Source organism: Acomys russatus, chromosome 5, assembly GCF_903995435.1.
Source record: "Acomys russatus chromosome 5, mAcoRus1.1, whole genome shotgun sequence".
Classification (NCBI taxonomy): Eukaryota; Metazoa; Chordata; class Mammalia; order Rodentia; family Muridae; genus Acomys; species Acomys russatus.
This window is the reverse complement of record NC_067141.1, coordinates 63,950,500-64,087,882: the sequence shown is the minus strand read 5'-3', so window position 1 is coordinate 64,087,882 and position 137,383 is coordinate 63,950,500. Positions and strand designations below refer to the sequence as shown.

At 50.6% G+C, this 137,383-nt stretch overlaps 7 protein-coding genes across 15 annotated transcripts; 2 read left to right on the top strand and 5 right to left on the bottom strand.

Annotated features, from left to right (window-relative positions):
- Nucleotides 1–39,915: 39,915 nt before the first annotated feature.
- On the bottom strand, nt 39,916–44,095 carry Kazald1 (Kazal type serine peptidase inhibitor domain 1). Of its 3 annotated transcripts, none has more exons than XM_051146658.1 (5): nt 43,937–44,095; nt 41,892–42,441; nt 40,511–40,671; nt 40,281–40,428; nt 39,916–40,031 (listed from the first exon to the last, which is right to left on the bottom strand). In XM_051146658.1, exons 2-5 carry the CDS (start codon nt 42,421–42,423, stop codon nt 39,937–39,939), a joined length of 936 nt encoding a protein of 311 aa, XP_051002615.1. In that variant the 5' UTR covers nt 42,424–42,441; nt 43,937–44,095; the 3' UTR covers nt 39,916–39,936. The 3 variants fall into 3 exon arrangements, with proteins under 3 accessions (XP_051002615.1, XP_051002617.1, XP_051002616.1); XM_051146660.1 differs by having other exon boundaries at nt 43,965–44,086; XM_051146659.1 differs by lacking the exon at nt 43,937–44,095 and adding an exon at nt 43,139–43,870.
- Nucleotides 44,096–69,770: 25,675 nt separating this feature from the next.
- On the bottom strand, nt 69,771–77,001 carry Sfxn3 (sideroflexin 3). Of its 2 annotated transcripts, XM_051146656.1 has the most exons (12): nt 76,838–76,997; nt 75,912–76,070; nt 75,514–75,677; nt 74,869–75,039; nt 74,451–74,549; nt 74,057–74,132; nt 73,768–73,853; nt 72,545–72,672; nt 72,339–72,388; nt 71,021–71,070; nt 70,257–70,304; nt 69,771–70,077 (listed from the first exon to the last, which is right to left on the bottom strand). In XM_051146656.1, the coding sequence occupies exons 3-12, from the start codon at nt 75,672–75,674 to the stop codon at nt 69,981–69,983; spliced, it is 966 nt and encodes a 321-aa protein (XP_051002613.1). In that variant the 5' UTR covers nt 75,675–75,677; nt 75,912–76,070; nt 76,838–76,997; the 3' UTR covers nt 69,771–69,980. The 2 variants fall into 2 exon arrangements, with proteins under 2 accessions (XP_051002613.1, XP_051002612.1); XM_051146655.1 differs by lacking the exon at nt 75,912–76,070 and having other exon boundaries at nt 76,838–77,001.
- Nucleotides 77,002–79,017: 2,016 nt separating this feature from the next.
- On the top strand, nt 79,018–96,442 carry Pdzd7 (PDZ domain containing 7). Its single transcript, XM_051146654.1, has 16 exons — nt 79,018–79,369; nt 83,836–83,976; nt 84,146–84,320; nt 84,757–84,933; nt 85,193–85,340; nt 86,239–86,299; nt 86,659–87,054; nt 87,545–87,742; nt 90,009–90,059; nt 90,493–90,668; nt 93,633–93,724; nt 93,851–93,942; nt 94,090–94,161; nt 94,732–95,328; nt 95,567–95,667; nt 96,075–96,442. The coding sequence occupies exons 1-16, from the start codon at nt 79,144–79,146 to the stop codon at nt 96,420–96,422; spliced, it is 3,051 nt and encodes a 1,016-aa protein (XP_051002611.1). The 5' UTR covers nt 79,018–79,143; the 3' UTR covers nt 96,423–96,442.
- An 852-nt stretch (nt 96,443–97,294) lies between these two features.
- On the bottom strand, nt 97,295–108,697 carry Lzts2 (leucine zipper tumor suppressor 2). Of its 3 annotated transcripts, none has more exons than XM_051146652.1 (5): nt 108,578–108,697; nt 102,186–102,635; nt 100,169–100,834; nt 99,311–99,568; nt 97,295–98,262 (listed from the first exon to the last, which is right to left on the bottom strand). In XM_051146652.1, the coding sequence occupies exons 2-5, from the start codon at nt 102,591–102,593 to the stop codon at nt 97,564–97,566; spliced, it is 2,031 nt and encodes a 676-aa protein (XP_051002609.1). In that variant the 5' UTR covers nt 102,594–102,635; nt 108,578–108,697; the 3' UTR covers nt 97,295–97,563. The 3 variants fall into 3 exon arrangements, with proteins under 3 accessions (XP_051002609.1, XP_051002610.1, XP_051002608.1); XM_051146653.1 differs by having other exon boundaries at nt 108,588–108,697; XM_051146651.1 differs by lacking the exon at nt 108,578–108,697 and adding an exon at nt 105,878–105,983.
- Nucleotides 108,698–111,974: 3,277 nt separating this feature from the next.
- On the bottom strand, nt 111,975–118,256 carry Twnk (twinkle mtDNA helicase). Of its 3 annotated transcripts, XM_051146647.1 has the most exons (6): nt 118,123–118,256; nt 115,963–116,992; nt 114,555–114,795; nt 113,908–114,015; nt 113,590–113,731; nt 111,975–112,382 (listed from the first exon to the last, which is right to left on the bottom strand). In XM_051146647.1, the coding sequence occupies exons 2-6, from the start codon at nt 116,864–116,866 to the stop codon at nt 112,062–112,064; spliced, it is 1,716 nt and encodes a 571-aa protein (XP_051002604.1). In that variant the 5' UTR covers nt 116,867–116,992; nt 118,123–118,256; the 3' UTR covers nt 111,975–112,061. The 3 variants fall into 3 exon arrangements, with proteins under 3 accessions (XP_051002604.1, XP_051002606.1, XP_051002603.1); XM_051146649.1 differs by lacking the exon at nt 115,963–116,992 and having other exon boundaries at nt 118,123–118,248; XM_051146646.1 differs by lacking the exon at nt 118,123–118,256 and having other exon boundaries at nt 115,963–117,243.
- Nucleotides 117,867–118,920, top strand: Mrpl43 (mitochondrial ribosomal protein L43). Its single transcript, XM_051146650.1, has 3 exons — nt 117,867–118,045; nt 118,141–118,247; nt 118,361–118,920. Exons 1-3 carry the CDS (start codon nt 117,915–117,917, stop codon nt 118,600–118,602), a joined length of 480 nt encoding a protein of 159 aa, XP_051002607.1. The 5' UTR covers nt 117,867–117,914; the 3' UTR covers nt 118,603–118,920.
- Nucleotides 118,921–122,469: 3,549 nt separating this feature from the next.
- Nucleotides 122,470–136,575, bottom strand: Sema4g (semaphorin 4G). Of its 2 annotated transcripts, XR_007830665.1 has the most exons (16): nt 136,453–136,575; nt 133,208–133,707; nt 132,970–133,118; nt 132,694–132,756; nt 129,822–129,920; nt 129,616–129,709; nt 129,366–129,479; nt 128,995–129,158; nt 128,752–128,921; nt 128,349–128,493; nt 128,027–128,249; nt 127,680–127,795; nt 127,418–127,578; nt 127,196–127,257; nt 122,759–123,813; nt 122,470–122,656 (listed from the first exon to the last, which is right to left on the bottom strand). XR_007830665.1 is itself a non-coding variant. In XM_051146645.1 (15 exons), exons 2-15 carry the CDS (start codon nt 133,329–133,331, stop codon nt 122,984–122,986), a joined length of 2,514 nt encoding a protein of 837 aa, XP_051002602.1. In that variant the 5' UTR covers nt 133,332–133,707; nt 136,453–136,575; the 3' UTR covers nt 122,470–122,983. The 2 variants fall into 2 exon arrangements, 1 of the variants encoding a protein (XP_051002602.1); XM_051146645.1 differs by having other exon boundaries at nt 122,470–123,813.
- Nucleotides 136,576–137,383: the final 808 nt, after the last annotated feature.

Below are 137,383 nucleotides of genomic sequence, written 5' to 3'. Positions count from 1 at the left end.
CTACCTCCACTCGCCTTTGAACACAGCAGAGCGGCCCCAGGGCTCTATTCTCTCTAGGATGACGCTCATGCACCTTCAACTAAACATGCTGCCTTTAAAGTGCCTCAGCTCCAATCACGCCTGGAGCGGGCACTTGTGGGGCAGTCCATCTCTCTCCTTTCACTGCCACAGCACTTCCCAGCCAGGCTTCTGATGAGCACTTGTTGGGTACATCACTTTCCTGCTTTGAGTTTGGCTTTGTGGGTGAGCTGGCTGATTCATAGGAAATGAAGCTGGACGTGTGGGTGTGTTCTTGATGAGTAGGGCAGGACCACTTGTATATGGGTAGGGATCCTTGGTCCCTAAGAGCAGATGATGGGATGGTGAGTGTAGCTTAGTGGCAGAGCACTTGCCTAGCATGTGCAAGGCTATAGATTTCATGCCCAGTAAAGTGAATTGATGAATGAATTAAATTAATAATAAGAGAGGCTGCGTATGTTTATTATATGTACCTATGTGCATGGTCATAAATACATATGCAATTGTGTGTGTGTGTGTGTGTGTGTGTGTGTGTGTGTGTGTGTGTGTGTGAGCATGTGCAGCAATGCAAAGCTAATTGATCCTTCCCTGCTGGGTGGAGGAGGGGCCATGAAGGCAGTCACTCATTAGAAGGCAGTTAATGGGCCCAAATGGTCACATCAGCAAAGACTGAGCTCAGATGAGCTTTCCTCCCGAAGGAGAAAAGAAGCCATAGGAGATACACAGAGTTGAGGAGAATGTGGGGTGGGGGGAGCCAGAATGAAGCTTTCCAAGGAGAAATTTTAAGGACTGCAATGTCTTCATCTCCATTAATAAATACTCTAAGCTGTGAAAATAATACTTGCCTGACCTAAGGAAGTCCAAGACGGAAAACTGGTAGAGAAGAGAGCTAGGGAGCACAAGTGTGGCCCCGGGCCCACAGATACTACAAGTATGGTACTCCGAAAGCTGAATGCCAAGTACCATATTGTCCAGACAAAGGCCCACAGGTTGCATGTGTATATGCTCAGCATGTGTCGTGCATGTGCTTGCCTGGAGCCACCCTACAACACCCACCCTACCACACAGAAGTGTGGAGACATATCTGCATACAGTCTCCCAAAGTTGCCGGCTTTGTTATTAGGTGTAAGAGAGACATAAATATAGGGGACCCTCTATCTCTCTGCCTCCAATAGGTTGACATTTTGTTGGGGGTGGGGGTATGCTAAGGAAACAAAACATTCATATAATGGGACATATGTTATTTAGAAGAGATGTCTCATGTGCCAGGTTCATACATGCATGGCTGGCCTCTCAGGATCCTCTGGGGAAATCATCTACCACTCACTTTGCCCAGGGTCATCCTCCTACTGAAGGGTGGAAGCCAAGTGCCAAGGCTCATGTGCTGCGCACAGCATCACTCAGCTAGTCCCCTCAAGTCACTCCTACGCAACAGTACTTTTCCTTCATCTCGCTGACACCTGCCAGGGCTTACAAATGCTCTCACTCTAAGTGATGAGGATGAATGCCTTGCTATTAACAAATCAACGTCACCTTGGATGACTGTGCGCAGGCATGTGCCCACACTTCTACACGCAAGGACTGGTGTTGCAGGTATGCCTCTGGGCAAGCACATGCATGACACATGCATGACCCACATACAGTCTGTGGGTCTGATTCTGGGTAGTGGAGTCATATGCATGCAGGATAGGCTGTGTGAATAGAGGGAGACCTTTGAGCATTACAAATGGATTGTTTTGATCTCACACTACTCCTTAAGTAGATTCTGGGAAAAATAAATAGATGGCTCTAAAAATAGTAGAAGAAAATATAAGTTAAAGTTGACTAATTTCAGATTAGAGAAGACTCTTTTAAAATAAGATGGTAACCAAAGATGCCTAAAAGGAAAACAATGACAAATATACTACATCTAAATTTAAAGCTGTCATGTCTTGAAAGATCATGAATGACATTGATAGATAAGCAACTAAAGTATAACAAACATCAATTTCCAGAATTAAGAATTCCAATACAGGCCGGGTGGTGGTGGTACATGCCTTTAATGCAGCACTTGGGAGGCAGGGAAGGCAGATCTCTGTGAGTTCGAGGCCAGCCTGGTCTACAGAGTGAGTTCCAGGACAGCCAGGGTTACACAGAGAAACCCTGTCTTGAAAAAACAAACAAAACAAAAAATAATTTCAGCACTCTAAAAAGAAAGAGATTTAAACTGGACATGATGTTCACAACCATAATCCTAGGGGGCTGAGGCCAGATTACACATCCAAGGCCAGTTTAAACTGCAGATCAAGGCCCTGTCTCAATAAACGTAGCTCAGTGGTAGAACACTTGCCTTGATTGTATGAGGCCTTGATTCAACTCCTAACACCCTCACCCACCAAACTATGAATACCCATAGAAAAATGGGCAAATATATGAACAGGTAATATACAGAAAGAGAAGTATAAAACACCCAATGGATTTAAGTGGAAAAAACTCTCTCCATAAGGGAAATATAATCATAATCACAGATATTAATTTAAAAGAGCCTCAGGTTTGTTCCAATAGCTTTGCAAAAATTCAAACTATAGACAGAATCTGGCATGAAAGATTGCCCATACAAGTGGGGTTGCCTTAGTGTCTCTTAGAAACAATGAACAGATCAGTCTTCTTGAAAGTACTTTGGCCTCTTTTTAAAAAAATAAAAATAAATTTTTTTTGGAGACAGGGTTTCTCTATATAGCCTTGGCTGTCATTTTCTTTCTTTTAATTAATTGATTGATTTTATGTATATTTTTGTCCACATTTAAGTCTGTGAACCACATGTTCAGTTACAGATGTTTGTGAGCTACCTTGTGGGTGCTGAGAGTCCAACTTGGAAGAGTCCCTCAGTGTTCTTCAGTGCTGAGCAATCTCTCCAGACCCAGGCCATGTCTATTAAACTTAACAATGTCCTTTTTCATCCTAGCAACCGACTTCTAGATGTCTATCATCCTAATGAAATAGCCATGTCTTCTCACAGAACCACATGCCAGAGAGTTGTTCACAACATTGAAGAAATAGTCTTAATGATCTACTGGCTAGAATGGCTAACATAAATCATGGCAGCCCATACTGTGGAATATTTAGTACATATCCACTTAATATGATGTAGAGCTACAGAAAATATCCAAACCACACTGTTATTTTAAGCCATGTTTTTAATTTAAAAAGCAAATTACAACAAAGAAAAAGTTTGTGTGCAACGAAAACTCACCCCAGTATAATACTACTACTCTTCTTCTTCTTCTTCTTCTTCTTCTTCTTCTTCTTCTTCTTCTTCTTCTTCTTCTTCTTCTTCTTCTTCTTCTTCTTCTTCTTCTCCTTCCTCCTCCTCCTCCTCCTCTTCCTCCTCCTCTCTTCCTCCTGCTCCTCCTTGTTTTCCTCATCATCATCATCATCCTCATCCTGCTTCTTCTGCTTCTTGCCTTCATCTTCATCCTCTTCCTTCTCCCCCACTTCATTTCTTTTCTGTTTTTTGAGATAGGGTCTCACCGTGTAGCCTTGGCTGTCCTGGAACTGGCTATGTAGACCAGCCTGGTCTCAAACTCAGAGACCAGCTTCCCTCTGCCTCTCTAGTGCTGGGATTGAAGGTGTGCACCACCACTGACTGGCTCATCTGTACTTCTTTTTGTTTTGTTTTTAAGACAGGGTCTCATGATGTAGTCCTGGTTGTCCTGGAACTCAAGCTGGCCTTGAATTCACAGAGCTCCAGCTGCCTCTGCTTCCTAAATGCTGGATTAAAGGTGCATACCATCACACCCAGCTCTCATCTATATTTCTTAGCAAGGACTCGTGTGTGCCTCATTTCAAAGTTTTAAATACATTTGATAATTCTAAGTGTTGAACAAATAAAGCAGTGAGACTTGACACAGACAAGACACCAATGTTTTACCTGTTGCAGTAGCAACTCTTTCCTACCATTCCACCACTGGAATGTTAAAATTGAGGAGCCAGGCTCCCTCAGATCTTACAGAGAGAGGCAAGAGAAGACAGCTGGGGCACAAGGCAAGGCTGAAGACAGATCATAAAGGGCTAATGAAGGGCAGAGTGGAAAATTAGTGGTAGTCGCCTTTGGCTTGTTTTATTGTTGTTTGTTGGTTGGTTTGTCATCCCAGGGACAAGTGTAAGACCCAGGGGTCCTAGCTATGACCACAGCTTCTGGCCTCACTCTCAGCAGTTCATGACAAATACTGAATGACAGTAGATCCAACTGATAAAATCCTTTTCATCTCTCTCTTTTTTTTTTTTCTTCAAATCTCATGAGACATAGAGTCTAATGCCATGCCCATTTCACAGATGAGAAAACTGAGGTGCAAAGAGATCAAGACTTGAGATAGAATTCACTCAGATGATAATAGGCAGAGTAAAACTCCAAATCCCAATCCTTCTGACGTTTGATGCCTAACTCTCCACTGTAAGCTAAACCCCTCAGGGGTCAGAAGCCCACTTCAGGTTTCCTGGGCACAAGCCTGACAAATCCAGTGATACTGTCTCAGGTATAGGACTTAATTAACTAAGATGTTGAGTCCAAAGCGAAAGTCTTGAGAGGCACGGTAATTCAGTGGCAGAATGGCATACCCTCTAGTGTGACACAAACAGGGCTCCAACCCCATTTCCTAACACAGTGATGTTTAGCATCTTTGCCTCGTTCCTTCCATTATAAGATAGGACTAGTAGGAGAATCTACCTCTCTGAGCAATGTGGTGAACATCCATTCAGACAATACAAGTAAGCTCTTTAGTGGGTGCCTAACACATGCCAAGCTCTCACTGGACACTGAAGATGGGGCTAGTGAAATCCCGATGATGGTGGCCCCCTAAACTTGGTGAAGTTCTACTTTGCTGCCCACTTGCCTCATGAAGGAAGAAGTATTTAAAAGAAGGAACGGATCTGTCTGGAGACCCTGGAGGACCAACAGTATTAGAGGGTACTGAACCAGCAACTGGGGCAAGCAGACAGACACAAAGTCCCCAAGGAAGAAAACAGGCAAGTGTCCTTGGAGTGGGTGCCCAGAGAGGAAGTCAGAGCTCATGTAGGAAGGGTATCTGGGGTCAAGGGTGGGATGGACCAGTGTGCAGAGCGGAAATCCAGGAGATGCCTGGAGGTCTGTGGAGGGTACTCAGGGTTCATTGCAAGCAAGCTAGATAGGGTCCAAGGGCAAGACTCTTCTCAAACCCAGCATTTCCTGCATCCAGACCTTTTGGTTTAGACAAGAGCCACAGAAGGTGGAGAGCGAAGATAGCCAGAGGTAATCTCTGTAGCTGCTGGTGGGGAATCATCCCAAAGGCAGGACGGGACCCTCTAAGACAGCGGGTCTCAACCTGTAGATTAAGACCTCCTTGGGGGAGGTTGCATATCAGATATCCTAAATATCAGATCCATATGTTATAATTCATAACCATAGAAAATTACAGTTACAAAGTAGCAACAAAATAACTTTATGGTTGGGGGCTCACCACCGCATGAGCTGTATTAAAGGGTCACAGCATTAGGAAGGTTGTGAAATGCTGCTCTGAGACACCAACTCCATAGCACATTCCAGGCCTCTTCCTGTTGCTTCCTGGCATCTAATCCCATAGGAGCCTATGACCAAACATGAGGGAGGGGTGCAGCACCCCCTTTCTACCAGTGAGGTGTCATCAGTTAACCAGGGGTCATCTGGAAAGCTCCCTCAACTCTCCACCCTCACCCCACACTCCATGATTACTAATTTCCCTGTCCTGCCTCCTTAGCCTGGCTACCACCATTTCCCTGGACCATAGCCACAGCCTCCTGGCTAATATCTGATTTTTCTACCCATCCCTCACATGGCCACTGAATAATCTTTCTAAAATGTTTGTCTTCCACCCTTGGGTGGCTTCTCACTGCCCAGAACTCATTATGTAGACAAGGCTGGCCTTGAACTCACAGAAATCTGTTTGCCTCTGCCTCTTGAGTGCTGGGATTAAAACTGTGTGCCACCATGAAGGGTCTACCCAGAGTTTCTGGGGATAGGGGCTCCAGGCATCGAAGAATGAGAAAGAAACTCTGACTCCGTTGGAAACCAGGGACTTGTGCTCAGCGCCCCCTAGCTGTGCTGTATCCCAGGTGGGAGACATCCTCCCTGCTTGCTTATTCCTGCCCTCCAAATTCTCACCCAACACTTGCATTTATCCAACCCTAGGCTTTCCTCTCTATGCTGAAAAGGCCTCCTGGACTTGACTGCCTATTGGCCTATCTGTTGGAAAGGACACGGGGAGGCGGCTGTGCAAATATGGGAAACTGAGTGTGGACCCACAGCACCCACATGGGAAGCCATCTGTGGCAGCAAATGTTTGTTTGTAAGGGAGACAAGACAGAAGGATCCCTGACCGCTGCTGTCCAGCTAGCCTGGTCACACTGATGAACTCAAACACACACGCACATGCTGTCAGTGGCGTGGGGAAGGGAAAATGGCCTCTGGGAAGTGGGGGAAACCACCAGGAGCTCATGAAAGAAAATGTAGATGCAGCGGGTGTACATTAGAGATGGGTGTGTCTGTCAGGGACTCTGTGCTTGCCCATGAGGTTGGTTAAGTTGAACATTTGCACCAGTGAGCATGTGAAAGAGTAGCTAAGCACAAGTCCCTGGTTTCCAATGGAGTCAGAGTCTTTCTGATTCTTGGATGCCTGGAGCTCCTATCCCCAGAAACTCTAAGTAGACGCTTTATGGTGGCACACAGTTTTAATCCCAGCACTCAAGAGGCAGAGGCAAGCAGATCTCTGTGAGTTCAAGGCCAGCCTTGTCTATATAATGAGTTCTGGGCTGGCCAGAGTTACATAGTGAGACCCTCTCTCAGAGAGAGAGAGAGAGAGAGAGAGAGAGAGAGAGAGAGAGAGAGAGAGAGAGAGAAGGAAAGTTAAAGAAAAGGAAAAGAAGGCAGGATCCACACATCAAGGACCCCCAATTCTCCTCTGTGTCTTGCCATCAGCAGCCCCAGTGGCTCTACTCCTGCTTCCCACTGCTGCCCAGGAGTTTTCTTGTACATTCCCAAAGAGCTTGGAATAAATCAGGATTTTTTTCTCCCTTGTATACAAGCAAAATGAAGTCATTTTCCATTCATTGACTTACCAGTGGGAAACAGGCACGGTGCCCGAGGACCGCAGTCCATGGCACAAGCAAATAGCCAGCAGAGGTAACTGGAACACTCTCATAGGAGGGCTTTCCTCCTCCCATCTCAGGCCTGTGGGTCCACCCAACTGTGGACGTTCATTAGCCAGAGGCTGGAGCATAGCAAGGAATAAGAGGTTGTCGGCAGAAGGGAGCCCACATTCAGGTGTATTCATAGGGCCCATGAGCATCCATAGCTCTAAGCTCCAAAAGATCTGGCTGTGTCCCCGGGACCACTTGAGCTATGAACAGAGATGGCAAGTGGAAAGGGGTGCTTCTTCATTCTTCCACAGATACAGAGTACAGTCTGGGAAGGGGTAAATGGTCTTTATGGGCTGGCCTGAGTTCAGGAGTCAAACTTTTTTTTTTTTTTTTTTTGGTTTTTGGAGACAGGGTTTCTCTGTGCAGCCTTGGCTATCCTGGACTCACTTTGTAGTCCAGGCTGGCCTTGAACTCACAGTGATCCGCCTGCCTCTGCCTCTCGAGTGCTGGAATTAAAGGCATGCGCCACCACCACCTGGCAAAAGTCTCAAGTTCTGTTTTTTAATAATCTAGGGTAGTTATAAAGGGGGTGGGGCCCATTAGTGACCCACAGTTATACTGTAGTTTGAACCGAGGACCTTCTGCTTTTAAAGCATAGGTGATAACCACCACACTATGGAGTCCCTAGGAGTCAAATTTTTTGTCCTACAGAAGTGAAGCCAGACTTAGCTAGTGGCCAGATAGGAAATATTTTTTCCAAGTCACCACACTCCCAAGCTTCTTCTGTCAGATGAGACCGCGGGGACACTGGAAAGAGTGAAGGAATCACTGAGACCAAGACGCTATCTCCACTGTGGCCAGCCGAGAAGGCCAATCACCCCACGAGCCGCTAATCCCTCGGGCCCCATCACTAGGAACAGCTCTCATCACCTCCAAGCCCAAGTGGATCCCCCTTTATCAGGCCCCCTGGCACCAGTCTGTCTGAGCCTCCCCCAACTCTGACGCCCAGGACGTTTGTTTTGGTATCTGTGGTGGCTATGGTCAGAGCATAATTGGGGCTGAAACACACACTCGGACCCCCTGAAGGATAAACAAGTTGGGCTGAGGCAGCCTTGAAACAAATGTGAAGAAAGACATGAAGACAGTCGGACTGGGCAGCCAGACAAGCTCGTATGGAAAGGCCAGAGACTGGCAGAGAAGGAGCCACCCCGGGTGGAAGGCCAGGGAGGTCAGCCAGGTGCCCAGGCCCAGGGCAACTGCTGTAGGAATTCAGCACTCTGAAGCCAGGTTCGAAAGCCTCCAGTCATAAGCTCTGGGCTGCCCTCTGCAAGCTACAGTGGGCCTAGGGAGGCTTTAGCCTGGTCCTTTGTGCTGTGGTTCTCAAACTGACTTGCTTCCCACAGAGCCCCAAACCCACAGTCTCAAATTTAATAATTTTGAAGAAGACATAGAAATCACTCCTGGGGCGCGGGAGAGATGGCTCAGTGGTTAAGAGCACTGTCTGTTCTTCCAAAGGACCTAGGTTCAATTCCCAGCCACCACATGGCAGCTCACAACTGTCTATAATTTCAGTTCCAATGGCTCTGACACTCTCACGCTGAAATACAATTAAATAAATTTTAAAAAGAAAGAAAGAAAGAAAGAAAGAAAGAAAGAAAGAAAGAAAGAAAGAAATCATTCCTTGAGGAATGTTGGTCTTTCCTGAGGGGATGACTTAATTTGATCTTGACTTCGAGGAGCCTGAGAGCAGGAGAAACCCTCCTGATTGGACTGAGTTAATCAAGACCCCAAAGCCCTGTTAGGAGTCAAGGGAATGCTCCAGAACTCAGTTATGTTTTCAGAGAGCTTGGGAAGAACATAGAAAATAGATGTGTAGGCCAGGCTGACCAACAGAATTTGGGAAGCTTGCCACTCTCCAATCAGGGCGGGAATGAAGGGATGGGCTTTTGGGGGACAAAGATCAAGGATCTGTCTGGATACTTATGGGCTCTGCCACTTCATATAAGACAACTGATGTTTTGCTGAGCAGTGGCGGTGCATGCCTTTAATCCCAGCACTCTGGAGGCAGAGACAGGTGGATCTCTGTTAAGTTTGAGGCCAGCCTGGTCCACAGAGTGAGTTCTAGGACACAAAGAATCCCTGTCTCAAAACAAACAAACAAACAAACAAACAAACAAAAACCGAAAAAAAGGCAACTGATGCTCCAGATGCTGAGCTGTTGTCTTCGTTTGCTGGGTCCCACTGACCACCGCCCTAGTAATGCACACATGATGACTGCTTCTGGAGGTCTCCAGACCAAATGAGGAGAGAACTAGGAAGCAATGGAGCTGACTGGATGATCTACCGGAGAGTTAGGCCCGGGTGAGTGACTCATTGGTCCCATTATCTATATAGACTTTCTGGGCCCAGATCTGAGATGATCACATTTGGTGATGACACCAGCGTGTTATGATGTGTGAGATGTGTTCTGTCCTCTGGTCCCACCGATGCTAAGAGCTGTCACTTCAGTAAGATCCCATCTCCACCGGGTTCCCATCTCTCTAATCCCCTAGCAGAGCTGGCTGGTCCAGACACCCTTTCCTCACCCAGCTTCTCCTCTAGGTCTTCTGCCATTAGGACTGCCATCTGGTGGACGTTGCCATAACTACTGCCCCCATCTTCTGGAGACAACAGCCAGTACCCTAAGGTAGGGCAGGGGCTACATACACATCTGCAGGTTTCCAAACTGCACTAGCATGTTCATATCCTGTTTCCAGGATACAGAACTCTCAGGAGCTAGGTTTGATTGGCAGGTGGAGGGCAAGAACCTGCATAAAAATGGCTCCCCTTGCTCTATATGCCAGAGTCTTAGAAAACCCAGAAGCCACCCTCCATTCTGCCCTCACTCCTCATCCACAGCTGGGGAGCTTCTAAAAGCATAGCCCCCCGCCCCCATTTCCTGTAGGTTTGGGGAGAGGATGAAAACTCTTGAATATGGACATATACGCACACACGCATGCTCGTGTGTGCATGCACACACCATCCCTAATCCCCTCGCCCTGTTTCTTTCCTTGGCCAATGAACTTCCACCAATGGGCGGACTGGGAGGCCTTGGGGTTAGAGCTGGGAGGACAGAAGCCATCATTACAAGGTTTCTCCAAGCAATGGTGAATAATGTATGTACAAGGCGGAGAAGACAATAAATCAGCAGCAATGATTAACATAAGCTATTTTATGTGCGAGGAAGATAGATGGTAGGAGGCTGCCAGGTTGCCGGTGATTGATGCTGCTGTTTGCGTTAGCTTCTGGGCCTTTATATTCAATTATAGACTTGGAATATGTGGGGGGTCCTTGGGGTGCCATAGGCAAAGCTGGAATCTTGAGGAGGGAATGCTGGACGCCTAAGATCAAAAGTGAGATGACAACAGGTGGCAGCCTGGTCTTCCTCAGGGAGGGTGTCTTTACCATGAGGCGTTAAATTGCTGGGTGGAGTAGTGGCTAGTTTTGTAATGGGGGGAGGGTGTCATTTGTTTCAATGGTCACTTGTAAATGCTAGTCAAGGCTGTGCCTAGGGGAGGAAATAGGGTCTACAAGTCGTTCTTAGGAATAGGGCTCTTCCACAGTTAAAGCTTGGGTCCTGAGACCCTGCCCCTCCTCTCCAGCCCCTCCCCCTCCCATCTCCATGCAGTCCCCACTTCAAGCAATCAACTTGGAGGCTGAGGGCTAACCCAGTGCTGGGAAACAGTTCCTGTGGGCAGCAGAGCCAGCCAGGGTGACTGTTCTGTCTCCACACCCCAGGGAGGGATGGCAGCTTGGGCAGGCTGGGGAAGGACGTTCCCAGTGTCCTCCCAAGCTGACCCAGGAAGCCCTGGGAGGCCCCCTCCCCAAATTCCCACACTTGGGCCTCTGGGTCCTCAGCCAGCTCCAGCTGGCCCCCATCAGTTCCCGGGTTCCAAAGATGAATGGTAGCTTTGGGGTTAAGTGATTTCCCCCTGCCCCTTCTTGTCCTGGCTCCCATCAGCTTCCCCCCACACCCCCTCCAAATCGGTGACCTCTGGGCAGTGTGGCCTTGTCTCCCCTCAACACCCAGCGTTATCATGAGGCCCAGTGTGGATGTGGAAATTCTTCTGCGAACGGGATGTCAGCTGGGCTCAAGGGCCCTCTGGTCCAGGTTAGACTCGTGGATATGGGGACAAACCACCCATTTCTGGAAGTCAGCCCTAGAGACTGATGGGAGTTACTGTTCTGGCAAAACACTGTTTCAGAATCCCGGGGCTGGAGTTGGAAAGATGCCGAAAAAGAGGGGAACACCATGGGCCTGGCTGGAGTCTGAGGGGACAAGAGAAAGGGGCTGGCAGGAGCAGAAGCCGGATGGGAATGAAAAGGCTGGCAAGTCCCTCTTGGGTCATCTCTCCCAAGACTATCTTTGTGTCCAAAAGAACCCTGAAGCCAGGGTTTCTAAGCCCTAAGAGTGTGCTTGCCTGCGCGAATGTGACTTGTATCTCTGACCAGTGTGCTGGTCTCAACTGCAGGGCCTAGTAAACACAGCGCTACCTCCTCCTCTAATCCAGTGCTTGGTTGGCTCATCCCCTGCACTCCTTGGGCTCCATTAATGAGCCCTGGCCACCCCAGGACAAGTCCCAAATTAACCCTGCTGCTGACCCTGACATGGACACCTGTAATTAGGCCATGAGCCGCTGCGCATGGAAGCCCTGGGGGCTCACTGGCTGTGGGTGAGGCTTGGCTGCAACAGAAGCCTAATGCCCAGGAATGTTCTAAAAGCTGTGCCTGGCTCCAGGCTCACCTCTTAATTCCTCACAAAGCATTCAGAGCAGCTACAGGAGGATTACCCCAGGGGCCCTGGAAGTGCCGAGAGCAGGTCTATGGGCAAGCCCACCCTGCCAGCCCTGGAGTGGGTAGGCCTTAGGCAGCCCCACTTTGTGTGGTTCCCAACATTGGGCCGCAGGGTCCTGTGACTCTCAGAGCCTGCATCTAGGAATGGCAGCGCCAAGCTCTGGCTGGAAGTTCATCCGCTCCTCCAGCAGACAACCGGCTCCTCCCCGCTCCCCTCCCCCAACTTGTTTTGTTTGCTTTGCTCAGCTTGTCCCAGTAGCTCCATCCGCATTAACCCTTGACCCCAACTGTAACTCTCCCTCCCCTCTGACAACTTTGTTTACCCGGTGGCTTTCTGTGATGCATTCCCCTCCTGCCCCACCATCCCCCCTCGACCCCCTCCCAGCCCCACCCCACCCCAGTTTTGCTCTTGCTAGTGTGCTTTTCTTGAGGCGCCAGGATCCCTGGAGCTGTGGAGGAACCCGCCCTCAGGCAGAAAGGCCTGTCTCTCATACTAGAGGTTGAAACCAGGGCTTCAAACATGCTAAGCATATGTCCCACCCCCATTGAGCCACACACCTAGATAGATAGATAGATAGATAGATAGATAGATAGATAGATAGATAGATAGATGGTGCAACCATCTTTCCTTTAATATTTATTTATTTATTATTTGTGTTTATTTGCTTTTTGAGACAGGGTTTCTCTGTGTCGCCCTGGCTGTCTTAGACCTCACTCCGTAGACCAGGCTGGCCTCAGACTCAGAGATCCACCTGCCTCTGCCTCCCAAGTGCGAGGATTAAACGCGTGCGCCACCATGCCTGCCTCACAATTATCATCTTAACACGTATCCTGGCAACATGTATCAAAAAACTTCAATGAATTTATTATTTGACCTGAAAACTGCATTTCTAGGAATCTGTGTATGTGTTTATTGCAGCATTGTCAGGGCTCAGGACTGGAAATAGCCTAGGAGTCCAGCTATAGGACAGATCTGGCCAAAAAAATAAAAACCTAAGATAGAACATTATATAGCCATTCAAGGGAACAGCACACAGCCAGGCGTGGCAGCGCACACCTTTAATCCTGGCACTCAAGAGGCAGAGGCAGGTAGATCCCTGCAAGTTTGAAGGCAGCCTGGTATACAGAGTGAGTCCCAGGACAGCCAAAGCTCCACAGAGAAATCTTGTATCAGAGAGAGAGAGAGAGAGAGAGAGAGAGAGAGAGAGAGAGAGGGAACAGCATGTGTGTTTCCACATGGAATTGTCTTATAGCTATGAGGACAGGAGCTAACAGTGGATTCTCACAACTTGTGGGTCTCAACCCCTCTTGGGCTCACATATCAAATATCCTGCATATTAGATATTTACATTATGGTTAATAACAGTAGCAAAATTACAGTTATGAAGTAGAAACAAAATAACTTTTTGGCTGGGGCGGGGGCACCACAACATGCTGTGTTAAAGGGTCACAGCATTACAAAGGTTGAGAACCACTGTGGTAAAATAATTACTTGGAAGGTAAGAGCACTTACTGCTCTGACAGAGGGCCCAAGTGCAGCACCCAGCGCCCAGCACCCACATTAGGCTGGCTGTCTCTTTAGCCCCAAAGAATCTGGTGCTCCCTTCTGGCTATCACAGGCTCCTGCATCAGCGTGGTATACATAAACTCATGCCGTCACACACATGTCGTCCATAAAAGTAACTAAGTCAATAAATCTTTTTGAAAAAGATATGAAAGCAGCAAAATGTAGATTTAAAAAAATAAGATAAAGAACAGAGGCCACCTTTTAGGGGTGGAAAGAAGCTATGCAAATAAGCACTCAAATGCCTTTGATTTCTGTTATTATTATTTTTTTTATATTATGTGTATGGGTGTTTTGTCTGCATGTATATCTGTGCACCACTTTCATTCAGTACCCACAGAGGCCAGAGGAGGGCGTCTGATACTCTAGAGTTACAAATGATTGAGAGAGCCACTGTGTGGGTGCAGGGAATTGAATTCTGGGTCATTTGGGGAAAACATCCAGTTCTATTAATCACTGTGCTATCCCTCCAGCCTCTCTGTCTCTCTGTCTCTGTCTCTCTGTCTCTGTCTCTGTCTCTGTGTCTCTGTCTCTATCTCTGTCTCTGTCTCTCTCTGTCTCTGTCTCTGTCTCTCTGTCTCTGTCTCTGTCTCTCTCTGGCTCTGGCTCTGTGTCTCTCTCTGTCTCTCTGTCTCTGTCTGTCTGTCTGTCTCCCCCCACTCTCTCTCCAAGCTAGACAAGCACTCTACCAACAGAGCCACATCTTAGACCCTGAAAATATCTTTGAAAAAATAAATCCTACTGGAACTAACAGTGGTGGCCTGTGGAAAGAGGAACTGGTGGTATGGAGTAGATGCAAATACAGTTCTACGCGTTTGTACTGTATGAGGTTTGCCTTCAAAAAATAAATAAACAAACAAACTGCACATGCCCTTCAACTCAACTGCTCGGTTTCCTAGCTTGCAGAAATACACAGATACCCAAAAGCAGTACAAGAGTGGCCTGGAATACAAAAGGGAAAACTCTAGAAGCAGCCTATGAGCTTATCACTAGGTAACTGTATAAACAAATGGCAGTGCATCTCTACTGCCGAGCACCAAGCATTCAGAAGCCTGGTGTGGAGCGAGTCTGTAGTGTAGCAGGAGGATCTTGAGTTCAAGGCCACCCTGGGATACACATGGAGATCTTGTTTCGAACAAAAACAGAGTACTGAGTGGTCAGTGACCAGAGAGGACTCACAGCGTCTCTTGAAAAGACTTACAAAGACAAAAATAAGTAAAAAGAACAAATTATAAGTCATACAAAAAAGTGCCATCCTATCTGAGGAAGGGAGGAATAAAAGAAGGAAGAAAAACACATTTTTTTCCCCAAAAGCAAATTACAAATGTATGTTTAAAATTCTAGGAAAGCATTCACTAATTCAATGGCAGGGACTGAGTGGCCAGAAGAGTCTCTGTGTGTGTGCTAAGGCACCCCAAGAAGAGAGTGTCCAGCATCCCCTGTGTGATCACACAGTGAGATGAGTAAAAGCTGTAGAACAGAGACGAGTTCTAGGTTACTCGCCGAGTTTTCTGACATCACAGAGCCTCTGTGGTCCTGGCAACCATAGCATCGCTCTCACATTACAGAATGGGAAACTGAGGCACCTCACACTACAAACACAAGCCAGAATCATGGTCTTCCCGCCTTCTCTCCTCAGAAATATTTCCTCCCAGCCCTAAACTTCTTCACAGAAGTGTGTTGGGCTAGAGTTCCTAACTTCTCTGGACTCATGCAGGCAGGCAGCACACCATGTGCCGCCTCCTGTCCACCTCACCTGCCGGCTCCAGATCCCAGATGTGCTGCGGACCCCAGCCAGGAGTGGCGCTGACATGGCTGCCGGCTCCCCTATCACTTGCTCCTCTTCTAGCACCTTCCTGCCAGTGAGAGCCCTGTACCCACTCTCCACCAACACCCCCCTCCTCACCACGGAGCACCCCCTTAATTTATACTTAATGGCAAAGAGCGTAATAGCTTTATTAACTTTATTATGGACCCAATTAGCAGCTAATGCCCCATGACTACTGTCCCCCCCAATAATCCCATTAAACATAATGAAACAGCCTTTCCCCCTTCCCTGCTGGGCACAAGCTGGGGGGACAGGGAAATCCATCTTCCTGGGCCTGATTCTGCCCCCTCAGGCCCATTGGACACCAGCTCGGGCCCAGAGCTTCCCAGGGACGGGAGCTGGGCATGCTGAAGACAAAGATTAATCTGCAAGTATGTTGGTGCCAGCCACTGCCTACGCACACACACACACACACACACACACACACACACACACACACACACACACTCCCCAGCCTGGCTGGTATCCAAATAGCTCCTCTCTCAACACAGAGACGAGGAACACACTCACTCCCCAAGCATACCCACGTCCAGTACACGGATGTTCCTCTTGTCCAAGAGCGCTTCAGAGCAGAGAATGTTCTAGTTGAAGGTCTCTCTGCCTGGACTTGCCCCGGAGTGTAGGATGGGAGAGCTGGGAAGAGAGAGGGAAACAGTGTGGAGAGATGTGAGTGTCTCCCCTGAGCCCACACCCTCCTGATAGCCCAGGCTTTGCCCAATCTTGCCCATCATTTCTAACATTTGTTCTGTACCCAGGCCCTTCACCAGGCCCTTTCCTCTCCTGCACACAATTGTTTCCACAGTCCAAGGAAATAGGGGTTGTTCTCCCAATTTAAAAAACAAAACAAAACAACAACGGAGTCACCAGAGATAACGAGTATGGTGCATGTGTGTGGTGTATGTATGTACATGTGCACATAAGTGCACATGCACTTGTGCATGTGAGCATGTGGAGACCAGAGGTCAACATTTTGTGTCTTCTGTAATTGCTTTCTCTCTCTCTCTCTCTCTCTCTCTCTCTCTCTCTCTCTCTCTCTCTCTCTCTCCCTCTTTGTGTGTGTGTGTGTGTGTGTGTGTGTGTGTGTGTGTGTGTTCACATAGGTATAGTTGTGTGTGGCTGACGTTGGATGTCTTCCTCAAGTGCTCGCTCCACTTTTTTTTTTTTTTCAAACCAAGGCAGAGTCTACTGATGAACCTTCCTCACTAATTCAACTAGTTACCAGCCAGCTTGCCCAGGGATTCCCAAGCCAGGACTTTTCACTGAACCTGGAGCACCCTCATTCAGCTAGACTGGCTGGTCAGTGAGCTCCAAGAACCTGCCTGTCTTCTGTTCCCAGTGAGGGGATTGAAGATGCAAACAGACACAACTGACTTTTCTTTGCCCTATTTTACCTGGAACTCGCTGAAGACCAGGCTAGCCTCAGACTCGCAGAGATCCACCTGCCTGTGTCTCCCTAGTCTTCTGGCTGATGGTGGGAGCATCACCACACTTAGACCTGCATCTGGCTGCTATTTTGTTTTGCTTTTTTTTTTAAGACAGGGTTTCTTTGTATAGCCTTGGCTATCCTGGAACTCATTCTGTAGACCAGGCTGGCCTCAAACTCACAAAGATCCGCCTGCCTCTGCCTCTGGAGTGCTGGGATTAAAGATGTGCACCATCGCCGCGGCCGCTGCTGCTGCTGCTGGGCACATCTGGTTTTTAAATGTCAGTTCTGGGTGTCCTAACTCGGCTCCTCATATTTGTCCCTCAGGCACTTTCCCAGCTGAACCATCTCCCTAGCCCTGATGACAAGTACGCTGACGTAGCTGTTCTCTGTGCTTTAGCTTAAACACTTCCCCTTGAGGCAGGTAGGTGGATCTCTGAATTTAAGGGCAGCCAGGGTTACGCAGGGAGGCTTTATCTAAAACAAAACAACACACACCCCTCCCCTCTCCGTTCTAAGAAAGAAGAGAAAGAAATAATGAAATATTACCCCTCACCTCGCCATCAAGGTAAAGACACCATATGAGGGCAATCACCAGAATGTGATTAAGATAACTCCCAGCTCTGATGCTGCTGCGTTGAGCTTCCTTTTGAATGCTTTGGATCAAACCTAGGGCCAAACACATTGAGAAAGTGCTCTACCCCTGTGCCATAGCTCTGTTATCCCTTTATTTGGGGAAAGGTCTTCCTAAGCTGCCCCAGCTGACTTTGAACTCACCATGTTTTTCACTTTTGTCTCTTCCTCCTGGGAAAGAAGGGTTGAAGGCCTGTGCCACCAAGCCTGTAATCCTTACCAATCTTGATGGGACAGAGAGCACTAGAAACCAAGTGACACTTGAATGCCTACCATAGAGTCCTGTGTGAATGAGACGGGTACAGGGGCAGCAAAGGGTAAACAGAGCAGCCACCCCAGTTAGCACCCCCAGCCATGTCAGCAGTCAAAACCTTTAAAGATTTTATTTATTTGTTATTATGTATACAGAGCTTTGCCTGCATGTACCTCTGCAGGCCAGAGGAGGATATCAGATCACATTATAGATGGTTGTGAGCCACCATGTGGTTGCTGGGAATTGAACTCATGACCTTTGGAAGAGCAGTCAGTGCTCTTAACCGCTGAGCCATCTCTCCAGCCCCACTAAGGCTATTTTAAAATATAACAAGTGTCTGTGTCTTGATTGATTGCTAGCCGGGCTTATAGATAATACAGTTAATTTTATAAAACAATAGGGATTGGAGGGCTGGCTCCCTGGTTAAGAGTACATACTGTTCTTCCAGAGAACCCAAGTTCAATTCTCAGCACCCATGGCAGGTGGCTCAGTGTAACTCTAGTTCCTTTGGCTCCGGCAGGTACCTGCACTCACGCGCACATACCTGCCTATCCACCCATGCTGCTTCACCATACATATAATAAAAAGTAAAAAGTAGATTAATTGAGTTTTTAAAGGAAACCTTAACACTAGGGCTAAAGTTGTAGTTCATTAGCGATTGTTTGTGTGACATGAGCTGGGCCCTGGGTTTGATCCCGCCAGCACTGCCCAAAATAACGCAAAACACCATAATGCTGGAGACTCTGAGCATCTTCATTCATCTCCGTTTTAGGCTCCAGAACCACCTCAGAGACGGCCCTGGTAACCCATACAAAGTCTCCAGGAACTTGGTCCTCTTGGTTGGCTGCGGCCCCAGATACGGAGTTAACCGCTAAGACTGACAAGGAAGAATCAGTGCCTGCCCTGAGCAAGGCAGACCCGCCCAGGAAAGGAGACCCTTGAACCCTTGCTTAGAAAAAGGCTCTCCATTCCCGCTTCCCTTCCCCAGGCAGGCCAGTCCTGGAAGAGGCCACTTGAAAAGAACCCCAGGGAGACAGGGAGAGGGGCTGGCCTGGCTCCAGCCTCCAACTGCTACCACCTCAACCAAGCCAACTTCTCCCCCAGCTCCCTCCTCCAGGATCTCCCCAGCAGGGGGTCAAGGGGTTTAAAGAAGAGCGAGCTGCCTCTCTAGGCTAGTGGGAGTCCAGAGGCAGCTGAGCAGACAGGGCTCCAATTGCTCCATCCTGGAGGAGGCGGCCATGTAGGAGCTTGCCTTTTTGTAGCACCCTTTCCTTTCCCAGAAGGCTGAGGGCTGAGTAGGGGGTCAAGTGCTAACCCCCTCTGGTTACTGTAGGGCCAGGCACTGGGGGAGTCTCCTGAGTTCTTTGCCCAGGATAAGTGCTCTTTGATGCTAGGTCCCCCAAGCCCCATCTCCAAGCGGTCAGAAGCACCCCCCTACCCACCCACTGTGCCTGAAAGAGTGAGCAGATGCCTGGGTAACATAAAGTGGAGGCAGAGTCAGCCAGCGGGGAACTCTGGGGGCAGGTGGGTGAAATGGAGCTGGTCCTCCCCAGAAAGTTACCTTGAGGCTCCAGTTCTGGAAGGAACACACCTTGGCTTTACTGTTTTTCTGACTGTGTGGACTTCCCTTCAGTAGATTTCCCAACCTTTCAGAACCTGAGATTTTCATCTGTGAGACAGGGATAAAAATAGAATCCGCTTCATAGGGCTTTTTGGGAATGCTCACCTTGTGATAGTAATATACAGCAAGCCCTTTAACAGGACTCTGGCCTTGGAACACAATCAGTTGGAGTTATTGTTAAAGAACTGCTGTCTGTGGGGTAGGGAGCGGTCCCTAGATTAGTAAAGATAATGATAGTAAATGAATAAACAGCAGTTAGGGCCTGACACAGTGGCACGCGCCTGTAATCCCAGCAACCATAGCAACGTTGGGCTATGAGTCCGAGGCTAGTTTGTCTCAATACAAATTAATTATTATATTTAATTTGTAACAGTGAATATATAGCATTGTTAGACTATTATGGGAACCACAGTACTCTCAACTAGCCCTGTGTCTGGTTCTTACCAAGGAGGGAAGGGTTCATACCAGCTCCTCTCTGCGCTAACCCCACTTTCCCTTTCCCATCCTCCCTCACCGCCACACATATACCTATAGCCAACCATTTCAGGCAGCTGACCAGGCCCTGGCTCACTCCCAAACATGAACACGTGTTCTCTCTTCCCTCCTTTCCTCTCTCCCTCCTTCCCTTTTTCTCTCTCCCTCTTCCTTTCCCTGGAGCTAGGAGAAAGAGACATCAGCTTTGAAGGGTGTGAAAATTAGCTGGAGCTGAGAGAGGTGTCAACTTCAAGGCGGCACCCCAACCCCACCCCAGCCCTTCTTTGCCCTAGGGATGGTGTTTCCACAAGTCTCTGCAGGGGGACGCCCCCACCCCACCCCCAGGTGTGGGCTGACACTGTCAGGCTGAAGCAGAGTGAGGTGGAGGGAGGAGGAGGCTTGCCAGGAAGAACAGGGCCACAGCCCAGGGGCTTGTGCCAGGGATGGGGCCCCCAGCTACACTGCTCAGAGCCTGGATTTACCATCAGAAGTGTTAGCACCCAGAAGATTTGCTGGGAACTTCTGGACCCCAGTTGCCTTGACTGGAGCAAAGAGGTTGGCAGGGAAGGCTCTGGGTGGGGGCAACTCTTCCCACCCAGCTCTATGACGTTGTTGTCCTCTAGCCCAAAGGACCTTCCTAGCCCCGTTTCTGACCTATCTGAAGGCTGAAGGTCGCCTAGGAGGCTCCTCCTTCAAAGGAGAGCCGAGAGCTAGGACTTGCTCTACTTGCTGGGAGGGTCAACCTGAGGCAGGGATGGGAGCTCCAAGTGGACAGACTTCACCCTGTCTCTGTCATCGTTAACAGCCACAATTATTATTATTTAGAGAGATGGGCCAGAGGTGGTCAGGGACGCCGGGTTGGGGCGAATGAAATGAAAGTCCTCGGTACATGCCGTCTCGCCAGGTTAATACTCCTGCCTGTCAGCGTGACAGCTGCAAGATTGATTACCCAGGCCTCCCGCTCTTTATAACTGGATCATTCGAATTAATCTCTGGCTGTCGGCCCATCTGATGCCTGAATCAGAAATTTAATTTGGAGGTGTGCAGCTCCTCCCCCATCCCTCTCCTCTCCTTTCTTCCCGCCTGCCTCCCGGTTCTTCTTCCCTCTTCCGGGCCTGCTTCCTGTTCCTAACCTTTCCTCCGGTTTCTGCCCACCCCTTCCCCCCAGGTTTTCTATTCCTCTAGCCCTTTCTCCTTTCTGAAGGCAACCAGGTCCCTCCAAAGCGCAGGAAAAGGGCGAGGAGGAGTGGGTGGGCCCTGAGTCAGCAGCCCCTCTGCCAAGGCCAAAGGATGGGCCATGCCCCCCACTCGCTGGGTGAGGTGCGCACCCCATCAGGCTCCACCCCAAACGGAGAAAGAGGCTTAGCTGACACTAAGTAAGACATATTAATGTACTAAAGACTTAATGAAGTTGGGGAGGGGGGTGGAAACTGCTTGCTTTATTAGTTTATGGCCGATTAATGGGGACGCCATTACTGTGATGGAGATGGATTGCCGCTGTCAGCGACCTGGGCTGAGGGCTGGGCAGCCGCAGCTCCTTCCTTGCGTGGTGGGTGCTCAGACAGAGTCAAGAGAGAACTTCATTAGAAGCAGCCACAGGCTCCTGCCCGAGGTAGGAGGCAGGAGCTCAGCTACAGGCTTGAAGGAGGGCGTGTTCCAAGGTGGCAGCACTGGGAGCTGATATTGGTTGAGGGTTCTTACACCCAAAAGTAACTGCAAGACTGTGGTGTGCTGAGGCTCTAGACCTGCACACAACAGGAGCTTGAGAGTCACCTCTAAAACTGGACAGAAGAAAATAGTTAGCAATCCGCCTGAGACCCTTCACCAGGATGAAGGAAATGAGCTCTCCTCTTCATCTCTCCTCAGAGAGGGACCATGGGCCATGACATCAGCTCTGCTAGATCAGAGGTAGAGCAGCAAATCACCTCCAACACTGGGGTCCCCAGCACACAGGCTGAGGACTCTAGCATGGAGGTGTCTCACTTTAGCGGCTTCCTGGCTCCTTGATCCTAACCCTCAGGAGGCCCATGATAATTGATGAGGTAGAAGAGGAGTCTGGGGGGACTGAGGGAAGAGCTGTGAGTGTGGGGCTTAGATGCTCTTAGCTTCTCAGTTTTCTTAGGCCAAGGGGACAGGAGGTCCTGCTCACTGGACAGCAAGCCAACCCAACGCGTCCTGAGGCTTCCCATCCCCTTGGCTCCTTCTCACCTCGACACCTCTGAGTTGACTTATTTACTTATTTTATCATGAAAGGACAAACAAGGACTAGAACCAATACAGGCCAGCTCTAGGGGGTCACAGTCAATCAGGAAGCCTCCGGGTACCCTCTGAGCTCAGGGACTTTTATTAGCTCATATCACTCTCGCAACAAGTGATATCTTAACATGGATGCTTTGATTCTGGGATATCAAACTTAGTTGAAGTTTTGGTTTTGTTTTTAACTATATTAGCCAATGCTGTCCAAACAGATTCTCCTCAGGCTGCTCAAGAACCCAACCTTGGCCTAAGCATGCCTCCATCCAAACCCCACCCCATCCCGGGGAGGCATCAGCAACGAGGAGCTTGCAGATGAGCTCAGAATCATAGATACCCAACGTACATAGTCCTAGAAAAAACACATCCTCACACATTTTATAAGACATTAAGTGTGGGGAAATGGCCCCGGGTATCTCTTTAGTCTCACTTCCTTTTTCCTTACCACGTGTGTGATTGCAGGAGGCACACAATGCCATATGGCGCCAGGCTTCTACAGGACATCTCACTGTGTATGCTTGGGTGTCCATCTGCTGGGCACCAAGGTTGCTCCTCAAGCCACGGCCCTACCCTTGGACCAAGGGTCATCACCCAGGCACACACCCTAAGGTAGGAGCTACCTGCTCAGCTAACTGGGAAATAAATACCCTGTTTCTGAGAGTAATTTAATTATTGGCTCCTGCGGACTAGTGGGTAATTAAATTCTGTAGCTCCCAAAGTAATTAATTGCTATGCAAATAGTGATGCCCTCTGCTTTGGAGAGGAGGATCCCGGCCTGAGTTTGCCCTGCAATTAGAAGCTAATAAGTGCCCTGTCAGTTCCCGGCTTCTGCCGGGTAATTGCCTACTAAAGCCACCCTCCTGGTCACTGAGGCCACTCTGATCACTTGCTGCTTTAGCCCTGATGCTGGTGGCCCCAACAGCCAGAGCAAGGGGTCCTCAGAGTGCTGGTTAGTTTCACGGTCCTCTCCATGTCCTCCAACTCTAAGAGCCCTTATCAAGACGCCCCAATTTCTGACCAAAGGAAACAGAGACCAAGCCTTCTTAGTCCTCTACTGTTTAAGAGGTATCTCGGCTTCTTGTGGGGTTGGAATTCCTGGCAGATAGGTTTGAATGACCCACAAGTGAGCGGTTCTTGTGTATCAAGAACTTTCTCAAAGGCAGTCTAGTCTGTCAATGGTCACACAAAATTTCCCCTGATGGTCTGTTGTTTTGTTCCAGTGTCAACCAGACTAGACAAAACTATGAGCTGAACACAGGAGGCCAGAGGCATTTTGTGGCTTGTAGACTGTTTCTAGTTATTCAACATACACTAATCTACGTCCCCTGTAAAGGGATTTGGAACATGTAATCTAAGTCCCTAGTGGGGAGATTGTTTGCCATGGGTCTGGCCTATTCAGATGAGCTCTTATAAGGGTCTAGGCTCTTCCTCATCAAGGAAACTCACCATGGCTCTCCCATGATAGAGTCCCAGCATGGCTGTTTGTGCACAATAGCTTTGTCAGTGCTCAGGAGGTTCTATCTTGTTCCTGATCTTTACTTTCTCACACTCCGCTCTATGCATTTCAGACTAACTTGGCCAACAATTAAGTCAATTCTTTGAGATGATGTTGTTAGAATTTTAATAGATTTTTTTTTTTTTTGGTCCATTCTGGAGATTGAGCCTGAGACCTTGCATATACCAAGCAAACACTCTACACCAAAACCAAATCCCTAGCCCTTAGGCTATGACGTGTGTTTTTTTCTGTCTCATTGGTGGGTATATATATATATATATATGGATAGATTCTGTACTGTGAGGCTCATGGGTAAGAAAGGAGCCAGAGCATCAATTACAGAATGCCCATGATCATGCTATCCTTTGTAAAAACATATCTGTCCTGAATCTCAGACTGACTGTTACATTCCTATTTAGAAATTAGAAAAACAAGCCGGGCAGTGGTGGGAACCACCTTTAACCTCAGCATTGAGGAGGCAGAGGCAGGTGGATTTCTGTGAGGCCAGCCTGGTCTACAGAGAAAGTTCCAGGACACACAGAGAAACCGTACACAAGGCTACACAGAGAAACCCTGTCTGAGGGAGGGAAGGTGGGGAGAAAGAAAGAAGAAAGAAGGAGAAAAGAAAGTAGGAAATCAGAATCAGATCTAAAACAGACTCCATGACTAGGCAGGTCCCAGGGCTAATGAGTGGAAAAATAAGGCTGAAAGCATTCGCCAGCCATATTCCTGCCATTTGGTGGCAACCAAGGCAGGCTATACCATGATGTCTAACATTGTCAGCCTAACAGGATCTAGATGAGCCTCTGGGTGTGTCTTGACAGACTGTGTAGATTAGGTTAGCCCCCGAAAACACCTATGTGAGATTATCCAGATTAAGTTCATTGAAGTGGGAAGACTTACCCCAGATGTGGGAGGTACCAATTCATGGACCTGGTCGCCGGATGAATAAAAAGAAGGACACCAGCCGCACGTGGGCATCCATCCCTCTGCATTTTGACTGCAAACACAACAACAGTGTGACTAGCCTCCTCAAACTCCTGTCAACATGACTGGTCCACCTAGCAGGCTGACCTTCAGAATGTAATCCCAAATCAAGCCTCTTTCCTTAAGTTAGCTTCCTTTTTTAAAGTTGTGTTTAAGTGTGAGCATATGGGACTGGAGAGATGGCTCAGTGATTAAGAGCACTGACTGCTCTTCCAGAGGTCATGAGTTCAATTCCCAGCAACCACATGGTGGCTTACAACCATCTATAATGTGATCTGATCATACTGTATACATAATAAATAAATCTTTTTTTTAAAAAGTATGGGCATATGTGTGTGGGCATGTGCACATAAAAGGCTCCCTCGGAGTCCAGAAGGGGGCATTGGATCTCAAGTTACAGGCAGTTGGGAGCTGCCCCACATGGCACTGAAGTCAGGTCCTCTGCAAGAGTAGTAGACATTCCTAACCACTAGGCCATCTTTCCAGGTCTAAGTCTGACCTTGTGGGTGTCTTATCACAACAACAAGGCAAGTAATTAATACAACCAGCATGCAAGTGCAGAGACAGTGCAGGTACCTACTAAGTGTCACTGTGTTGGATCAGCTCTCATGTCTATCCTGGACCTTGCCATTCGATGGTCCAGCAGCCTCCTGTTCTGTCTCTTACCGCTCTCTGATTCCTGTCTACAGACATGGAGTGGAAAGTGCCCAAAGTCTATGATGTGCCTCCAAGGCCAGGACCTTTCCTTTTAAAGCATGGCTAATGAGCTCTCAGGATCACATCTAGGATTAAAGTCCAAAGGCTGAAGTGAAGACCAAGTCTAGCTCTGCAAATGCCTGGCTTTTGGTCCAGAGATACCCTTGGATGAGGCTGAGCCACATAAGGCCAGACCTCCACACCATCACTGCCAGGAAAAATGAGAGAGAAATGGACAGTAGAAGGCAGCATCAGGAAGGCCAGAGATGACCAGCAAACTAAATTTCCAAACGTCAAGGGGGGGTGTGGACAGGGAAATAAATGCCTAACCAGGAAGCAATGTCACCTGGTATTAAAGAAGGGGCTCACCTATCTGGGAAAGCCTGACCTTGGAGAAGAACTTTACTGTCCCCCTCCCCCTCAGCTTCACCTGGTGCACAGACACATGCACATATACCTACACATATGCACACACACAGACACACACCGAGGTAATGATGTCCCATGATCTAACTTCTATTTGCAGCTTCTATTTTACATTTCCTGCCAAGGTGGGGGGTTGATTTTGCTTCTGTGATCCCTTCATGAGAGAGAGAATTGATTGCCTCTTGCTTGAAATCACTCACGAGCCATTGCAAGAGCTTAGCAAATAGTTCAGAGCATGTGAGCGATGTCTTCCCCCATCAGACTAGAGGGTTCTCAAAACAAGAGCTTTTCTCTAAATAGGGCCCTTCAACGGCCTTGATTTTACCTCTTTGCCCTCAGTGCCTGACCCTGAGGTATGCAAACAGAGGTTCTCAGAGGACCGAGTACATGCCAAGGCGAGGGTATAGCCATGTCAATAGGTGCCCTGCCTGGCCGCTACGGCTACTACTCCATTGACAGCTCTTTAGAATCCATTCAGAGTTTTGGCCGGGCTGTAATCTCTGGGTGATGACTATATCCCCTAATGAATGGATGGGAATTGAATTAGCTGGAATGCCTGTGCGCTTAGATCTTACTGATTAAAACCCCCATCTGCACAAGGCCTGCCTGGGAATAGCTCATTACATCTAATTTCTCCTTCTTTTTTGTCATGTTTATATGTTTGTGTAAATTTATTATATAGTGAATTTGTTTAATTGGCTTAATTTTTATCATTAGTAGATTACATTTTCTTCATACAGACCTGCTTTTTGGTTTTCGATTTAACATCCCCATGCCACCCTCGTGCTGAGGCTGTACCCAGTGTCTTGTGACTACTAGGCATTCACTCTACCACTGAACTAAGACTCAAACACTGTTGCTTTAGTTACATGGAAGAATGGGAAGACAAGTCAAAGAAAGCAACTTTATAATGCTTGGTTTTGTTTCATTGTTTGTTGAGACAGGGTCTCTCTAAGTGGCCTTGGTCAGCCTGAGGTTCACTTTATAGACCAGGCTGACCTGGAACTCATAGAGTGCCTGTTTTCCACCACCACCACCTTACTCCCCACCCTACCGCTGTATGCTGTGATTTAAGGCATGTGCACCATGTTGCTTTTAGTTGGACTGGGCCAGCATTTCCCACCACAGAGCTCCACCTCCAGTTTCCAGTCCATTTATCTCATGAGGTGAGTCTTAGACCAAAAGTCTTCTGGGACCCAGAAACCCCATATCTTTCTCCAGGAGCTCTGTCCAGGTTACCAGTCTGCCTTCTGCAAGGAGCGTTGATCGGACAGGGAGCTGCCCTGGGGAAAGGCAGAAAGGGGAGACGGTTTAAGAGGGAAGCCCAGTTTGGGATTGGGTACCCACCAGATGCAGTTTCAACCCTTTGTTCTTCATCCAGAACCATTCAGCTACCTCCAGGAGTGTTTGGGGGGTGAAGGTGGGGGGTCTGCATAGGCTGGCGTCATCGGTTAGTCACAGGCATTTGTCAGGACCAAGGACAGCGTCACTGGCAGCTCATCTCTGGGAAAAGAAACAAAACCGTATTTCCCCACTTGCTAAAAGTCTCTTTTCTCTTTCCCTTCCCACTAGTCCCCTTTCTTTTTCTTTTTTCCTGCTCTTTCTTTTCTCCCTTCTAATCCCTAATCCCAGGGACAGTACCTGGCATCTTAATTCTTCACCCAAGAAGTCCTTCAAACACAGTTAGCCAAGTTCCCGCCCCATCCCCCACCCCGGGAGCATTAGTTGAAAACTGAATTCCCATGACTGAATCTTCCCAACCACACAAGAACATAAAAATCGAGTGTTCAAATGTTGAGCAGGAAGGAAGGAAAAAACAGTCTGTTTTTCAAAAGACTAGGCAATCCTGCCTCCAGTGGGGCCTAGGACCAGGCTCCCTGACCGCTCCCAGCGTGTCTAAGCTCCAACTCCAGAGCTCTATTCCTCTCCTCCTTCTTACTATTTCCCTCCCTCTTCCCCTCTGCTCTACCCCTCTCTTCTGTGTCTCTAAAAAGTGGCAGCAGCTGCTGGAGAAGGCACACCCGTCGATGAGTCTCAGCGTTTGTCGTGACCGAGTGTCCCAGCCTTCTTTCCCAGTTAATCTAACTTGGGAAGAGTTGAGGTGTGTTCTGGCTCTGCTGCCCGTGAAAGGCAGAGAATAAATAACAAGCCAGAGGCATAAACAGATGTGCAGATATATGCAGCTGGTGCTTCGCTGCCAAATTACCATGGACAAAATGCTGGCGGGGGGCCAGGATGCCTCCCCCTCTGTTGGAGTTTGGCCACCAAGACCCATCCAAGCTCACTCTCCATTTGGCAACCTCCGAGTGAGGGAAGGAATGCCAGGAAAGGAGTGCAGAGGCTTCAGGTGCCCTTGGGCTGGATGAAGAGCTCCAGAGTCTTCTCCTAATGACTCAGGCAAGTGGGGGCAGCTTGAAGGAAGAATAGAAATCTTGGGCCAGGCCCTCCTTGAATAGTCCCTAGGGTGTGACTGAGAGTGACTTGAGGGCCAGTTTTTATGACGTTGCATGGTTCTACATCACCTCCCACTCTCTTGAGCACAGATAGGGCGTTCCTGGATTTTGACGGCTTCCGACACTGCTTAGAGTCAGTGTGAAGTGCAGGGGACAGTCAACAGTCAGATCGGAGCCAAGCAGGACTCCCTACCACAAAAGGATGCTGCGGAAGACTCAGGCCCCAGAACAGGGTCAAAGGGAGACTGGGGTTAGCTAAGATTGTGTTGGAATCAGGGGACAAAGCAGGTGAGCAGCAGAGAAAGCATGGTGTGTTTCCCCATCAAGCCTCTCTCTAAGGACGCTTCATAGCCGAATTCAGAGACACCACGCCATCGATCAGTGGTTAAAGGTTATTATCCATAAGGCTGATAATCTGGATTTGATTCCTGAAACCCACAGGGGAGAAGGAGAGAACCCACTTCTGCAAACTGTCCTCTGACCTCCACATGTACACCATGGCATGTGTATGTGTGTGTGTGTGTGTGTGTGTGTGTGTGTGTGTGTGTGTGTGTGTATGTGAAAAGAGAGAGACAGAAACAGGGGGAGAGAGAGAGAGAGAGAGAGAGAGAGAGAGAGAGAGAGAGAGAGAGAGATTTTGGTTTTTTTGAGACAAGGTTTCTCTGTGTAGCCCTGGCTGTCCTGGAACACTTTTTGTACTTTTTGTAGACCAGACTGGCCTTGACTCAGAGATCTCCCTGCTTCTGCCTCTGGAATGCTGGAATTAAAGATGTGGCACCACGACCACTGCCTAGCTTAAGTAAATGTCATTTAAAGATTTATTTATTTATTATTATGTATACAATGCTCTGCCTGCATGTACATGTGCAGCCCAAAAGAAAGCATCAGATCACTTTATAGATGGTTGTGAGGCACCATGTGGTTGCTGGGAATCAAACTCAGGACCTCTGGAAGAACAGACAGTGCTCTTAACCTCTGAGCCATCTCTCCAGCCCCTGAGTGAATGTTTTAAAGGAGAAGGATTTGATGAGATGGCTCAGAGGTTAAGAGCACTTACTGTTCTTGCAGAAGACTTGGGTTTCAGATCCCAGCACTCAATTAGGAGCCTCACAACCACCTGTAATTCCAGTTCCAAAGGACTCAATGCCCTCTTCTGGCCTTCAGGGGTATCTGTATGCATGTGATGCACATATATATACTCAGGCACAAACACATGCAAGTAAAATAAAATGAATAAATGCATCTTTTTTTCTTGTGGGAGGGGGGTGCGAGGCTCAAGACCGGGTCTCTCTGTGTAGCCTTGGCTGTCCCAGACTCACTCTGTAGACCATGCTGGCCTCAAACTCACAGCGATCTTCCTGCCTCTGCCTCCTGAGTGCTGGGATTAAAGGCATGCACCACCACACCCCGCCATGAATTTTTTTTTAAAGACTGCCATAAGCACGGTGCTTGGGTAACAGCATTTGTAGGGTCAATGCTGACCAGAGCAAGGAGGAAAAGAGGGAGGAATGGAGGGTAGTGAATTTTCTGGAATGAATGCTCAGCACCAATTCTCCAACAGCTGACTGATGAGCTGCCCTCTTCCAAGCATCCATGAGTTCTTGCTTTCAAATGCATGTTTCATACACATCATACAAATGTTTGAAATTGCCAAAGAATAAATAAAAGATATTCAGATGTGTTTAAAACTTGAAAGAGAACCAGGCATGGTGGTGCACACCTTTAATCCCAGCACTTGGGAGACAGAGGCAGGCGGATCGCTGTGAGTTCGAGGCCCGCCTGGTCTACAAAGTGAGTCCAGGACAGCCAAGGCTACACAGAGAAACCGTATCTTAAAAAACAAAACAAAACTTGAGAGAAGAGTTGAGGGCTTAGCTCCCTCTCTCAAGTTTTGTTTTGTTTTTCAAGACTTTGGGCCTGCTGGTGCCACTTCTAGAGTATAGAACCACAGAAATATTTATTCTTGTGCTAAATAACATGCTAAGAATACCATAGTGTCATTATTTGCACCACTTGGAAACAATCTAAAGCTCCATAAGTAAATAGGGATCATGACCTAATTAAGGTGGCCACATAAAGTATAGCCAAACAAAGTGAGGTGTGTGTGTGTGCGCTCCCTCACACATGCTTGTGCATGTATGGTAGATATATAAGAGGCCAGCCAGAAGAAAATACTCTGAATCATCAACAGCAGTGACATAAGTCACAAGGTACTGCTTCTACACACACTTCTGAACTGTAATAGGCATGTGCTCATAGATTATATTTTTAAAGTAAAGGACAGTAAGATCAAGGCAGAGACAGGCAGATCTCTGTGAGTTTGAGATCAGCTGTGTATACAGAGTGAGTTCCAGGACAGCCAGAGAAACATTGTCTCAAGCAAACAAATACAAACAAAAATTAAAAACAAAAACACCAACTGACCAAAAATAAAAGTCAAGGACAATTTTTAAAAAGTAATTTTTTTTTAAAGACAGACTAAGAAGCCATCTTGCTAAATAATGGGTGAAGGTTTGGTTGGAGCAGAGGCAAAGATGGGGCTCAACCCTGAGACTCATTTTCACAGAAGTGGGGGCAGGGCTAGGAGAGAGGTAGGCCAAAGGAAAGCCAGTATGGCCTATGAGAAAGAGCATTTCAGGCCCCTAAGGTAGGAGACATACAAAGTCTATTCTACAAACGAAAGTGGCCCCCACCGTTGCCTTGTCTTCCTGAATTCTGGTTCTCCACAAAAGCCCTGCTTGGTCCCTAGGCTCCCAATGGATCTATCCTGGGTTCCAGACTCCAGCTGCCAGACAGACTCCGTCTCTTATCTTCATACTGGCCTGAAAGGCAAGCTCAGTCCTAGGCATCAGGCTGCTCAGGTGGCCCAGCTGCAAGCAGAGAAAGCCTCATCCCAGGCAGCCTTAATTTCACTCTGCGCCTCTCTCCCCGATGCTGTCAAAACTCCCAGTGTTTCTCCAGGTGAAGCAGATAATAGGCCATAATGAGCTGCATCTTCAGAGATCAGCTGTGTGTGCGTGTGCTGGGTGGGGGATCCAGGGCAGCAAGCCACTGGACTCACAGGGGCTCCTTCCCTGGGGAGCTGGAACCTGGCAGACACCAGAGCACAGGGCTCTGCAACTGAGGTGACTTTCTGACAGGGTTGTCAGCTCCTTTCATTCAGGCTCGGCTCTAGTAGGCAGTCTCTTGCAGCCTCTCTGCGGTCTCTTGGGCCTTCTCTCTCAAGGCTGTCTCTCTAAGCCTGAGTCTTTTCACTTTTTCCACTGTCCTTTCCCCAAAATGGCAAGCCCTTTCCAGAGCTAACTTCCTGTCACACAAAGCCCTTCCCAGCTCCTAGGCTATTTTCTTCTTTCTCTTTTATAAAGAATGCATAGAGTCAGCTCTTTCTGTTGGGGTGCCTTGGCCTCTGGCTCCTTCCCAAACACAGCAAATTTTACAGATGATTTGAAGTCCAGAGAGATGGGGGGGTGGGGGAGCATAGATGAGAGGGAGAAAGTGCTGGCGAGCTCAAGTTTGGTCTGTGTCTTGGGGTGATTACAGTATATCTTTATGTCCAGCATCTAAAGAGTGTATCTCATCCGCACCCCCACCTCCATTGATAAATGAGACGTGAGGCTCAGGAAGGTTAAGTGACCTATTTCCTGCCACAGAGTTAGCTTATGGCTAAACCAGAATTAGAGCCCAAAGGGCCTACCTAACTCATGGCTGAGGCTGTGTCCACAGGTCTGTTGGATTCCTTTCTCAAACACCACACAGAGGACAGATTTGCCTAACAAGTTCTCCGAGAGTGGGAAAAGTCAGACTCTTGTGGCCTTCGGGCTGCACAGGGGCAGGACCGTGCCTCTCTACACCTCCCAGGCCCCAGTGGCAACAGTGGCACCTCCCCTTACAGCTCTCCTCTGCAGGGAAGGTTCTGGGACCTCCACAGACTGAGAAGATTCTGCACTTCTGGTTCCATCTGTCTCATCTGAGACCTGGCCCATGACAAAACTGTCCTGTTAGTCTGCAATTTTAGCCATCTCCCAGGGACTTGGTTTGCTTTTGTAGTGTCCTTTGTGTACTACCTAAATCTGGAATCTCCTTATCCACACCTGCCCCTTTACTGCTTGGAAGAAACACTGGTCCTTAACATAAGCTGTAGTCACTGGGTGTCAACATGCAACAACAGCATGGTGTCCCCAACCTCCTGTACACAAGGTCAACACAAGCCTCCTTCCAGTGGTACTGTGTGCCCTGATAACCCTCTCCCTTGGCACACAATGACCCTCATCTGCCCTGAGTCAGCAGGGGCCTCTGGGAGGGAGAGTGGGTAATCTGGGCGCTGTACTCCCCATCCCACCCCACCCCCCAACATCCTTTTCATCCTCTCCCATCTGCCCTTGATTCTCCGGGATCAGCAAGGGAGAGGAGGGTAGCAGTTGGCCAGGCAATAAAAGAGTCAGGGCCTTTCCAGTGTGCTGGCTGCTCTTGCTGCCTGCTCTTTCCCTCACCCCTCGATCTCCTCGCCTCCCTCCCTCCGCCGCAGCCCGCAGACCCAGCTATAACCCGCACACAAGCAGCAGCATTTGGGGGCTGAGGCGGGAGAGGTTAATTATTGCTCCCCCGCCCCTACGCCCCCCACAAGATGTATCTGACTGTCAGAAGGGGTGACAGATGAAGACAAAGTACAGGTATGGCTCCTGCGAACCGGCCTTCCGTGTACCAGCCTGGTTGAGGTGGGGGGGGGGGGGGAGCTACCGAAGTTTTAACCCGTCTGATGCTGGTGTGGTCCATAGCCAAGGAGCACGCGGGAAGCTGGGGTGGAAACATAGGTCCTGGCCAGAGCCAACTATGCGCAGGAAACCTGTAGGGGCTTCTCTTGCCCTGCCTCAGTCACCAGAATGGAGGACAATTCTCAGGAAGGACTCTGCCAGAGACTACAGAATCAAGGCCACAAAGCCCTCATTATGGGAGGCTTGCAGCAGAGTCTGAGTAGGGAGGGGCTGTCTGGAGGAGCCTGGGTAGTTTGGGGGTCCAGGATTACTCTTCTGCCTTCTCGCCTCACACAAGTCTGTCCCCCAAGGGTCCTGTTCAGGAAGTGTATTTCTGTAAGAGTGTACAGTTGTGTCTGAACCCAGGTGTACTTGTGGTGAGGTAATTAAGTAAACTTCATAGTACAAGAAGATAGAGACAGCGAGACAGAGACAGAGAAAGAGGACAGAAAACTAGTGTGGCTGTGAAGGTGTGTGTGCCCTCAGAAGACTGTGGCGGAAGATTTGCAAATACTCAGGTACCTTTATTGGGGGTGGGGAGCACACCAGGTGTGTCAGCATAGGAGAGTGTGTGGCTGTTGGTGTGTGTGCTTGTGTGCTGTGGGCATGTGCACATGTGTGCAGTACCAGTCTGTGGCTGCAGCCTTTTCCTCCCTCTTGCTGGCTGCCCTCTCTTTCCTTGGTCTCCTCTCTCCATGAGCAAACGAGGTGAAATAATTACTTTTCCATTTAAAGGTCCCATGTTCAAGCCAGAATGAAAACAAAGTGATTTAATAAAAATGTCTTTTAAAGGGAGAAGAGGAAAGTGAAAGTCCTCTCTGCCCCCCTCCCTGGTGTTCAGGGAGGCCCCGAGCCCTTCAAAGTTAATTAAAACAGGAACTAAAAAATCACAGATTCACTTACAACCCGTTTCCCATCTCTGCCTTCGAGGTACGATGACCCCAGGAAGGCTGCTCCTAAAAGGCTGCCCAGGCTAAAGTCTTAACTTCTCTAGGAGCTATTCCTCATTCCTGGTGGACATCCTGGCTTTCCTGCATCCTTTCTTAGGGAGGGAGGAGACTTTATCCCTCCCTTCCTCCCAAAGAGTCATCAAAGGCCTTGTCTGGCCATCTGAAGCCCTTGATGACCACTGGCCCTCATCAGAGGCTTCCGGCCCTGCCTCCTCCCAAGACACAACCAGCCCTCAGTCCCTACTAGGCCTCCTCAAGGGTCCCCTGAGCCCCCGGCTGCTCTGAGCTTTATCTGTCTTCACTGACCCCTGGCCCTGTCCTCAGCCCCAGCTCAGTGCAGTTCTGGCAGTTTCCGCCCCAGCTGTATCTGTTCCCCATCAGAGGCCCCATTGGAGCTCCAACCCTTCAGCAGCCCAGATAAAAGAGATGGATGGAGGTGAGTTTGGGGGATGGCCCTCCCCACAAGCCAGAGCTGGATCCCTGAGTTCTGACAGGGGCTCCCTGTAGAGTGTTGGAGTAGGGGTGACACTGCTAAGCTCCTTAGAAGTTGGGTCTCTCCATCCTGCCTCAGCCCTTCCCTTTCTTTTTTTTTTAAAATATTGATGATGATGATGATGATGATGATGATGATGATGATGATGGTGATGATGTATACAGCGCTCTGCCTGCATGTACACCTGCAGGCCAGAAGAGGGCATCAGATCACAGTACAGATGGTGTGAGCCACCATGTGGTTGCTGGGAATTGAACTCAGGACCTCTGGAAGAGCAGACAGTGCTCTTAACCTCTGAGCAATCTCACCAGCCCTGGCCTTCCTCTTCTTCTGAAGGCTCACTTCCTAAGGCCTCCTCCAGGCTGGCACAAAGTTGCATTGTCCTTCAAAGGAGATCTGTCTGGTGCTGGTCACCCTGCTCTTTTATAGCCAATCACAGGCCCAGAAATGGTCTTGGTAAGGTTGTGACCATTTGTGGAAGATGTATTTTGCTCTAGATATGTCACGTGTGGGAACTCTAGTGACTGTGAACTGTTATCATTATCTTGCAGAAGATGGCACAGAAGAAGGAAATGAAGAAACTGGCCCTGGAGGCTGGCAAGATGGCCCAGCCATTTGGAATATTTGCTGCTGTTCCAGAGGACCCAACTCCTGGTCCCAGCATCCATGTAGAGGCTCATAATTGCCTGTAACACCAACTCCATGGAATCTGATACCCTCAATGTTTTGAAGAAGGAGGAGGAGGATAAGGAAGAAGAGAAGAAGGAGGAGGAGGAGGAGGAGGAGGAGAAGAAGAAGAAAAAGAAGAAGAAGAAGAAGAAGAAGAAGAAGAAGAAGAAGAAGAAGAAGAAGAAGAAGAAGAAGCTGGCTCAAGGCAAGAACTTAAAAAGGAGTAGAACTGACTCTCAGACCCATTATACAACCATGTCCACTTGCCAGCTCTTCCTTAGCCCCGGCTCTGCCCCTAGGACCTATCTCTTCTACCCTTCAGAGCCAATGATACCCCAGAATTTAGCCCCTCTAATGCTAGTGCACACAACTTAGAGATGCTCAAGTTAGAGCCTGGCCTGCTGAGAGGCAGGCCAGTTCAGCCAAGGAGAACTATGGGGCCTTCTCTGTGGTTCAGTTACCTAGGACCAGGACCAGATGAGAGACAGAAAGCCATTGTCCCTAGAGACCTCAGTCATCATCCCTGCAAGGTCCATCCCTTCCTTCAACCCCTTCCTGTTTCTATTAGGTGTTCTTTCTTTCCTCCTGGGGGACTCTTAAAGTTCCTTGAAGTCTACCCCACCTCCCAGTGTGCTCTACACTCAACGGATGGAGTGCAACTTGACTGCGTGGGACACTTAACCTAAAGCTTGTGTTTCATAAGTATCCATTTGGTCCAGGGAGACTTCAGTTGCCTGCATGGCTGAGAAAATGTCAAAAATAAATCCAGCCTGCATCTGTAGCCCCTTCTGACCTCTGAAGGGGGGGGGGGGGAGGCCCAGCTAAGATCTCAATGCTCAAGTCTAGGTGTGGTGGCACCCACCTGTATCCCTGGGAACAGAAATGGGCAGACCTTGATGAGTCAAGGCCAGTCTGGTCTACACAATGAGTTCCAGGACAACCAAGGCTACCCAATGGGACCCTGTCCCCCTCCCCTCTCCTCTCCCCCACCCTAAAGACCTCAACTCTAGGAAAAGGGAGACTTCAGAGAAGGTAACAGTGAGGAGACAGAAACTCAGCAAAGGCTGGTGAGAAGGAAGGGGACATGTCTGTCTCCACTGACAGACTCAGGGAGCGCCTGAAGACTCTGGGCCTCACTAACAGCATCCTTGTAGCAAAAGAAGGCAAGAGGTAGGAAGGAACCTGGAAGCGCCTTCCCCAGCTCAGCCCTGGGAGTGTACCAGCATGGGGATTCTGCTCTCTTCCACAGCCATGCCCCACCCTCACTTGAGTCCCCTGGATTGAGTTTAAACCAGAACTGTAAGGACAGCGTGGTAGAAAATGACCCAGGAGCTGGGACAATGTTTCATGGAACACTGGCATTGAGAACCTGCCCCACCTTTGCCACCAGTGAGTCACCTCAGTGAGGAGGCCAAGTCCTGAAGCCTTAGCTCTCCTCTTCTGCCCGCCCCACCCCCTCCCAATCTGGAATACACAAAAGGCCAGAGAGGGTTGGGGTAGAGGGTTCCTCAAAGGGACAGAAAGCAGTGGGAAGAGGAGAGAGGGACTTGTCTGACCTGTTCAGGGCTCTGCTCAACACGTAGGTTCCCCTGCCTCCGGAGCATCTGTCTGATCCCCTAATTTAACTCCATCCCTGAACCTGGCCTCATTTCTTCCCTCTGGCCCTTCTTGACTCAACCACCACATCTGAACTCAAGTGTCCCCCTCCTGATCTGCAGCTAGCTCCCAGAAATTAATGTCACTCAGAGCTGATTCCTGCTTGTCTCTAAGTGACCCTTACACAGCCTGCAAGCCCGTTCTCCTGCCCGTGACCCTTTCTTAAAGAATCTTTGCCTTAAGAAGAAGTAAATTTGATTTGCATAAGCACTTGTTGCCCCAAATGGCATTCCGTGTAGCTTCTCCTTTTTGAGAAGGGATGGGTTGACTGCTCTTCCAGAGGAACTGGGTTTGATCCAGCACCCACATGGCAGCTCATAAAACATCTGAAACTCCAGTTTCAGGGATCTAATGCCCACTTCTTGGCTCTGGGCAGCAGTCCTGGGATTAAAAGCATGCTCCACCACACCTTGAATAAATCGTCTCTCTTTTTTAAAGTCTCTCATGTGGAATGTATTTATTTTTATTTTAGAGATAAATTTTTGTTTGTCCTTTGGTGTTTTGCCTGCATGTATGTTGTGAGTTGCTATGTGGGTACTGGGAATTGAACCCTGGTCCTCTGGAAGAGCAACTAAGCCGACTTTACAGCTCCCAATGGGGATCTTTCTCCAATCAAAGGAAAACTCACGAGGCCCCTAGCCTAGGCCCGGCTGCCAGTACCAGAAATATCCACTAGATGGCAGCCTTTCCCCAGTTCCTGTACTCTTTCTGCGTTGCCAGAGAGGTCGCTTTTCCCCTACTAAACACACGGTTCTTGCTGGTAGGTGTACCGACTTAGTCCCCAACACCGCAGTATGCTGAGTCTGCAGTATGTTAGGGTGAGCCGTCCCTGGACCCCAAAGTCTGTAATTTTGGCCTCTTCAAAATCAAGTTCTCCCTCTCCTCTCAAGGCTCCAAGCTCTTATTGCATAGACGGACTCTCCTCAGGGTCTCCCGTTCCGTCCAGTCCTCAAATCGACCTCTGCCAGAGCGGGTGTGACCTGTCTAAGCCCACACCCTCGATTCCGACCAGCGCGTAGGAAAGAGCTCTGGAGCCTTAAGCAGAAGTCGCCAGAAGCAACGTGCTCCAAAGAGGGTGATAGAGCGGGTGGCCTTTAGCACACACATGTCATACACCTGTACACACAGTCCCCTTTGGTTTTCTACACACACCCAGCCCTGAATGGAGAATAAATACAGGCAGCTCAGTCAAAAACAAGAGAACAGCCCGTTTCGAAGGTCGGAGGCCAAGACTACAAGTTTGGGATGGGGTATTAATCCTCCTGGTCCTCTCTCCCTGACCCCCAGCCTCCAGGTGGGAGCAAAAGGGAACCCACTTGCTCCACCTTACTTAAGCTGGGGGTGAGGTGGTGGTATACAGGGCATCTCCCACCCCCAGGCCTGGGTCTCTCTGGTTCCGCTTTCCGGGAACCGCACACCTCGGCTGCTAGCCTCCTAGTAAAAAAAGCTTTGAAACTCGTGAGTATGAGAAACCGTGAGCGCCCGCAGCCGCTCAGCTCCCCCGTCCTCCTCCCCCTCTCCTCCCTCGGGAGCGGCGGGAAATTATTTATTAAAACACCGCCCGCGCTCTCATTTATTTGCGGTGAATAATCCTAGGCATCTCAGCGCGTTTATTAAACCTTTCCCGTCCCCGCGCCCGCATTACTTTAATAATAAATCGCGTGTCACTTTCCGGCGACATTATTAAACCCGTCCGCTGCAGCAGAGGCGGGGTGCGGGGAGCGTGATGGCGGTGGGCGGCAGCGCATCCTTTCAGTCGAGGCTGCGGGACCCAAACCCTCTAGGAGGCAGAGGTGGAAAACTGGGGGGTGGGGATCAAGGAGGTTACTCCCCATAGAGTCTGCAGACACGACAGATTATTCGGGTTTGGCCAAAGAGCTGTGCTCAGCAGGTGGCTGCGAAAGGACAAGACAGGCCACTGGGCGGGCGCCTTGGGCCCCGCAGAGCAAAGAACAAGCTGAGTGGACGCAGGGACCCAGACCCAGGTCCTTTCTCACAGGGTGGAGCGGGCCTTCTTTAGGTGGCAGATAGCAGGATGCCCCAACTCAGGCTTGGACCAGACCCTCCCATTCTCCTGCTTCCGCCGGCGCTTTAAATTTCTCTGCTAGCATTCCGTCCAAGCAGCGGAGCGCAGCTACCAGAGACCACGGTCAGAACGGTTTTGGAAAAGTGGCTGCCGCCAGCCAGAAGCGATTAAAGAAGCGCAGTGCATTCAACGCGGGAGGAGTGGCCAGGCCCCGAGGATGGGGGTTCCCGGCCACGCCCCTCCCAGGGGGCCCAGCACCCTGAATTGGGTCCCACAACGCCAAGGCAGGAGCTGAGCCTAGAGCCTTCCCTCCCCGCGGTGGCGCCAGCTCCGGGCGGAGCCCGGCGCGTAGGAGGTTGTCGCTTTCCACACACGGCATCTTGGCCTGATGACTAACTCTACCCTACCCTACCCTTAAACAATTTCATAAACTCCTCAGTGTCCTCGGGCTAGGTACTGAGAATATGGGGAGAGATCTAGGCCAAAGAATGCTTTTGTGAAGTCAGAAAAAACAAAACAAAACAAAAAAAAACAGCTCACAATTGGGTCACTATGACTTTGGGTTCAACTGAAAAATGGGAAGGAGGGAGCCAAGCCAAAGGAGCCTGTGGCTAACACAGGTGCCCCACCACTCAGTTTAAGCGTTTGTATTGGGGTCCCACCCACATAGACCTGATTCCCCGATCTTCCTAGAGAAGAGACAAGAATAAGGACTGGGAGATAATCTATCTGAATATAAGACTTTGGGGGAGGGCAACCCTCCCTCCAACCAGATTGCTCTAGGCTGCCTCACTGGAAGACAGGAGAGGGCAGCATAGGCCTGTGTCGAGCCTTCACTCACAGAGCAGGCCTTCGTTTGGGGCCTGCTATCACTAGAAGCCAGTCTGTTGGGGCGGAGGACCACTCAGGGGTGTCTGACCCCCATGTGCACGACTGTAAGATTTGTCCGAAGCAGTGTGGCTCAGTTCGTTTATAATTTTAATTGGTGCCCACTGTGTTCAGTCGTCTGCTAGGCGGGCTTTGTCAGCTAGAGTGGTGTCTCAGACTCAGGGGCGGGGGTGGGGTGGGGAGGGCTCTCACTGCTCTAAACTCACTCAGTTCGGCTGTGCTCACCCCTACCGCAGAAAAGACTGTGGTTAGTAAGTGCCCTGGGAACACTTGGTGAGGTGGAAAGCTTCTGGAAGATGAGTTTTGAGGAAAGGGAAACTGAGGCTACAATGAGCACTGAACAACCCATGGAAGGATCCTGCTTGTCCTTTCCAGTCTTTTCCAGGCCTTCTCAACAGCGAGTGCCAGAGATATGAGCCTAATAGTAATCCTCGCTCTCTTCACTCTCTGCCTGCTCCTCAGGAACCAAGCTCAGGGACTGCAGCTGGGAGAGTCTTGTGGAGTTGAGCTGGTCTGCAAACACAAATGAGAAAGGAAAAGGATCAGGGAAGAGACACTAATGATGCAAACAGCATTCAGTGGTGTATGGGAGGCTGAGTGTGTGTGTGTGTGTGTGTGTGTGTGTGTGTGTGTGTGTGTGCGCTCGCGCGCGCACGCTCACAATATTCACATGCAAACTGTTCCTTACATGCACTCAAGGGTTCAAATGCCCCCCCCACACACACACACAATCCTAGCACCCAGAGCTCAGGGCTTCCTTACCTAATGTGAGCACTGTCAGGGTAGCTGAGGCTTCAACTTGGCCCAGCACATTCCGGGCAAGGCAGCGGTAGGTGCCCTCATCACTAGGTCGTAGAGCCTGAATCTGTAGCCAGCCAGTCACCTCAAACTTCTGAGGTCCACCCCTAAACTGAAGCCAGATTTGCTGTCAGCTAGGTCATTTAGGGAAGCCCTAGGTTTTAGAGGACTATGCCTCTGCCCCCTGTTCTTACCTGCACAGAGATATGAGGGTCATCCCCTGGCAGCTGGATGTCCAAGCCATCTTTCCTCCACTCAATGGAAGCCATGGGGTAGGCAAACACCTCACAGCCAAAGATCACATCCTGTCCAGTCACGTTCCAAATATTGTGAGGCTGTGACACAATCTGGGGCTCTGGGGCAGCGACATGGAAGCATAAATGCTTGAGAACAGAAAGCTGTACCTAGCTCAGGAAGAGCACGATTTATAAATTAATGCAGATGTGTTTGGAGCAGTGCACAAAGCATGCAGAGGTCAACATGCACATGCAAACAAAATACGCCACAAGTGTGGACCCATACAAATGTTGGTACAGATGCACACAGGAGCACAGAAGCAAGTGTGGAGATGCGCAGGCACACAGAGCAGCGCATAAACTGCACAAACATGCCTACAGACCCATGACATATCTGGGCAATCAAGCTCTGTCCTAGACTGCTCCCCTGTCCTCACTCCACCCTAGGGCCCCTTTCCTGCGGGCCATGCAACCGACACCTTCCTCCCTCCTCCTCCCTTTTCTAACTAGGCCCAATTCCCAAAGGCCTGAAGAGCAGCCACATTCCAAATGTCGTGAGAATGTGACATGATCTGGGCTCTGAGTGGGTGGAGGTGGGACTAGCTGCCCGAGGCAGGGGAACCTGAAACCATCTTGTTGCACCTCAGGGAAAACTGTTGGGATCCCCCCCTGCGGGCATGTTTGTTTTCACTGCAGCTCCAGCCTGGCCAGTAGGTAAAAGCCAGGAAGCAAGAGCTGCCAAGGAAAACCTTAAGGCTTGAACACCCCCTAACCCCACCCCGCAGGATGAGGGGGTGAGAGAAGCAAGCAGCCATCTTCCCTTCACTAATTCCTAAAGCCAAGAGAAAAGGGATAGGCTGGGGTGGGGATGGGGGAAGGCAGGATTAACAAGCTGCATTTCACAGACCCCCCACCATCTCCTGGGCTCCAGCAGTCTGGACAAAATTTGGGGGTCTTTTCAGCTTTGCCCCAGCTATTAGCTATGTGCCTGTTCCTTCCGAGGGCCAGTCCCTAACAGTCTGGGTTGGGGCCTCAGGAAACTCAAATGTGCCAACAAATCTCGACGTGTGTGTGTGTGTGTGTGTGTGTGTGTGTGTGTGTGTGTGTGTGTGTTTGGGGGGGGGGGTTCGAGACGGTTTCTCTGTGTAGCCTTGGCCGTCCTGGACTAACTTTGTAGACCAGGCTGGCCTCGAACTCACAGAGATCCTCCTGACTCTGCCTCTCGAGTGATGGGATTAAAAGCATGCGTTTTAGCTGACAACCTTTGAGGCTCTCGCTCTCAGGGAGCAGTGCCTTTAGGGAGCTGAGTCCTGGTACTAAGAGCTCTGGGCTAGCGTACCCGATTCGCAGGGCCCTGGGTGCACCACAGTAAGGTTAGCGTCGGGCTGAGCGCGGCTGGCCTCCTGCAGGCGGCAGATCTGCGCGTAGGTACGGCCGTCGGAACCACACAGTGGGCGCTGCGAACGGCAGGCACACAGCGGCTCTGGCACCTCTCTTCGGCTCAGGTCACCGCCCGCGTCCAGCCTGCACTCGAGCTGCTCGCCGCAGCGCCCGTAGAAGTTAGCGCTGGGGTCGAGATCGCAGAGCTGACCTTCCAGGTTGGCGCATTCCCAGCAGCAGCCGCAGGCATCCCGCACCCGACCTGCTAGGCAGCCCCGCGGCGCAGCGCACTCTTCTGGCCGACAGGGAGCACAGCCCTCGCCCTCCGCCAGCAGCCGCAGCCAGCCTTGCCGCAGGTAATCGGGGCCCGCGGACGGCCTGGCGCTAATGGGGAGCGGGGTCCACACCACCACCAGTAATAGTAGTAGCAAGGGCAGCGCCAAAGTAGGTGCAGCATGGTTAGCTGGAAGCCCTGTGAGCTCTCGGGGCATCAGCGCGTAGGTGGCACCCTGCCAGGAGAGGGAAGCCAGGTCTGGAGGTCAGAAATAAAGCCAATGCCGAAAGAGCAGCCTCATCGCTCCTTGTGCAAAAGCTTGATTCGAGCACCGCCCCTTCCCCTGCTACCTTGGCACCAACCAGAAGCCCCAGCAAAGAGGCCTGGTGACTCCCTGGGGGTTATGCGAGCTGGTAACTGATTGAGCTGGTCTTGGGGGCTCGGGGGCATGGTCCCTAACACCCATGCATGTATACACACACACACACACACACACACACACACACACACACACACACACTCACGCATACACTAGCACCACCTCCATAAACTACCCAACTTTGATGCACCTTTATTCCCCCCAGAGATGGATAAGTCTATACCTAAAGTAAAAGGTTCAGGGTAGAGAGATGGTCACGATGGGAGCGTCCCAGCCACTCACCTAGTGCCTTGGACTAGACCCTTCTTAACAGCTGTGATTTCCGATCCTAAAGAACCGGTAGGGGAACGAAAAGAGTTGCATGCACGCCAGCCAGATCCTCTGGCTACCTCTGCTTTTGTCGAGGGCTCGTGGGCAGCCCGCAGCCTAAGATTCAAAGAGCAGCTCCTCCGCCCCTTCTCCCCGCCCCTAGACGTCGAATACCCGCCTTCTTCCCAGGTCCTGGGGCTGAACATTTTATCCAGTCGCACAGGGACCCTCCTGGGCCTTTTACCTTTATCCCTAGCCCAAGTCACAATGCGGGCACTGAACAGCCCGTAACCAGACACTGAAGCAGGGAAAGCAACGGTGTGAGAACCAGAGACGGAGAGTAGGGGTGGGAACGGCCCGAGGAGCTCACATTGTTGGCTGGAGCCCCAAGACCCGTCTCATCTGATTTAGTTCCTGAGAGCGGCAAACAGCTGCATGAAAACGAAGGGGCACTGGTGCTAAGAAATTGTACGGTGAAGGATGGGCGCTTCTGGGGAGCAGGCCCAGGGCCGGCTTCCTCCGGGGACGGTTTGCAGCTGTGTTCGCCCAGTTTCTCCACTGGGGCGCAGACTAGTCTATAAGCGTTTCCATCTGCCATCCACATCTGGCCACCCTCCTCCCCCTATAGGGCAGGTGCTTGAATCAGCCGAGGAGCCTGGTGATTAGAGGTCGGAACTGGCTAGCGGCCGCAGCGAGGCCGGCGGGTGACTCCCTGTAGGGCGTCTCTCTGGGTCCGGATTACAGGTTGCAAATTCGAGGATGTCAGGGACAAAAGTGTTCCCGTCTGGAGACCGCCACCAACGCCACGGTGGCACTTTGGGCTTGGGGCAGGAAGCAAAACATCCCCAGAGGCCCACCCACCACCCTGAGAAAGGCAGGCCCCGCCCCTGCCAGTGCCTTAACAGCTTCCAGAAGCCGCAACCCAAGAACCTAGGAGGAGGAAACCCAGTTTTCGGGCAAGGGAGGGGGCGGGGTTTATTTAGGCCCCGCCCAGCATGCGTCATGGGTCCTGACTGCGCGTGCGCACGGGGCCGGTCGTGGCCTTGCTCTGCACTTGGCGCTCTTCTGACCTCGACCGAGCCCTCCTCCAAGGAGCGTTCAGTCAGCACAGACGCCGCTCCTGGCCGGAGGGATTCTGACGAGGTGGACGAAAGCTGTACGCTGAAGATCCTAAACTCCGAGAGGACCGGAAGCAAATTTCACGCGAGGTTTCGAAACCGTCGCGAGAAACAGAACGGAAAGCCAGACAGTCAAAAGGAAAAGCCCGCGGCTTTTAAGCCGGGAAAGAACGAGGGTTGGCAGATACTGAGGGTAGTACTAAGCAATCCCTCGGCTGCAGAACAAATTAAGTGTTGGCCTGGGAGCATTGCAGAATGCTCTAGAAAAGGCGTGAGGGCAGCTGCTTGCCCAGCGCAGAAATGGAGGCACTCTAAGGGAGGTCCCTAGCTGTGACTGACAGCGCGCCTTGGGGTAGAGTGGGAGCTGTCCAGGAAATCTAAACGAAGAGCTCTGAGCCACTATCAAAATCACCAGCTTTGAGATATGATAGATATTTATTTACATTCAGAATTTTGGACGCACCAAGATAGGAAAGATGTTTTCTTCAAGGCTGCCAAATACAAATAGCCAAAACACTGTGAATGTAACATTTATATAATTCCTGATTGTTTTGTGGTTCTTCTTGCTGTATGTAGTTTATTGTATATATGTGCAATAATATAAATGTATATGTAAAAAACTTTTTTTAAATCACCAGCTTTGGGGTCCTAGTGTTTGTTGCTGGTGTTTACTTTTAGTTTTTGCTATACTTTGAGTCTCTGGTAGGAATCACACCTAATTCACCACTGTATTTTATGACTCTGTGACTCTGTATCCCCGAGACTGGCTGTTAAGTAAGTTCTGGGGAAGCCTTTGTGTATTAAAACTGAAAGACTCCCTGACTGAAAGATGACTTTTACCTGAATTTTCTGTCACTAATGTGAGGCTAGGGATTAAATCGACGGAGAACGAGCGCCCTCTGGTGGGTTTGCAGCAGCTGAGACTAGTGACAATGCATACTGTCTATACTGGGAATCCGCTGTAACCGAAAAAGTTCTTACTGTAAGTTTGCATTGTTGGTGATTACACAGGGAAGTTTTATAGTTAAGCCAGAACTATGTCGTCGAGCTGCATCTCCGGCCCTGTAATAATATTTTAGAAGACAGTTTGTTCGCATAAAACAATTTGAAAGCCTAGCTTGTATTTCTACGTGCTCATCATTTGACACTATTTTTAGGCTCTAAACACGTTAAGCAACTACTGTGTGCATCTGAAATAGCAAAAGAGTTTGCGTTACTTACACTTCAAAATGTTGACTTGATTTGACGAGCTTCCAATTGAGCCAAAAGAACTTATTTCTAGTCCAGACGATGCGGTTACTACCAGGCAGCACCCTTTGCATATCCACCAGTGAAGGGAGATTCAGATGAACTAGCAATGGTTAATTGTCTTCTAAAATACCTATTATCATGTTGTGTCTATGGCATGTGTGTGTGAGTGCAGGCACGTGCATGTTTGGAGCTCGGGATAGTTTTCTGCACTCAGATCATCTTCCATCTGGAAGTCATCATCAAGCTTGCACAGCTGAACCTTCTAGCTGCTCCCTAATCTTTCTTTCTACATTTGTTTGTTTATTTATTTATTTGTGTTTGTGCATGTTCGGGTGCATGTGTACACGCTATGTGCACATGCATGGAGGTCAGAACAAGCTGTGGGAGTCTGTTCTCTTATTCCACCCTGTGAGCTCTAGGAATTGAACTCAGGTCACCAGGCTTGGTGCAAGTGCCCCCTACCTCTGAGCCACCTCTTCAAACCTCCTATTTTTTTTTTTTTTAATTAAATGTGGTGGAAGCCAGGAATGGTAACACATTCCTGTCATCCCAGAACTCGGAAGGTGTAGGCAGGAGGATGAGTAATTCAAGGTCATCTTTGGTTACATAGGGGACTTGAGGCCAGCTGAACTACATGATACCCCGACTCCAAAAATCAAACAGACAACAGGAAGAACCCTTAGGATGACTTGGGGGGACTTGTTTTATAGCCTCTACTTCATGAACATTTTTTTGGCACAGTTATTGAAAATAGCGGGGTGTCATTTTGAGGAGGGAATGAAACACACGGTTCATGCCGACAGAATGGATACGGATGAACTGTGCTTCCTATGAATATTAGAATCAATTAAGTCAGAAAGGCTCCAGATAGATAATTAAGATGTAATGCTTTGTGTTGACCTACTATGAAAAATAGGTATTCTCATTAAAGTAGTAAATAAGATTAAGATAACTATGTAGATCTGACCACAACTGTATAAATATATATCATAAATATCAGTAAACACCCTGAGAGAATTTGGAATGAGGTTGGGTTTAATGCCCACTATCCATTACTTTGTAAAATTATTTTCATAATGAAAGAGTAGGGGCCAATCTCTTGTACCACCCCAAAATGAATAGAGACTTTTCTTTAAAGGTAAATTAGAAAGTTGAAATAAATTTAGAAAACTGGCTCGGCCACATAGGAAGATAAATATTGTAATTTATCTACAAGCAACAGTATGAAATGGAACTAGAAGAGCCAGGACCTGGCTTCTGGGATATCTAGGCCTCCAGACAAGCTGAATGAGTTTTAAGACATTGAGACAAAGCCGAGCGTGGTGGCCCACGCCTTTAATCCCAGCACTCGGGAGGCAGAGGCAGGCAGATTGCTGTGAGTTCGAGGCCAGCCTGGTCTACAAAGTGAGTCCAGGATGGCCAAGGCTACACAGAGAAACCCTGTCTCGAAAAACCAAAAAAAAAAAAAAAAAAAAAAGACATTGAGACAAACTGGGCGATGGTGGTGGTGGTGCACACCTTTAATCCCAGCACTCGGGAGGGAGAGGCAGGCAGATCTCTGTGAGTTCAAGGCCAGCCTGGTCTACAAAGTGAGTCCAGGACAGCCAAGGCTACACAGAGAGACCCTGTCTCAAAAACAAAACAAAACAAAATAAACAAACAAAAGACATCGAGACAAACACTGGGCCAATGGTTTCTTTAGGTCCTTCTTCCTCCATCTCAGGGCAGTTCCTTTCTGCGCCCCATACCCTACCTTTAATATGTCTTCTCTTTTTGACCACCTGATGTCCAATTTTCGTAAGAATACAGTTAGAAGTGATATTTAAGGTATCCTACATTTCTTTAAAGTTTTAACTATTCTGTGTAAGCGGTGGATGTGCATAAGTGCCGATGCACACATGCTGCTGCTATAAATGGAGGCCAGAGAACAACCTTGGGGAGTTGGTTTTCTTTCTCCTACCATTGGATGTAGGGATTGAACTCAGCACATCAAGCTTGTACAACAAGCGCTTTGCCCCCCTAGGCCCTCTCATCAGCCTGTCCTCCTACATTTGCTGCTCCAGGCCCCTTTTTTTCTCTTTAGACAGGTCTCACTATAAAGTCCTGGATGATCTGGAATTTGCTATGTAGAACATACTTGCCTTCTTCCTTAGAGCCCTACCAAGACCACATGGGCCAGCAAAGGATATTGTATTCCACATGTGTTTGTAACATCTATTTGTGACAATATTCAGGCTCTTATCTCACCTCCAACCTTTGCTCTCTTTTTAATTTAAAGATTTATTTATTTATATGAATGCTTGTCTTCATGTACACCTGAAAGTCACTCAGACCCAATTACAGATGGTTGTGAGCCACCATGTGGAACTGGGAATAGAACTCAGGACCTCTGGAAGAGCAGCCAGTGCTTTCAGCCACTGAGCCATCTCTCTAGCTCCCCCCAACCTTTGCTGTTAAGATATAATGAAGTCTGGCCCTTTTCCTTGCTGTCAGCACACAGCCTACTCAAGCCTGGAGTTATGCTAAAAGACCATAAACCATCAGGCAGCCTTCCTCAAAGAGTCCAGGAAGCCAAGAAGTCCCCAAATGGGCAGACATTGTCATGCTGGCTAAATATAAAGAGCTTGCTCCCTGCAATGAGAGCAGGTTCTACACATGCACTGCTTTTACAGTGTGATGTAGGCTTTGAACTTTTCAAACCCACTTTATTTGGGGTACTTTAATGCTTACTCTTCCCTTCCAACCCACATACCCTAGATAGCAGAGAAAAGAAGTTAATGGGAACAGGAGAACTAGACCTATTTTTTTTTACCTGTTTTTTTTTTTTTTAGATTTATTTATTATTTATATAGTATTCTGTCTGAATGTGTGCCTGCCCCCCACAAGAAGGCACCAGATCTCATTACAGATGGTCATGAGCCACCATGTGGTTCCTGGGAATTGAACTAGGGACTTTTGGAAGAGCAGACAGTGCTCTCAATGCCTGAGCCATCTCTCCAGCCCCCAGAAGTAGACCTTTTTAGACTCAGTTCCTTGGAGTGATTCCACTCTTTGTTGTCAGGATTCCAGCAGATCCGTTAAGCAGCAAAGTAGCAATTCAGCAAGGGTGACTGCAACTGCAGCAGCTGGACTCTGGAACCTCAGAGCATTCTCTGGCCTGTTTCTCTCTTGAAAAGGTCTTGAAGTGGAGTGATGAATAGCCAAATGATGGTAAGCAATACCAAAACCAAAAAGCCAAGCCTCTGGATATATATATATATCCTCAGAGTCCATAGTAGGATTTTTTTAACATTATTTATTAGAGGCCACCAGATCTCATTATAGATGGTCGTATTTATTTGTTGGCAAAGGCCACACCCCTGTAAGAGGCAGTTCCTCTTCTAGTAAACAAATACATGTTCTCTCATAAGTCTGTTCCCAGCAAACACCACACACCCTCACACAGTCTGTTTTACCTCCCACTCTTGGGATCAAAACAAAAGCATGTTTACGTCCACTACAGTGTGGTACCTGTCCATCAAGATGTCCATCTCCCCACCTGTACCACAAGGGGTAGGCTCCCTGACCAGGCTCTATGGAGGATACAGAGAAATGCTCTCAAGCCAGGCCATCTCAGCAGAGGCTCTAAGACTGGTCCAGGGGCTCCTCCAAGCCCTGGAGGGGCTGAAAATGGTGGGAAAGGCCATGATGGGGTAACAAACTAACACCCTGGTCAGGAGGAACTGCTCAATTGCCAGACAGGTGACACTTGCCAACAAGAAGAAGCACTAGAACAAAGGATGTTGGGTTCATACATTCCCTCATTCAGAAAACATATATAATGGAGTCTAATGTTGGCTTCCGGGAAAACTGGGGAATAAGTTAGCAATCAAGATTCCTCTGCATGGCCTGGCTTGCTGGAACAAAAAAGCACCTGCTAACTGTGCTCAGAACTCCAAGCAGGGAGGGGTGTGTGCTTCCTCAAGAGCCGAGGAAGAGGAAGATGGATTATGTCATCTATGGATTGTAGGCAGCCAAACCCAGGGAGAGCCCTGATCCCCACACAACACCTGACTGTAACTGTTACCACACTGAGCACATTCAGAAGTTTGTAAACCTCACATAGGAATGTTCTCAGCCTCACAGAACCCTGTGATACTTCGTGCCTTTTCTGTCACCCTTTTCCCAAAGGCAAGGCATAGGAAGAGAGGTAACGAACAGTGGCAATCCAGACTGCTCAACTGTTTGCTGTGCCCACTGCTCAGAATAGTTCAAGTGGGGATCTGCAGAGTCACATCAAAGCTCTCCTCACAAAGAGTGCAGAACTGTGGGGCTTTGAATAAGGGACAGACTGAGGCCTCCTGGGAACTGGGGCTTGATTCACAGTCACACTTCTCTCTGCAGAGTTTAAAAGCAAAGTGGAAAGACAAGAGACAAGGCTGCTGTGACCCAGATCTTCTGCTTAGGGAGCTAAGCCCCTGCACGCCCAGCCACCAGATGACGGGGCCTGCCTCTGCACTGGATGGAATCAGAAGCCCCAAAGTCTAGGAAGGGCCTCTTTTTTTTTTTTTTTTAAGATTTATTTACTTTGGGGGCTGGAGAGATGGCTCAGAAGTTAAGAGCACTGACTGCTCTTCCAGAGGTCCTGAGTTCAATTCCCAGCAACCACATGGTAGCTCCCAACCATCTATAATGTGATCTGATGCCCTCTTCCGGCATGCAAGCAGAGCACAGTATACATAATAAATAAAAAATCTTTTAAAAAAGAAACAGAAAAAGAAAAAAGATTTATTTATTTATTTATTTATTATGTATATGTTCTGCCTGTATGTATGCCTGCACACCAGAAGAGGGCACCAGATCTCATTATAGATGGTTGTGAGCCCTGAGCCTTTTTTTTTTTTTTTTTTTTTTTTTTTTTTTTTTTTTTTTGAGACAGGGTTTCTCTGTGTAGCCTTGGCTGTCCTGGGCTCGCTTTGTAGACCAGACTGGCCTCGAACTCACAATGATCCACCTGCCTCTGCCTCCCAAGTGCTGGGATTAAAGGCGTGCGCCACCACTTCCAGCTTTTTTTGGTTTTTCGAGTCAGGGTCTCTCTGTGTTGCCTTAGCTGTCCTGGATTCGCTCTGTAGACCAGGCTAGCCTCGAACTCACAGCAATCCACCTGCCTCTGCCTCCGGAGTGCTGGGATTAAAGGCGTGTGCCACCACTGCCCGGCTTTTTTTTTTTTTTTAAATTTATTTATTTTATGTGTATGGGTGTTTGGGCTGCAACTGTGTCTGTACAGTATGTGCATGCAGTGCCTGCAGAATCCAGGAGGCATCAGATCTCCTGGAATTGGAGTTGCTGGGAATTGAACCAGGCTCCTCTGGAAGAGCAACCAGAGCTCTAACCACTGAGCCATCTCTAGAAAGGACCTATTAGGAGATGTTATTTTGACTTAGCAGGTGAGCTTCTTTGGTGCTACAGAGGTGGCTCAGCGGTTAAGAGCCCTTGCTGCCCTCAAGAGGACCTGAGCTTGGTTCCCAGCCCCCTTATCAGGCCACTCACTCACAACCACCTGTGACTCCATCTCCAGGGGAATCCAATGCCCTTTCCTGGCCTCCACGGACAACTCTCTGTAGAAACAAGTCTAGACTACCAGAACCAGCTTTGCTAGTAACTGTCACTTATCTAAACTGCTTCTTTTGAAAAAAAAAAAAAAAAAAAAAAAAACTGGGGTGATTTCAACCTTCAGATACTGAATTTGACACAGTGTTTTTAAAATATCTTTTTATGACTTATTTATTTTTATTTCATGTGCATCGATGTTTTGCCTGCATGTATGTCAGATCCCCTAAAACTGGACTTACAGACAGTTGTGAGCCATCACGTGGATGCTGGGAATTGAACCTGGGTCCTGTAAAAGAACAGATAGTGCTCTTAACCACTGAGCTATCTCTCCAGCCCATTTGGAGATTTTGTTTTGTTTTGTTTTGTTTTGTTTTGTTTTGAGGAGAGGTTTCTCTGTGTAGTCTTGGCTGTCCTGGACTCACTTTGTGCACCAGGCTGACCTAAAACTCAGCAATCCACCTGCTTCTGCCTCCCAAGTGCTGGGATTACAGGCCTGTGCCACCACACCCGGCCCCATTTAGAGATTTCTTAAAGGGAACTCTAAGCTATTGCTGAGGTAGGGTGAGAGGGAAAAGTCAAAGCTAACATCTAAATTACTGGTGCTGCCTGACTGTTTTAAGGATAAACAACAAACAAAAATAGGGAATTGATCCTATCCAGCAACAACCAAAAGTGAGTCCAAGGGGGATAGGAAGACAGCTCTGTTGGTAAATTGCTTTTTGCAGAAACAGGAAGATCTGAATTAAATCCCCAGCACTCAAGAAAAAGGTCAGGCATGATGGATCTCCTGGGGCTTTCTGGCCATCTAGTTTACTCTAATTGGCAAGCACGGGGTACCATGGAGAAATTCCATCTAGAGTGGGGTGGATGGGGGTCAAAGAAGAGAAAAGAAAGGTGGGTCGATCTTGAGAAATAATACCTGATTGAAGTCTGGTCCACGCGTGTACTTCTTTGGCATACAAACACATGTGAATACTGCATGCTATTTTGGATAAAGCTGGCCTTCTATAGACTGCAGCAGTCTCTTCCTGCCCTGCTTCCCTCATTTAAGATTCCTGTTTGCCCCTGCAGCTTACTGTTACATTCCTTGAGCTAGAAGTTCCCTCTGCTCTTACACTGTACATGGTAATAGTAGCTATCACTTAGCAAATAGTTACAGCGGCCAAGTACAGTGGTTAACAACTTACATATATTAGCTTGTCGCAGACTTGTGAAAAACCTGCAAGGTTTTTTAGATGAAAACCCAAGTCCGGATGCCTGGATAGGTTTGCCCAGTGTCAACACTGGCTAGAGAGCAGCAGAGCTAAGACTTGACCATGGAGCTACCCCAGGCCTAAGACATGACTCACCATCTCACTATCCTGCTATTACTTGTCAACCTGCACTTGGAATCAAAACTGCAGTCCACTTAAATTTTCTGTTTATTTTAGTTTGCTGTTGTCGTCTTTGAGACAGGACTTCTCTGTGTAGTCCCGGCTATCCTGGGGTCGCTCTGTAGACCAGGCTAGCCTCAAACTCAGATATCTGCCTACCTCTGCCTTCCAAGGGTTGGGGCTGAAGGCATGGACCACCACTCTGGGTTATACTGCAGTACATTTTAAACAAATAAATGTTGTGTATAGTGTGTGCCCGGGTGTGGATGTGTGCAATTGCAGTTACCCACAAAAGCCAGAGATGCTGGATCCCCTAGAACTGGAGTTTCAGTTGTGGGTCTGCAGATGTGGAGGCCTGGGAACCAAACCCTGGTCCTCTGAAAGAGCAGCCATACTCTTAACCTCTAAGCTGTCTTGGCAGCCCAGAGTAGATGTTTATAAAGACCCCAAACCGCTGTGCTGTGGAGATGCAGAGATGCAGGTGCCCACATCAGCCGTCGTCAAGGACCCTTTCACTGGGACCATCTGAAGACACAGATATTTACATTATGGTTCACAACTAGCAAAATTACAGTTATGAAGTAGCAATGAGAATAGTTGTATGGTTGGGGATCACTACAACATGAGAAGCTGTATCGAAGGGTGGCGGTGTTAGGAAGGTTGAGAACCCCTGGGCCCGGATGGTAGAAGATGAAGTGGTTAGGAAAGTTATGGGGATCTTTGTGGGTCACAGCTTTTTAACACTGAGGCTAATGAAGGATTTTGATTCTCAGCACTACCCCAAAAAAAAAAAAAAAAAAGGCAGGTAGGGAATGGTATTCTTATCTGGGCCTGGTGGTGTGAACCTCTAATCTACCTAGATTCTTTTGCAGGCAGGCTCAGCCTTCTCATGGAAAAATAGATGGTTGGACTCTTCCCTCAGGACAGAAATACCACCTAACACCAGGAGAGTCAACAATTTCCTCAGGGTAGAAAAGAAACGGGAGAAAGGACTTGTCCAGAGGCACCCTCTTCCGTGGCCCATCAGGTGAGTGGCTCCTAGACCAAAACCCAGCATCAAAGGCCTGGCGGAGTGCTCAGGGTTAGCACGAGGGAAGTCCAGACAGGTGCTCCAGTTGCAGGCCAAGCAGCATGCCCCCTTTACACCTGCTTTAGGGCACCCCACAGTGGGGGTGGGGTGAAAAGGAGGGAGTCCAAGATGGGTCGGATTCCCAGCCAGCTCCCACCTCACAGGAGGCGGCCCATTATCCGGCGTCGTTAAAGAGCAATTAGATGGAAATTAAGCCGAGAACAAGTATTGATTATCTCATTAAGGCCGGGGGAGCCCGCTCTGTCGGAGTGAGTTTATGGCTGCTCACCCCATTATCTGCAAGGTGAAATCCTGCGGTCATCACCGTCCAGAGAAGTATCGATCTTGCCCTGAATCCGTTCCTTCATAGAATAAGAGGGTTCTAGAGAGATGACACCAGGGGTGTGATGACACAGAGAGGAGCACAGGGCATGCACGCTCACACCCGTACACCCCTTAGAACCTTCTCCGTTTTTCCTTGATACTACCTCTGAGGGAGTGGGCAACACAGCTCAATTACGCCCAGGTGGTTGGTCCTAGGTTTTACAGCCAAGGAAGAGAAACCAGAATTGAGATTTACTTTAATTTAAGAGACTAGATCTTCCTTTGTTTCCCTGACTAACTTCCAACTTCTTGCCTCAAGCCATTCTCTCACCTCATTCCACTAGATCTTAGACTTAATGGAAAAAATGTTTTCCCTTAATATGAAATATAAGGCATTTCTGGGCCCCAAATCCTAACCTGGGAGGGAGGAGAGGGGAAAAAAAAAAAAGGCTTAGTGTTTGGTGACCATCATGGCCAAAGGATACCTGGGAGCTGCCTGCAGACTCCCCCAAGGTTTTCTAAAATCAGAAAGAAAAGTAAGCATTGGGGTCAAAGTAGTTTTCAAGCTGGCTGTGGGCCTCAGGCAAGGCACTTTACTTCTAGGCACTGAGGGATGCAGCAATGTGCTTCCAAGAGCTTCTGACCTTACAGCAGAAAAGACACAGAACTGATGATCACAAAAAGTAATGAATAAAAGGCTGGAGAGATGGCTTAGTGATTAAGAGTGCTTGCTCTCCCAGAGGACTCAAGTTCAGTCCTCAGCACCCATATGAGGTGCCTCCCATCCAGGGGGGGACCCACTCCCTCTTCTGGCCTCTGTAGACACCCCTACACTGAGAGACATCCATATTCATAAATTAAATCTTTTAAACAAAAGTGTCTTTAAGAAATACTAAATGAGCATCACAATATGAGTGAGAATGTGCCGAGGCGCTGTGAGTCTTGGGAGGGTGAGCATTGGAAGCAAATGTTCTGATAAAGAGAAAGCAAGCAAGCCTGTTGCCCATTCAACACCCAGTTTCTGGGGCCCACGGTACACAAAATTGTTTTCCTTTCCAACCACAACCTCCTAGTCCAGTTGGGGTGAAAGACACCAAAGCTGTAACGGCACAAATGCAGCCCCTGTAATGAAAAACTGTCAGAATGCAATAAGTGAATGTAAGGGAAATTGATTTGAGGATAGTTAAAAATCCCATAGTCAGTTCATGATTTAAGGTTTGAGTCTGTGGGCAAGCTGAGGAAGTCCCTGTGGAGAGAGCCACTTTCCTCCTCCACACTCCGAGACCACTTTTTTCTTTGGAGCTGGCCCATACCTGGGACGCAGTAGGAAACACTGATACTCTGATAGCTGTTTTTGGACTCACCTGAGAGTCTAGGGTGCGGCAGAGGCTAGAGAGGAGGGGAGTGCGGGCAAGTGGTGCTCGTGGTCCGCACCCAGCTTGGCCTGCACAGAGCGAGCAGCGGCGCCCCGGATTCTGGGCTCATCTCCCTGCCCCGGGGCCGGGCAACTATTAATCTTGGTTGACGGTTTCTCACGTCCTAATTGGGAGGTGGGGGGAGCGGCCCAGTCCGCCCTAAAGGTAGAAGCGGCTAATGGGCCTCTTCATCACCGCCAGGAACCGGTCCCAGGCGGAGCGCGAGGGCGCCGCTGCAGGTGAGACCGGGCTAGCGGCCCTTTAATGAAGCTGTCTGGGCTGGAGTGCTCAAAAGGAAGATCCTGGGAGGAGGGAGGTTCCAGGTGAGAAGGGTGGCCCTTCGGGCTCCAGAATTCTGCTGAGAGCCTTTTATCTCTGGAGATCTTGGGGCACAGTGCCAGATTGAGAAGGACGGGTGGGATTTGGGGGGAAGGAGAGCTAGGTCGCCCTGCAATAAACTAGGACTCAGCATAAACTGGGCGCTCCCAAAGTCAATAGAACCTTCAGATCCCTAGCTCCCTGGATCATACATTAAAGACACTAAGGTGCCCGAACTGTGCTATGATAAACTTGAAGATAAAAATTTAAGCACGAGCAAAAAGATGACAAGAGGCAGGGGCATAAAAGAAAAATGACTCACAAGGCCTGAGTTCAAAGCTTGAGTCTCAAAGGAGCGAGGAGTAAATTCCTGGCCTTCGGACCCCAGTGTCCCAGAGGACCCAGTCTTTTCATAGCTGGCCCGTATCTCCATCTGTGACTCACTTTCCCTTCTGAGGCCCCCCCCCCCGACACACACACACACACACACACACACACACACACACCTTCAAAGCCTGTTCTTTAGCAAGCTGTAATTCTACCTTCTCAATGCAGCACCCGCGCCCCCGCCCCCCGCATCCAGATTCAAACTCTGGGGGTGGGGGGTCGGCGCGAGGGATAGCCCATCCTGCCGTTAGTGCCTCTTCTTGACCACCCCGCCCCCTTCTAGGACTGCAGCATCTGGGATTAGCCTTCTCAGGTCTGCTGGCAGCCTCTCTCCCGCCCCCTCCTGCCTCTTGCTGCATCAGAGATATATTGTATTCTCACCTAATCCTGTTCAATTGCAGCATAATAAAACACATAATAAAAACCTAATTCATTTTTCTCCCCCCATCCCATCTCCAGGCATCTTCTTGCTCAGGATTAAAAATTTGTCTTCATGTTTGTGGCACTGCAGTCCTGGCGCCTCCGCATCTTTAATGTATGAGGCAGGGAAGCTAGGGACCCGCGGGTCCTGCAGTGTTCGCGCCTTGACGGCGCCTGCTAGCCACCTGAGGATGCTGGTGGGGGAAAGAGGGAGGATCGTGAATCTGGCGAAGCCCAGGGGCTCCCGCTGCCTCCTTTCCTCTCTCAGATGCAGTAGTTGGAAGTTTGCTGATCTGTTCGGTCCATCAGACTGGTTGTAGCCTCCAGGGGGCGCATCGAAAAGCAGATCTCTGGGGATCCCTTTGCAGAAGATACCAATCCTATAGGACAGAGCAGACGCAGAGCAGACCCCTCCGTCCTTGATCTCTCTTTTCAGTTCTGATTCTGACGGCTGGAGCTGGCCTGGACAGTGAAGCTCTGACTCCCAATCTCTATCACCACCTGCAACCGCCATGCCCAGTCCCTAGAGACACCTCCTCCCGCCCCCATCCCACTCGCCCCCACTCCCACTCAGCCTCCACCAAACCTTCAGATCATAATGTGGATAGTAAAGCAAGGTTATAATGTTCCAGATGGAGGCAAGAATCCAGTGAATTGCCCAGGCAGTGGTGGCCCACGCCTTTAATCCCAGCACTTGGGAGCAGAGGCAGGCGGATCTCTATAAATTCAAGGCCAGCCTGGTCTACAGGGCAAGTTCCAGGACACAGAGAAACTCTTGTCAATAAAACAAACAAACAGGACGTGGTGGCTGGCACATGCCTTTAATCCCAGCACTCAGGAGGCAGAGGCAGGTGGATCTTTGTGAGTTCCAAGCCAGCCTGGTCTACAGAGTGAGTCCTGGACAGCCAGGGCTGTTACAGAGAAACCCTATCTCAAAAAACAAAACAGAACAAGGACAAAACAAAACAAAAAGCCAAAAAGAATGCAGTGAATTGGCCGAGGGTGCAGCCCAGTGGAAGGCACTTGCCTATCACCACACAAAGGAAAAAAGAATGCAGTGAGAAAGCATTTTGTACAAAGACAATACCAGATGATTCCACAGACCTGAGAGTGGAAAGCTATTGCAGTGATGTTTCTTCCTACATTTGTTTAGGAAAGGTCCCCAAACTTACAGTGTGGAACACTCAGTTTCTCAGCTTTTTTTCCCCCAGCATCCTTGAGCAAAAGAAGTGTTCAGTGGAAGCTGGCTGTATAACTCACACCTGTAGACTCTGCTCCTGGGATGGGGGTGGGGGGGCTGAGGCAGAAGAACTGCTTGAGACCAGGAATTGGAGACCACGCAGGGGAACATAGCAAGATTCCATCTTTGTGGTAGCGTACGCCTTTGATCCCAGCACTCGGGAGGCAGAGGCAGGTGGATTGCTGTGAGTTCGAGTCCAGCCTGGTCTACAAAGCAAGTCCAGGACTAGCAAGGCTGCACAGAGAAACCCTGTCTGGAAAAACCAAAACAAACAAACAAAAAAACCAAAACCAAAACAAAACAAAACAAAATTCCCTTAAATATATATAGGGCCAAAAAACTTAAAATCTTTTTGTTTGTTTTGTTTTGTTTTTTCCTTTTTTTTTGAGACAGGGTATGGAACTCACTCTGCAGAACAGTTTGGCCTTGAACTCACAGAGATCTGCGTGCTGAGATTAAAGGCATATGCCACCACCACCTGGCTAAATTAAATTCTTATACACAAATAACTCTGTAGTTGTTTGAAAAATGAAAGTACACAGACTGGGGACAAAAAAATGTTTTGATTTTTTATTACCATGTGTACATGTTCACGGATGTGTATATGGAGGACTATGGACAACCTCAAGTGTTTTCCTCAAGAACACTATGCACCTCCATTGAGATAGGGAGTATGATTGGTCTGAAACTCATCAATTAAATTAGGCTAGCTGACCAGTGGGTGTTTCTCCAGTGCTGGAATTGCAAGCACCCAACACCTGACATTTTCACACCTGGCATGGGAGTCAAACTTGGGCACAACTAAGCCTCCCAAATGAATATTTTACAATTCATTCATGCAGGGTGTGGCGGTGCACGCCTTTAATCCCAGGACTCAGGAGGCAGAAGCAGGCAGATCTCTGAGTGAGGACAGTCTGGTCTACAAAGTGAGTTCCAGGGAAGCCAGTGCTACACTGAAAAACTCTGTCTAAAAATCAAAGAAGAAAGTATGGAAGGAAGAAAGAAAGAAAATGTAACCCCTGGGTAATAGCTTCCTCAAACGATTGAAATATTCCATCCTGAAGGAAGCGCTTGAGCAGAAAGGTAAACAACTCAAAATAGCTTCAGGAAGTTTCTGAAACTTACCAGAGTCACTAGGCCCCTCCCTGCCAGAGTAAGCCACAAAAGCTGAGAGCCTCTCTCAGAAGAAAAGAAGCTGAGCTGCAAAGAAGATTCTCAAAGAAGCAAAGCTGCAAAGATTCTGAAGCCAGAACAGCTTCCTGAAAGCAGCAGAAACTATCAGAGCTGCTTAAAAGAGGTTTTTGGGCACCTGGAAGGACACTCTCCACCCTGCTGAGCTGCCTGCAGTCTGTGCAATGGGCTCCAGGCTCCCATCTTGGTGAGCTGTCACCATGCTGGGGTGATGCATCTGTCTTTGAGTCATTTCTGCTCCTATAAGCAACTCCTCACCCCTATTCCCATAAGTAACCCCAATAAAAAACTCTTAGTTTACCAGATTGGACTGTACTTTGGTCTGTCTGGCCTGTTGTGAGCTCTCTATCTGGGCTGCGTGAAGGGACTCTGGCCATCTCAAGCATGGCAAGCATGGCTCTGGCAGGCCCTGTCCTTCTCCACGATTCCCTCTGCCTTCTAGAAACCATTGGATCACACTCCTAAAGCTAGCTACCAAGGTCTAGTCCTCTGTTTAGCCACCTCTTCCCCACAGCTATCAAAGTATTGAAGTACAACAATCAAAATGTCCCCCTTTAGTTCACCTAATTAAAATTAAATTAATTAAAATTAGGTGAATTAAAATTAAACGCCTCATTCTAACACGGGTTTCCCCCTTCACTTTTATAAAGCACCATTTTTCTATATGCCTGTTTCCTCTTTATCCAGAGATAGTCTTTTGTGCCCTTCCTAAGACAAATACCTCTTACCCCCTCTTCCTTGGTCCCTTCTCTTTCGCCCTCTTCCTCTGTCACCTGCCTTTGTCTCTTGTTCCTGCCCTCTGTCCCTCTGGGGCAAAATAAATCTCCTTTATGTTGAGAACTTGGTCTTTCAGGTTCTGGGCTAATACTTTTTCCTTACAGTGAGTAGATGTGATTGTTGTAAGGTGCTTAAACTCTATGGCTTCTCTGTTGAGACCTACTTTAGTTCCTAGCATACCTGTGACTCCTCTGTTAACACTTCCTGTCACTTTTAGTATATCAGAAGCCATTTTGCATCCAAGTCTCCATTTTGATCATAAAGTGAAATTAAGTTCAGGTTCTCAGACTCCACCTGCCTGGGAGCTTGAATAGCTTTTTGCTTACAAGTCAACACTTGTTGCACATTCTGCCTGAATTGATGATTTACATTCTACTTAAACAAAACCACAATACCCTGCTATGTTCCTTTCTCTAGGAATGGTGTGGGACTGAAAAGTCCTCAAGTTTTATCCTAGCCAATAAGCTTAAAATGCTTTGTCTAGCTACCTGGACGTTGTGCTCAGAACAAAATGGATTCTTCTTGTGTTTAGCTAATCAACGTGATGTAATGCTGCCCTCCCCCTTGATTCCCACCTGGTTGTTGCCTGGTTACTGTTTTCCTTATAAAAAGCCTGCCTTAGAAGCAGACCAACAGCACACTTTGGCTCCTGAGTCCACTGTGTCCCTGGCCATGGTTGGTTTTAGGGAGTAGCATTCTAACAACCCATCAATATCTCACTGCGATTAATGCTCCAGTGGTTTGGTGTGGCAATTCCTGTATTATGACAGTAATGCGATGACTGACATTGTGTTGATGGCTAACTTTACGTTTAAATTTTTAACGTTTCTGTGCTTGCGAGAAACTATAAAGCAAATTTGGACTTCCAAATGTTCAAGGCTGCTAAGGATTAATTTTGCAATCATCTGGTCCTGTGCGGCTTTAACAAAGGCGCTATTGCTGCTTCTGTAATAGAAGCTTGATTTGCTTGAGGTGGCCTTCTGTTTGCAGACAAAGTATAGCTTTGTGTTCTTTGCCTTTAAATGTCCCTGATTGGTGTGACTGCCAGCTACACTCGGGGGATCCTGAGTCCAGGGTGTAGACCTGGTGCCAGTATATGAATAAAAGCCTCTTCTTTGTTAAAATGTATTAATGGTCAGACTGGTGAATCTCTGAATGACTCCAAACTGATAACAGCATGTGTTGCATCTCCCTAGGAAAGACTTTATTAGCTCTTTTTTGGCGGGGGGGGGGGGTACACTTATTTCATACGCATGTGTGAGCACATGAGAGCTTCAGCACAGGTGTAGAGATCAGAATTCTAACAATTTATGAGCGTTAGTTCTTTCCACCTTGTGGGGTCTGATGATTGGTCTTAGGAGGGGAAGGAGATGGCAGAAGACCAAGATATAAACATAAAGTGACAGGATACGGGGTGGGGTGGTTTTAGAGGGATGTGGGAAGGGAGATGAGGACAGAGGGAAAAGTAACCAGAACTAAAGATGTATGACCAGCCTTATGAAAAACCACTACTGGAGCTGGAGAGATGGCTCAGAGGTTAAGAGCACTGCCTGCTCTTCCAAAGGTCCTGAGTTCAATTCCCAGCAACCACATGGTGTCTCCTAACCATCTGTAATAGGATCTGATGCCCTTTTCTGGTGTGCATGAAGGCAATGTGTGCATGCACATAAAATAAATAGATCTTTTTAAAAAATCACTACTTTGTAAAGCTAATTTTAAAATATAATTAAATGTCTGGCAAGATAGCTCAGCCAGTTGGGGCACTTGCTGTGGTGATTCCAGTATCACATTCTCTCAATGGGGCTAACTCTCTCCCTGATCTGTGGAACCCCAGAACCTCTAAGAGGTTTCACAAAGCCCTCAGGGAGATTATGAGCCTGCAAGCACCTGGGGACTCCTGGAGATACCCACCCTATGCTAATAAGATGTCCTGGCTCTCAGCCAATGACCTTTGACAATACCTGGAGTTCTTCCCCCACCCATAGGATAATTAAGTGCTGCTTACCCCCTTTTATGACAGGGCTGCTTTGTTACATGTAATTCAGGTATCCCTGTCATCCCTAGCCCCAGCGAATAAAACACATTCACCCTCAAAACTCCTCCCACTACCCAAGGGTTATAAATCCCTGATTCACAAAATAGATCTCTCTCATTCCACTCCTCTGCCATGACTGCCTGAGAGTCATCATTTATTCTGGGGAAGGATGTAGAATCACCTCTGAATGCCCTGAGTTTGGCTGCCAGCGAGGCAGCTACGGGGCCCCACAGACTTGGCTTCCAGTCAGCCACATGATGCTGGCCACTTCAAGCTTCTGTTATCCACCCCTCACCTACCAATGTGCCGGGCTGTGAGAGCAAACGGCTGGCTGTTCTTGAAACAGCCATTTTTGTCTGGGTGGCTCCTGTCACTGGCCTCTCTGTTTCAGAGCTCCTAGCCAGCCTTAGTTACCAGCTGCTCCCACCTGCCCGAGTTAGGCCAGGCCCTAATTGCTGCCTGGCTCGGGGTTCTGGAGCCCTGAGCTCCTTTGACCCAGCCTTCACCCTTTTCCACCTGAGAGCACGCAATTCTCTGGGGGCTGAGTTTCCTGGGAAAGCACCCGACAAAACCCAGGCTCCGGCAGGTCGCAGATCGGTATGGTAGGATATGATTATAAGAAATAGTATATGGAAGCCGGGCGTGGTGGCGCACGCCTTTAATCCCAGCACTCGGGAGGCAGAGGCAGGCGGATCGCTGTGAGTTCGAGGCCAGCCTGGTCTACAAAGTGAGTCTAGGACAGCCAAGGCCACACAGAGAAACCCTGTCTCGGAAAAAAAAAAAAAAAAAAAACAACCAAAAAAGTATATGTTATATGTCTTTCTGAGTCTAGGTTACTTTACTTAATATAGTAATTTTCAAATCCACCCATTTTGCTGCAAATTTCATGACTTAATTTTTCCTTATGGCTGAATAAAATTCCATTGTGTATATGAACCATATTTTCTTCGTTGGTTCATACTTTGATGGATATTTAGGCTGGTGCGTGGTATGATTTAAGAGCTGAGTATACTAGCAGTGGTCTAACTTGGCTCTATGGTTGCTTACCCTGTAACAACTATGCCACTTTTGCACCAATGGGCACATCTTGCTAGTTGCATGGAGGCTCCACCTCTGGGTAAAATTGTTCATGATTTTATTGCAGCTGAGCACCTTTGGGTGCTACAAAAGGTAGCCAGCAGAGCGGAAGTTTCTAGGTAAATTCCAGCTGAAATTCTTTATACTTTGCAACCAAAGAGTGTGATCTTTTCAGCTTTGGGGTCTTACCATCTAGTTATGGTGGGCAACTAAGAGCAACGACAACCACCTTTTTGTTGTTGGGTTTTGTTGTTGTTGTTTGTTTTGGCTTTTGAGACAGGGTTTCTCTGTGTATCCTTGGCTGTCCTAGAAATCGCTCTGTGGGCCAGGCTGACCTCAAACTCAGAGATCGGCTTGCCTCTGCCTCCCCAGTGCTGGGATTAAAGGTGAGAGCTGCCATACTCAGCAGCCTGGCACAGTAGTGATGCACACCTCTAATCCCAGAACTCACTTGGGAGGCAGGTGGATCTCTGAGTTTGAGGCCAGCCCGGTCTACAGAGTGAGTTCCAGGATAGCTAGGGATACACAGAGAAACCCTGTCTCTAAAAAACAAAACAACAACAAAACCAAATCTATGACAATTGTGACAGCAAGTCCTGTGCAAAACTCAAGTAATAGCAAATCCTAGGGATTTGCTGGGCAGGAAAAGGGGGCAAAAAGTCCTGCCCTAGTCAAGAAGCTGTTGGCAACTGATGGCCGCTGAGGGATAGTCAGTTAATAGTTTTAACTTCAGTAAGTCAAACATGCTCCATCAAAAGGCCACACATCCAAGACTATATTGGTAGTACATATTGGACATGATGGATGTTAAAAAAAAAAAAAAAAAAAAGGACACAGTACTGGGTGTGTAGGGAAGGGGGTGGTTCTGGGAGGGAAGGGCAGGGGGGGGGGGGGGGGGGGAGTGAATATGATAACAACACACTCTATGAAATCCTCAACTAATAAAAATACAACGAAACTTTAAGAAAAACTGCCTTATCAAAGGCAGGGAGAGAGTCCCTGGGAGAAAGTCAGCAGCAGTGCTGTGCATGCCCAGCAGGACAGATTGGCCGACTTGAATAATCCAGGATTATTCAATGTTTCCAGAAATATTGGCTTGGATTTCTCTCATACCACAATTATATGACACCGTGTTCCCGTTTCAGTGAACCTTGGTGCACTGGAGAGAAAGCCATGAAAACAAGTCTTTAGCCGGGTGTGGTGGCGCACGTCTTTAATCCCAGCACTCGGGAGGCAGAGGCAGGCGGATCGCTGTGAGTTCGAGGCCAGCCTGGGTGAGTTCGAGGCCAGCCTGGTCTACAAAGTGAGTCCAGGATGGCCAAGGCTACACAGAGAAACCCTGTCTCGAAAAACCAAAAAGAAGAAGAAGAAGAAGAAGAAGAAGAAGAAGAAGAAGAAGAAGAAGAAGAAGAAGAAGAAGAAGAAGAAGAAGAAGAAGAAGAAGAAAACAAGTCTTTACCACACTAAGGCCCAACCTACCCTCCTGGGGCCACTCTACAGGAATTGAACAATAACGCCAAGTGTCTCCTTCCAAGCTAGCTGTAAGCGAAAGCAGCTTGGAGCCTAACCAAGAAAATGGAGAGGGGATGGAGTAGTTAGGCCCAGGGAGCTGCAGACGAGATAAAGCTTTGCCGGTTGCATATGTGACTCTCACCCCCACACTGTCCTGCGCCAGGATTCTAGTCATCCGTAAGGAGAGCTGAGTTCATCCTTTAACTGGCTGTCTTATATAGGCATGTGCTTCTTGTTGTCCAGAGGACTTTTCAAACAACACTGTCCCTCAAGATTCTTAGGGGCTGGAGAGATGGCTCAGAGGTTAAGAGCACTGGCTGCTCTTCTAGAGGTCTTGAGTTCAATTCCCCAACAACCACATGGTGGCTCACAACCATCTATAATGAGATCTGGCGCCCTCTTCTGGCCTGCAGGCTTATATGCACACAGAATACGATATAAATAATAAATAAATGTTAAAAAAAAAAAAAAAAAAAAAAAGACTCTGACCTGCTTGCTGACGGGAGATGCTGCTCTATCTGGAAATCATCAGGGTTGTGAACCACGGCTTCTCCAGAGTGTATCCTTCATTTAGATTTGCTGAGATGCGAACTAGTCTGAGACAGGACCATACTAGTCTGAGTCAACAGGTAGGTAAGGGTGCTTTTGGCCGGGTGGCGGTGGTGCACGGGAAGCAGAGGCAGGTAGCTCTCTAAATTCGAGGCCAGCCTGGTCTACCGAGCAAGTTCCAGGGCAGCCAAACTACACGCAGAAAAACCCTGTCTCGAAAAACCAAGGGGGACGGGAAAAGAAGAGAGCGTTTGGATTCCGCATTCATTTATCCATTAAAAAAAAAAAAAGCCAGTTGGTGGCGGCGCACGCCTTTTATCCCAGCACCTGGGAGGCAGTGGCAGGTTAATCTACGTGAGTTCGAGGCCAGCCTGGACTACAGAGAGCATTTCAGGACGGCCAGAGCTGCTGTTACACAGAGAAACCTTGTCTCGAAAAACCAAAACCAAAAAAAAGAATAAATACATTTTTAAAAATTGGGTTTCACTTGCGGGTGGTGTCATGTGCCTATAACCCCAGCATTTGGGAAGTAGAGGCAGTAAGATAAGGTCATCCTTAACTACATATTTATTTGGAAAAAACTGTCCGACATCCGGCCAAAAGGTCGCAGCATGTTGTTGCGAGGTTAGTTTAGAGGGGATGCAGCTAGCCTGGATGCCTAACTGGTATGGGAAGTATCCTTGTAGATGGGAAGGCAGCTATTTTGTTCTCTGCGAGGTCAATTTCCAGTCCTCATGGGGCACAGGGCCACGAGGTTCAGGAAACCGTCCCTGTACCCCCTCGCTGGTTTCCAGAGCAGCGCGGGGCGGCCGCCGAGATCAGGAGCATCCTGAGCAGTGGAAGATTAGGATTTGGGACCGGGAGAGACCTCGCGTGATTCCTCGAAAACCTCGGGATTTCTGGCCAGGAAGTCAGAGGGCGGGCGCAATGTGGCTCTAAGGTTTAGAAACTGGAGAGGAAGAAGGGCGTTTAGCGGATTGAGCACTCCATGATCAAGAGCAAAGGGAGAAAGCATGCTCAGGGTTCTAACAGGGATGGGGTCTGGGGCGCTAAAGCCTGCTGGTGCTGGGGAAAACGGAAGGGGCGGAGCCGAGCCTAATTTTTGAGGGACAAGAGCGACGCCGTGGGCGGTAGTGTTTCCGGGCAGGCTCCGTACAGGAGGTGTGATTTCCCTTTGACTGATAGGCTTCGTGGGCGGAGCTTGAGACTGACCGGCTTTTCTAGGAAACAAAGGGATTTCGCTTCGGCCCTTTGACCAGGGGTCCTGGCGGAAGTGGAATACTGCCCCGACTCCAACCTCCACACCGCTGAATGCTCTTTTCTCAGGAAAATTGCTATCGTGTGGAGACAGCTTGGAAAGCGTACCTAGCTAGAATTTGTCCCGAGAGAACCAGTGATATGTCCTACTGCTAAATCTCACAGAATTTGAGAAACTGGTGTGAGATTAGAAGGGAAAACCAAGAAAACACACCCTCCTTAGATGATCTGCCCTCCTTTGACGAAGTGAAGCGTTGTCTGCAGGGTGCAGATAATTGCTATAAAACATTCTTACTAATTTTCTCTTGCACAGATTGCTTTCCTCCTCCCGCAAATGAGTTTATTTTGCATGGATACACCGGCAAAGTTTAAGGCCTCTTTTCAAGGCAGTACCGAAAGGCCAAAGCTTAACTGCTAATAGAAGCTAGAATTGGCCCGGGGCTCTGAGGCTTGGAAGGAGGCCCTGGTATGATTAGCAGGGTGGAATGAAATTGAAACCGGCCTCATAAATGTCCCATATTTAATTAAGAATGTGGAGCCAGGCGCGGTGGCACATGCCTTTAATCACACCACTTGGGAAGCAGAGGCAGGTGGATCGCTGTGAGTTTGAGGCCAGGCTGGCCTACAAGGCAAGTCTAGGACAACCACTGCTAACACAGAGAAACCCTGCCCAGGGGGAAAAAAAAGAAAGAAAGAAAAAAAGAAAGTGGTTATTTACTTATGTGCACCAGCTATAAAAGTCAAGTTTGGAAACTCCATAGTTGTCCAGGCTTTTTGTTGTATTCTGATAGGGTACTGAAGACTGAACCTAGTGTACACCCCAGCACGGAGCTACATTCCTCTTTTTACTTCAAGACAATGTCTCACAGAGTTGCCCAGACTGACCATGAGCTTTTGTGTAGCCAAGGCTCTCCTGCCCATGTGAATAGCTGGGCTTTAGGGAAAGTTTGTGTATAGTTGTTTGTGGGCCTGTCCGTTTTGCTGGTCTGTAAACAAGCTGGGACCAGGGAGAAAGGGTTCCTGACTGTCAGAGGGACTAGGGGCAGCTGGCAGGTGAAAGGAGGCACGGTGTGGTTGAAAGTCACAGCTCAGCTGCAATGAAGCTCGGTCACTTTTCTCTGGTGTTGTTTTTCTTGTTGCCTTTTCTCCTTGATCTTTGTTAACAGGTTTCTGTAGCCCCAGCTGCACTGGAACTTGCTCTGTAGACCAGGACGGCCTTGAACTTAGAGATCTGCCTGCCACTGCCTCCCAAGTGCTGAGATTAATGCGCAGCATCTTGTTGCTATTTTTGTTTGTGTGATATTTGAAACAGGGTCTTATGTAACCCAGGATGGCCTCAAACTTGTCTTCCAGTTGAGGATGACCTTTAATTCTCAGCCCTAGCCGGGTAAGGAGATGGATACCTTTAAAACCCAGCACTAGGGGAAGCAGAGGCAAATAGATCTCTGTGAGTTCAAGATCAGCCTGGTTTCACGGCAGCTAGGGCTACACAGTGTCTTGAGAAGTAGTGGGGAATCCTCATCCTCCTGCCTCAGCCTCCCAAATGCTAGGATCACAGGCATGCCACACCATGACCACTGATGTGCACTTTTCTTAATGTCTCTAAAAGTATGACTTTTCTATGAAAGGCAATACATGCCTTTCCCACAGGTTTTGAAGAACAAAAGATGAACGACTTCGAGCAGTTGGCTTCACTGAGCCTTGCACCACACAGAAGGACTCAGGGAACAAAAGCTGGTGTCAGCATTCTTCCCACACAAATAAACTGTTGCTAACCTCAAGACGAGGCAGCCAGCTTCACTTACTGTGCAACCATCTAGCCATGAAGATTTCACCCAATAAAAGCTGAAGAGAGGACACGGGGGGGGGGGGGCTGTTTTCTTGCAGGGAATGGGTTATGGGGTTTTTGTAGGTTAATTCATGTTTATTTCCTTTGTATCTAACAAAACTAAGACTCCAGGAAAAAATAAAAGCAATAGTAAATTGTTGGCTGATGGCTCTCACCAGCTACATACAGGCACACATTTCCTACCTCGTCTTCTCCAGAGCATGAAAATGTTATAAATGTGGTATTCTCTCCCTCTCTCTCTCTCTCTCTCTCTCTCTCTCTCTCTCTCTCTCTCTCTCTCACACACACACACACACACACACACACACACACACAGAGGAAATGAAGAACCCTGGGTGATGGGAAGGAATCTTAACCAGGCCAGTTTCCATGGTGAACTGGCAAAGACAGGGGATGTGCTGGTTCCCTAGCGCCACCCTGGTGGAGCATGGAAGTTGTTGGCTTCCTCTCCCCTCTCTAAAGGTCTCCTAGAGACAGCAGTCACCTCCCCACGCCAGATTCTTCAAAAAGACCAAAGAGCCAAGATCTTGGATAATATATATGTGATCAGTGCTCTTAGTGAAGAAAGAAATGAAGGGAAGCTTCCTCCACCATCCAAGGGAACAGGTGCTAACCAGAGGCCCCATTGTGTGAGCTCAGAGAGCCCTCTGCTGGGAGAGGAGATTCCCAACAGACAGCAGGGAAGGGTTGGGGGACGCTGAAGGGAGGAGAATCTACCAGGCACTTACCTAGACACTTGGGACATGAACAGGTGAAGACCAAGAGCTAGACAGGATTGCAGTTTATTGACACCATGACATGACAGCTGTTGTCACTGGAGGGGGAGGAGGTTAATGAGAGCAGAAAAGTGGCCTCAGTGGACATCACTGAGGACTCTCCATCCACCCCATTCACCTGTTAGCAAGAGGTTATAGGACTCAGAGTAGAAATCTCATTCTATGTCCTGGAGTCACTACCGCCCACACCATTCCTAAACCCATCTTCCATTTGGTCCAGCTATTGAGGCCTGGGTCCTTCCTCTTCTTGAAATTAAGGGCAGAAGGACAGCAGGCCTATGTCTCAATAAAGAAGAGCTGCTGGTGGTGGTGGCAGACGCCTTTAATCCCAGTACTTAGCAGGTAGAGTCAATCAGATCTCTGAGTTCCAAGACAGCCAGGGCTACACAGAGAAACCCTATCTGGAAAACAAAAACAAACAAACAAACAAAAAAGAAAAAAGAAAAGGAAAGAAGGGGGCTGCAGATGTAGCTCAGTGGCAGAGCACTTGCCTATCATATGTGAAGCCCTGGGTTCGTCCAGAGACAGTGTGGAAGATGGAAAGGAAGGAGCTGAGGTGGAGGTGTGCCTAAAAAGGATTAATAATCACAGAATTACCTGTCTCGGATTGTATGCTGGAGGCCTGTGTTTGAGCACCATTCCCACACTGGTCCCCCTATGAGTGGGTACGGGTGGTGGCAGTTCCAGAAAGGGGGAATGCTTGCTCTGTCTGTGTGGCTTCATGATTGGGAAAGAAATTGGAATTGTGGGATTTCTGTCTGAGTCATGACCATGAGTCATCAGAACAGACCAAGAATGCCTAAGACAATCCCTAAAAGCACCCACATTGCAGGGTGGAGGGCAGCACAGGCTACTGTCATCCCTTTTTCCACTAAAAGAGAGGAACAAAGCCATTCGAGGATGTGGGGCGGAGCAAGCATGAGCCTCCTGCCTCCCTGATCCCAGCATCACTTCCTCTGCCAGCCCAGGTCTTGAACCAGCTTTTAGAGCCAGCTGTTCAAAACCAGAAAAGTTATACTCTGTTTGGCCTGCTGATGCCCTTCAGTTTGTGTTCTGGGCTCCTAGGCCTTATCTTGTGTCCAGAAGGATATGGTGCTACGAGAAATAACTTGGCCAGAGGAACAGTTTAGGGAAGGAAGTCTCACCTCAATCTGGTTTGCAGTTAGGTGGGCAGGAGACTGAGGAAGGAAGCCAGATATCAGGACATCCTAGAACAGCATTTCTGCTCTTAGCTTCCAGGACCAAACGTATAAACAGTTGCCTGTGTTGCAAATACATGTCTGCACACACACACACACACACACACACACACACACACACACACACACACACAAGCACGTGAGGGATGGGTTTTGTGACTTGCTCTTTGAAACCAGAGGGGAGAGAAGAGGCTTACAGGGTGCCTCTCCCAGTCTAAGGGGTTGCTGGTCTCACTGGCTGCTCTCCACATGAACCCCTCTGCCCAGTACCCGGAAGATAAACAAGTGTTGGCATTGCAAGGCGGCACCAAAGAAGCAGCCTTAGGAGGTAAGGAAAGGGACAGAGGCCGACTCCCCTCAAAGCCCCTTGTTGTAGTAAACCACATCGACGCTGGGGTTTTGTGCTTGGATCTGGGCTCTCAGCTCCTGCTCCAACCTGGTCACATGTATGGAGCTACAAGAGAACAGCACAGGCTGGATGAATGTACCCTGGGCTCAGCATCTCAGACCCAGGGGCCCAGCTTCCCTGCACTGTCCTTCCCCCAGCTCCCGGCCTCCCTGGAAAACACACTAAGGGCCTGAGATGCGGAGTCCTGTGCAGAAATTCTGGTTCAGTCCAGGGACGTCACTCACCTTCTCTGAGGGAACAGAGCGCAGCACAGGGGTGTGGCAAACACCAGGCTAGGGAAAAAGAGCACAGGAAAGGTCTATGAAACTGGTCTGAGTCTTCCCTCCTCCCTATACCCCACCTCATGGAAATAGCTCCAGGAGTGAAAGTTTTTGTGAGCTCTATCCCAGACATAAAGGTTGGAAAACGGAGCCAAAGGACCATTCAGGGCCTTAAAACTCAGTCCTGATACTAGATTCTGGCTGAGGAAATAGCCTCCCAAGCCTTGTCAGAAAGTGGCAGAACCAGGAATAAAATGGGATGGAACTCCTGGATGTACCAAAGAGTTTATTTGTATGGTTTCCTCTGCTGAATGAAGGCTAAACTCCTCAACTAAACTGTTAACTTTCTTTTTTTTTCTTTTTTTTTTTTGGTTTTTCGAGACAGGGTTTCTCTGTGTAGCCTTGGCCATCTTGGACTCACTTTGTAGACCAGGCTGGCCTCGAACTCACAGCGATCCGCCTGCCTCTGCCTCCCGAGTGCTGGGATTAAAGGCGTGCGCCACCACGCCTGGCTCTAAACTGTTAACTTTCAAAGGCAAGAATCCCTAGAACTCCCCAACACACACACACACACACACACACACACACACACACACACACACATCCATAGCAACTGGATATAGTACTGAGCACTGTATGTAAGCATTCCAAAGGTATTAAGTGTCCACCCACACCCAAAATGATAAAGTCTCTCCCACATGTCTCCATCAAACCCAATGCACACTTACCAGAAGCCTACCAGTCCCACCTGCAGGGGCGCCCCCAGCCAGGGGCGGCGCTGTGGGGAGACAGAGAGACAACAGAATGGCATGTGTTATGGTTGTCCTAACTGCCATCCATCATCTCCCACCATGGTCCTAGCCCATCAGCCCACCTCTGATCCCTTGGACACCTGGGTGCTTCTCCCCAGCCAGTGACAGACAGACAGACCTGCTTATGGCAACCTCCCACCCCAGCCAGACCTGCTGCCTCTCGGAATTGGTTCCCATGATGCTCTCTGGCCATCTTTCACTTATCTCATTTTTTTTCCCCCAGGGGCTACTTTCTTCAGGAAACCTTCCTGGAGTCTCCACTCACTTCTTGTCATAACAGTGGCATACACTCGTTCCTTGCCACACCCCTCTCCGTCCACTTCAGCCACAGCAACCACTGTGCTGCTCTTCAAATGTGTCAGCCTATCCCTGCCTCAGGGCCTTTGCACTAGCTGCTCTCTCTACCTTAGACACTCTTTGCCTGACTCATCTTATTCTTCAGGTCTTCCAAGGCCTCTCCTTGCCTAAACTGCTCCCCAGATAGTCACAACTACACTGCCCCATTGGTTTCCTACAAAGCACATTTGATAACTTACAATGATATATGTTTGTTTGTTTTGTTTGTTTCATCTTGTCTCGGTTTTTGTTTGTTTGCTTGTTTTGTTTTGGAGAAAAGGTCTCACTGTGTAGCTCTGGTACAGCTTGCCTAGATCTCCCTCTGTAGACCAAGCTGGCCTGGAACTCACAGCGATCCACCTGCCTCTGCCTCCCGAGTGCTGGGATTAAAGGTGTGTGCCACCACTACCAGGCTTCATCAAGCCCCACGGTTTGCTCCTTTGTTTGTTGATTTCTGTACTAGACTGTAAGCCTCCTGGGGACAGGGTCCACAGCCATCTTCCTTCTGTTTAGCATGTCTGGTGCACAGTCCGTGCTTAATACTGATTTGTGAATACATGATTTGATGAATGAACTAGAGCCTGCCTTCCCTGAGCTTTGCTTCCCTGGCTGGTTTGTATGCATATATATGAGTACCTGCTGGTGGGGGACACTGAGTGACATTATGGGCACGCCATCAAGCATGCCAATGGCAGTCATCCGTGTGTATGTCAGAGACCTCTGAACTTTATCTAATAGTTTCCTCAGGACGGACTCCATTCCCTTCCTTCTGTCTTCTCCCTCCCTGGAGCCCAGTCTTTTTTCATGAATGAATGAAGGTGTGGAGGCAGGAAAGGGTGACAAGTCTTCAGATGCAGGCCAGGCTGGAGAGAGGATTGGGGACAGGTGAGCTGTTTACCTTCAGGAAGTCTTTCTTCTCCAGAGTGTTCATGATCACTGGAGGGATGGCTGAGGGGAGAGCAGGGCAGGGGGAGAGTTAGTGGTGTGAACTCTCAGAGCCTGAGAAGAGATCTCCCTCCCAACTCCTCCCATTCTCCCCCAAAGCCCCTGAGAACCTCAACCCCTCATCTGCCCAAGCCTCCTGAGCTCCGCCCCCCGCCTCACCCATGGCAGGAATGGCCATGCCGATTCTTGATATCACCACCTGGAAGATTCCCTGCTTGGCAGCAGTCACAGAGTGGCCAAGCCTGTGACCTGCCTCATCCGTCACTGGGATGCCCACCTGCAGCTCCCTAAGGAGAGAAAGGGGCCGGGCTCAGATTATAGGCAGCAGATTTCACAAGAGCCTTTACCTTCCCCACTCAAAGACTGGTTCAGAGCGGCTCCCAGGGTGTAGGGTGGATCCCAGAGAGAGGTGCCCTGCCCAACCAGGGGGAAGGGGTACAGGGGTACATTTTGGGTCATTCAGTATGGGTTAAAGAAGATAAGTTTGGAGAGGAATAGCTGCCTTGAATTATAATGACCATAAATGCCCCTGAGTAGTCCAAGTGGGTTTTCTCCACACAGCATCCCACATTAGTATAAACAAACAAAACTATTGGGGAAGCTGTGTGAGCCAAGTATTTAATCCCAGCACTCAGAAGGCAAAAGCAGGCAGATATCTGTGAATTCAAGGCCAGCCTGGTCTACATATTAAGTTCCAGGACTATACAAAGAAACCCTATCTCAAGCTGGGTGTTGTGGTGCACACGTTTAATCCCAGCACTTGGGAGGCAGAGGCAGACGGATCCCTGTGAGTTCGAGGCCAGCCTGGTTTACAAAGTGAGTCCAGGACAGCCAAGACTACACGGAGAGCGAAGCAAAACAAAACAAAACAAAACACAACAACAATAAAACCCAAAACAAAACAAAAACAAACAAACAAAAAAACCCTATCTTAAAACTAACAAAAAGGCATATGGAACTTTATGACCAACACGCTGGTGCCACTACTGCCAGAAATATGATTTTCTTGATGGTGGCATAAGACATATAAGGGTACATTTTTGTTAATTGAAAGTCACTTCCATCCTGACTTTCATCTACACCACCTCTTCTCACTTAAGGCCCCGGGGATACGATGTTGCTGCTGCCCAACACCACAGCCCAATCAGCAAGTTCCCAGTAAAATGCCCCCTACAAAACCTTGTGTCTGCCTGCACCCTTTAGTCTGGCCACACCTCAGGGGGCAAGTTCTCATACTTGATTGTTCTCAAACACAGGGTCAGCATAAGCCAGGGCCCAGCAGCTCACATCAGTGATATCCCTATGCCTGGCTGGTCTGCAGGAGCAGAGGGCATACCATGTATGCTCTGGACATCCCTGTGCCAGGAGCCAGGGCCACTCACCTCTGCCTCATCAAGGGAATGTTGATGCAGTTGGCAGCAGCCACAGCTGCAAAGGGCACAAACCGGCCGACTAGAGGGGGTAGGTGCTGGGGGAGGAAAGGCGGTGGTCAGTGGCTCTGAGGACCATGGGTGGGTAGGTAGGGGAACTCAGGGTGGATAAGGGGAGCCTCTTGAGAGGGTAACAGGGAAGAAGAAGGGGAAGAAGAAGAAGAAGAAGAAGAAGAAGAAGAAGAAGAAGAAGAAGAAGAAGAAGAAGAAGAAGAGTAAAGGAGTGGTAAAGAGACTTTACCTTGGTGAGAGACTTGAGTCCAAGAGCAGTGGCCACAGCCCCGGTGGTGGCACTTACATAGGCTGTTCCCAACTGCCTGCAGAGGAAAAGGCCAGGTCACAGGGAGAGATGAAGAGTTTGGCGTGCATTTCCTTTAGGGACATTCCATGTTTCCCATGCAGGTGGCGGCAGACGGTAGCCTCATTGACAACCCTCCCCTGCCCCAGTGTAAGTTTCTGGGAACCGCCCCCCCCCCCCCCGCCGCCACCTTTCTTTAAAAGGGAAGTGGATCCCCAAAGCTACAAAGGACTGAGTGTCCTTGGGTGGTAGGTGAACTTGCAGTTGAAAGGAGAGCTGAGCCCCTAGTATAGGGGTCCACAAGGACCAGGAGCATCTGGAGAATGGGGGCTCTCACCGCACAGTGATGGGAGCATCTCCACTGCGATTGGAGTAATTCACAATAGCATTGAAGGACTGGTTCACCCACTGCCAGAACACCACAGTCGGGGTCTTCCTGAGGGTACAAAGACAGACTGCTTATATTTGTCCCTCCACAGTATTTCCCCACCCTTGAATTCCCCAATATTAAAACCCTCAAAATCCCTTAACTCCTCAAGTGGGACTTAAGCGATTCCCTCCACCCGCAAACATGGCCTCCTTGCCCTTGCGGACATTTGTGTAAACAAATGGAAGCTGGCTTTTGAGAAATGGAAAGAATTTTCACATATTTTTCCATTGTCCTTTACTCAAAAGAGTGCAGAAGGGAGACTTCTTACCATCCAGCCACACTATGGGACATAACACTCAGGAAGGGGACAGGAGGTGAGATTTACCTGTAGAAGGTAAGCATGCAGCCAGTAATGGTCATATTCATGGGCACCTGGGCTGACATGCGGCCAATCAAGACCACCTTCTCCCCTGTGTCCGGATGGAATGCTGAGTCATACACATACTTGGCTCTCCACAGCTGGTCCTCCGTGAGGCCTGGAGTTGCCACACCAGCCCTGTAGAAATTGGCAAGGAAACAGCAGGCTGTTGTAGGGGTCAGACCTGCCCTTCCTGTCTCTGCTTCTTGCCTCAGGGAACTCTGGGCAAAGGACCAGGAACTTGAGTAAAGGTGCTCTCTGTCCCTTGGGGAGGTCAAAGCTTCTCATACTCTCCTACGTATGCTCTCCTATTTCTACATCCTTGGTGGCCCCTCTTTTTCTCCTGGGTCATCACAGTGATGGTGGCTTTTCAATGGGTTTGAAATGACTGGATTGCCTTTCTATCTGTGCGAGACTTTCCTTTGCCCCCCTCCCCTCCCCCGTTGTCCTTGCAGAGTAGACAGCCCCCGCCCCCCCCCCCCGGGAATGGTCGGTACAGAAGATCTGTGAACAGCAGGGCTGTCTTCCTCAACCCAAACATCCTCAAATCCTTTCCGCTAAAGTGCTGTGGCGCAGTCGTGGGATTTGAGGCGGCGGGGGGAGGGGGTTCACCTGTAATTCTGCACAATGTTGCGGGAAGCTTCCAGCTGTTCCCCGGACAGCAGCAGATTTCGAGGATCGGTAACCGTGAAGAAGTGCCGGGCTCTGCCTAAGAATGTGCTTTGGTCCCATCGAGGCTCACGGATGTTAATATTTAAGGGCAAGTCACCCATCTTCTGCAAGGCAGCAAGAATAGGAATCAGGTCCAAGGACCTCACTTGGGGCAGGGGGGACTTTGGTGGCTCTGCCCTGGTCTTAGGAACTATCACCAGTCTTTGCAAGAGCCTCAAGGTGACTCCGGATCCTGTAAGCAAGGGTGGGGGAGGAGTTGTTTCCTAGGCACCTAAGGCCACTGAGGAGGGGGAGGAGAGACCAGAACTGTGAATACATAGCTTTCCTCATGCTGTGACCTGGTGCAGACTTTGCACGCTGAGGGGTGCATGTATGTGGTTGATTCACCAGCAGTAGCTAAACCCAGGGCAGCTATCTTGAGCTCCCGCTGTAGGAGCATAGAATATGGGTAACACACACAAGCCCATTTCAGCTTCAGGGCTCAGCTGCTCCAAGACCTAGATTTAAAAAAAAAAAAAAAAAAAAGACTTCCAACCTTGTTTGGGAAAATGACAAAAGGCATCCCACACTCAAGCCCCTGATTGGAGGAGACCAGGGCCATTAGCCACCTGAGGGCTGACAGGTACCAGATCTTTAACAGAGCACTCAGATGGCAGCCATTTGTGAGTACATGAAGATGCACAATTCCCCGGGGCTGTCCCTGGTTCCCTTGGTTGAATAGGGCTACACAGACACGCATCCAAGTCTCTCTGACCCTGTCTACCTCAGGAAAGGGCAAGATTGGGTGGATGCGCCTCCACCCAGCACAAAAAGGAATGCCGGGAGCAATCATCTGGTTGTGCTAGACAAAAATCTTGCAGAGTGACTAAACCCTTCCAACCCCACTTCCTCCCTCACAGAAGACACCGCCCCCACCCAATTCTCGCATGCTCATACACAAAGACAGGCACTCCCTCCCCGGCACACAAACAGGTTAAATCCACACTGTATACACTAGCCAGCTAGCCAGAATACCGTTTTACACACACACACACACACACACACACACACACACACACACACACCTACCAGCTGCAGACATTTAAAAGTTTGCCCACACACAGCCTCACCCAACCAACCCCTCCTTGTGTCCTACAGATCCTAACAAACCTCGCAATATAGAATCTCCACGAGAGAGAGAGCGCGCCTTTCAAGGCGAGCCTCCTCCTCAGACCCTAAGCCCTCACCCTGCACGGTGCTGATTCCTGAGGTAGCAAGCACTCACGCTTTCCGGGGTTTTTCAGGCTCTAGCAGCTCTCAGACCCGCCTTCCTCACTGCACTCAGCTTTCCTCCTAGCCATCACCCGGACGTCACGCGTGACGCTAAACAGCAGGGAAAGGCGGGGGCTCCCTAAGCTCTTTAGCCCAACCCACCCCACCCCCCTCTTGGCAGAGTTTCGGGGCAATGGCTATCATATGGAGTGACTCCCCCAGACCAGGCCGTCGAGACCAAACCCGACCCAGTCGTGGGAAGCAGTTCTGGCAGCCTTCCCAACCAGAAAGAGAGAGAAAGGGAGGAGCCGCCTCCACTTTGCTCCTTCACTTGCAGTTCCTCGGCTTGCCTCAGGAGGCACCCGACCCGGCAGCACCCAGTCTAGGTGCACCGGGCGCGGATGAGCTGCGTGGAGGGCGGGCCTCTGATGGTGCGCCGCCCAGAGGGACTCGGGTTACTGCTTGTTTACTTGATGGCTGCCTTGGCAATGGCCTCTGCCTACTTGGTCCCCTGGTCTGCTACTCCCGAACCTATGGGCTCCTCTTCCAGACCCTCATCATTCGCATCCCTTCCCATCCACATTCCTGTGGTGCCTATGCCCCTTATGTGTCCCCAGCCCTCTTCCCCATTCAACCCCCAGCTCCACTGTGCCAGCAGTTTCCTCGAGCCTCCAACACCATCTCCGTGCACAGACCGAAGCTCCAGTCGCTGGCATGTGCACGACCAGAGTCTCCGGTAATCTCTGCCTGCATCCACGCAGGCGCATCAGAAAGATTCCTCTTTTCCTAGTGTCCAGGAATCAGCTGCTCTGTCTTGCTGACTTTGCAGGACAGGCCGCCCAAAGAAGGATTTTTTTTTTCTACTCAGAAGGTGAAGATGGTAGTACACACACACCCCTCCTCCATTAGCACCCAGAGCACGGCCACTGCACACCTAGACTCCAACTTTCGTTCCTGCTTATCTCAGGCTCTCGTTCAGTTCTTTCGCTTGCGACATTCTCTCACAGAGACCTCACGAGTGTCTACGAAAGGGGTGGCAATTTCATGAGCCCCGGATGCTAGCGTGACCTGGAGAAGACGTGATTCTGGTCGCCAACGGAGGCTCCAGAGCCAAGCCCTAAGCTCTAACGACCAGTGAGGTTCAGAATTGGGGAAGGCAGAGCCCAGAGGTATCAGGCAGGTAAGGAGCTGCAACCCGGACGGGCTACTAAAGGTGCCAGAAGAGAATGACTGGCCGTCTCAGCAGCCAATGGCATCCCAGGATCGCTCAGGCCCGCCCTATTCCGGCTGCTGCACCAAGCGTGGGCGGGGTCCTTAGCTACTTCAGTGTCCTGCGCCGGCCGGCGGGCGACCAAGATCCAGGCAAAAGCGACCAGGTGAGGGGACCGAGTCCTACAGGTAACAGAGCAGTAGGGCTTACATGAGGAGTCTGTTGGGGGGGTGGGGGGAGGGTCACAGAGATGCTTTGGAGGGCGTGGCCCCTGACTTGCATTAGCGATTTGTGGGGTTCTCTCCAGAAGATCACCCAGTCATGGAATAGGGTCTTGCAGCGATTTTAGACCCATGCTGCAGCCGGGAGCTTGGAGGTCACCTGGGGAGTGGTAGTGGGGGCCAGCTGGGCTGCAGCTGTCCCGGGTCCTGAAGTCTGCCCCGGAAGCTAGCCCCTACCCATATGCATATACATAGGAAAGATACTGCAATAAACTGTCGCGACACCCATTTTTCTCATTCTGTTTAAAGTTCAAGAGTCTGCTGCAACCCCATCTCCTCTCACTGAACCTCAGCTGAGGACTGGGGACTGGGTAGATGACTCAGTTGAGAGCAGCAGTTGAGGGGTGAAGGAGAGATCCTCAATGGCCTTGTAAGAAATAGCTCCCCAAATCTAAGATGCTACGGAACTGGGAGGATCTCCTCTGGCCCAGGGTGGGAGAGGTGAGTGGCCCAAGGATATAAAAGGGCAGGATGCTCAAGTCAGGGGGCAGTGTGGAAGTACTGGAGATATAGGACAGCACTCATACCTCTCCCCCAAACCCTGTTCTCCCTACACAGATTCGGCACCCGTACTCCTAAGAAGCATTCAGAGTGAGGGCACATCAGAAAGACTCTTTTCCTGGTGCCCTGGGATCAGCTGTTCTGTCTTGCAGACTTTCAAGAAAAAGGTGCCCAGAGAAACATTTTTCCCCCCGACTCCGAGAGATCTGCCTCACCAATTCCAACCCTACAGAGAAAGCTCATGGAGCCTGGAACACCAAGAGCCAACCCTTGGAGGACGAGAAGACTCCATCTGTGTCTGTAGAGCTCTGCCCCAGCCTCCTCACCATGGCACGTGGTTTCACAGTGGGCTTTGACCCTTTGGGTCTAGGAGAACTCAGCTCTGGCTCCCTGAGCTCCCTCTCCTCCCGAGGACACCTGGGCAGCGACTCAGGCTCCACAGCAACACGATACCTGCTGAGGAAGCAGCAGCGCCTGCTGAATGGGCCCCCCCGCGGAATCCGAGCCTCATCACCCATGGGCCGAGTCATACTCATCAACTCCCCCATCGAAGGTGGGTGTGGGGCCAAGGGATGGCTTGGGTGGGGAGTACTGAGGACAACAGGAACCATTTAAGGTGTGAGACAGAGCCAGTATGCTTAGGGGAATTCAATAGCTGGGGAGTCTTAGGAGAGAGGGGGATCATCTTTCATCTACCCTTGCCAATATTTTAGGGCTTCAGGGCTATAAAAGGATCAGAAGTGGGAAATGGAACCATAGTCTAAGGAAAAGACAAGCAATGGGCCCCGGAATTTACAAGGCAGAGTGCTAAATCAGCCCCTCATCCCTTGAACTCTGCTTTTTTTTCCCCCCCTGACCCATTTGTATGTACCTTAGAGACTCGAGCAGGACGGAGGAGGTCTTCCAACAACCAATCAGTTGTGTGACCAGCACTGTACTAAACTTAGAGAATCAATGCCCAGGCTTCAGGGTATGGGGGAGGGGCCTCAAGACACAGCAGCAAAAGTTCAGGAAAAGGGAGGGGGACCAATAGGAGGAATGAGAGGCAGGGAGTGAGTCCAGAGCTGGGTCCCTAGGAGAGAATGACTATGTATGTCTGCCTGACACTATGTCACTGCATATTGATTCTTCATCTGCCCTGGGTAGGTCTTGCAGGGGACCTAGAGAGATGAAGATCAGTTTTCACCTTTCAGGAATGTGCAGCATTGTCAAATTTATAGACACAGAAATAAGAACAGCTGATGGGGGCGGGGGGTTGCAGCTTTCCTCCACAACAGTCAGAAGTGAAAAGCATGAAGCATGATGGGACAGGTGCTTGGACTACAGTGACAGATGTGAGGCGACAAAGAATTTGCGAGTGAGCAAGGCAGAGCCTTGACTGCCAGGGCGGAGCAGGGCCCTGTGGCACTGGGCTCCTGTGGACAGGACCAGATAGATATCTCTAACTCCTCCCTTCTTTCTTAGCCAACATGATTTTTCTGGCTGGATCCCAGACTGGACTTTTCAGGTCTGGTGTTTCCTCCGATGTCCCCCTCTAAAGTCATCTGGGAGGGGTGGGACATGCTTCCCAGGATATGGCTGGCACACTCATTTTCATCACCGTCACTGACCACGTGGGTGAGCTGCCAGGCACCGCTGAGGTCACCACTGCCATTCTGACAAAAAAACAAAAAAACAAACAACAACAACAACAACAACAAACCCCAGAAACCCCCAGAGAAGCTACCTAGAAGGCAGGAAAGATCTCTCTCTCTCTCTCTCTCTCTCTCTCTCTCTCTCTCTCTCTCTCTCTCTCTCTCTCTCTTTCTCTCTCTCCCTCTTCTAAAATTTATTATTTTTATTTTATGTATGTCAGTGCTTTGCCTGCATGTATATCTGAATGATGGTGTCAGATTCCCCCTGGATCAGGAATTACAGACAGTTGTGAGCTGCCATGTGGGTGCTGGAAATTGAACCTGAGTCCTTCAGAAGAACAGCCAGTGTTCTTAACTGCTGAGCCGTCTCTCCAGCCCCTCTTTCTCCTCCTGCTCCTCCTGCTCCTCCTCCTCTTCCTGTTCCCCCTCCTCTTCCTGTTCCTCCTCCTCCCACTCCTCCTCCTGCTCCTCCTCCTCCTTCTGCTCCTCCTCCTTTTGTTTTGTTTTGGTTGGTTGGGTTTTTTCAAGAGCAGGGTTTCTCTGTGTAGCCCTGACTGCCCTGGAACTCCCTGTAGACTGCCTTCAATTCAGAGATCACCCGCCTCTGCCTCCCACGAGTGCTGGGGTTAAAAGCGTATGCCATTTTGCCAGGATTTTTGTATTCTAGTTTGTTGACATCCAGGATATAAACTGTGGAATGAGTGGTTTGGCTATTTTATTTTACTTTTTAAAACACCTTTTTATTGATTTTGATTTTTTTTTTCTTTTTGTTTTGGTTTTTTGAGACAGGGTTTCTCTGTGTAGCGTTGGCTGTCCTAGACTCACTTTGTAGACCAGGCTGGCCTCGAACTCACAGCAATCCACCTGCCTCAGCCTCCTGAGTGCTGGGATTAAAGGCGTGAGCCACCATGCCTGGCCTTGGTGTTGTATTTTTCTAAAAATAAACTCTCACTGTAGTGTATTGGCTGGCCCAGAATTTGCTATGTAGACCAGACCTGCCTCAAAACTGTGGCAGTCCTGCCTCTTGGAGTTTTGTGATTACAGGCCCAGGCACTACACCTGGCTTGTTTGCTTTTGAGACAAAGTTTCACTACAGCTGAACTTGAATTCTCCCTTGGCTTCAGTCTTCTAGGTGATAAGATTTTATGTCTGGGCTACTGTACTTAGCCCTTAAATGTGAAACAAAAGCTCAGGCAAACAAAAAATATCACAGACAAAGTGGTACCACTCACAACCCCCACATTTGCAATTGTCTGTTCAAGGTCAATGTGCGCTACACAATAAAACTCTGCCTCAAAAATAACAAGAACTGGGAAAGTAGCTCACCGCAGCAGAGTGTTGGCCTAACATACACGGCCCCCACGTTCCTTACCCTCAGGGCTGTGAGTCTGTCAGGAACCCGCACCCCATTCTCTTTTTAACAAGTCTTCTGATGATGCTCTGTCACCTACTCTGACATCACACCCTGGTCCAAGCTTTTGCAAGAAAGAGATATCCATGATGAGGGATGAAGAAAGGAGCCGCCCTCGCCCCACAAACCAAAGTGAGAATATTACAGGAGGGGACACTTTCTACCTCATATGAGGCACACGAAAGGTCAGAATGGCCGAAGCCTCCTGACGGAGGAGAGAACAGCCAGGAACGGCAGAGGAAGACATGGAGGGAAGACATGGAGGGCTGTACAGGGCCAGGGGCAGCCTAGAGCTCCCCTAAAACAGAGAGGGACAAATGATACAGTACACTCAATTCCTGTGCAAGAATGGAAAGCAAGCAGATGATTGGGGAGCTGCAGGGAGGATCGGTGGCCTAGTCAGGTCAGGTGAGGGAGAGAAGGTTCCATCCTGGTCCCCACAATCCTGTTCTCAAAGCTCAGATGTGGCAGTGTGGTGGTGCACACCTTTAGTCCCCACATTGCGGAGGCAGAGCCAGGAAGACTGAAGTCAACCTGGTCTACACAGTGAGCTCCAGGACAGCCAGGGTACATAGTGAGACTCTGTCTCAAAGAGACAACAAAAACCAGAGAGAGAGAGAGAGAGAGAGAGAGAGAGAGAGAGAGAGAGAGAGAGAGAAACTGAAACAAACGAAAGCTATGGAGCTATGGCTCAGGGCATAGGGTCCCCAAAGAGAAATTGGGGAAAAAGTGGGCTGGAGCCAGGGAGCTAAATAAAGGCTTTTAAGCTAAGGCTCATGGGGCCTGAGAGCTGAGTAGTGACAATTGCTTAGGAACTCGTAGGGGCCCCGTCTTTGTCCTGTACTGCCCCTATTCAGGCTGTCCTTGGAGATTTCAGCCCCATCTGTCCTGGCCACACATTATTACCTGGTAGACCAAATGGAATTGTAAATGTGTGTGTGTGTGTGTGTGTGTGTGTGTGTGTGTGTGTGTGTGTGTGTGTTTTCTCCCTCTCAAACACTTCTGGAGTAAACCTTGCCTGAAGGAAAAATACATTTCTTTTTCTTCTGTGGGTGGGACGTGTTTGCCTAACACTCTTGTCAATATCCAGCCAGCAGGTGCCTCTGAGCCTCACATAGGACCTTCTCTCTTTTCACTGCCCAAATCATCACGTTTCTCCAAGGAACCACTTGCTCTGCCTCTTCCCTGGTGCCTTCTCTGAGCTCTCAGGATTTACTGCAGCACAGTGAATTAGCGGTTCTGTCCGCAGGAAGCCATGTAGTTTCTAACTCTCAGCCCCTAGAATTGGAGGAGTCTATGGGATGGAAGAGGCCGCAGCAGTTCTGCCATAGGTCCTGCTCAAGGATTTACCAAGTTTCAGTTTTTGTGCCTCCACATAGAAAGCTTACTATGTGTTCCAGCAAAAAAAAGAAAGAAAGAAAATCTGTCTAACTCTCCTGTGCACACTTGGTTCTGCCTTTAAGTTACTCTGAGCACCTAGCCCCTTCCATGGCCAGCTTGGCAGCTCTTTGAAACTCCTTTGGTTGCAAGCTGAGAGCACAGCCTCCCCACAGTGGAATCTTGAACTTTCCTTTCTGTTTACCTGGTTCTCAGAATGGCAGAGTTTCAAAGATTGGACATAAGAATTCAGACATATCACACACACACACACACACACACACACACACACACACACACACACACACACACGGCGGGGGGCAGGGGGAGGGGGAGAGAGGGAGAGGGAGAAGACAAAGGAAGAGCCATGGAATCTAATCTGACTGTTCTCACCTGTTTCCACATTGTCAGTGAGAGGCTTGTGGTCTCAGAATCACCCAGAGGGGAAGTTGTATACCATCTCCATTTAGGGCCCTGAGTATCATCTGGACGGCTCTGCACCGAAGCCTAGATTTTGCAGATAACCAAGTTGGGGAGCCTAGATGCTCAGTGGCCAGAGCCAACATGGAGGTCATACCGGTGTGTTTATCCTCACAGCTAACAGTGATGAAAGTGATGTCATCCACGCTGTTCGGGTGGAGAAGAGCCCCTCTGGGAGGCTGGGTTTCAGTGTGAGAGGTGGCTCCGAGCACGGCCTGGGCATCTTTGTCAGCAAGGTGGAGGAGGGGAGCAGTGCAGGTGAGCGTGGCCTGGGGTGTGCCTCCCTCTTTAGTGGGTAGCAGAAGCTAGGTGGGCAAGGACCTGAACAGCCTCTGCTCAGAGGGCGGGAGGTGATGGGAGGTAGAGCCCACACTTACTGAGTGGATTGGGCTGCAGAGCCCACTCTGAGGACTCATCCTTTGCGCAGAGCGGGCTGGCCTGTGTGTGGGGGACAAGATCACAGAGGTGAACGGGCTGAGTCTAGAGAGCACCACAATGGGCAGTGCTGTGAGGCTGTTGACCAGTAGCAGCTGCCTGCACATGATGGTGCGGCGTATGGGCCGCGTGCCTGGCATCAAGTTCTCCAAGGAGAAGACCACATGGTGAGTGATGCCTCACCTTGCCCAGACACCATGGCCCACGTCTCCCTTGCCCCTACCCAGCAGCTCATGCTCTCCTCTGGGCACCTTCCCCATGGGGCCTTGTAAGAAACAGAAATGAGACTCTGGGCCTAAGGGTCAAAGATAGAGTTAAAGCAGAAGCTTAGCGTAGTCTAGGAAGGCCTTGGTTTCCACCCACAGCATGGAAAACAAGACAGAAAAGAGAAAAGCGCCTCGGCAGGTTGTGGCTACCTACTAGGGTTCAGATTGATCCATAGATTTGATGAAACCTATATTCCACTGAAGATTTTGGGCCAGGAGAACTCCCATTCTCCCAGCCCCACCCCAAGGAAATCATCCTTTTCCCGAATCAGTTGCCAAGGTCTTTAGATTGGGTGTTCCTGGAGGAGCTGGGATCAGGGCGGACGTGTTGTGGCAGGGTGGATGTAGTGAACCGGCGCCTGGTGGTGGAGAAGTGCAGCTCAACACCATCGGACGTCAGCTCAGAGGATGGTGTGCGGCGCATCGTCCACCTGTATACAACCTCCGATGACTTCTGCCTGGGCTTCAACATCCGCGGGGGCAAGGAGTTTGGCCTGGGCATCTATGTGTCCAAGTGAGTGTGCTGGAGTAAATGAGACAGCTGGGGCAGAGCTGCAAGTGGAGCTTGGGGATGGGTCAACACATGAGGCTTGGCCAACTAAAGTCAAAATGAGGGGCCCTTTCAGGGTATGGCCTGGGGAGAGGGCGTCGTCAACAGAAGGGGGCCAAGGAATGTAGGTGGGCAATCCCATAGCCAAGTAAAGGAGGTTGGAGGCGGGGAGGGAGGGGCGGAGGTCAGGGTCTTATCAACCAACACACCCATCTATCCCCAGAGTGGACCATGGTGGACTGGCTGAGGAGAATGGCATCAAAGTGGGGGACCAGGTCCTGGCGGCCAACGGTGTCAGGTTCGATGACATCAGCCACAGCCAGGCCGTGGAGGTGCTGAAGGGCCAGACGCACATAATGTTGACCATCAAGGTGGGCCAGACTACATAGGAGCAGGGAGAGGCCAGACTGGGTTAGGGACTTCTCAGATTAGACCTGTTGCTTGGCCACTGGTGTTCCACATGCTCATTTGGCAAAAGACAGAACTGAGGCTCAAATTGCCACCAGTCAGTTGCTCAGCTAGCTGGTCAGTAGTCTGGCCTGGCTCTGGTCTGGCTTCCCGTGTTCCTAGCATAGTAGCTCCTCTTTGGCATGGGTAAGGCCTCAAAGTGAATGACTAATGCACGGGGTAGGAGTGTAAGGCCTGGGCTATGAGGATCTCTCTCTCTCTCTCTCTCTCTCTCTCTGTGTGTGTGTGTGTGTGTGTGTGTGTGTGTGTGTGTGTGCGTGCGCGCGCGCACGTGCGCAAGTGTGGTGGTGTTGGAGAATTTCACCATGTAGCCCAGGCTAGGTTTTCCTATGAAGCCATGGCTGGCTTCAAACTCTAGATGCCCTCTGCCTCAGGTTCACAAGCATTAGAATTCCAGATATGAGCCACCCTGCCTGGCTGTTCAACAGTATTTTTGAGCACTTATGAGGCCAACCAAGTGCTGGGGTGCACAGAGCTCAGGACAAACCAAGAAGGCCTCTCTGCTCCTGCGGGACAGCAGCCATCCCATCAGGGTTTGACAAATGCCACCAGGAAGTTAGCAGAAGGAGAGTGAGGTAACTGAGGAAGGGCCTTGTAATCAAGGCAAGGGGACAGTCACCGAGGCAGTGACAAAGAGTCAAGCCACGTGGTGAGCTGCGGGCGAAGGAAATAAGGTTGGTTAGAAAGCGGGCCTGCTGGACCCAGTGGAGAGGAACAGAGCCACCGAGTTCACTCCTGTCCCATGTCCCACGTCTCCCGACTTCTCGCCTGCTCCTCCAATGGCCGCCGTATCTTCTCCAGGAGACTGGCCGGTACCCTGCCTACAAAGAGATGGTTTCTGAGTACTGCTGGCTGGATAGACGTAAGTCTGGAGAGATGAAAGGCAAGAGCTAAGGTCCAAGGGTGGGGCTGGGCTCACTTGACGGATGGAGAGGGAGCAGGATGCCCTCAGGACCTTCTTACATCCCAGAGCTGCTTCTAACCTTCACTGGGGATTTCCAGAATCAATGGCAGGGTCTTCTAGGCCTCAAGTCCCAGTGGGTGAGGAGAGAAATAACTTCCCAGGGCATCTCTGACCTCTGCTGATAACCTCGGGCTTCTCTTCCACCCCCAAAGCCCAAATGTAGTCTATGAGAATGGCAGGGGTGGGGGGGTGGGGGGGATGTGGGGGGGGGGAAAGGAAGCAGACCACTGAGCTACCCTGCCTCCTCTTCCTTGCAGTGAGCAATGGCGTGCTGCAGCAGCTGTCACCAGCTTCCGAGAGTGGTTCCAGTGTCTCCTCCTGTGCCTCCAGTGCCCCTTGCAGCTCGGGCTCACTGCCCTCTGACCGCATGGATGTCTGTCTGGGGCCTGAGGAACCCATTGGCCATGGTCCAGGCTGGGGGCGGGCAGACACAGCCATGCAGACTGAGCCTGATACGGGCAGCTGTGTGGAAACTTGGTGCAGCGTCCGGCCAACCGTTATCCTCAGGGACACAGCCATCCGCTCTGATGGCCCATTGGCTACCCGACGCCTTGATTCTGCACTTTCGGAGTCCCCCAAGACTGCTCTCCTGCTGGCCCTCAGCCGACCCAGGCCTCCCATCACGCGATCCCAGAGCCACCTAACACTGTGGGGTATGTTGTGGGGGTGCCACTTTCCCCACGGGCCCTAGTCCAAACAGAGCATGCCTCACACTCCAAGGAGCAATCCCAAACCTGCCTTTGTCCCAGGGCCTAGGCCAGGTCCCAGGTCCAGTGCCAGAATAGTCTCAGATCCTACTTTAGACTTTACTGCACTAAACAGGCCTGGGCCCCAAACCCACCCCAGTCCCAGGCCTCAAACTGGTAAGCTTTGGGCCCCCAAACAAGGCCTAACTCTGATTTCTCCAGCCTGGGTTGCCCAGGCCTGTTTAGTTACCGATACACACCCGACTCCCTACAACCCTAGATCTGGTAGGGGAGAGGCCGGAGGCCGGAAGAAGACCACGCCCACCCACTCCCACTCTGGAATGGCTGCAGATCCCTTCTGCCTCCTCCCCCCCTCTCTCTGCCCTTTCCTATCCCCACCCCCCCCTTCTCCTCTACCCACCCTCCAGCCCCTCCGGGGGCTCCCTCATATCTACAGAGGAGAAGAAACAGCGGAAGAAGGAGAAGTCAGGATTCCTTGGGGACAAGGGGGCCTTGCAGCGCTCCAAGACGCTGATGAACCTCTTCTTCAAGGGAGGGCGGCAGGGGCGGCCAGCAGGGGATGGGCACAGAGAAGCCTGGACACTGGACAGCAGAAGCCCAACCAAAGTCCGCCCTCGCCTGGACCTGGAGAAAGGTAGGTGCGGGAATCCATCTGGTGGTTCCGTGTTGAAATCTCACTGTACCCTGCTACATCCTCACAAGTAAAACAGAAAGATTAAAACCCGTTTCCTCCTCCTCCTCCTCCTCCTTTTCCTCTTCCTCCTCCTCCTTCCTCTTCCTCTTCTTCTTTGTTTTGTTTAGGTTTGGTTTGGTTTGGTTTTTGAAAGAAGGTTTCTCTATGGAGCGCTGGCTGTCCTGGAACTTGCTCTGTAGACCAGGGTGTTCTGGAACTCAGAGATCCACCTGCCTCTGCCTCCAGAACAGTAGTATTAAAAGTGTGAGTCACCACCACCCATCTTAAGATCCATTTTTTTTTTTAGACATATAGAGAATAAGTGAGAGCCACCATGTGGTTGCTGGAAATTTAACTCAGAACTTCTAGAAAAGCAGACAGTGCTCTTAACTGCTGAACCATAAATAGTGGGTATAACTCCTAGAGGGTGCTCTGAAAATGAGGTGGCCGCTGTCACCCTGTCATCTTCCTTTTTTTTTTTTTCTTTCAGAAAGATAGACTCGAGGCAAGAGGTGACTAAGCTGTTTGGAATCATGTGCTCTTGGTAGTGGTGGCAGCAGAAGGCAGCGTTGCTAGGAGCCCTGGCTTCACATGCTCTTTCCAGAGCACCATAGGCCCTATGCAGCTCTAGAACTGTCCCCGAGGAAAGCCACTTCTCAATCAGGACTCAGATGGATGGGCTCAGGCATGTACACACACAGACATACACACTCACACACAGACACACAGACACACACACACTCACCATTAGTCATGATGATTGAGCCTTAAGACCTCAGGCATGTTAGGCAAGCATTCTGTCACTGGAGTCCAGCCTCAGCCCCAAGTAGAGGTTTCCAAAGGATGTTTACAAAATGCCTGTCAACCCTGTTGAGGCTCAGAGGCCAGACCCAACATGGATGAGTTAAGACCCACAGTTGCATGGGAAAGAAACTCAGGTCCATCTGCCTCTAAAGCGGGTCTCTAGGCTCAGCCACTGACTTTAACCTGTCTGAGGACTGGACAGTACCAGCAGACTTACCACCCTGAAACCTGTGCCTCTACCTTAGAAGGCCTCACCAGCTTCCAGTTGGACTGGCCACTGTTTCTTAGCAACCCTGAGGGCTGGGAGTTTTTTGTTGTTGTTTGAGCTTTTTCTTTGTTTGTTTCTTTCTTTCTTTCTTTCTTTTTGTTGTTGTTGTTTTTTGTTTGTTTTTGAGACATAGTCTCAGGCTGGGTAGTAGTAATGCACCCTTTTAATCCCAGCACTTGGGAGGCAGAGGCAGGTGGATCGCTGTGAGTTTGAGGCCAGCCTGGTCTACAAAGTGAGTCCAGGACAGTCAAGGCCACACAGAGAAACCCTGTCTCAAACAAACAAACAAACAAACAAACCAAACAAAAAAAGAGACATTTTTTTGTTTGGTTTGTTTGTTTTTTGTCATGGTTGGTTTTGTTTTTGTTTTTCAAGACAGGGTTTCTCTATATAGCTCTAGCTATCCTGGAACTTGCTGTGTAGACCAGCCTGACCTTGAACTCAGAGAGCCACCTGCCTCTGCCTCCCAAGTGCTGGGATTAAAGGCGTGCGCCACCACACCTGGCCCACAGGGCTATTTTTTAAACAGCTCCAGCTGAAGGAGTCTGCAGGAGCCCTCACAGCCTCCTGGGGTCATCTGTCAAGCTGAGCAAACCATTGTGGTGTGAGAGAAAGACAAGGCAGGATAGACAGGTGATTTCACTGCTCCCCCCTGGGTCAGAATGCATGGGCTGAGATAAGAGGCGGCCACCCAGGAGACAAGCAGGGTGCTGCATCCGGAAATGGCAGTGAAGTAAGCAGAGGAAGAGAGGTTGGATGTGTCTGGAAGCCTCAGGACTGTTCCAGCCCTTTTTCTCACCCCTATTCTCCTCTCACGGTTCCCAGGTTGCTGGTTTCTCAGGGTTCTCAGTCTGCCTTTCTGCACAATCCTCTCTCCTTCCCGCCTCCTCTTACCCTCTCTGTCTCTTGAAGATAGGCGCCAGTAAGCTCTGTCCTTGGGTTCTTCTCTTCGGTCGCATCCAGACCAGCCTCCACCAGCAGTGTTCTTACTGCCTCCTGTTCTGACCTGCAGCCCTCACTGACTCCCCTCTGCCTGTGAGTGACGTCGCTAGTGGGGCATGACCTTGAAAGCTCACAAAGGCCCTGACCCCGACCCTGACCACTTCGAACTGGAACCCTTGATCTTGCCAAACTGAACCTCTTTCTTCTTTACAGTAGGGAGTGTGGGGCCTGTGCAGAAGTTTGTCACCTGGAGACTGAGACGAGGTAAGTCCACTGTCCCAAGGTCCTCACGGGAAGATGTGGGGGACAGCCTATGACCAGCTTAGCAGCTTTGAAGTAAGCTTTGAAGTAAACTCAGAGCTGAGCCTGTGGAATCAGGCAGAGAACTAGGCTAGCTTACTAGAAAAGATAGAGGTTATAGGAGAGGGTCTGTGATGGGATCCCTTAAGGAATTTGGGGGTGAGGGAGAGAGCCTGTCAGTACTCCTATGGGGGGGGGGATTAGTATGACAGCACATGAGGAGCTGGAGTTGGCACTCCATTGATGCCACTTTGTTAGGAGAAACCATGTTGGGGAACAGGGGCAAGTGGGATTATCCAACGTGCTTCTGTCCCTCAGTTGGCTTCTTTGGAGCCTCACCCCTGCCAAGAGAAACTCTACCTTACCTTTCTCACACCCTCTTGCCCCTGCCCTGCAGACCGGGAGCGGGGCCGGGCCCTGCTGTCTGCCAGGTCTGGAAGCCCCTCTGGCCAGGTGGCCAGCGTGGATGAGCAGGTGCAAGCCTGGGAAAGTCGACGCCCCCTCATTCAGGACCTGGCCCGCCGGCTGCTGACTGATGATGAGGTGCTAGCAGTCACCCGCCACTGCTCCAGGGTAAGTCTTCTGCCCGAGGCATGGTCTCTCGTTTCAGGCTACTGTCCGTTGGCCAGTGCCTGGGCTTGTTGCTGGGAGGCCAATTGGTCAGTAAGCTCCTAGGCAGGAAGGAGAGATAGACAATAACTACACTCTAAATCCCTCCAGAGCTGGGCTCTGGGGTGCATGTCTGTAATCCCTGCACCGGGAGAGGCAGAGGCAGGTGGATCTCTGTGAGTTTGAGGCCAACTTGCTCTCCAACGGAGTCCAGGCCAGCCAAATCTACACAGAGAAACCCTGTGTTCAAAAAACCAACCAAACCACCAACCAAACAACCAAACAAATTCCCCCCAGGGACTGGTCATACAGAACACTGTGGTATACAGATATAGATAACCCAGGGGATCCGGGAAGGCCTCTCAGAGGAGGTGCCATTTAAGCTGAGGAGACGAGGAAGACAGGTGACTAACAGGAGAGGAAATTGTCCCCAGGCTTGTCTCCCATCTCTCCTTCTGCTCCTCGGACAGCCAGCAGGCATGGCCTTATGCCAAGGGCCTCTTCCAGTTCCCCAAGTAGGCTGGTCTTTGTTTCTACCTCAGCCCTCCCCCAACACCCACACTATTCCCTTTCCTTTCTCTTCAACCAGTACCAGAGGGAGTCGGTTTTGGAGGAGGACTTCCTGGACTAAGTGTTGGGGAGGCTGCAGGCACTGCTCACCCCTCCGGGAGGACTGTAAAGTCCTTCAGTGTCATTCTGTCTCTGGAACCCCTATGGGGAGTGTGCCCACTGTGGGGCAAGCTGAGCAGTTTCAGAAAGTCACTTGTCCCTCCACTTTCACCTGGTTCATGATGGAGCTGTCTGTGTATTGTTGTGATGTATATGTGGGCATGTCTATGGGGTAACTGCTTTGTGTGGACATGCCTACATGCATTTATGTGTGCATAGCATGCACGTATGTGCTCATGTAGTATGTAATATCACTCAAAGCCTAAGAGGGAGGTTATTCACACATTCCCTTTTCCAAGGTCTGGTTTACAACAGAAATGCAAATGGAGGTTCCTGTCGAGGGCTCTGGGTTAAACTGTCACTCTTAGTTCTCAGTTCTGACAGACTTTAAGAGAGCCTTGTATTCTAGCTCCAGTGAGCCTGAAACTCTGTGCTCTGGCCACTAGGAGGAGCTCTGTGTCTGTATCTTTGACCAGCACCGTTCCCACATCCCTCCATTCTCCGGGCCTCTTCAAGCCAGGACTTCATTTTACCATGGCTCTGTTTATCCTGTAGGCTCTGCCTGCCGACCGTCCCCAGCGAGCCCAACGCTCTCACCTCAAACCTCCTGAAATGGAGCCCGATAGACAGGCAGAGTTCCCTAGTGATTATGATTATGATGTAGTGTTCTGAACCCCAGCTTTCCCCTCCCTCCTATTGATTTGTGCTTCCCTTATGAGGCACAATAGAGTATAAATTTTTCTTGTTTCTCCCAAACTCCAGGACTTCCCTGATGTGACACCCCAATCTGCCAACCCCAGATTTCCTGGGATCTTCTACGGCTACTACATAGCTGATATGAATTATTATAAGCTGCATAGGTTTAGGGGCCACTAGTCACATAGTACTCAACCTGTGGAGCCATATAGGAGGGTCTTCATGGGTCCCGACACTGCATTTTTGTTTACTTGCTATCATGCTTGCCCTCAGAACACTTTGCTTCTCGATTTCTATACTGCTCCTGGCATCCACTCTGGAAGAGTCAGTTGGTGAGATGGTCTCTGCTTCCTAGACACCCGCTCTGATCCTTCGTCCATCTCTGAAACTCACAGCCCCACTACAGTGGTTTTCAGTGGAATGCCGTATGAGGCACATCTGTTCCTATTCCCGCCAGAGTCCCTGAGGCTCTGGGAGAAGGCCTTACTATCATTGTTCCCCCTTTGCCACCTGCAGTCTAACAGTAGAGGCTGGATTTGGGTGTGTGGACTTGAGGGACATGCGCATATATGGCAGTGTATTGTTGATGTGAGTCTCTGTAATCATATGTGTGGTTTAGGGATACAGAGAGAGACAGAAAGAGACAGAGAGTGAGAGAGAGAAGAGAGAAGAGGGGAGGGGAGACTTTTTTTTTATTTATTCCTAAATATTTGTTGATGATTCACTCTGCCAGGGATTTCTGTGTCTACACCCATACGAGGTAACTGTCCGTGGGTCTCTCTGAAGCTGTCTCCCTTTCTCCACCAGAGGGCAGTGTGCAGTTCAAGTAACTTGGCTCCCAGTATTCAGTTCTCTAGAATCCATGGGGTGTGGCATCCGGGCTGGTGGCATCCAGGCAGTGCCAGGCAGAAGGGTACTGACTAGAGAGGCTGTGGAGCCATGTGTTCCCCAAGGTCATCATTCTAGCCCTGGACAAAGGGTGGGAACAGCCACAGCCTAGTGTTGAGCTCCCAGCTTCAGCCTGGGGTGTGTGTGTGTGTGTGTGTGTGTGTGTGTGTGTGTGTGTGTGTGTGAGTGGTGTGTGTGGTGTGTGTGTGTGTGTGTGTGTGTGTGTGTGTGTGTGTGTGTGTGTGTGTGTCCCCATCCCCTATGCATTATTTTCCTGCACCAGAGCAAGCAAGAGCTAGATGTCATGGATTCTAACCTTCCTCATATTTCCTTAGCTTTGTAGCTTTGAGCAAATGTTCCCTGAACCTCAGTTTCTTGTCTGTAAAACAGGAATCATCTCTAAGTGGCTGTTAAGTAAGAGGCTGCATGTAAAACGCTTAGAAAGTTGCCTGTCCAGATGCCATTATTGCTGTTGCTATTTGTTGCAGATCTACTGATCGTCACAGGCAACCACAAGGTCACTGACATACCAAGTTGTGGACCCTGGATAGGGTGACCCTATCTTAAAGTGAGGATGGCTAGATGGGCCCCAGGGTCCCTGTGTGCCCTGGCGTTTCCCCACACCCAGCTCTAAAGTCGCTGCTGCTGTCTGATGGCTGGTGTCTCTATTCACAGTATGTCCATGAGGGTAGCGTGGAGGACCTAGTGCGCCCCCTGCTGGCCATCTTGGACAGGCCGGAGAAGCTGCTCCTGCTGAGGGACATCAGGTTGGGAGGGGTTTGAGGGAGAGGGAGGGGCAAGAAGCCCCAGTGACCCTAGGGCTGGAATTCCTCAGGGTGTGCACCCCTAAAACCAAGGCTGCTTATCTTGCATCCCTGCCCTCCCTCCCCCAGGAGTGTGGTGGCCCCCACAGACCTCGGCCGCTTTGACAGTATGGTGATGCCCGTGGAGTTGGAGGCTTATGAGGTTCTCAAGAGCAGGGCAGGTCAGCAGCTGGGGCAGGGCTTCTGGCTCCTGAGCTCCAGTCAGGGGTGGGAGTGGAGACTGGCTTAGGCTGCTGACCCCATTGGCAGACCTGTCTGGGAGCCTAGCAGCGGTGTCTGGCCTCTGACCTGCTCTCTTTTCCAACCAGTGCGGCCTTCTGCTTTGAGACCTACAAGGCAAGACACGCCTCCCAAGCGTCACCTCATCACCCCTGTGCCTGGTCAGTCAGAGTCTCATAACCTGGGGAAAGGGGACAGCCCTGGGGATATTGGAACAGGGAGAACAGGCCTTCCATCCTTGCCTCTGAGCAGGGTCACTATAGTCAGGAGGGAAAGCCCTGCCCCCCAGGCCGTTGCTATCCTATTCCCTCATACCTGTACAGGACATTTTAAAACTATACATTCTAAAAATCTGGTCTCTTCACTGGGGCAGTGGTGGCACGTGCCTTTAATCCCAGCACTTGGGAGGCAGAGGCGGGAGGATCGCTGTGAGTCTGGGACAGCCAGGGTTACACAGAGAAACCTTGTCTCAAACACCAAAAAACCCAAACAAAAATCTCTTGGCTATGCCAGAGAAGAATTGTATTACAATGCAAAGTACTCCGATGCTATTAATATTAGGTCATGTTTGCCCCTGCCTGCACCAGAGTCCTTTTACTGTGGGGCCACTTTATGATGGACCTAAACACATCCAGGTCTTGTTAGCACACATTCAGGCAGTTAAGAGCCAGGGCTGGGAAGGTGTCCTTGATGTTCAGGAAGAGCAAGCTAGTCTTGACTCTGTCCTCCAGACAGTCGTGGAGGCTTCTATTTGCTGCCAGCAAACGGCTCAGAGGATGACGATGGAGAGATAAGGGAGAGACTTGGGGGCCTTAAGGTTTCCCATAGTGCCTCTGCCCCCCGCCACCACCATAAAGGAATCCCCCCTCTACAAGATGTGCCAGTGGACGCCTTCTCAACTCGCCGTGCGTGTACGCCTCCTCCCCAACCACCTCCTGTGGCTCCCCGGCCTCCCAGGCCTAACTGGCTACTGACAGAAGCCCCGAGTCGAGAGGACACACAGCAGAACCAGAGCCAGACGCCAGCCCTAAGCCACAGCCACAGCCGCAGCCGCAGCCGCAGCCGATGCCGAGGCAAGTCTCCTGGGCGCAGACGCTCCCCTTCCCCAGCACCCGTCACTACTGCCACCACAGCCAACGGGCGTTACCACAGGCCTCGGAAGGCAAGGCCCTTGCTTCCACGACCTCTGGATGGGCAGGTGGCCAAGGCGAGAGCCAGGCAAGGGGCCTTGGAGAATGGAATTGGTGAACCAGCTGAGGAAGCGAGCAGGAGTGCCTCTGCTGGAGAGCTGAGGACAGTCACACTTTCTAAGATGAAGCAGTCTTTGGGTGAGTCCAGGTAGCACTGGTTAAGCGGGGGTGGACTCCTGGGTTTGAGGGAGGTTAATGGACCAGGAAGGGAATCTGAGTACTAAGCTGCACAGTTGGAGAATCTGTTTGGAGCTTGAGATTGGAGACAGAGGTGGGGAGAAGCCAAGGCCTGGGTTTGGGCATGGGAACCTATGCTCCTCCTGGGAATTCAAGGTTTGGGGTACGGGTTGGGTTCCTCCCCCCGCCCTGCCTCCAGGCATCAGCATCTCTGGGGGCATCGAGTCCAAGGTGCAGCCCATGGTGAAGATAGAGAAAATCTTTCCAGGAGGCGCCGCTTTCCTCTGTGGGGCCCTGCAGGTGGGTGAAGCACCAAGCCTCCTTAGGCCCAGGGCTGGAGTACAGCAGGGTTTCAGGGCTGTTCCCCACTTCCAGCCAGGCATGTTCAGACCAGGTCGTAGGAGGTGGCTTTGGGGATACAGGGGTCAGGCCAGTAGGATGGGCAGGCCTAGAAAGGAATCCGTCCCCTCATGCTAGCCTGGGCCTGAGAATGGCCCATCCTGTTCCATCTCAAGTCCCAAGGGACAAAGGGCCATTGTCCATGCCCCACCCTGCCCCCAACGGCTCCAGGCACAAAAGTCCTATTGTCCGTTTGCAGCACTCAGATAGTAGGAGTGTTCTAGCTGGTGGAGGTGAAAGGCCGATGCCTTCAGGTTGGGTGGTGGGTGGGGATGACGTGAGGGCTGACTATCCTGTCTCTGTGCCAGGCTGGCTTGGAGCTGGTGGCAGTCGATGGAGAAAGCCTGGAACAGGTAACCCACCAGCGAGCCGTGGACACCATCCGCAGGGCCTATCGAAACAAGGCTCGGGAGCCCATGGAACTTGTGGTCAGGGTCCCTGGACCTGGCCTGCTGCCCTTATCTTCTGACCAGGGCCTTCCTGCTGACAGATCTTTTGCCCATGGACCCACTGATGACACCCCAGTTCCCACCCAGCTACCACCTCCCACTGAGGCCAGGCAACCCCAGCAGGCTCTCAACTCAGCCCTCCAAGCTCCTCTAAGTACCCCTAAATGCTCCCCTATTCTTAAAGCTCCCCACCACCCTTCCCACTGACCTCAAGTCGCACTGCCGCCTCCAGGTTTTATGTATACACAGGCACCTCTGTGATAGCTGCCTGCACGCTGAAGCACCATACGGGTGCCTCTGATCCACCCTGGGCTGTCAAGAAGGTTCTGGCATCTCAAGATAAGCTTGGTGTCAAAGGACAAGGTGCTAGTGGGCAACCTGTGTCGCTTGCATTCCCTAACCCTGCAGGGATTTCCAGGGAGGGGTCAAGGGAAGCTCAAGCCTGGAGCCTGTAACTGGTATGAGGGATTTAAACTGGCAAAGTCCTCCAGGAGGCCACTGCATTCATCCCCCAGCCTTAAGCAGCGTTCAGTGCAAAGGACAGAATGGAAGGCTTTTCTAGTTCCCCAAGCCTTATGAAGACTCAGGTTGTATGGTCTACTAGGACCTGACTCTACTGGGTTAGTCCTCCCAACACCCTAAGAAGTCCATGAGGTAGGTGAGTAGCCAGCAAACACAGGGGGCAGATGTCAAACAAATTCCCCTGGAGTTCTCTATCCATCATACTTTTTTTTAAAAAAAAAAAAAAAAAATTTTTTTTTTTTTAAATTTTTTTTTCTTTGGGTTTGTACAAGAAATTTACAATGTGAAAAATATACAAGTGAAAACGAGGTCGTAAACCTGGAATTAGGAACGGGCGACTTGGTCACAAACACAAATAAACAAGACATTGCTGAGTTCTTCCTTTGGTCTGACTTCAGCCCCCTCAGCCCGGGAGAGGCTTGCAGAGCTGGGACTTGGGGAGCAGACCCCATTCCCAGCCCCATCCCTCTATGTAGGCTTGTTGAGGGCAGGCACATCTGGAGCAGCGGTTGCCATCTGGCTCTCTCTGGTTTCAGGCCGGTAGGATGTGGAGACGGGTAGGCCCTTTCTCTTCCCAGCTGGAGCGGGCTGGCAAACATCTGGGGCAAGGAGGGCTGGCAGTGGCACTGACAGCTGGGGAGCGAAATGGCAGGGCAGGTGGGAGCCTCTGGGCGACAGTGAAATGGGACTTCAAGGGGGTCTGATCTTCTTCCTCCAAGTCACAGGGCCACCTGAATGCTTGGCTGAGGGCCCCTTGGCTCTGAGATCCGGAGTGGTCAGAGGATCCTGGGACCCAGGTGGGTCCCTGTGGCTTGCACACAAGGCCCTAGATTTCTGTGGCAGTGATTTCCTCCAGACAGATGCAAGGGGCCGGCTCAGCCAGGCCCAAGTCAGCAAGCTCTCGGGCTTCCAGCTCCAAGCTCAGCTGCTGCAGCTCCTGCTCCAGCTGCCTGTTTCGCCGGTACATCTGGATGTAGTTGTGCTGCAGCTGCTTCTGGTAGCGGATCACCTGCTCCTTCTCCGCCTGCCAGGCCAGCCGCTCCCCCTCAAAGCTGTCCCTCTGCTCATCTCCTCGTCGCTGCTCCCGCTGCAGCTCTTGGCGCAGCCGTTCCACCTGAGCCCGTAGGCTCCCCCCTGCCCCAGCAGCTGCCCGCTGCGCCTTAGCCTCGTCGCTCTCTGCCAGGAGGAACGGGTCGGTGGTGGTGGTGGTGGCAGCGGCGAGGGGCCCAGGGGGCTCCCGGAGTCCTGCTGCTTCAGCATCCAAGTGCCCAGCCTTCTCCCGGAGCCGGTCGGCCTCCTGGCGGTACCGATGTAGCTCCTGGGAGCAGGTCTCCAGCTCCAGCTCCCGGGCTCGGGCTGCCTCCTGCAGGCCCCTGGCACGGCCCTCACTGACCCGTAAGGCAGCCCGAGCCTCTCGCAGGGCCACCCGCAGCGCCACCAGCTCACTGCCCTTCTGTACCAGCTCTGCCTGAGATTCCTTCAGTTGCTGCTTCAGCAGGGAGATCTCGCCTGATTTCTGGCACACCTGGGGGTGAAAAGTAGCGAAGAAGGTTGGTGAGGCCTCTCTGGGTGTTGTTGGGCACTGGCACCACGCTGGACATTCAAGGAGCTTACTGTCTCGCTATTTTACACATGGAAGCAAACAGAGGCGAGCCTAGTGACACATGCGTGGTTATATTTCTAGCAAAAGGGGAAAAGAAGGTGCTAGAGAGAGACAGCTCAGCAGCTAGGGGCACAGACTGTTCTTCTAGAGGACCTGGGTTCAAATCCCAGCACCCACGTGGCAGCTCATGACTATCTGTTAACTGTAAGATCTGACACCCTCACATAGACATACATGCAGGCAAAACACCAATGCACATAGAAAAAAATAACAAAGGCAAATAGATTTTTACAAAAGTGAAAGAGCTGGGCGTGGTGGCGCATGCCTTTAATCCCAGCACCTGGGAAGCAGAGGCAGGTGGATTTCTGGGAGTTCAAGGCCAGCCTGTTCTACAAAGCGAGTCTAGGACAACCAAGATAACAAAGAGAAACCCTGTCTCAAAACAAACAAACAAAACAAAAAGGTGAAAGAAGAGGCCCAGATCTTTTCCCTTCAATGGTGAAATCCTTATACCAGAGACTGCATAAGCACTGCCTAGGCCTGGAGATGGTGGCAGGTATTGCAGGAGTGGAGTGGGTAGCCCTGGGCAATGCCCATATATCCAGGTAACAGGTAAGCATCTTAGGTAAGAGCAGGCATCAAAACCAAACTGCCTGCACGTTCCTATCTCAGCCCCAGCCACTACTAGTTTAATTCTAGGCTCTGGCTTAAGTTTCCTCACTCAGGAAATGCAGGTGTTAACAGTACCCACATAATAGCGGGGGTGGGGGGTTGGGGGTGGGGGGCCTGGGGGTGGGGGGTGGGCGGGATGCCACTAGCTAAGCGGGTACCAGAACAGTGAGCAGCTCCAACACAGAGGCAAAGGCAAGGAAGGAGAGACCCTCTTAGGGTGGCTACGCTTGGCCGACCTTGCAAAGCGTGTCCACCCTCATGTGACCCCTCCAGCCTGCGCAGTGCCGATCTTGCATACCTCCCATTTGGTCTCCTCCAGCCGAGGCCCGAGTTCCCGCTGCTCCCGTTCAAAGGTAGCGCAGCGGCGCTCCAGCTGCTCTCGCTCCTGCAGCAGCTGCGCGAAGTCATCCTGCAGCTGGCGTTTCTCCTGCTGCAGCTGGAACACCTGCAGTTGCAGCAGCTGCTGGGCCCGCTGGACCCGCTGTGTGGCCTGTGGTGCCTGGGCCGCACAGTCCTCCCGCTCTCGTGGCCAGTGCCGCTGCCGCGCTCCAAATGCCTGGGGAAAGAAGGCACGCTAGAAACATATAGGGTCCCCCAGGTCCTGACCTCTAGCCTCTCCTGCCTGGGGGAGGGGGGGGCCTGCCTGGGTCGAAGAACCCATGAATCCAGTAAATAATGCTTTTCCTAGGTGTCAGGCATTATTCTAAACATTTTGTACCCTTCGCCTTATTTAATCCTCACAACCCTGCTAGAGAGTCAGGACTGTCCCCATTCACACAGGGAGACCAGGACTCGGCGAGGTTAAGTAACTTGCTCAAGCCGGGCGTGGTGGCGCACACCTTTAATCCCAGCACTTGGGAGGCAGAGGCCAGCCTGGTCTACAAAGTGAGTCCAGGATGGCCAAGGCTACACAGAGAAACCCTGTCTCAAAAAACCAGGAAAAAAAAAAAACAGTAACTTGCTCAAGTCTAACAAATCCTGCGAGCCAGTGCTGGCTCCAATTCACATCCCCTGCCTCCTTACTGCTTTGAAGGTTTTAAGCTAAAAACCTCAAGGGTGTCATACCATGAGTCTTTACCCTCTCCCTCCCCCACAGCAATACTCCTAGGCCTCTGGGTGTTCAGCCACACCACCCCAGGACTGCCTCTAGCCGCACCTGACACACGCTGGCCTCACTCTCATCCATACTGTCCCGTAGCTGTTGTAGCTCTGTCTCTCGGTCTCGAAGCTTTCCTTCCAGGACACAGTGTAGCAAGGCCTCATCCGAAGGAGGTGGTGGGGGCGGAGGGGGCGGAGAGCGGTCTCCACCCGAACTGCTGCCAGGGGAGGCCCGGGCACCACTGCCCGAGAGCCCTCCAGCTACCCGCCCCCCCAAGGAACCTGTGCTTTTGCTGGAGGAGGACCGGCCGCTGTCCGAATGGGAGGGCCCAGTAGGGACCCCTCGGGCTGAGCCGGGCAGTGCCCCTCGGCCAGGGCCGTGCGAGGGCAAGTGCCCACCTGGGGAGTTGGTAGTCGGTTCAGCACCTCCAGTGCTGTAGGTGGGCAAGCTGGACAAAGAATTTCGGCCAGAGTCTGACAGGGTTCCTGACGGGCAGCCACTGGCCCAACCGCTCAGTGCCAAGGGTTTGTCAGCAGCAGAGGAAGAAGAGGAAGAGGAGGAGGAGGAGGCGGCTGGCCCCACAAACAGCTGTGTCAGGCTGCCCTGGCTCCCAGATAGCCCAGCAGCTCGAGGACCCAGGAAGCCAGGTAGGGATGGTGCACCCCGAGGTTTGGGGAGCACTGGCTTGAAGGCTGTTGGCCGGATCAGGATTTTCTCCATGTTCTGAAATGAGGTACCATGTGACACATGAGGACGATCTGTCTGATCCTTTTCCTTTTTTCTTCTCTTTTTAATCTTTGTTTTTGTTGTCGTTTTGAGAAATGGTTTTACTCTGTTGGCCTAAGCTCACGCACTATGTATCCCTAGGCTAGCCTTGAACACAAGCGAGGGACTCTGCCTTTTCAAGAAGTGGGATCACAGATGTGAGATACCAAGCCCAGCTTGCTTGCTTTCAGAACACTCGTGTGTGTGTGTGTGTGTGTGTGTGTGTGTGTGTGAGAGAGAGAGAGAGAGAGAGAGAGAGAGAGAGAGAGAGAGAGAGAGAGAGAGAGAAGGCCAAATGTCAAGGTCAGGTGTCTTCCTCAATTACTTTCCACCAATTCAGCTAACGCGACTGGCCAGCAGGCTCAGGTCTCAGCCTGCCTCTGTCCCACAAGTGCTGAGGTTACAGCCCTGGGCCACAGTGCCCAGCTTTTTGGCCGGGTGCTGGGGATCTGAAGTCAGCAAGCATCGTTTTTTGTGTGTGTGCAGCAAGCATTTTACCCATTTAGCCATCGCCTCAAGCCCCACACCTTGATCTTTCAAAACTCTGTCAAACTGCCCACCTTCCCACACAGGACCCTTTAATTTAATTTTAAATTAAAACTAAAAACAATTGTTCCCACTGGCTGCAGGCCTCTTAAATGTCCACTTATGCTAAGTAATTAGGCTTTGCCCAAAGATGCACTCACATTGGTGTAATTGAAGCAACTAGCCTGGGCATGGTGGCAAAGGTGTTTAATCTCAGCACTCGGGAGGCAGAAGCAGGTGGCTCTCAAGTTCAAGGCCAACCTCGTCTACAGAACAAGTTCCAGGACAGCCAAGGGCTATGTAGAGAAATGTTGTCTCAAACAAACAAAACCAAAAAACAATTGATGCAACTCCTACTGTTCATCCGAGGGTGCTAGGCCCTATGCTAAGTATTAATTCTAATAGGAGCCTACAAAGATTAGTTTCGAACCTTAGCTACAGAGACACAGAAAATGAGCCAGGTGATGGTGGCACACGCCTGGATCTTAGCACTCAGGAAGCAGAGGCAGGTGGATCTCTGTGAGTTTGAGGCCAGCCTGATCTACAAAGCAAGTCCAAGACAGCCAAGACTACACAGAGAAACACTTGTCTCAAAAAACCCAACCAAAACAAAAACAAACAAAACAAAACAAAGACAGAATATGGGGTTCAGACAGGTTATTTCCCAAGCCAGGAGGAGAGATGAGACAGAACCCACATTCTTGGCTCTAAATACACTTCCAATTCTAGCATCCCTAAGGGGCTCCTAATTCCATCCAGAGACTCCAGAAAGGGCTGCTCTTACCTTCTCCAGCTTCCCAGAGACAGGGATGAGCTTTGGTGGGGGTCCACGGAGGTGGCCATTGTGTGCCCGATGCTCTCGGGGATCTTCGACATCACTGCTTGGGCTGGGAGGTGACTCTGTCCGGAAGTCCTCATTGATGTAGGTAAAGCTGGTGCCTGGGACAGTCTTCCTAGGTGGCACAGCAGGGCAGAGTGGTTCCTGTGCCTCGTAGCCACCCCGGAGCAGCCCATCCTGCTGACGGAAGAAGGTGGGCCCAGGGGCACCATGGTGTCGTGGAGGAGCAGGTCCCCCAGGACAGGGCCGGCCTGAGATAAGACTGCTCACGCTACCCATTGCTGGAGCTTGTGGGGCAGTGGTTGTCTCACGTGCGGGCTCCAGTGGCACTGGCAGAGTGTGCACAATGGCCATGGTGGCAGAGGCTCAGGCCTGGCCAGGGGCCTCCAGGGCAACCTGTGAGCAGGGTATTGGTATCAGTGTCCCTCCACTTTGAGTACCCTTCCCAATACAGGCCTTCTCCTGACTCTCCCCTCCTCCTCCAGACAGAACGTTCTCCACAGAGTAATAAGGCTTCTCCTCCAAGTACTGGCATGAACCTCAATTTTCTCTGGGCCTTAGACCACTACCCACCTCTAGTCTGGACAAGGCTAAGGAGTAACTCGACTAAACAGAGATGATGAAGGAATGAGAGACCTAAGAGGTGATGCAGAGCTCCATGGTAGGGAAGACCCCGCCTTTTAAGCCCAAACCTGCATCCCCTATAAAGACTGAGACTCAACTGGGCAGAGATCCCTAACTACAGCTCCCCATGCAGGTCCCTTCTCTCTTGGGACAGGTGGCCTCATTACTGGGCTGTTTGGGCAGAGAACGCGTCAGGGATGCAATCAGCAACTCAGATGGTAATTAGGGAACAAAGAGCCAAAGCCAGGCAGTGTCCAGCCTCCTACTGACAGGCCTCAGTTTCTCCCAGACACAGAGGCGGCAAGGGCGGAGCTGGCCCAACAGGAAACCTTACAGGTCTTAAGAAGCCACAGGTGCCCCTCTGGGGTCTCCTACCTCCCAGAGGTTGATGCAGGCTATGCTGGTTTCCAATACAACTCTTAGCTTCTGCCATCCACTCAGTTAGGACTAAGGGGCCTACCCAGGCCCTGTCCCAGTGCCAAGCTTTACAAACCTTCCCGACTTAGGTGATCTTCAGAATAACCCCCTACGGAATTTGAGCAGGAGCCATTACCACCGCTGGTAGGATGTCAAGTAAGATGGCTCCACCTCCCCTAGTGTTGCTCCTTCCTGGAAAGGACAGCCAGCCTGCACCCGGAACTCCCTCCCAATCCCAAGGCTGCTGATGACCAAGACTTAGGCATCTGCTGAAGTCATCATGTGGAGCAGGGGCCAAGAAGTGGACAGAAGATTCCATGAGAAGAGCGTGTACATTTATTTGTGTGTGTGTGTGTGTGTGTGTGTGTGTGTGTGTGTGTGTGTACATGACCAGGAGCAGAAAAATGAACAGTGTCTGTGAAAATGTGCATGAAGAAAAACAGGGTGAATAGAAAGGGATTTAGAATCATGTCAGCACACGTGCGTGAGAGAGAGAGAGAGAGATGCAGGAGGACATGACTGAAACAAACAAGGTCGTGCTGTGTAGCACAGGCGGACCTCAGACTCATGGATCCTCCTGCCTTAGCTTTTCAGAGTGTTGAACTGGGATTCTAACCTTGTGCCAAGACGCTGAGCTGTGCATGTGTGGATCTTTCCCAGCCCCCCAAGCCCCCCAACCTCAAGACAGGGTTTCTCTGTGTAGCCCTGGCTCTCCTGGAACTTGATCTGCAGAGAAAGCTGGCCTTGAACTCAAGAGATCTGCCTGCTTCTGCTCCCCGAGTGCTGGAATTAAAGGCGTGAGCCACCGCAGCCTTGGCTTTATGTGGGAACTTTTTATGTTTTACAAGACTATGAGTTTTCTAACTTAGAGAGCATACGAAGTTATTAGTGTGTATATAACAAATGAATCTGTGGGCTGTGAATGTCACTATATGACCCAAAAATAAATAAATAAAAAAAGTTTGGATAGATGTACCAGTTTGTTCACATGTTAGTTTTTGTGTAAATATCACCAAATTTGGGGTCACTGTCTATGCCCTAAGTCAGTGTCAGTCACTCATCTTCAATAAGCCATTTCTTCTCTCAGCATGAAATTCCTAGGGAAATTCTCATTTCTTTGGGTGTCCATTGTTTCAAGCCTCTCATAGATTGAGAGATACATACATCTTCATTTCTGCCAGGACAGTTACATGAACAGCTATGTGTGTATCTTACACAAGGGCGTGAACAGGAAGGTGTGTGAAAGCACATTTGGAGTAATCTGCCTGAGTGACCATTTCTTGGGGTGGGCTGGGACCTGGGTGACATTGGAGGCCACCTTGGGAAATGGGAGCCCCTCCCTAAAAACTTTCCTTTCTTTATTTTTTTGTTTTTGTTTTTGCTTTTTTTTTTTCGAGACAGGGTTTTTCTGTGTAGGCTTGGCTGTCCTGGACTCCCTTTGTAGACCAGGCTGGCCTTGAACACACAGCAATCCACTTGCCTCTGCTTCCCAAGTGCTGGGATTAAAGGCATGTGCCACCACACCCAGCTAAACTTTTTTTTTCTTTCTTCCTTTTTTTTTTTTTTTTTAAACTTAAGATTTCGAGAAAAGGTGAGCTCACAGTATCTGACCACCCTCCCCCTTGCCCCATCTGCTTTTTCTGTATTGTTCTCCATTAAGTGCCCCCAAATGTTGAGACACAAGAGATTCACAGTAGTCCAGCCTGAGGGAGGAGTTGCTGGGAGCTACAGTAGTAAGGGGAATGGGTATGAGACGCAATCACATGCTTCTCTGTAGGTCTAGGAGCTGAAATTGCACCCAAAAGGTCTAGCCCAAGGATAGAGATCGCTCCTCAGTACGGAGAGAAGAGTGGAAAGGGGCTGGCACTCCTGTTCACACTTCCAACTCCAAGGTACACAGAAAGTGAGATTCAAGAGGAAGCGCAAGGGCCGCAGTAGGCAGAGAGACAGAGAACAGAAGTCAAGAGACAAAGAGGCCAAGAGGTTCAGACAGAAGGAACTAGAGCCAGACCCATGAATTAGGGTCGCTGAAGCTAGGAAGGCAAGGGCCCCTAAAGCCTAAGGAACGTGAAGCTGGGCTCTGAGAGCCTGGCGTCTAGAAAGCCAGGCCCAGCCAGCCCAGCTCCCGCTCTTGAGGCCCAAGAGAAGAGGAGGGGCAAGCGGCTCCATTTTGAGAAATGCGTTTGTGGTTGTGGGAAAAAGAAACCCCCGGTCCTCCCCAGCATCTCCTGACTGATCACTATGGTACACAGACCCCTGAGCCCCCCAACCCAGCAGTGGGCTGGGGGATCTGGAGTCTAGGGCTGCCCAAGGGCCTGAGATGAGTCTGGCCCACGTCCCAACTCTCTGACCTCAGGGTTGGGGGTTGGAGAGTTGAGGAAAGTCCCCTCAACACACACAGTCAAACTCCAAAGACCAGTCAGGCGGGATCCAGTCTGGGATCACGAGTTCCCACTCCCAGACTGAAAGCCCAGAGTGTCCTGGCCCACCCACAACAGCCCACTCCTTCCATAAACTGGGGGCGTCTGTGGAATGCCACCTCCCCACCGGACCGCAACGCTTAGAAGTTGGGGCACCCTCAGCCCTAGACCCCTCACCTCTGCCTCGCTGCTCCATGCTCAGCCCCGGGCCGCCCCAGCACTCCACAGGCGCGCCGCCTGCTCCAGCCCGCGCGCGCGGCCACTCGGAGCTGCCCGGCCCGGCCCGGCCCCGCCTCCGCCTAGCCGGCGCCCCCGGCCCTGGCCAGCCCCCGCCCGGCACCAGTGGGCGGTGCGCGCGGAACGGGGGAGGGGTCCGAGGGGCGTCCCCGCCCCGGGGCGCGGACACGCGCAAGCAACCCACGTCACGCGTGCCCGCCAGGGCGCACGCAGGGTCTGCACGGCGGCGCCCCGGATCCCTCCCTGAGAGGCCCCGGGACTCCGTGTGCGTTGGGAGGCTAGGTCAGCTCGAGAGTCGTCGAGCGGGTCATCACCTATCCCTGCCCGGGCCCAAGGGCCGGCGGCAGCTGGTCATTGTTCCAGCACAAAGAGCCAAGGCGCGGCGCCCACCCCTCCCCCTCCGCTTCTCTAGGAGAAGCTTCCCTCCCCAGTCTCCAGCTTCCCGGTCCAAGGGGAGGCCGAGGGTCAGCCGTCCCTCTCCGGTTGCCGGCTCCCGGGCACAAGTTGAGGGACTGGCTTGGTCGCTGTCTGTCCCACCCCCAGCAGGCTGGAGGTCACACACTAGAATGTTTCAGAAGCGGCGCCACCTGGCGGCCCTTTCCAGCAACTTATCAGACCCCCCCAACCCCCCAATACTCCCACTCCCTTTCCAGAGCAGCGCCTTCGGGCCACGAGCCCAGGCTTGTCCCTGGCTAGGCTTCAGGCTCCTCAGCCTAACCTCGGGGTCATCGGGGCCCCCAAAATTCGTAAGATTGACGGTTCAAACCTACACTGGCTCCACCACACTGGCTCCACCGAACACATCGCAATGTCTTTACCAGGGTCACAAATATTTTTACCCTCTCAAAAACAAGTCTTAACACCCACACGACCTTTCCCACATTCTGTCTCAGGCAGCCACAATCGCAGTTTCATCCTCCATCACGTGGTTCCTTATTCCTTCATTCCATAATCCTTCCGGCCGACTTGTAGAAGATTCGGTGTTTCATGCATGCGAAAGTGCACAACAGTACTTTGCATCCAGTCACGGTCTTAAAATACATTTTAGTCTCCCAACCCTCTTCCATACAATGACAGCCATATTCAGCCACTCAGTCAACTTCTTATATCACATTCATAAACTACCCACTTTTCCTGAGGGGGTCTCTGTGACCTGGTCAAGTCAGCTGACAGTCATATCCTCTAGCAAGGCCACCCTCCCTTCCCTGCTGCCCCACCACCACCACCACCCAGGGCCAAGGCCTGCCAGAGCCAGGCTCAGCCCCAGGAAGAAGCACACACACACACACACACACACACACACCCCTTCCAGGCCACAGCCTGGCCAGCTCTCAGCTCTATTTTTAGCTCCATGGAAAGGGTTGTTTTTCTTTCTTTTTCCCTGGAAAGGGAAACACAGCCCAGCCACCCTAGGCTCATTCCAGCCCTCGGCTTCACAAGAACAGAGTGAACCCCTCTCCCCACCAGAAACCCCCTCCTCTGGCCTTGCCCTGATCCCTGCCTCCTGGGGCACCGAGAGTCTCCTCCCCTTTCTGGCCTCCTGCCCAGAAGCTCAGGCAGCAGCTGGGCTCAGCGTGTGGCGGGCTGAGGGCTGGAGGGGGCAGGGGAGAGGCCTACGGCTGCAGCCCCCCTCCTTCATTTTCCGAGAGAGACGGGAATCTAGTCCTCCTTCCTCCTTGAGGAGGCAAACTCCCCTCAGGGTTTAAGGAGATGTTTTACTCTTATTGCAGTCCCCGTAGCGAGGGGTGAGGGGAGATTATTCCTCTTGCACGGGTGGGCTTTTTGTACCCAGGCCAGCAAGGAGGTGGAGTAGGAAGAAGACCTATAGACAGACAGCTGCACCTGGGGCTGGGTGTATGAGACGGAGGCAGCTGTCCCGGGCCATCAAGGTCCTCTCTCGGATACCTTTCAAGGATACGGGTTCCGACAATGCGTTAGTGAGCTCCAAGCCAAAGAACCCAAGGAACCCCACCCCGTCCAACACTCTCCGGGCCTCCAGCGCCACCCAGGCCCCCGGGGGTGTTGAGCTCCTATTCTGGGTGAGAAGATTTATCATCATTCCAGGCGAAGCAACCATGCTAGCACCAGGAGAGAGTTGCATGAGAGGGGTGTCCCCTGTCTAGACAAGGTTAGGGGAGCACTGCCCACCCGTCTGCGAAGCAATCACGTGCTCAACGCCTGTTTACGTCTTGGTTTTCACCTGCAGGCAGGCGGGCCGGGAAGCAGGAACCGCCTGATGCGACAAACCCCGCCCGCCCCCGCCGACAGTCTCAGAGCGGCCCCTTTCCCTCCAGGCTCTGGCAGAAAAAAACTCGGTGTCCATCTCGCGGGGGTTGGGGGAAGGTCGCGCGGGCCATTGGCACCGCTTCTGGGACTGCTAGGGTATCTCGCTGTGCTTGTCCTTTCCTGAGCGCACGTGTGTTCGTGTCCTAAGTGGATGCATGAGTCTGTGCAGGACTGTATGTCGGTGCGTCTGTGTGAGTTTCCCTGCCCTTTTGCTGTTCGGATTCTGCTTGCGCTCCACAGAGTGTAGACCCCTTCCTCATCCCAATCCCGTTTCTCAAGACGAGGAAAGTTCTCTCCAAAGTGGGGATGTGCGGGAGGCTGGAGTTCCTGCACCCCATCCGCCCCACCACTCACCCAGCGTCACCTGCGCCGCTGCTCCCTCTTAGGCCGGGCTCCTGCTCCAGCGTGCCTACTTCCTCGCCGCGGCAGAACTCTGACTCTCCAGCCAGCTCCGAGCTCCCGGCCCCGCGCTCCGGCTCCCGGCTCCCGCCAGGCCGGACCTGAAAGAGTGGGGCGGGGCAGCCGAGGCCGCGCCCCCCCTCCCCCACCCAGAGAGGGGAGTGGTCTGCCCCACACCTCCCGAACACTAACCTTGTACCCAACCCGAAAGTAGTCCGACCCAGGACCTAGCCCAAAAGTAGCCTGATGGTGTCCTCCGGCTATCTCTCTGGCCTTTCGACTGCACAACGTACTAACTTTTGACCTAAGGAGAAGGCAAATGTAATTGAGGATAAGCTACCTGGCCGCCTAAATTAAGGGGCTATAGAGCTTGGTGACTGTCACTCTCTCCTGCTCTGTAAGGAATTCAATCCGGACTACTCTGCCCACAGCCAGAAGAGGGAAACTCCCTATGGAGCAGACAAAGAAGTCTCGAGTTTCATAAGAAAAACAAAAACAAAAACAAAAAAACACCTCCACCAACACACACACACACGCTGGGGCTTGGGGCTGTCTGGGGTCACACACACACACACACACACACACACACACACACACACACACACACACACACACACACACACACACACACACACACACACACACACACACACACACACACACACACACACACACACACACACACACACACACACACACACACACACACACACACACACACACACACACACACACACACGCTTGGGGCTGTCTGGGGTTGTTCTAGCAGAACTAGTTACCGCCCCCTTTCCTGGAGTAGTTATCTACCCAGGTGAGAAAGCTGGTAGTCCTCGCCCCCCATAGGGCATGGCTAGACCTCCCTTAGACTCATAAAGTCCCACCCACAGAAACAAACAGGAAGTTGGCCTGTATTTCAGGGAGGTACCAAAGGCTTTCTTCCTCCCTGGCATACCAGGTATAGTGTGGAAAGGCTTAAGTCTACAGCCGCCTGAGCCGACTCACTGCAAGAGAACAAGGTGGATTTGGTGTCTTCTCAAACTCACCCACAGTAACAGCTGCCCCCTCGCAGCCATGTGAGACGCAGTGTCAGTCTGAAAACAGGGCTTGCAGATCTAATTTGACGCTGGGTCAGACCTTTCCAGGAGGTCTCCGGAACATTTTTAAGTAGGTGAAAACAGAAATACTAGCTGCACCCCTGGCGATTTGCCTTAAGCCACTTTTTTTGAGTATGCGGATATAAAGTGGCTCTTAGGGACTTTATATTCAAGATACAGGGACTGACCTCTTCCTGCCTTCTAGGTGCCAACGGCTCCTGAACATACTTTGTGCTAGATCCTGCTGTGGGGCGTTTAGGGCAGGTATGAAGTGTTTGTGTAGGGGGTGTGTTAGTTTCCCTCCTCCTCCTCCTCACTCTGGTTTGTGCTGTGTGGGGGTGTCTGCTACAGAGGGTGGAGCAAGGCGAACAGGCAAATGTGTATCTCTTTCTCTATGCTGATTGTAGCCCTCACAAACTCCAAACTAAAGGATTTTCCGAGAACACAGTGTACAGTCTAGGGAATCCATGCCTATAGGTAGACATGATCTCGCTGTGTACATCTGGAAGGCATGGCTGACAAATATTTCAGATGCTGGATGAGGCCTAGAGCAGCCCACTGCTGGGAATGATTACAGCAGAATTGGAGAGGCCTGGCTCCAGCCAGTCTGGGAGAGACCCCCAAGAAGGCAGACCCTGGAGGAGCTACCCCCACCCCTGCTTTGCAAGCATTTGTTTCAGCTCTTTGTGGCTAGCGTTCTCAGAAACCCTGGACTCTTCCATCCGGTTCTAAAAGCTTCCTCTTGGGTTGACTTGAAAAGGTTGCTCTAACTCTAGGGAGTTAAAAAAAAAAAAAAGCCTCCCCTCTACCTGTAGCAGAGGATTTCCAGAACCCCACAATCTGATCATCTTGAAACTGGTACCTTAGGGTGAAATTAAAAGGTCATTTTAGCAATTTGCCTGGCAGTCTGTGGTCACTTCTTTTACAATCTTCTGTAGTATTTGCTAAGTTGAGGTATCTATACCCCATACCAAACTCCAGAACTGCAAACATGTAAAGGAAGGGGAGCGAGGGAAGACTCTACTGCTCTGCATGTTTAACACATTCTCAGGAGTTCTAGCACATATTAAGGACAAAGGGGAGGATTCCAGAAGGAAATAGACAAGGGTCAAAGGGCTAGAAATAATAAGCTGATTGTATTTTTGAGACAGGGTTTTGATTATCCCAGGCTGGCCTCAAACTGTGTAGCTTGGGATAACTTTGAACGCCTGATCCTCCTACCTCTACGTCCCAGGTGCTGGAATTAAAGGCATTCTCCACCACGCCCAACTTGGGCTGATTCTTGAGTCTACATTGAGAAATGTAAGTGGCTTGCCTCCCAGGTGAAGAGGGACAGCTGGTCAGGCAAGGCCTGGGTATGTGGCCTGTTGACACACACCTCTGTCAGGAATTTTATGGAGTCCTCAGTAAGTTAACACACCACTCTGTCTCCCCCTATGCCAAGGGAAAGTGTATATTTAGGGGGGTGGGATGTGAAGGCCCTGCAGTGCTCCCTGCTATCTGGGAGCCCATGGCTCAAAAATTTAAGTGAGGGAAAAGGATCCATTTACTCCCAATTCAGAGAGGATATCTAATCAGTACGGGGAGACATCTGGTGGACAAATAAGAAAAAGCACAGAAACAAAGGCAATAGAAATGTTTCATTCAAACTGGAAAAGGCTCTCTCTACAAAGAGTAGAGCTCCAGCTGTCAGAGGCAGCACACAGTGGAACCAGTATCCAGGGGGCGGACACTGCAGGCTCACAGCTTCTTTCCATAGTTGTGTGGCCATGTGGGAGCAAGCTCCCATCTTCGAGGCCCTGATGGTACAGGATAAGCACCTAGGATCAATTCCAGCAAATACAGCTACCTTATGTCTGGCTCTACAAAGCAGAGAGGCTTGGTGCCTACTGTATGCCAAAATGCTGGAGTTTAACAGGAAGCCTCCTGTTTCATGACAGGTTCCGGGCCTGCCTTCATTGTCTGACCTGAGGTTTTAGTGTGTCTCTCTGCCCGGATCCTTCTCCAGAGCCTTGCAAGGCTCATGTCTAGTTCACAAGCACTCTGCTCAGACATCTCTTGTGACTAATCAATCAACACTACCCTGTGGGCAGCCACTTTGTCTTGTTCCTGTCACCAAAATGCTGGTCTTTGGAAACGGACTTTGTCTTTCAGTGCTATACGAAAAAATCCAGCATACAGGAGGTCCTCAATAGCTGCTGAATTAAAAAATTCACCATGGAACACAGCCCTAGCCTGGGCGAGTTCCATAGCTCAGGACTATGTGCATGAGCCCTAGCAGAAGGCCAAGAGTGTGCGTTAGCCTGGTCCATTGGGCTCATTTTAGCTAGCCGGATGCACTGCTTTCACCCGGAGGCCTTGGAGCTATCTGGCTGCTGGGGGCTGGGGTCCTGGCCTAGGCATGGCTCAGAGTTCCGGTGCACAGCTCCTTTTTTGCCAGAAGAGGACTTTTTTGCCACTAATCCATTGTCATCCTTGATCTTCTTGAGTCGGGCTTTGCTCTTGGGAGGGATGGAGAAGGTAAGGGAACTCTTGTTGAACTCAAGTGGGAAGACACCTACGTCTCCATCAAAGCGATTCTTGGACACCTGCAGATAGCGTTTCCCTGGCCCAGTCACCAGCTTCCTATCCTGCAGGATCAGAACATTGTCTGCTTCTTGGCTTGCCTAAAGGAGAGGGGGCAGGAGAAAGAGGACATATGAATGAAAGAAAGGCTGAGGTGTGGGAAGAAGTGGCAAGAATGGGAAAAGGAGGGGCTTAAGAGATGGCCCAGTGTTAAGAGCACTGGTTGCTCTTTCAGAGGAACCCAGGTTCAATTCCCAGCACCTACAGCTCACAACTGTCTTTAACTCTAGTCCCAGGAAGTCCAATACCACCTTCTAGCCTCCGTGGGCACCAATATGCATGTGGTGCACAGACATACACACATGCAAAATACTCATACACATAAATAAACTAATTAAAATTTAAAAAGTGGAAAAAGTGCCCCCTCACCACCAAGCTCTTTAAACAACTAATCACAATTGATGCTAGAGCCACCAAATCTCCTAGTCTGGTAACAAGCCTGCCACTGCTCAGACTCTATGGGGCTCCTTCTGCTTGAGACGCAGCTTCTCCACAGTGGACCATCTACCTACCATTTGTGTGTCACATCCCTAGGGACCACTTTTGATCCCCTAAAGAAAGCACCACCATTTTTGTTTTGTTTTGTTTTTGTTTTTCAAGACAGAGTTTCTCTGTATAGCCTTGGCTGTCCTGAACTAGCTTTGTAGACCAGGCTGGCCTTGAACTCACAGAGATCCGCCTGCCTTTGCCTCCCTGAGTGCTGGGATTACAGGTGTGTGCCACAGTGCCCAGTTCATAATTTTTTTTTTCTGCATTATTCTTGTTTCATGTTTGTTTTTAAAGTAACATAGTTTCTGCTCCTCAACCTGAATTCTCCTTGCCTAGTGCAGGCCTTGCATGTAAAAGGAATTCAGTAGACCACCAGAGGCATAGGAATGGGGCTGGTCCTGAGGCACAGAAGGCCTTCCCATTTATTTGACAATCTGACACTTACTGTCTGGAAACCTCAGTATAACTTTGGTTGGTATGTCCACTAGGAAGACTCCCCAGATGTCAGAGGATGATTCAGACCACCCCTCAAGGACTTGTGCTGCTCATCATGGCTCTCATCCCACTAAACTGCAATCATGACCTCATCTTTCTAAGAACCAACTCCCATCCTTTGCATTCCTCATGTCATGTCCACAAAGCCACCACCTCTTACTTTCCTCAGGACAGTCATGAGGATCCAAGCTTGCCTGAGGACTGTTTCTAGTTACATCTGTCTCTCTAACTCTTCAAAGCTTGAGTGCCTTAAAGCCAACTCACTTTCGCTGAGCCAAAAATGGATGCTGTCTGCAGTTCCTTGTCATCATCCTCTTTCCGTGGGTGAATAACCAGAGTCACGTGACAGCTATTATCTGTAGCAAACTTCCGAAAGGCTCCAACAACATAGTCTTGAGCTGCAATCCTGCAGCAATGAAATTCAGCAGTAAGAGGTTATTGGGTGAAAAACACAAACTCCTGAGCCAGTCACTCCACACAACTACCCCAGCCCTCTATGCTGTCTTCTCTTAAGGATTCACAATCAAATCCGTGCACAGCTTCATGAATAGACAAGTGTGTTTAGGTTAGACAAGGGCTCACCTGTCAGTAGAGAGCTGCTCATGACCCATCATGAACTGCAAGTTGTCGATGACTATGTGACAAACGTCATAGACATAGACAGCATGTTGCATTGTGTCTATTACAGACCTGGGAAAGAGAAGCAGCAATTTGAATAGCCAACTACCGGGAACACTCCAGGGGGAGGAGCCTGTACCCTGAAAGCACTGATGATGATCTTGATTTCCCATTTTTTGAACCCCTCAAGCCTGTCTAAAGAGACCAGGAAGGCATTCTCACTGGAGATGGAAAGGGCATCAAAAATATTATGTGATCTCTCAAAATTGAAAGTCAGGGCCAGGTATGGTGGCACGCACCTTTAATCTCAGCACTCTCAAGATAGAGGAAGATGGATTTATGTAAAGTCAAGGCCAAACTGGCCTACATAATGAGTTCCAGGACAGCCAGAGCTACCTACAGAGGCCCTGCCTCACCTGGTGTGGTGGCGCACACCTGTAATCCCAGCATTTAAGGAGGCAGAGGCAGGCAGATCTGTGAGTTTGAGGCCAGGTTAGCAGCCAAGGCTACAAAGAGAAACTGCCTCAAAAAGGAGAGGGGGGGGAGGGAGGGGCTGCCTCTAAATAAATAAAATAATCTTAAAAAGAGTAACTGGGCTTTGAAGATCTTACCTGATGCTCTGTTGTCCATGGAAAGTCATGAAATAGAGAGGCAGGTCCTCAAAACGGTCTGCCCACTCTTCATACTTGTCCAGATGTTCTTCCAGCCGTGTCACAGCAAACTGAGTCAGCATGACCCGGGCTAGTCTCACATTGCTGATCTCAAAGCTACCCCATAGCGTGTTCACGCCCTGGGTACATAAATCCAGAGCATACTCACTGATGAATGTTGTCTTCCCACTGCCTGTTGGCCCTATATGAGGACGGACACAGCTCTGAGTTAAGAAGAAAGTACCGCAGCACTTAAGGCAGAGACAGGAAAATCTTTGAGTTCAAGGCCAGCCTGGTCTACAGAGTGAGTTCTAGGGCAGCCAGGGCTACAGAGAGAAACCCTGTCTTGAAAAACAAAACCAGCCAAACAAACAAACAAACAAAAAAACCCAAGCCAAACAAACAAACCAAATAAACAAACAAAAAAGAAGAAAGTCTGGTTCTTGAACCAACATTCTGTTCAAGGTTGGGAGGGGAAGCCTCCTTTTCACACTGCCAGCAGGGGACTGGGGAGATGAAGCAGTACTTAAGAGGACTTGTTGCTCTTGCAGAGGACCTGGGTTTGATTCCCAGCAACATATGATGGCTCACAGCCATTTGTAAGTCCAGTTCCAGGGGATACGATGACTTCTGGACTCTGAGGGCACCAGGCACCCATGCTGTGCACATACACACATGCAGACAAAGCATTCATGTGCATAATAAATAAATCTTAAAAAAGTAAATTGAACACTGCCAGTGGCCAAACCCCACATACTTTTGTCACCTTATTGTCTAACCCTTTACCTAAAAGTGATTTTAAAAAACATTCTATTATATGCTGGGCATGATGGCGCACGCCTTTAATCCCAGCATTTGGGAGGCAGAGGCAGGCAGATCTCTGAGTTGGAGGCCAGCCTGGTCTACAAAACCAGTCTAGGACACCCAGGGTAACACAGAGAAACAAAACAAAACAAAACAAAACAAAACAAAAAAAACAAAAAAAAAAAAAAAATCCTAAAACGGGGGCTGGAGAGATGGCTCAGAGGTTAAAAGCAGCTCTGCTGGCTGCTCTTCCAAAGGTCCTGAGTTCAACTCCCAGAAACCACATGGTGGCTCACAACCATCCATGAGATCTGATGCCCTCTTCTGGCCTGCAGGCAGAGTGCTGTACACATAATAAATAAATAAATATTAAAAACAAAAAACAAAACAGAAGCCCATTTTTTTTATTTTATGGGTATTTTTTCCTGCATTCATATCTGTGTATCATATGCATTCCTGGTGTCCTCAGAGGTCAGAAAAGGGCATCAGATTCACCTGGAACTGGAGCTACTGACCCACTGTGTGGGTGCTCTTAACCACAAGCAGTGGTTCCGTAAAGAGTCACCTGTAAAGACCGTCAGCTCGCCCTTCCGATGCCCCTTCAGCAGACGATTGAGGTCTGGGAAGCGGCTCCAGCGGACACCAGCTACTTGCTCCACATTTGATAGTTCTCCCAAAACCTCCTCACGGAGCTGGCGGAAAGACACGATAGACTTGTGCCAGGCAGGGAGGGCAGTACGAAGAATACGGGGAAGACTTAAGCCTTGGTTTAAGGCCTCCAGGGGCCGAGGCTGCTGGTTCCCAGGCCTCACCAAAGAGCATCGCTTGGGGTTGAGCTTTCGGGCAAACAGTTTGGCAGCTTCCCACGATCGAAGGTCATCCCCTAGCCAGCACACAATCCGGCGGAACTGTTCGAGGTAAGGGAGTAAGGCTGGGGGTAAACAGACTGTTCCTCGGGGTAGGCACAGGGTGGGCAGCCCCGTGGACTGGCTCAAGGCCAGGCTGTCCAGCTCTCGACTTGTCAGGACCACCTCAGCATCTCTACGGCCGATCAGTGGTAATCCAAATAGGTTGTGATAGGCACCAGGCCGTGGAATGGTGGTCTCCACATACCGTACCTCATCCCCCTGACCTTCAGCCCCTAGTAGCTTCAGGCCACGTAATCCAGAGCTCCCAGGGGTGAACCAAGGGAAGACCAGACTTCGAGCAGATCGAAGATAGCGGACACTGAACCTCCTAAGTGTGTCATCTGTCACCTTGGTAAGGCCAAACATTACACGAGCCAGCTGGGCTTCCTCACGGTCAGGCAGCTCCCAAAGAGGTATGGCTCGGTTCCAGATTCTCAGGACCTCCTCCCTGTCCTCAGCTTCTGGAACCTCACTAAGCAGGACTCCTTCTTTGGCCCCATCTCCTCGTCCCTCCACACTGGCCTGGAAGTCTTCCCAGCTCCCTTCCGCTAGGCTGGTCATGCAGAGAAAGCGTCCCGTAGTCTTGTCAATGAAGAGGCAGAAGGAAGCGGTAGCATCTTTCTTCTGATTTTTGATGTCTGTGGACCCCACAAAGGGGCTTGGTGCTCGAAGGCAGCTGTGGCCATCCTGGAAGGGGATCCCATGCGCTCGTAAATACTGGCGGATTTCAGTTGTGGTCACAGGCAATACTGGTACCTCTAAGGCTGGGAGCGCTTCCTTTCTGTACCTTCTGCGGGGAGGTCCTGGAGCCAAGCTTCGGGGCAGGCCCCTCCGACCCACCCACTCCCCACGCAGCGGCAGCAAGATGCGGAGCGGATATGCACGTCGGAGGAAGAGCCACATTACTAACGGAGTGGGATGCCACCAGTGCTAAAACCGTTGGTGTCTGTTCTGGAGCTTTCCACAAGATCCTTACAGGATTCACAAAAGCTGGCTTCTCTGTCTCTCCTCAAACTTCCCCTTTATGAACACAATTCTTAATCCTCTTGGCTGCCTGCACATCGCGACTTCATACCTCTGCACACCCACGCGGCCCCATTACATGCACGTCCCTTTGAAGACTCTCACACCTCAAGGATCTTCACAATTTCTCTCCAGTAGTTCACTTCTAGGACCTTCAAAGGTCCCTCAATCTAAATGGCTTCTCTGTATCATCTCCTCACGTCTACCACCGCTCTGCGGACCCTCTTCGCCAACTGCAAATCTGCAATTCTCTGCATCCTGTCTGAACCCCAACTCCAGGCGCTCCTCACGGCTCCTTGCGCTCACTAGGACCCTCCACAATAGCTTGGAGGTCACGAGCTGAGGCCCTGCCCCTTCACTGTCTCGCGGCTCATCCCCCCTCCGCTTCAGGGGCTCCACGCTCCCGCCCCTAGCTTCGCGTCACCACTCTCTTTTCTACTCTTCGGTCCACAACGTGGGTCGCCTGCACGCGCCACTCGCGGTGACCTCGGAAGCAAAATTCTCTTGGGAGCCTTTGCCCCCGGAACCGGAAGTCGCGGGTTAGTCCCGCCCTCCAGCTCACCGTCCGGGCTTCCAAGTGGTGGCCATGACTGCGCGCGGGACGCCGAGCCGCTTTCTCGCTAGTGTCCTCCACAACGGGCTAGGTCGCTACGTGCAGCAGCTGCAGCGCCTCAGCCTCACCCTCAGTCGGGATGCGCCCTCGTCCCGCGGCGCCAGGTGAGGCTCGCGGAGGCGGGAGGACCGGGCTTGGAGGCGGGGATCAATCGGACTGGGTTCCCGGCCACCGTACTCACCTTCGCTGGGTCTCGCAGGGAGTTCGTGGAACGCGAAGTGACCGACTTCGCCCGACGGAACCCAGGGGTCGTAATATACGTAAACCCGCGCCCGTGCGCCGTGCCCAGAATAGTGGCTGAGTATCGTGAGTGGGGCCGGGCTAGGGCGGGAGGGCGGAATCCTGGATTGCCCGCTGGGTCCTACCTTGTTTGACTTCCGACCTGGCGGCTTCCACTCATTCCCACGTCCCTCTGCCAGTTAACGGTACTGTTCGTGAGGAAAACCTCAACAACAAGTCGGCGGAGGAGATCACGTCGCTGGTGCAGAAGCTGGCCGACCAGTCCGGCTTGGATGTGGTCCGCATCCGCAAGCCCTTCCACACGGACAACCCTAGCATCCAGGGCCAGTGGCATCCCTTCACCAACAAACGGACAGCCCTGCACGGGCTGCAGCCCAGAGAACCCCAGGATCCTGCTCCAGCTTCGGTACAAGCACAGTAAAGAACTAGGCTTTGGACCTTGAAAGGGATGTGGTTCCGCTTTCATAGTCCAAGCTCAGGCAAATAGGTGGAGCCTGCTAGGAGGGGCGTGGCCTGGGATAAAGAAGAGCTGTTTGCATTGCCCACTGCTAGGTACCTTGTGAATACCATACTTCTGATTCAGTTGCCCTTGCATCCTGAGATGTGAAAAAGCTTCCAAGTGTTGTACAGGGACTTTGATTTCCGATATCCAAATAATAATGATTTCAAAACAGTGGAGGATCTCGAGGCTGTCTTCTGAAGGACCCGTGATGCCCTGCTGATCTTGCAGTGGCCCCGGTGTTGGGCAAAGCACCTTTGTCAGTGTTTGGTGCAGAGTAGAAAACTTAGGTCGAGCTGGAGAGATGGCTCAGTGGTTAAGAGCGCCGCCTACTTTTCCAAACGTCCTGAGTTCAATTCCCAGCAACCAAATGGTGGTTCACAACCATCTGTAATGAGAACTGGTGCCTACAGGTGCACATGCAGGCAGAACACTGTCTACCTAATAATAAATAAGTAAATAAAAAAAAAAAAGATAAAAAAAACTTAGGTCCAATGCCGGGCACACTGAGGGCGTATACCTTTAATCCCAACACTAGGTTGGCAGAGGCAGGTGAATCTCTTAGATTCTACACCAGCCTAATCTACAAAATGAGTTCCAGGACAGCCAGGGCTACATGGAGAACCCCTGTCGCAAAACACCAAAAAGAACACCAAGGTCATTAAACCTAACTAACCATATTTCAAAATTTATTTATTGACCACGTGTATAGGTATTTTGCCTGCATGTATGTCTATGTACCATTTGTATGCATTGTCAATTGAGTCCAAAAGACTGTAGGGTCCCCTGGAACTGGGTTACAGACAGTTGTGAGCTACCATGTCGGTGCTGAGAACTGAACATGTGTCTTCTGAAGGAGCAGCTAATGCTCTTACACACCTGAGCACCTCTCCAGCCACTCAAAGTCAAACTTCAAAATGTGTACTAGAGAGATGGCTCATAGGTTAAGAGCACTGACTGCTCTTCCAGAGGTCCTGAGTTCAATTTCCAGCAACCACATGGTGGCTCACAACCATCTATAATGAGATCTGGTGCCCTCTTCTGGCATGCATGTCGAACATTGTATACATTTTATATATATATATATATATATATATTTTTTTTTTTTTTTCTTGAGATAGGGTTTCTCCCTATAGCCTTGGCTGTCCTGTCCTGGATTCACTTTGTAGACCAGGCTGGTCTACAGTGATTCGCCTGCCTCTGCCTCCTAAGTGTTGGGATCAAAGGCGTGCACTACAATGCCCAGCCTTAAATAAATCTTCTTTTTAAATGTACTTTTTTTCAAAATAGGGTCTCACTATGTAACCCTGGCTGTCCTGGAACTCTATGTAGACCAGGTTGGCCTCAAACTCACAGAGACCTGTCTGCCTCTGCCTCCCAAGTGCTAGGACTAAAGGTGTGCACCACTATGCCTGGCTCAAAATGTGTCCATATTTTAAGCATAAGTCATACTTTTTATTCTAAAACCAGAAGCAGAGCATAAGACCTTTTAGTGGTTAGTGTCAAAGGCAATGTGACTCAAAATCTCAGAGCAAGCCCCAGATCATGTTTTATTTAGTCCTGACTACACTCCTACCCCAAAATTGTTTCTACAGAAACGAGCCCATGTCTTTCCTGGATCAAGGAGTGAGAAATGCTGAAAGGCATCTTAGGGACGAGCACAAGGACTGGCAAGAAGTATTTTCCAGTTTAAACAAGGCAGGAGCTAGAGAGATGGCTCAGGGATTAAGAGCATTGGCTGCTCTTCCAGAGGACTCAGGTTCAATTCCCAGCACCCACATGGCAACCAACAACCATCTGTGGCGTTCCAGGGGACCTTGCTTTCCTGGTCTCTAAGGGCATCAGACAACAAGGAGGTAAGGGAGGGGAAAGGTCTTGGTGGTAAAGAGGCAGCCAGATAGATGAGTTAAAGGCCAGCCTAGTCTATGTAGAGGGATCCAGGCCAGCCAGGGCTACATAGTGAGATCATGACTTTAAAAAAGAAAAGAAAAAAAGAAAGGCGGGGCTGAGGAGATGGCTCCATAGGTAAAGACAGTTACTGCCAAGCCTTACAACCTGAGTGTCATCCCCAGGACTCAGTGAAAGAAGCAGCAAACAAGCTGGGTGGTGGTGGTGCACGCCTTTAATCCCAGCACTCAGGAGGCAGAACCAGCCTTGTATACTAAGTGAGTCCAGGATAGTCATGGCTACACAGACAAACCCTGTCTATAAAAAACAAAATGGCGCAGCAAACATTCTCCTGAGTTGTCCTCTGACCTCTACATGCACACTGTGGCACGTGCAAATATAAGTGCACACACAACACTTTATTTTTGTGGTGGGTGTGTGTTTGTGTTGGTTTTTTGAGACAGGGTTTCCTTTTGTAACAGCCTTGGCTGTCCTGGACTCACTTTGTAGACCAGGCTGGCCTTGAACTCACAGAGATCCACAGAGATCTGTCTCCCGAGTATTGGGATTAAAGGCATGTGCTACCATGCCCAGCCTTTTTTTTTTTTCAAAGGCAAGGGGCTTGGTGTGCTAGTGTGTGTCAGTAGTTTCACATATCCAGGACACTGAGGTAAGGAGGATTACTTGAATCCAGGTGTTGCTGACCAGCCTGAGTGATAAAGATAAAGCCAAAGAAAGGCCAGGAATAAGAAGCTGGGGATCCTTGTACATTGAGCTGCTGTGATTTTGTCACCCTCATCATCATCAGTGAGCCTTAGCCAGTAGCCCCTGTGCCTGTCCAGCTCAGCAAGGGCAGGTGCGGAGGATCACATTCCTTGTGTAAATATTCCTTATGCAACACCAACCCTGGATGAAGAAATGTCTGGAGCACCTTCTCCATGGGCCAGAACCTGTCCCTGGTAAACCAGTCTAGACCAAGCAGACACATAATAAAGCTGTGGGGGAAGAGGGCATTTATTAGCCAACCTCAGGAGCAGCTGAGCCCAGGCTCCCCATCCCATCCCATGCCTGGTCCACCCACCTGGGTGATGAGTGGGGGGCATTCCTGAAGAAGTACAGCCATTCTCACAATAAATACATTCATTGTGGGGTGGAGGTGGGAGAGGTATGGGTGAAGGGCAGTAAAAACTCGTGGGGTTCCACGTTCTCAGCTACAAAAATAACAGTCATCCTCACCCAAAGGGAATGGGAGAGCTCAGTCAGGGTTGATTGTCCCATATGGGCCTGGAAACGTCCGAGGCCCTTGGACCTTGAAAGTGCCCTGGTGAGGTAGGACAGGAATGGGAGCCAAGCATCTAAACTCCCAGCCTCTGCCCTTTGCATAGTTCCAGGAACGGGCTTCATGTGCCAGGTGAGATATCAGGTCACTTCCCCCTGCTCTGGCCTAGGAGAAGCAATTGCTTGGTCCCTAAGAGTGAGGCTGGCTCATTGAGTGTAGTGTTGGTCACTTGTCCTAGTTCTGTGAGGACAGCTAGATGGGAAAGGAAATCTCCCTTTGAAATATCCATGGACCAAACCTAGTAGACACAGGTCTGACTGAGGCAGCAAGGGGAGGCAGAATGTGTATGTGGGTGGAAATGTGAGCACATGATGTGGGTGTGTTACCACATAGGCAGGGGGATAGGACATGCCTGGAGCTCTGGCACCCTTGCATGTGAATGAGAGGAGCGGGGAAGCTGACTCACAAGGACTACCCAGGAAGAGAAGAGGGGTGTGATGCTTACCTCCCAGGCTGGCCTGTTCCCAGTCTCCTGCCAAAGGATTACCACATGGGCTGAGACTGGGAAGAGGACTAGATGGGAACTGACACATCGGGAGGGTGCCCCATCTAGGAGGAATGAGCTAAGGATGCACCGGGAGGAGGTGGGACACTGCAGCCCAGCTGAGAAACATTCTTCACCTGTGCATGTGAATGTGAGCAGGACTCAGGTGGCTGGAGAGAGAGGTCTTGTCTGAGTTCAGGACTACCCAGTGCACAGCTGTGCAGAGGGTGGTGACATCGAGGCCATCTGAACCTGCAGAGCCCTACCTGAGGAGAAGAGGAAGGCTGGGCATAAGAAGGCAGTCCTCTCCTCCCTAGGGATAAAAACTGGGTCTGGACTTGAGTACTTGGTCTTCAGGGAGCACCTACCTTTGAGGAGCACCGGTAGGCCTGGGCTGCTCACACGTGTCTTGGAGACTGAAGAGGGGGCTTTGGCTAACCATGACTCTGGCCAGCTCTACAGAGACATCAAAAAGTTGAAGAAGGGAATGGAGTTGGGAGCATGAAGGAGGGAGGCTGTGTTGGAGAGGTGCCGGCCGAGCCCAGGGCAGACAGGCTGCTGGCTCTGAAGAGCTTTCATTTGGGAGGCTAGGCTCAGACAGAGCTCTCATCTAGCTGCTCCACAAGCTGGGTGTGCTTCCTCTTCTCCAGGATGCGGCTGAGCTCCTCTGCAAAGGAGCAGGGTCCTGCTGGCACGCCATTGTTGCTTTGCCTTAGAAGCACATAACTGTTGCCATTCATCCTTCGCAGCCGGCTGGGCAGTGCCACCAGCCCATTGGTCAGCTCAGCCGGTGGGGGTGGGGGTGGTGGGGGTGGTGGAGCTGGGGCTCCTTCCCCAGGAATGATCTGGAGGCAGCCACTCTCCAGACCTCCAGCTCCCTCCCCGTCATCACCCTCGTCTTCCTCTCCAGGGCACTGGCCTGAGACTGTCTGCAGCTGCACAGCTGAGCCCCCTGCCCGACCAGCCCGACCCAATGAGTATTTCCGTCTGCGACCTCCTCTGCCTCCCCGCAGACAAGCCACATAGAGGAGGGAAGATGCCAGAACGAGGCAGAGGCCACCCAGTATAGCAATGGCTACCACATAGAACAGCCTCATGTCTTGTGCCAGCTGTGCCCCGGGTGTGGCAGGGGCGTGTGCAGCTGGGGCAGGGGTGGCTGGCCGGACCGTGAGGCTGTAGGAAGCCAGCAGCATTCGGAGGCCATTCTCCTCAGCATAGCAGCCATAGTTGCCACTGTGCTCCAGTTGTGTGTCTGTTACCAGCAGCCCATCCACTCCCACGCGATAGCCATCCTGGCCATCACTCAGGCTCTTGCTCCCATTGAGTAGCCACAAAGCCCGGGCCAGGTTAGACGGCTGGTCACAAGGCAGGAGGACATCATCACCCCGGAGCACAGAGCGGGTCTTCAGTGGCGGTGGTGGTCCTGGGGAGGAAAGATCAGTATCTGCCCATCACAGACAGCATTGGAAATGGCAAGTACACAGTAGACGGCTAAATTCTTGGCTGTCTAGAAGCGCAAAGTCTAGATTAGTGGCAGCTGAGCAAGCCTAGGAGAGCATGCTTCCCAGGGTGCACATTGGCTTTTCGGGAAGTAGATAGTGTCTTGGCCTTTTCTCCTTCTCTCATAGTTCCTCTGCTCTGCGCTTTACAGTTCCCACCATTTACCAAGACCCCTAATCTTACCTTCCGCACAGCTTCCTTTCCTGAATACCGGACTTGGATGTTTATCATGTGCTGAGCATCTTTCTAAGGCCAAAACCGCGTTCATAGCCACACCGGGCCTTTTCTTGGACTTGCCACCACCAGTTGCTTAGCAGTTTGCATCAGGAACCTGAGAGGCTCCCTCGCCTTTTCCTCATCTTTATGTCTACCCTCATGAGACTCTCAGACCTGTTCGCCTCTCTCCTTCCATGGCTGCCTGACTCTAGGGCCCTTGTCCAATCCCTTCTTGCAACTCTAGATGATCCCATGAAAACACAAATCTAGACTGAGGGGATAGGTCAGTGAGTATAGGTGCTGGCTGCCAAGCTTGACACCCTGTGTTCAGTCCCTGGGACCCACATGTAGGAAGGAGAAAACTGCTCTCATAAGGTGTTTTACATGAATACATCCACCTCTCTCTCTCTCTCTCTCTCTCTCTCTCTCTCTCTCTCTCTCTCTCTCACTCTCACACACACACACACACACACACACACAAACACACACACGCTTGCAAGAAAAATAAATATAGTTTTAAAAATTTGAATACAGGCTGAAGAGGTGGCCCAGTGGTTAAGAGCACTGTCTGTTCTTGCAAAGGACCTGGGTTCAAACCCCAGCACCCACATGGCAGTTCACAACTGTCTGTAATTGTCTATAATGGTAATTCCAGTTCCTATAATGTCCACCCTTGTATAGACAAATATGGAGGCAAAACCAAATGTAAAAAAAATAAAATAATTAAAAAAAAATTGAATACAGGAGCTGGAAAGATGGCTCAGTGGTTAAGCGCAGTTGTTGCCCTTGCAGAAAACCTGAGTTTGGCTCCCAGCACCCACATGGTGGTTCACAAGCACCCATAGTTCCAGTAGCAAGGCATGCAACACTCTCCTTCCTTCCATGGGCACCAGGCATGCACAGTTTACATACATACATGCAGGCAAAATGTACTCATAAAATATTTCTTAAAAAATCAAGCTGGGTGCAGTGGCACATGCCTTTAATCCCAGCACTTGGGAGGCAGAGGCACCCAGATACCTGTGAGGTTGGGGCCAGCCTGATCTACAAAGTGAGTTCCAGGACAGCCAAAGCAACATTAGAGAAACTCTGTCTCAAAAAAACAAAAAAAAAAACAAAAACAAAAAAAAAAATTTTTTTTTAATACAAATTCTGGTAATTCTGATCATACTGCTCCCTGGTGTAAAACTCTTCAGAGGTTTCCTGTTGCTTTTCATATAAGGACCAAAACTGTCAGCGTGGTCCCTCCTCACCTCTAGCCTTTCCCCCTGATCTCTCTTCCTGCTGACCCCTGCTTGAGTGTCACTGTCCTGCTCATGGCCCCCACCTGCCTGGTTGGCTTGGCAAAAAGTGCAAACTTGAATCCAACTGTCTCAGGCCAGGGTTGATTCTGACCCTGCTGCTTGGTAGCTGAGGTACCATGAACAGTTTCCTTATGTTCCCCAGGCCTTGGAGGGGTTGTCCCTCATGGGAACCATAATGGTGCCTCTCACGTAGAGTGTTGTGAGGATGGACACATGGGAGTGTTCAGATCAGTGTTTGGCACGTAGTTCTCAATCCACGCTAGCTCTGATTGCTGACTTTTGTTCTCCTTTCAGAGAGCAGCTTGGAGAAAACCACATTACCCTTCTTCTGCATCTTGTTGTAGTTGCGATTATCAATAGTTACAGTTATTTGTGTTTACATCCCACCACCATTTAGTATACTTTAAATGTGGCCATATAATAATTAATAATCCTCTCTCTGTCTCTCTCTGTCTCTGTCTCTCTCTCTGTGTCTCTGTCTGTCTCTCTGTGTATGTGTGTGTGGTGTATGTGTGTGTGTGTGGTGTGTGTGTGTGTGTGGTGTGTGTGTGTGTGTGGTGTGTGTGTGGTGTGTGTGTGTGTGTGTGTGGTGTTGTAGGGTATGTGTATGTGTGGTGTGTGGTGTGTGTGTGTGGTGTGGGTGTGTGTGTGTGTGTGTGTCTGTGTAGGTGTGTGTGTGTGTGTGTGTGTTGGTGTGGTGGTGGTGTGTTGTGTGTGTGTGTGTGGTGTGTGTGTGTGTGTGTGGTGTGTGTGTGTGGTGTGTGTGTGTATGTGTATGTGTGGTGTGTGTGTGTGTGTGTGTGTGGTGTGTGTGTGTGTGTGTGTGTGGTGTGTGTGTGTGTGTGTGGTGTGATGTGTGTGTGTGTGTGGTGTGTGTGTGTGTGTGTGTGTGTGTGGTGTGGTGTGTGTGTGTGGGTGTGTGTGTGTGTGGTTGTGTGTGTGTGTTGTGTGTGTGTGTCTGTGTTTGTGTGGTGTGTGTATGTGTATGTGTGTGTTGTGTGTGTGTGTGTGTGTGTGTGGTGTGTGGTGTGTGTATGTGTGTGTGTGGTGTGTGTGGTGTGTGTGTGGTGTGTGTGTATGTGTATGTGTGGTGTGTGTGGGTGTTGTGGTGTGTGGTGTGTGTGTGGTGTGTGTGTGTGTGTATGTGTGGTGTGTGGTGTGTGTGTTGTGTGGGTGTGTGTGTGTGGTGTGTGGTCTGTGTCTGTGTGGTGTGTGTGTGTGTGGTTGGTGTGGTGTGTGTGTGTGTGGTGTCTGTGTGTGTGTGTGTGTGTGGGTGTGTGTGTGTGTGTGTGTGGTGTGTGGGTGTGTGGTGGTGTGTGTATGTGTCTGTGGTGTGTGTGTGTGTGTGGTATGTGTGTGTGGTATGTGTGTGTGTGTGTGTGTGTGTGTGTAGAGAACAAACCCAGGACCTTTATATGTGTCAGGCAAGAAAAGCTCTCTACCAATGAGGTGCACCTGTCTCCAAGTCTACCCCCCCCCCCGCGTGCCACCCCCCCACCAAGACAGGGTTTCACTGTGTAGCCTTGGCTGTCCTGGGCTTGCTTTGTAGACCAGGCTGGCCTCGAACTCCCTGCAATCCGCCTGCCTCTGCCTCCCGAGTGCTGGGTTAAAGGCTTGTGCCACCAGCCCGGCTTGTCTCCAAGTCTTGAGCCTAGTTCCTCATTTACACTTTACTTGGGAAATAAGTATCAGTTGAGCACTTACCTTGTGCTGAGTCAACCTCACCTAAACTACACAAGCACAGAAACTCAGAAACCTCCACACAAGTACACAAGTCCCACTTACCTGTATCCCTGCTGCCCTCACAGCCTCGATTTCCTCTCTCTACATCTTGTATAAATGCTGTCCTGGAGACAAAAAAAATCAAGATTCGTGAACAAAGAGAAACAGACAGCAGGGTAAGCAATTACAGCCCACATCCCTTACAGGCTGGTGGGCTTATCCTTATGGGCTGGGATTCTCCACTTAAGGCACATGTACCCCTACTCCCAACCTCTACCCTGGAACCTGTTGGCTATGGTGGTGGCCACCACACAGGCATGAGTGCTAGAGTCCCAGCCACAGTAGGGGTCCCGTGCCAGGATGCAGTCATAGCAGGAACGGTAGCGTGAGCAGCTGGACAGAGGAAACTGGATGACTCCACTAGCAGCCCCCACATAGAGGCTGTGCTGGAACCAGAAAGGACAGTTGGTCAGCAGCCACCCAGTCTCTGCCCAGCCTCCCCAGTCCCCTTCTCTGTTAGCATATTGAGACCAGAAGTCAGGTCTACCTGCATCGGAGAGATAACTAGATTGTCCACAGACTGGGGCTCCCTGAACACTTGTGTCTCTTCAATGATGTGCATCCCGGAGCCCAGGACTACGGCCTTATGGATCCAGCCATCCGCTGATGTAGAAAGGACAGAAGTCAGAACCCAACAGTGTGGTATTCTCTCAGTACCCCACAGGAGGCCTAATGGGAACAGCTCAGGAATCATAACGTTAGAGACAAGGAATTGGCCACCAGCAGTGGTCCCTCAGGACATGGGGCACTGCAGACCAATGTGTCAGGAACTACTGTGTTCAGAAGCATCAGTAAGCAAAGCCATCAGGGATCAGGGATTTGGGTCAGAAGCACCTGTGCCCAGAAAGAGCAGGTCATAGGCGGGTCCAGCTGGCGTGCTGACATGTGTCCCCGTGAGGCGTGTATAACGCACGTTGCGCTTCAGCAGCAGGGGCCGCCCCCGTGTGGGCACCACGGGCCGAGCCATCAGTGGGTGCAACTTCACAAAGTCCAGAACCAGGGTTGGCAAGTCTTGGGATGAGTTGTAGCCTCGGCTGCGCAATGAATCTGTGATGCACTGGGTTGGGGGGTAGGGGGTGAGCCTCAGGACTCCAACACCTGCCTCCCCTCCCAGGGCTTTGTCTACTTGATATAGGCTCCAGGTCTGGGTGCTCACCGAGCCAGGCCGGGGTTCAGGCACCCCACCCTCATAGCGGCCCCAGCGCCGGACACCATCCTGGTACTCCATGAAGGGGCCTGTGAAGACAGCCTGCATCTCAGCCAGGTCATAGCGGCATATGGCTGAAGCCTCCAGGGTCTTCCTAGGAATGAGACATAGTAGAGGATTGAATGGAGCCTGCCCCTACTCCATGTTCCATCTTGTGCCACTGTTACCATGGTCCATTCTACTGTAGGCCTATGGGCCAGTCTTGTGCATCAGTGGGACACAATGCCCACTGACCCTAGGATAGCTCAGCATGCCTGACCTCACCCTGCAGTGAGCCCTCTTCCCAGCTCATCACTGACCTCGGCCCTTAAAGTTCTCAGTTCCTTTCCTTTCCCACCACTCCTGAGCTTACCACTGTGTTGTCAGTGTGAACACTGCATAGAAGTGTGTGTGGGTCGATGTATCAGCATCCAGGCTGCAGACCCCACGTAGTGTCTCATACTGTGGAATGTGGCAGATGAGACGTGCCTTCAGGAAGGATGTCCACTTCTTCTGGAGGATCTTTTTCCCTCCCAGATCTCCCTGGGGAGGTAGGGACACAGGATCAGGATCAGAGGTCTAGCCTCTCCCCATACCCTGACGTCATCATACATACCTTGCACACACGGGCTACTCTAGCCACACGGTGGCTGCTGCGACTCTGAGTGAAGCTGCTGGAACCTTCCTCACGCTCCATGAAGAAGTAGTAAATCTTGTCATCGTCACCCACTGCACTGGCCTTGCTCTCCCGCACCAGCACAGAGAACACAAACTCAGCATCTGTGGGTTGAGTATTTGAGTGGCTTAGGAAGCAGGCTGAGCCCTCTAACACAGTCATGCCCCCTCCCACAGCCGCCTTCCATAACACAGGTGTGGAATGTCCAGGCTTGTCTGGAAACTTGGGAATGAGGTGATCTGCTTCCCAAAGGCATACACAATAAGAAGTAGACCCCTACATCCCACCATCCCGCCCCTCATCCTCCTAACCATTGAGCCAGTGCATGGGTGCCTCTTCAGTTCTCAGAGAGTGTGGGTGGCGACTCCGGCGGATGTCAGGAATGCTCCGGAATTCATACCGAGTAGCTGTATAGAGGCCTCCATCTGGGGTGTGGACATCCAGGCATGAGACACATGTCATGTGCAATAGGAAACATGACGTGCAGAAATGGCAAGTCCTAGCAACAGGGTCCACATTCAGAGCATAGCATTCTGCGGCAGCAGGACCATCTCTGCTCACCAATGATAAGGCCTGTGAAGCCACGGGCTGGGTCATAAGGACATTTCTCCTTTCCCTCCTCGAAACTAGTAGGCAAGACGAAGGCCTCAGCGTCCTGGAGAAGGAGGTCCCAATCAGTCAATGGTCCTGAGGACAGGCAAGGGCTGCAAGCCCAAGGTTAGGCCAGTCTGGGGTCAGCAGTCAGGGCTAGGGGCGGGGATACTCACAATGGCTGCACAGAGGGGCTGGAAGGCGTGAGTCCCACATGCATAGAAGTGGGTGGCATTGAGCCGCTGTAGGAATCGCACATGGTTGAAACACTCCGTCTATGGACAAAGGGGGACAGTGATATAAAGCTCTGCCTGGACATGAGCCACCTCTCTTAGCCTGGCTTTGTAGTCTGATTCTTACTCCCACCTATAGGACATACTTTGCAAGATGCTACTGACTACCTGACGCCACTCTAGGGCTTCTCTTGTGTCTGCGTCTCCTGCAGTCCCCTCTACTTACCTTTCAGGAGCCATTGGAGCTCAAAGATGAAGAAACATTTCAGGAGAACGGGGCCTTAATATGAACTCAAAAGTAACTTGTGAGCAATGCTCCCCTCTAATCCTGGGGCTCCCACAAATCCTAAATCTCTCTCTCTCTGTTGCCTCCCAGGCAGTGTCAATCTCACATTGTCCTCAAGCAAGCTCCCATTTTTCCCTGACCCAAATCGGCCCTCTAAAACCTGTTTCTCCAGTCTTTCCCACCTCGACCTGCATCCGCCTAGCTCTGGTCCAAGCAGCTTTGCTGCTCCTCACTCTCTTTGCCCCCACCTTCAGTCCCTCTCTACGAGTCACTGTGCCAAGTGGTTCTTGAACTTGGCCCACTTCAACTAGTCTCATCCAGCACAGATAACCATTGCCTCTTCCTTCACTCAAGTGGCCACCTGACCCCCTCATGACCTGCTCTGCTACTCTTTATAACAACTGTTTACTCAGTGAGAGAGAGAGAGAGAGAAATACTCCAAGAGTGCACAAGATAGTCCAAATAGCACAAGGGGATCTGTTGTCAACAGCCTCTCATGTGTTCCTGTCTCCCAGATGGTCTGAGAAGGGGACCATAGACACCATGTCCAAAGTTTGGTTCCAGAGACAGCGCATCTGTCAACACCCTCTTGCTCCCATTCAACCCACTTCCCAAAGCCCCACAGATGTACAACAGACCATGGCACGTCTCTGCTCCAAACACAGTCTCACAGGCCGTTGGTCTTGCCCGCCTGTTCACTCCATCTACTTCAGCCACACTGGCTTCCTCTGTCCCTCAGCTGCCCTAGGCTGTTGCCCAGTTCTCTTTGATCACCCTCCTGTCTGTTATTCAGACAGGAAGACTCCTTATCTTCACTTACTCTGCCACCTGCTGAGGCATCATAGTGTCTGTTCCTTGGATCAGCCTGTTCGGGCCTTCTTCCTAACCCCTAGGGTGCCGCAAAGTTTCGGCTCTTCTTCGTGCCCCTAGACTCAGTCTATTTTAATCCACTTGGCATTGGAGGGGGAAGCAAGCATTCCTAGAGTAGCCCCCTAAGACAGACAAAAGGCAGTTTGGGGAGGGCTGTGCAGTCAATGAGCTCGGAAAGCAGTCACATCCACCTTTACCAGGCGCTGTGCACCGCGGGATGGGAATGTCACCCCTTCCAAATGTAGCACTTTAACTCCTCTTTTGAAAGCGAATGTCCTTCAGGACAAGGCTTTGGGAAGTGTCCGCTGATGCTTGGGAACCAGAGCTAGCAGCTTCGTGGCTTCCTAGAGCAGCAGCATCTTGGGCGCTTCCCAGACCTACTGATCTGGACCCTGTGATTCACATACGAGGGCCTCTGAGGCATCGAACAGCATGGCTGTCGTTTTCACATCTTGGGCGCTTCCCAGACCTACTGATCTGGACCCTGTGATTCACATACGAGGGCCTCTGAGGCATCGAACAGCATGGCTGTCGTTTGCACAATGAAGTCCAAACCCTCCACTGGGCATTTTATTTTATTTATTTATTTATTTTCATTATTTGAGTCAGGGTTTCTCAGTGTAGCTTAGACCAGCTGGCCTCAAATTCACAGAGATCTGACTGCTTTTGCCTCCCTAGTCCTGAGATTAAAGGTGTGTGCCGCCACTACCTGGCCCACTGAGCATTTATGAGGTTTTTGATTTTTGGTTTTTTGAGACAGGGTTTCTCTGTGTTAACCTTGGCTGTCCTAGACTTGCTTTGTAGACCAAGCTGGCCTCGAACTCACAGTGATCTGCCTGCCTCTGACTCCCGAGTGCTGGATTAAAGGCATGTGCCACCATGCCCGGCACAGAATTTGTATTCTTTTTTTTATTTTTATTTTTTATTATTAATTTATTCTTGTTACATCTCAATGGTTATCCCATCCCTTGTGTCCTCCCATTCTTCCCTCCCTCCCCTTTTAGAATTTGTATTCTTAAATAACTCTCCAGCCAGGAGTAGTAGTGCACGCCTGTAATCCCGGCACTTGGGGGGCAGAGGCAGGCAAATAAATCTCTATTAGTTCCAGGCTAGCCTGGTCTACATAGTGAGTTCCAGGCTAGCCAAGGGTACATAGTGAGACCCTGTCTCAGAAAACTCCAAAACAAATAAATAAATACAAAATACTAAAAATCTCTCCAAATAGTTGTTCCACAGCCAGACCTGATCCCCTTCCCCAGTTTTTAGCTAGAAAGGACTAACACTTAACTAATGTCCCTCCACGAACACCAGATACCCAAACTAGTGTTTCAGCGGACTCTCTTTTTTCCTAATGCGAAATGCTTCACGGAATTATTTTAGAACCAGATCTAGTTGTCACTTATTAGCAGTTACTTATTGTTATGATTTTGATTTGTGATTCCCCCAGGGCGGGGATTAAGATATTATGACGGGCCAAGCTATAGACCACGCTGTAGACAGTTGGGGCAGAAGGGTCACCTTAAGCCTTGCCACGCTTAACACTCATTGTGGCTGTATAGTTGGGTGCACATCTGTGCCACTGCATCTGTGTCCCTCCAATCCCGGTACCCTTGGTTGAGGAGGAAGAAAGGAGAGCTGGGGACAAGGCAGATCACATACCTGGTTGTTTTTCCCTTTCTGATGACACTTGTTTTGCATCTCTGGGGAGGCCTCCCAGTGGATCTAGTAGTGAGAGTAAAGGGAAGAGGCTGCAATATTGACCTCAATATCTACTACCCAGAGAAGCAAGCAGTGGAGCTCCAGAGCATTGGTGAGCCTGAAGTGAGGGGAACTCAGAGGGAACCCTGGGCTAGAAAGGCCAGTGCAGTCTCTGAGGCCAGGAGGCTGGGAAGAGGGCTGTCTCCTGGTAACGCTATGGTTGGTCTAGGTACTGACCTCTTTGTGAGCCCCATCTCCTATGTCATGGGCACTGAGAGAGTAAAGGGCACCTCGAGCCCCCACCAGCAGCCTCTCTGAAGCCTCCTCCAGCAGCAGTGTTGAATAGTTCTGGGCTCTGCCTTTGAAGTGCCGAATCTGGGAGAGCTCTGAGAACAAGAGAGGCAGTGAGCCTCCTGTGGGCTACCTCCTGTGCCCAGCTCTCGCAGCCATAGTCTTTCAAGGTTGAGGGTCTAACCTTCATAGGAGATAGTCATCCGTGGGGTAGCATCTAGCTCTCGCGATGGTCTCCGCAGTGAGGGTCCAGGGACTGCTGTTACTTCGAGGAGGCTGAAGAGGAGAGGCCAGAGCCTCCCCCACATCTTCTTGGGGGAAGTTCAGACCAACAGGACCCCGAGGGCAGACTGGGCCAGAGTCATAGGAGGGGAGGAGACGAGCAATCACTGGGCTCAAAGTCCAGGTTATGATCACACGGAAGGTCAGGGGTCATGAGGCCATGGGATCAAGTAGTCATGGGGCCATGGAGGATCCTGAAATGGGGGGGACATGGAGCCACAGGATTGTGTGGCCATGGAATCACAGCTAAGAGGTCAGAGGGAGGGATGGGTCACGTGCCTTTCTGTATCAAATGCAGATTCCATGGTGAGTGGGTGCTATAGGTCCCAGCATGATTGCAGGCTACTGAAGCGATCACCTTGCCCCCAACCATGGGGCAAGTTTCAGTTCTCTGTCTGTTCTCTGAAGGAGAAACAAAACAAAAAAATCAAAATCCCTTCAAAATGGAAAGCTTTTGATCTGTGTGTGGGTGGAAGATGGACGGCATTGCCCAGGCTTCGGGGGCCACCGAAAGGCAGAGGCCCAACATCCACAGTCACCCTGTCTACCTCTGCTCTGCTGCAGGGGGCTGTGACAAACTCACTGTCTATATAAGACCCTAGACTAGCTTTACCCCATACCATGGTAACAGCTCTCTCCCAACCAGGAGGCTGCTCTGGGGGCCCATGTTAGTAGAGCTATGGTTCTCAGAGGGGCTTGTTCCTCCAGCAGAGCTGCCTGCGGGGGTGCCTTCTGCAGAAAGGCCTGGGCAGAGTCAGTTAATGGGCCTTTGTTAATTTTGTTCTGTTTTCCCTTTGTTTTTCTCTCCCTTGGCCTGGAGCTCCCTTTGGAATTTCTCCTTAATTAGACACTTCTCTCTGGCATTTTTCTCTAAGGGGGTGTATATCTCTGCTCCGCCCATGTGAGTCCACACTGCATCGTCTGGCTGGGCATCTACGAGTCCCTACCTGCTAGACCTACCAGTTGGCAGCACAGGCATGAGAGGGTGGGGGGCAAGGTGCAGGTATTTGGGTTCCTGAACTGCACTGGTGCAAGTTCTGTGCAGGAGCCTGCAGCGTGAAAGACCAGTTGAGACTTAAGCAATGTGGAAACTGTGAACAATCTCCCGGTGACCTTTCCTGGCACATCTTAAGGTCTCGTCCCACAGCTGAGGGGAAGGTGCTTGATAGGCCTCTCCCTTATCTCTGGGGGAATTTCTGAAGATTTCTTGGGCTGGGTAAGGTGTGGAGGATACCTTGATCCACCCAAAGTTCTCAGACAGCCATAGGCAGGATCAGACGGTGTCACTGGACTTTTTTCCTTCTAGGTCAAACACTAACTATCTGGCCTTAAAGAGGAGGGGAGGAAGCTGGAGAGGGTCAGAGAAACAGCAAGAACTGAGAGGGTTTGTTCAAGAGGGAAAGTTTGGCACTGTAATGAAGGGAAGGCTATGAGAGAGAGAAAAGGGCCTCAGCAACCACAGAAAGTCACCAAGCTCTTGCCTTGGGGGGTGGGGCAACAGGAGGTTTCAGGCCACCTGAGATCCACCGTCACTGCGAAGGCACACCTGTTTACACTTGGGGCCTCCTATTTGCTCAGCACAGAAGGGTGAACCCTATGGCTAGGGTAAGTCAGTGCCAAGGAAAGGGACGAAGTACACGTCCTGGATCAGAGAAACCTCTCTGTGGAGTGCATGCATAGCATACGTGTGCATTTACTTTGGGCCACATGGGTCCTGAAGACAGTGACACACTTGCACACAGGTGTGTACACATGTTCGAGCAGGGTCAAGAACACATGTGTTAAGAACAAGCACGTACACACACACACACACACACACGGAAGCTTGACATAAGTATGCTCACACAAAGGGTTGGGGTCACACACTTGTATGTAATACACACCCATAAGGTTGTGTTTACCTGTCAAGCATTCAGCAGTTCACATATTGTCAGAGGTGAACACGTAGGGCTACATATAAGCTTCCTATTCAGCAGGAGTGTCTTGTCCACACACATTTGTACAGGGGCAGTCACACAAAATTGTCGATGGTGGGCCAGGCATAGTGCACACAAACGTACTCAAGAGTCCTCCAACACAGTCACATCCAGGCAGTCATGAAATGCATAAAGGGGTTCAGCTTTGCTGCAGGCTTGGTGCCTGCCAGTGGCTGCTGGGGGGGGGGGTGCACAGCAGAATCCTGTCCCTTTTCCCGAAAGTCTTGGTCCTTTCTCTCTCTCTCTCTCCCCCTCTGTCTCTCCCTCTGTATCTCTGTCTCTCTGTCTCTCTCCTGTGTGTGTGGGGTGGGGTGGGGTGATGCTTCTACACTGGGGTGAGTGCCTTCAAGGGAGAATGGCTAACTAACCAGGCGAGGAGGAGGCCCTCGAATTTAGCAGAGGGAAGGTGGAATGCTACCTTAGCAGCCTTCTTTTTCCCCACAGACTGCGGTCCTAGATCTGGGGGACTTAACCTGTTGGGAGGGCCCGGTTAACGGGCAGGGGGTGGAGCATGCTACCCCTCCCCCAGTACTAAGAGGGTTCAAGGACTCCAGTTCACACCCCACACTTCACTCCAAGTTTGGGTTCCTTCCCAGTGCCTGCCCGCCTAACTCTGATTATCTTCAGTTAGATCCTAGGGTGGAGAAAACTGGGGAGGGGAAGATCCCTCGCAACAGGGTCGATAGGCTCTCGACCTTCATCCCTGATGTCCACCTGCCTGGGGTTAGAAGCATTTTCCTCTGCCCAGTAGGATGGCGGTCTCTCCAGGTTTGAGGGCGCCTCATCCTCATCTTCCCCTCCCTCCACAATCCTGGACAGTCCGCCGTTCTCTCCCTTGATTAGATCTAACCTCGGTATCTACTGCTGAGGCTCGAGGACAAGCTCTCCTTCGATCCCGCCGGACGCCAGGAGACATGACCCAGATCCAAGGGAACAGTGTTCTCCACGCGGGTCCTTGCCCCTGTGGGGTCCCCGACTCCGCGAAGGCCGGTCTGCGCCCTGCGCGACCCAAGGCCTGGCCCGCGCCCCTCTAGAACCATTTATGCGGGATCGGGGGTCTCGGCGGCGAAAAAGGCCGGGCCTAGCTTGAAGGGTGGAGTGGACTTGGACAAGGCTTTGCTTGGCCGCGGCCCCCGGCCCCTCTACCGCCCGCACTCCCCGCCCCCCTCACCTTTGCGCTGGGATCCGGGGCCATAGAGACGGCAACATGCAGCACCGCGGCCCCACAGCTCCAGCTGCGGGAGGAAGGGGCCGCGGCCGAAGCGAGGCGGGGTGGAGGCGGAGCCGGGGGTGGGGCGGGGGCCGGAGGCGGGCCGGAGGCGGCGTGGGGGGGGGGTGACTGGGAAGGGCTCCCGCCTCCCTTCGCGCCCCCCACCACGCACAATAGATAAAATTTGTGGGAGATGCTCGAGCCCCACGGCTCCCGGCGACTCCTTTCTTCCAGGATCAGTTGGTCTGGGTACCGCCCGCCCCCTGCTGGGGGGCCTTGCCACGGCTTGCGCCCTAAAACAGGCTGGTCCTGCGGCTCTACTCTGGTCCTAAGACCCCTCCCATTTACCTATTGCAGGGAAGCGTGAACCTCCGGTCCCCGGAGTCCTGTACTCTGCTCTCTAACCTGCCCCTCACATCTTGCAAAACATGTTTGCCATGCCCTCCTGCTTTTGGCCTAGGGTGTGCAGTGGGGACTACAGTAAAGGCTTGTGCGTAGCTCTTGGTTCCCAGTTCAAGGTGTGTGGTTCCCCCGCCTCCGCCCCCCGCCTGCCAGGCTGTTCAGCTTGAAGTCTGAGTGTGTGAGACAGAGGAATGGAGGGATGAGGGGCAACGTCACAGAAAACGCTCTTTATGCATAAATAAGCCATGACCGTATGCGCGGTTTCAGGCAACAAATCTTAGTCCAAACTCGGAGTCAGCCTAGGGACTGCGTTTCTCATTTTCCATCGTCATTTTCATCTCCAAACTTTCGGTGTTCCCAGGCAACCAAATAGTCTGTGCTTGCTGGGGTCAATTTCCTTTCCCAATTCCTTTAGGATGGTCTTCCCTGAAAACTCAGGCTCTCCCCCTTCCCAAGGGCTATTAGAGTTAACATAGGGTTGGGGTTGTGG

What these genes read in the sequence shown, in the direction of transcription:
- Kazald1 (XM_051146658.1), bottom strand. Translation starts at nt 42,423, where the DNA reads ATGCCCCGAGAGCTCACAGGGCTTCCAGCTAACCATGCTGCACCTACT. An exon ending in CCCAGGGCCCTGCGAATCGG is followed by an intron (nt 40,672 to 41,891) that starts GTACGCTAGCCC and finishes TCGCTGCCCCAG; the next exon opens with AGCCCCAGATTGTGTCACAG. An exon ending in ACCCTCATATCTCTGTGCAG is followed by an intron (nt 40,429 to 40,510) that starts GTAAGAACAGGG and finishes ATCTGGCTTCAG; the next exon opens with TTTAGGGGTGGACCTCAGAA.
- Sfxn3 (XM_051146655.1), bottom strand. Translation starts at nt 75,674, where the DNA reads ATGGGTGACTTGCCCTTAAATATTAACATCCGTGAGCCTCGATGGGAC. An exon ending in AACATTGTGCAGAATTACAG is followed by an intron (nt 75,040 to 75,513) that starts GTGAACCCCCTC and finishes CAATTTCTACAG; the next exon opens with GGCTGGTGTGGCAACTCCAG. An exon ending in GCTCTGTTCCCTCAGAGAAG is followed by an intron (nt 70,078 to 70,256) that starts GTGAGTGACGTC and finishes GTTCTCTTGTAG; the next exon opens with CTCCATACATGTGACCAGGT.
- Pdzd7 (XM_051146654.1), top strand. Translation starts at nt 79,144, where the DNA reads ATGGCACGTGGTTTCACAGTGGGCTTTGACCCTTTGGGTCTAGGAGAA. An exon ending in GTACTGCTGGCTGGATAGAC is followed by an intron (nt 86,300 to 86,658) that starts GTAAGTCTGGAG and finishes TCTTCCTTGCAG; the next exon opens with TGAGCAATGGCGTGCTGCAG. An exon ending in TCCTCTGTGGGGCCCTGCAG is followed by an intron (nt 95,668 to 96,074) that starts GTGGGTGAAGCA and finishes TCTCTGTGCCAG; the next exon opens with GCTGGCTTGGAGCTGGTGGC.
- Lzts2 (XM_051146652.1), bottom strand. Translation starts at nt 102,593, where the DNA reads ATGGCCATTGTGCACACTCTGCCAGTGCCACTGGAGCCCGCACGTGAG. An exon ending in TCTCTGGGAAGCTGGAGAAG is followed by an intron (nt 100,835 to 102,185) that starts GTAAGAGCAGCC and finishes ACCTCATTTCAG; the next exon opens with AACATGGAGAAAATCCTGAT. An exon ending in TGGAGGAGACCAAATGGGAG is followed by an intron (nt 98,263 to 99,310) that starts GTATGCAAGATC and finishes TTTCACCCCCAG; the next exon opens with GTGTGCCAGAAATCAGGCGA.
- Twnk (XM_051146646.1), bottom strand. Translation starts at nt 117,208, where the DNA reads ATGTGGCTCTTCCTCCGACGTGCATATCCGCTCCGCATCTTGCTGCCG. An exon ending in CATGGACAACAGAGCATCAG is followed by an intron (nt 114,016 to 114,554) that starts GTAAGATCTTCA and finishes TCTCTTTCCCAG; the next exon opens with GTCTGTAATAGACACAATGC. An exon ending in GAGCAGCTCTCTACTGACAG is followed by an intron (nt 113,732 to 113,907) that starts GTGAGCCCTTGT and finishes TCATTGCTGCAG; the next exon opens with GATTGCAGCTCAAGACTATG.
- Mrpl43 (XM_051146650.1), top strand. Translation starts at nt 117,915, where the DNA reads ATGACTGCGCGCGGGACGCCGAGCCGCTTTCTCGCTAGTGTCCTCCAC. An exon ending in CCCTCGTCCCGCGGCGCCAG is followed by an intron (nt 118,046 to 118,140) that starts GTGAGGCTCGCG and finishes TGGGTCTCGCAG; the next exon opens with GGAGTTCGTGGAACGCGAAG. An exon ending in CAGAATAGTGGCTGAGTATC is followed by an intron (nt 118,248 to 118,360) that starts GTGAGTGGGGCC and finishes TCCCTCTGCCAG; the next exon opens with TTAACGGTACTGTTCGTGAG.
- Sema4g (XM_051146645.1), bottom strand. Translation starts at nt 133,331, where the DNA reads ATGTGGGGGAGGCTCTGGCCTCTCCTCTTCAGCCTCCTCGAAGTAACA. An exon ending in GAGATGGGGCTCACAAAGAG is followed by an intron (nt 132,757 to 132,969) that starts GTCAGTACCTAG and finishes TCTCACTACTAG; the next exon opens with ATCCACTGGGAGGCCTCCCC. An exon ending in CTGAACCCCGGCCTGGCTCG is followed by an intron (nt 128,250 to 128,348) that starts GTGAGCACCCAG and finishes CCCCCAACCCAG; the next exon opens with TGCATCACAGATTCATTGCG.